The 135,594-nt window shown below is 41.5% G+C and overlaps 2 protein-coding genes across 9 annotated transcripts; both read left to right on the top strand.

Moving 5' to 3' along the window:
• The first annotated feature begins 30,080 nt into the window (after positions 1 to 30,080).
• On the top strand, positions 30,081 to 98,013 carry mcoln2 (mucolipin TRP cation channel 2). 7 transcript variants are annotated; one of them, XM_014215625.3, is made up of 14 exons: positions 30,082 to 30,301; positions 31,154 to 31,307; positions 31,723 to 31,896; positions 32,491 to 32,644; positions 33,323 to 33,401; positions 47,783 to 47,879; positions 47,991 to 48,090; positions 52,892 to 53,004; positions 59,192 to 59,341; positions 59,875 to 59,976; positions 60,269 to 60,391; positions 70,637 to 70,843; positions 75,000 to 75,139; positions 97,242 to 98,013. In XM_014215625.3, exons 2-14 carry the CDS (start codon positions 31,161 to 31,163, stop codon positions 97,276 to 97,278), a joined length of 1,623 nt encoding a protein of 540 aa, XP_014071100.2. In that variant the 5' UTR covers positions 30,082 to 30,301; positions 31,154 to 31,160; the 3' UTR covers positions 97,279 to 98,013. The 7 variants fall into 7 exon arrangements, with proteins under 7 accessions (XP_045543217.2, XP_014071100.2, XP_045543216.2 ...); XM_014215624.3 differs by lacking the exon at positions 30,082 to 30,301 and adding an exon at positions 30,714 to 30,978; XM_045687261.2 differs by lacking the exon at positions 31,723 to 31,896 and having other exon boundaries at positions 30,081 to 30,301.
• Positions 98,014 to 118,144: 20,131 nt separating this feature from the next.
• On the top strand, positions 118,145 to 133,820 carry lpar3 (lysophosphatidic acid receptor 3). Of its 2 annotated transcripts, none has more exons than XM_014215629.3 (3): positions 118,145 to 118,602; positions 119,471 to 120,228; positions 130,233 to 133,820. In XM_014215629.3, the coding sequence occupies exons 2-3, from the start codon at positions 119,487 to 119,489 to the stop codon at positions 130,571 to 130,573; spliced, it is 1,083 nt and encodes a 360-aa protein (XP_014071104.1). In that variant the 5' UTR covers positions 118,145 to 118,602; positions 119,471 to 119,486; the 3' UTR covers positions 130,574 to 133,820. The 2 variants fall into 2 exon arrangements, with proteins under 2 accessions (XP_014071104.1, XP_014071103.1); XM_014215628.3 differs by having other exon boundaries at positions 118,157 to 118,602; positions 119,474 to 120,228.
• Positions 133,821 to 135,594: the final 1,774 nt, after the last annotated feature.

Below are 135,594 nucleotides of genomic sequence, written 5' to 3' on the forward strand. Positions count from 1 at the left end.
TGACAACAGTTTTTCTGATTTTCCTATTGTGGACAGCACAGTGCAGGACAAAATAAATATTGACAACACATTTATCTTGTAGCTGGGAAGAGAAGAACATATTTTAGGTGCAATGTACTGATCTCCTGGATGAGATCAGCTGAGGGTACTTAAGAATTTTCTTAGTACCTCTGACTTGCTAGGTTTCGGTCTATTCGGTGCTGGATAACACCCCTTCTATTCCCATGGGGTGAGTGTACAACTTGATTTGGTTCCTGTGGACCCACTTTAATGTGGTGTTTTGTCAACCTTTGCTGATTCTGATTTGATAAGCTACAGGTGACAGCTTCACCACAATCTCGTGTGGCCCCGTCCAGTGGGGCAGGAACTTTATCACGACACCTGCGGGTTTTGTATATATGTAGTACCACACCTTATCCCCGACTTCGAACATCTGGTGTGAGGCCTTTTTGTCATAGTAGGTCTTGTCACCTTCTGCACTTTTCTCCAACTTTCCTTGAGCGTATGCAAAGGTAGTCTGGAGGTAGTTTCGTAAGTCCGTCATGTATTGATGAGCCGTGTAGGCGGTGGCTGCGGCAACATCTCCCGGTTGGTACAGGAGATGCAGTGGATGTGTCATTTGCCAGCCTGTCATCATCTCAAATGGTGTTTTTCCCATAGACCTGTTCCGTGTGGCCCTGATTGCCATCAGTACCAGTGGGAGTTTGAGGTCCCAATCTTTGTGGTTGGCTGCCATATATTTCCTCAGGATTCTGACAATTGTCTGATTGCTCCTTTCTACCCTGCCGGAGGTCCTAAGGTGGTACGCAATGTGGAGTTTATCTTTGACTCCCAGGAGCCGCCACAGTTCAGTCATTACAGCTGCCGAAAGTGGGTTCCTCTGTCGCTGTCCACGGTTTCTCCTGGCAGGCGCGAAACAACTGAAAACGTAGTTGAGCAAAAGAACGGCTGTGTTTTCCGCTGTGTCATTGGTTGCAGGCAGACACTCCACCCACTTTGTGAATGCGGAAGTCATTGTGAGGAGATACTTGTTGCCTCTGGCTGACCTGACAACTGGGCCGACACAGTCGATCTGGATTGAGCTCCAGGGGTAAGACACACCCTTCCATTGCAGATGTGCTCTGTGAAGTTGCTTGGAGGGTTGAAACTGTCACGATGTTTCACATGTAGCCTTGACACCCCTATGGCCTCTACATGGCTCGTCGTGTGCATGGGCTATCATTATCCCCCTCTGTGTTTTAGGAACCACCCACCCTCGTGTGGCGTCGGTTTCTGAAACATAAACCAGTAGGTCATCTACAAGTGTGAGGTGCTTTTTAGTTGCATACAGTGAACGTAAGTTGTGTGAACCTGCCAAAACCAGTTTGGATACTGGATGATTGACAGGATCAGACAGGAAAGCCATCAAAGTGTTGAGGGACTCATCTTGGTGTTGCATTGCTACCAAGTCACCATTCAGGGATGAATGAGTTAGCAACACATTATTTTCGTGCGAAGATGTTTCCTGCAGTGCTTCATGGATACGCGTTGCTGCAGACACCATGGCTGCTTCGGTGATCATTGCGTCTTGAGCATCGAACACCCAAGGGGTGCCGTGAATTGCACCAGATTTCACCATGCTGTTGGCATGTTCAATGCCAAGTTTGGCACGACCAGGTGATTTGGAGTGTCCCTTGACTTTCTTCAAATACACCTGTATGCTGTGTTTAGATATAAGGTCATTGCAAGGTAGAATGAGCTCTTTGTTTTTCACTTCTTTGAAGCACTTGAAGTAGTCATGTGCATTTGTTTCCAAAATGGCAAGTGGCATAAGAAGGTGAGTGTCAGGCGCGTCATAAAAGTGGACCAAGGCGCAGCGAGTATCGTGCTCATCTTCCTTTTTTATTTGGATAAACGTGAACACTTAACCTCTCGGGGCTAGGTGGGACGCTAGCGTGCCACCCGTGGTGCACTCCATCAACAGCAGGTGCATTTCAAGAGCGGCAAATTTGAATCCAAATAAATGTCAAAATTCAAATTTTTCAAAAATACAACTATGTTACACCATTTGAAAGATAAACATCTCCTTAATCTAACCACGTTTTACGATTTCAAAAAGGTTTTACGGCGAAAGCATAAATTTAGAGTATGTTAGGACAGTACATTTACAAGAGTTGTGTGTAATGTTTTGTCAAGTCAAAGACAGGGTCACCAAAACCATAAAACCAGCTAAAATGATGCACTAACCTTTTACAATCTCCATCAGATGACACTCCTAGGACATTATGTTAGACAATGCATGCATTTTTAGTTCTATCAAGTTCATATTTATATCCAAAAACAGCGTTTTACTATGGCATTGATGTTGAGGAAATCGTTTCCCTCCAATAACCGGCAGTCAAGTCAGCGTCACAAATTAAATAATTAAAATTAGAAAACATTGGTAAAATATTATATTGTCATTTAAAGAATTATAGATTTACATCTTTTGAACGCAATCAACTTGCCAGATTTAAAAATAACCTTACTGGGAAATCACACTTTGCAATAATCTGAGCACTGCGCCCAGAAAAATACGCGTTGCGATACAGACTAGACGTCATGTTGGGGAGATCTAAAATCGAAAATACTATGTAAATAATCCATTACCTTTGATTCTCTTCATCAGATGTCACTTCCAGGTATCACAGGTCCATAACGAATGTAGTTTTGTTCAAAAAAGCTCATCATTTATGTCCAAAAATCTCCGTCTCGTTAGCACATGATGTAAGCCAGCCGGACTTCTCGTGATGAACGAGGGGAAAAAATATATTTCCGTTCGTTCAAACATGTCAAACGTTGTATAGCATAAATCATTAGGGCCTTTTTTAACCAGAACATGAATAATATTCAAGGTGGACGAATGCATACTCTTTTATAACGTATTGGAACGAGGGTACCCAACATGAACTAGCGCGCCAGGTGTCTAATGGGACATCAACGTTCCATGGCTCTTGTTCGGTCAGATCTCCCTCCAGAAGACTCAAAACACTTTGTAAAGGCTGGTGACATCTAGTGGAAGCAATAGGAAGTGCCAAAATATTCCTAAACCCCTGTGTTTTTCAATGGGATAGGTTTAAAGTCAATACAACACATCAGGTATCCACTTCCTGTCAGAAAATGTCTCAGGGTTTTGCCTGCCAAATGAGTTCTGTTATACTCACAGACACCATTCAAACAGTTTTGGAAACTTTAGAGTGTTTTCTATCCATATATAATAAGTATATGCATATTCTAGTTACTGGGTAGGATTAGTAACCAGATTAAATCGGGTACATTTTTTTTATCCAGGCGTGCAAATGCTGCCCCCTAGACCCAACAGGTTAACTACAATAACAAACAACGACGAAAAACCAGTCCTGTAAGGCTACACAGCTATACATGGAACAACTACCCACAAACACAGTGACAAAAACCCCCTACTTAAATATGGCCTCCAATTAGAAGCAACGAAGAACAGCTGCTTCCAATTGAAGGCCAAACCAAAACCTGAACATAGAAATAGACTAAATAGACATTCAAACATAGAAATAGACAACATAGAACATTACCCAAACCCAAGACACATAAATCAAACACACCCCTGCCACGTCCTGACCATACTACAATAACAAAATGACCCCTTACTGGTCAGGACGTGACAGTGAGTCTGGTGTCATTTGAGTCTGTGCAGATTGCCAGCTCTGACAATTCGCGTTTCACCGCCGCTTGCAATGCCTAGCTGAAATTGAAGCGGTTTGCATGGAATGTTGTGCCATACCAATCTCACACCAGCTTGCAAGTGGTCTAGATGGCGGTAAGAACAACCATCCACAAATACCATCGGCATGCCAAGACACATGTTCTCCTCGAAGTAGTGAAGGCAATGGTGGAGCTACGTCACGTGGGTGTGGTGCGAAATTGGTTTCACCTTCACCACAGAGTTGACACACCTCCAAAGCCCCGCCCAAATGCAGGTTTTTTGCTTTTGCGTAATTGACTACTCCATCATGGCTCTGCAGCATCATCAGCCAGGCCACTATTCTGCTTTTGTGTACAGCACCATCACGGATTCGTTGGCTTTTTAGAAAAGTCACAGGCTGGTGACATGTTTCTATGATCACCTCGACATAACTGGTGAAATGTTTGACTGCCCAGACTGTCGACAGCAGCGCTTTTTCGCAGTCTGAATACTTGTGTTCAGTGTAGTTGAGTGTTTTGTCTTTTGTCTTTGTTGGGGTATATAGGCAGGGTGCCTTGCAAAGCAGGTTTTTCAAGGAAGCCACAGATTCGTAGTGAGTGCCATCCCAAACTAATGGGGTGTCTTTCTGAAGAAGACGGGTCAAATGTTTTGACAAGTCGGGAGTAATTACATACTCCCAAGAATCTGCGCACCTCATGAAGGTTTGTAGGTGTTTTGATGTTGATGACTGCTTGGATTCTGTTAGACTGCGGCAGGATACCCTCAGCACCCACCAGAAACCCAACATATTTTACCTTGGTCCTGCACCATTGTCCTTTCATTATGGCCAACTTAGCCCCTGCCATCCCAAGTTGGGTAAGAACGTGGTCCATCTCGTTGAGGTGATGACACCAAGTCTCACTTCTCATGAGAACGTCGTCCACGTAGATTATTGTCCCCCTGGAGGCTGCGTCTGGCAGTGCCTTGTGCAGGAAGATGTTAAAGTCTGAGGGGGAGTTCGCATACCCGAACGGGCAATGATTGAACGTGAAGAGCTTGTTCGAGAAAGAGAAATCCAACTTGTGTTGGTCACGAGGGTCGACTGTCATGGTCCAGAAACCCTTGCCATGCCGACAGTGGAGAAGTACTTGGCGTTTGCTACCTTTTGGCCACTCTTGGTCGAGCTGTGTCATTGGCCAATGAGACAACAGAACCAGCTTGTTGAGTTGTCTATAGTCAATGGTAAGATGCCATTTACCCGTTTGTTTCAGAACAGGCCAAACGGGAGCGCCGTACTTGCTATTACTTTTTTTGTTACTTTTTTTTGTATTGTCTCACAAAAGTAGGAGCTTCTCCGGTTGGCATAGGAATAGGCACCACATGAATGCCCATAACACTGCAATGCAGCGAGTCTGTTGACCAGATCTCACTGTGTTTGTTAATCTCCCTGGTGTCATTGGGACGCTAGCGTCCCACCTCGACAATAGCCAGTGAAATTGCAGGGCGCCAAATTCAAACAACAGAAATACCTGATTAAAATTCCTCAAACATACAAGTATTATACACCATTTAAAAAGAAACTTCTTGTTAATCCAACCACAGTGTCCGATTTCAAAAAGGCTTTACGGCAAAAGCACACCATGTGATTATGTTAGGACAGCACCGAGCCACAAGAAACCATACAGACATTTTCCAGCCAAGGAGAGGACTCACAAAAGTCAGAAATAGCGATTAAATGAATCACTAACCTTTGATGATCTTCATCTGGTGGCACTCCCAGGACTCCATGTTACACAACAAATGTTCGTTTTGTTCAATAAAGTCCCTTTTTATGTCCAAAAACCTCAGTTTAACCTGTTAGGGCTAGGGGGCAGTATTGACACGGCTGGATAAAAAACATACCCGATTTAATCTGGTTACCACTCCTACCCAGTAACTAGAATATGCATATACTTATTACATATGGATAGAAAACACCCTAAATTTTCTAAAACTGTTGGAATGGTGTCTGTGAGTATAACAGAACTCAAATGGCAGGTCAAAACCTGAGAGATTCCTTTACAGGAAGTGGCCTGTCTGACCATTTCTTGAACTTCTTTTCCATCTCTATCATTTACTAAGGATCTCTGCTCTAACGTGACACTTCCCACGTCGTCCATAGGCGCTCAGAGCCCGGGAAAAAACAGAATGTCGTCATTCCAGCCCCAGGCTGAAACACATTATCGCCTTTCTCAAGTGGCCGATCAAGGGACACTGGGCTTATGCGCGTGACCCCGACCGCCCCCGCCTTTGGGATTTTTTCCTCTGTTTGCCGAAAAGGAGATTCCCTGTCGGAATATTATCGCTTTTCTACGAGAAAAATGTCGTAAAAATTGATTTTAAACAGCGGTTGACATGCTTCGAAGTACGGTAATGGAATATTTAGAATTTTATTGTCACGAATTGCGCCATGCGCGCGACACTTCTTTACTATTTCGGATAGTGTCTGGAACGCACGAACAAAACGCCGCTATTCGGATATAATGATGGATTATTTTGGACCAAACCAACGTTTGTTATTGAAGTAGCAGTCCTGGGTGTGCATTCTGACGAAGACAACAAAAGGTAATCAAACTTTTATAATAGTAAATATGATTATGGTGAGTGCTAAACTTGCCGGGTGTCTAAATAGCGAGCCCGTGATGCCTGGGCTATGTACTTAGAATATTGCAAAATGTGCTTTCACCAAAAAGCTATTTTAAAATCGGACATATCGAGTGCATAGAGGAGGTCTGTATCTATAATTCTTAAAATAATTGTTATGCTTTTTGTGAACGTTTATCGTGAGTAATTTAGTAAAATGTTAGCGAATTCCCCGGAAGTTTGCTAGTTCTGAACGTCACATGCTAATGTAAAAAGCTGGTTTTTGATATAAATATGAACTTGATTGAACAAAACATGCATGTATTGTATAACATAATGTCCTAGGGTTGTCATCTGATGAAGATCATCAAAGGTGAGTGCTGCATTTAGCTGTCTTCTGGGTTTTGGTGACATTATATGCTGGCTTGACAAATGGGTGTCTGATTATTTCTGGCTTGGTACTCTGCTGACATAATCTAATGTTTTGCTTTCGTTGTAAAGCCTTTTTGAAATCGGACAGTGTGGTTAGATTAACAAGAGTCTTGTCTTTAAATAGCTGTAAAATAGTCATATGTTTGAGAAATTGAAGTAATAGGATTTTTAAGGTTTTGAAAATCGCGCCACAGGCTGCCAGTGGCTGTTACTGATCTAGCCCATAGAGGTTAAATTGGCACGTTATGTTCAGTAATGCATTGTCTCAAATAACATCTGGTGAAATTGCAGAGAGCCAAATCAAATTACAGAAATACTCATCATAAACATTGATGAAAGATACAAGTGTTATATATAGGATTAAAGATAAAGGTCTTGTTAATCCAGCCACTGTGTCAGATTTCAAAAAGGCTTTACGGCGAAAGCACACCATGCGATTATGTTAGGACAGCGCCTAGCCACAAAACACCATACAGACATTTTCCAGCCAAGGAGAGGACTCACAAAAGTCAGAAATAGCGATTAAATTAATCACTTACCTTTGATGATCTTCATCTGGTGGCACTCCCAGGACTCCATGTTACACAATAAATGTTCATTTTGTTCGATAATGTCCCTCTTTATGTCCAAAAACCAAAAAAGACGAAAAGTCCAAAAAGTACAATAAAAGTTTGTAGAAACATGTCAAACTATGTTTAAAATCAATCCTCAGTTGTTTTTGTCATAAATAATCAATAATATTTCAAACCGGACAGCTAGCGGAACACCTGCTCCAATATCCAATGATAGGCGTGGCGCGAATTACAAATTCCTCAAAAATACAAAAACTTCAATTTTTCAAACATATGACTATTTCACAGCATTTTAAAGACAAGACTCTCCTTTATCTAACCACACTGTCCGATTTCAAAAAGGCTTTACAGCGAAAGCAAAACATTAGATTCTGTCAGCAGAGTACCAAGCCAGAAGTAATCAGACACCCATTTTTCAAGCTAGCATATAATGTCACAAAAACCCAGAAGACAGCTAAATGCAGCACTAACCTTTGATGATCTTCATCAGATGACACACCTAGGACATTATGTTATACAATACATGCATGTTTTGTTCAATCAAGTTCATATTTATATAAAAAAAACAGCTTTTTACATTAGCATGTGACGTTCAGAACTAGCATACCCCCCGCAAACTTCCGAGCAATTTGCTAATAATTTACTAAATTACTCACGATAAACGTTCACAAAAAGCATAACAATTATTTTAAGAATTATAGATACAGAACTCCTCTATGCACTCGATATGTCCGATTTTAAAATAGCTTTTTGGTGAAAGCACATTTTGCAATATTCTAAGTACATAGCCCAGCCATCACGGGCTAGGTATTTAGACACCCGGCAAGTTTAGCACTCACCAATATCAGATTTACTATTATAAAAGTTTGATTACCTTTTGTTGTCTTCGTCAGAATGCACTCCCAGGACTGCTACTTCAATAACAAATGTTGGTTTGGTCCAAAATAATCCATCGTTATATCCGAATAGCGGCGTTTTGTTCGTGCGTCCCAGACACTATCCGAAATGGTAAATCAGGGTCGTGCGCATGGCGCAATTCGTGACAAAAAATGTCTAAATATTCCATTACCGTACTTCGAAGCATGTCAACCGCTGTTTAAAATCAATTTTTATGCCATTTTTCTCGTAGAAAAGCGATAATATTCCGACCGGGAATCTCCTTTTCGGCAAACAGAGGAAAAAATCACAAAGACGGGGGCGGCCAGGTCACGCGCCTAAGCCCACAGTCCCTTGATCAGCCACTTGAGAAAGGCGATAATGTGTTTCAGCCTGGGGCTGGGATGACGACATTCAGGTTTTTCCCGGGCTCTGAGCGCCTATGGACGACGTAGGAAGTGTCACGTTAGAGCAGAGATCCTTAGTAAAAGATAGAGATGGCAAAGAAGTTCCAGAAATGGTCAGACAGGCCACTTCCTGTAAAGGAATCTCTCAGGTTTTGACCTGCCATTTGAGTTCTGTTATACTCACAGACACCATTCAAAAAGTTTTAGAAACTTTAGGGTGTTTTCTATCCATATATAATAAGTATATGCATATTCTAGTTACTGGGTAGGATTAGTAACCAGATTAAATCGGGTACGTTTTTTATCCAGTCGTGAAAATACTGCCCCCTAGCCATAAGAGGTTAAGAAGCCGGTGTCCTCTTGTACCACCTGTTTCCACGACGCAGGTCCCCAGTGGGGGAGGAGTAGTCAACAAATGTGGGGTGGATGTACTGTGTTGATGACTGTTGTCAGTGTCTGTGGTGCATAGGTAGTTGTGGAGGGCCACGCAGGCCTTCACAATGGTCTCAGCTTTCTCTAGCCCCAGGATCCTCCATCTCACAGCAAGGATGCCAAAGCAGTTAGTTCTTTGAAATTCTTCTGACTCTTGAGTGACGGTAGTTGTAAATCTTCTTGGCATCAAAGGCCAGAAGAACCTTTGAAAAAAATGTACATTTCATTAGTATTGAACAGGAACATGAAGGCTATCAAATGTGTACTGTAATAAAATGTGTAGTCTATATTTTATCCTCTTACTGGGATGCCAGAGCACTTTTATGTGAGACATCATTACAACTTCTATTCACATTGGTATACTTTTCACATACTATTACAAGTCACATGCATTTAGACAAGAGACATGTATTCTCCATCATCCCATCTTGTAATGTTAAGTAGACAAACATGCCATTTTCTCCCTCGTTTGTTTTTATTTTTCACAAGTCGTAAGAGGAGTTCAAGCTCTTCCAATTTGGAGACAGACATGTTTGCTTTGGCTTCTGTAGCTAGTTAAATCTTTAAAGTAGTGTTAAATGCATAGAACACCAGAATGTAGCTAGCTAGCTAGTATTTGCACACAGGCAAGTTCAAACCGGATCCAGATGTTCAAGAGCGTCGGACCCTCTTGTTTGGTAAGCTACTCTAGCACCCCAAGTCCCCTAGTGGATATTTGCACTCCACAAGGTGGACTTCCTCTCTGGGTAAAACGGAAGGAAAAGTGTACGCTGACCCAAAAACTTCACTGCGAACATGCACATCCGTAGATCTATGCATGTAAACAGTGTAGCGGCCTTAACCCTAATTGTAACCTTAACCCTAAACCTAAAATAGCCTTTTCCCTTGTGGGGACCAGCGAAATGTACCCAAAAACACACACAATTTACTTACAGTTAGAGTTAGGCTGAAGGGCTCCCGAGTGGCACAGCGGTCTAAGGCACTGCATCCTCAGTGTTAGAGGCATCACTACGGACCCTGGTTCGATTCCAGGCTGTATCACAACCATCTGTGTTTGAGAGTCCCATAGGGCGGTGCACAATTGGCCCAGCGTCGTCGGGGTTAACACTTGGCCGGGGTAGGCTGTCATTGTAATTAATAGTTTGTTTTTAACTGACTTGCCTAGTTAAATAAAGGTTAAATAAATGGGCAGTCCTGTAAGAGAGGGGGTGTGCGTGCATATCTGTGCATGTGTGAGGCCCCGACTTGATCCACTCCTTATCTTTATACTGCATCTGAACTTGTGACTGTCTGGCCGAGAGCTCACTGAACTGACCTTTAGCAGCTCTCTCCCCCTCAGAGCCCACCCCTCACTTTATACTCTCTGGTCCCTACTATATGTCATAAACGAGGGGAATTTTCCTTTTAAATTTAATGACAGCTTATCTACAGGGGATCAGTTAAGATCAGATGTAGATGGTGATGGTGGAGGTGGCAGGCAGGGGTATGCCTGGATGGTAATATAAGACACCTGAGAAAACACCAATGTCAGGCCTAACGTGGGAGAGAGGTTAAGGGGAGAGAAAGAGAGAGAATGGAGAGAAAGCGAGAGGCCCTCCACATTGTTTGGTTGTTATGGTTAGTGGACTTGTGGTCGGCTGGTGACATTAGCCTGGCTTTCACAACTACTGCAGAAATCTGGAAAAATATCTGGCCCACTCAGAGGGGGGCCTCGGCTCCTTAGATGGCACCGTTAGCCTGGCCAGGCTCTAATAATTATGTGTGTCGTTCCTAGTTGCGGCGACCAAGGCTGGGGACCAGAAACAGTCAGGATCTTACCTGAGATGCCAGCTTTCCCTTGCCCACCAGCACTCTCCCTGGCTTGCCCCCAACCGGCCCACACGACTTGCATGACCGCTGTTTTGACAAGTGCTTCAGACATTGCCCGAATGTCACCGAGAACCCCACCGCCCTGCCAAAAATGCAAACTAACCATAACAATAATTAAGAAGAGAATGGGGAGAAAGGAGAGGCTGAAACGCTAACAGAAGCAGAGTTGGAGGTAGCAGTGGTGGTGGTGGCCATTGTGGGGAGGCTTAGATGCAGACCTGATTGACTGAGGGGAAAGTGAGACCAAGGGAGGGACAGTGCCAGATTTGAATTTCAGGGGGATGCCATGGAGCTGTGCTGGGAATGGTGGAAATGTTTTTTATTGTGTTACTTTTTTTCTTTCTTTTTTTTTACTTAACTCTATATTCTTAACTGCATTGTTGGTTAAGGGCTTGTAAATAAGCATTTCACGGTACGGTCTACACGTGTTGTATTTGGCGCATGTGACAAATCAAATTTGATTTGATTTGATTTAGGTAATTTAAAAAAGATCATGCAAAATGTTCTCAGGATTCTTTTGTTGAAGATGTAAACATTTTTGTAAAATGATTCATGCCAAGTGTTAAGAAACTAACTGTAAGAACTGATAGAGCCACCTGAAAAATTGTATGGTTCAAAGAAATGATGCAAAGGAGGTGGAAAAAAGTCAGCCTGCTCAGCTGATTGGTTGACATACTGTACAGTGAGAAATGTTGTGAATAAACTTAAGAAGTAAAATAAATGATATTACCAAACAAAGATAAATTACATATAAAAACACAATGGAAAAAGACTTGAGTACCTTAAATGATATCATGGTTAGAAAACCCAATTAATCTCCATCGTTCATTAAAGTTGAGGGGTCATTTATAACATACCCTTTGGATATTGGCAATCATTTCACAACTAAAGTGAAAAAACTCATAATTGAAATGACAACGTTGAACAGTGAAGCATCATATTTTTGTATAAAGATCTGATAATGAAAGAGAAGGATTGCTGTTTTGAATTGGGTCAAGTTAATGTGGGAGAGGTGGAAAAACTATTGTTATCCATCAGTAATGATCCGCCACCAGGTAAAGACAACCTTGATGGGAAACAATTGAGAATGGTAGCAGACTGTATTGTCACCCCTATTTGCTATATCTTTAACCAAAGCCTAAAGGAGTGTTTGTTTCCACCACAGGTGTGGGAGGAAGCTAATGTAATTCTACTGCCAAAAAACAGTAAAGCACCCTTTGCTGGCTCTAACAGCCGCCCAATCAGCTTGCTGCCTGCCTGTTTTTAGTAAAGTAGTAGCATTTTTTGGCAGAAATGCCTTCTCAAACATGTGAACTTTCATCTGCTTTAATAACAAACTTGTATGCCATCTGTAAATTCAAATAAATTGTTAAATTACCAAAGAAAAAGCAGCAACCTTCCCGCTAGCCATGTTTGGCTGAGATAATGAGTGGGCTGGACATGCCGAGAGATGAGTTTGGATTGGTCTGCCATATAGCACGCTTTTGTCTATTTGAGCTGGTCGGTATGTCTAGGTAATCCTACCTAACGTGGCTTTTTTAAAACTTATCGTGTATTAAAACTGCATAAGTGTTGTTCTCCACTTTCTGGAGGACTGAGTTTTGAAATCAGTGGAATTCCAGTATGATAGCTTCCGGATTACATCTTCAAACTAAACTAGATAGATAACAATGAACCTGGTTGGTTATAACGTCATGAGTCATGAGTTGTGATTACGGTTCGTTGTTTACCAAGCTAGCTGGCTGGCTGGCTAGCTAACGTTATGTGTATGACATTATGTGTAACAGACAATCTGACAGCACAGTTGCAGTCACCAACACTCTGGATAACATAACAGCCTAACCAGCTCCGCTAGGGTGAGTAATGTTCAGTGAGCTGTTCTCTCTCACTTGGGAGCTTGACTGCTGTTGTTAGTACATTCGGATCAACCCTTAAAGACATGGGTGGGGATAAAGCTTAAGAGGGTGTGAACGAAGCTGAATGGGTGTAGACAAAGTAGGGCTCTCCAATAATACAGCGCCTTGCAAAAGTATTCATCCCCCTTGGTGTTTTTCCTATTTTGTTGCATTACAACCTGTAATTTAAATTGATTTTTATTTGGATTTCATGTAATGGACATACACAAAATAGTCCAAATTGGTGAAGTGAAATGAAAAAAATAACTTGTTTCAAAAAATAAAATAAAAAATACAACCAGAAAATTGGCACATGCATATGTATTCACTCCCTTTGCTACCAAAGGCCCTAAATAAGATCTGGTGCAACCAATTACCTTCAGAAGTCACATAATTAGTTAGATTGCACAAAGGTAGACTTTATTTAGTGTCACACCTTTTCTGAAAGGCCCCAGAGTCTACAACACCAGTAAGCAAGGGGCACTACCAAGCAAGCGGCACCATGAAGACCAAGGAGCTCTCCTAACAGGTCAGGGACAAAGTTGTGGAGAAGTACAGATCAGGGTTGGGTTATAAAAAAATATCAGAAACTTGAATATCCCACGGAGCACCATTAAATCTATTATTAAAAAATGGAAAGAATATGGCACCACAAAACACCTGCCAAGAGAGGGCCGCCCACCAAAACTCATGGACCAGGCAAGGAGGGCATTAACCTGTTATGGCTAGGGGGCAGTATTTTCACGGCTGGATAAAAAACGTACCCGATTTAATCTGGTTACTACTCCTGCCCAGTAACTAGAATATGCATATAATTATTGGCTTTGGATAGAAAACACTCCAAAGTTTCTAAAACTGTTTGAATGGTGTCTGTGAGTATAACAGAACTCAAATGGCAGGTCAAAACCTGAGAGATTCCTTTACAGGAAGTGGCCTGTCTGACCATTTCTTGAACTTCTTTTAAATGACTTAAATGTAAATGTAAATGTACTTAACTCTTACATCTAGACGTTCCGCTAGCGGAACACCTGCTCCAATATCCAATGATGGGCCTGGCGCGAAATACAATTCCTCTAAAATCCGAAAACTTCCATTTTTCAAACATGACTATTTTACAGCATTTTAAAGACAAGACTCTCGTTAATCTAACCACACTGTCCGATTTCAAAAAGGCTTTAGCGAAAGCAAAACATTAGATTATGTCAGCAGAGTACCCAGACAGAAATAATCAGACACCCATTTTTCAAGCTAGCATATAATGTCACAAAAACCCAGAAGACAGCTAAATGCAGCACTAACCTTTGATGATCTTCATCAGATGACACTCCTAGGACATTATGTTATACAATACATGCATGTTTTGTTCAATCAAGTTCATATTTCTATCAAAAACCAGCTTTTTACATTAGCATGTGACGTTCAGAACTAGCAAACTTCCGGGGAATTTACTAACAATTTACTAAATTACTCACGATAAACGTTCACAAAAAGCATAACAATTATTTTAAGAATTATAGATACAGAACTCCTCTATGCACTCGATATGTCCGATTTTAAAATAGCTTTTTGGTGAAAGCACATTTTGCAATATTCTAAGTACATAGCCCAGCCATCACGGGCTAGCTATTTAGACACCCGGCAAGTTTAGCCTTCACCAAAATCAGATTTACTATAAGAAAAATGTTATTACCTTTCCTGTTCTTCGTCAGAATGCACTCCCAGGACTTCTACTTCGATAACAAATGTTGGTTTGGTCCCAAATAATCCATAGTTATGTCCAAATAGCAGCGTTTTGTTCGTGCGTTCTAGACACTATCCGAAATGGTAAATCAGGGTCGTGCGCATGGCGCATTTCGTGACAAAAAAGTTCTAAATATTCCATTACCGTACTTCGAAGCATGTCAACCGCTGTTTAAAATCAATTTTTATGCAATTTATCTCGTAAAAAAGCGATAATATTCCGACCGGGAATCTGCTTTTCGGTAAATAGAGGGAAAAAGAGAAAGACGGGGGCGGCCAGTGCACGCGCCTAAGCCCTTTGTCCTCTGATAGATCACTTAGCAAAAGCGCTCGTGTGTTTCAGCCAGGGCTTTGAATTACGTCATTCAGCTTTTTCCAGGGCTCTGAGCGCCCATGGCAGCCGTAGGAAGTGTCACGTAAGAGCAGAGATCCTTTGTAATGGATAGAGATGACAAAGAAGGCCAAGAAATGGTCAGACAGGGTACTTCCTGTACAGAATCTTCTCAGATTTTGGCCTGTTATACTCACAGACACCATTCAAACAGTTTTAGAAACTTTGGAGTGTTTTCTATCCAAAGCTAATAATTATATGCATATTCTAGTTTCTGGGCAGGAGTAATAATCACATTAAATCGGGTACGTTTTTTATCCAGCCGTGAAAATACTGCCCCCTAGCCATAACAGGTTAACTGACTTGTCTAGTTAAATAAAAAATAAAAAAGATGGAAGGTGGATGAAATTACAGGTAATGGAAATCTATGCTTAATCCACTATAAACTAATGTATAGAATTTTTTAAACAAGAGACAAAATTCATAAATACTACAGCACAACGACAGAGTCATGTCTTAAATATAAAATGAACAATGACTCAAGAAGCCATGTCTTCTGGGAATGCTATGAAGTCCAAAAGTTATGGGTTGACATAGAAAGTTGGCTGTCAGAAGTATTACAATATAAATTCACTTTTAATCTGTCTGTCTGCATATTTCAAGACTTGTCATATGAGGGGGCAGTAAGATACCCAATGGGTTAGACGACACCTCTCTTTCATTTGTAACCACGCCACATGTAACCACGCCAGCCCAGGACCTCCATATCCGGCTTCTTCACCTGCTGGATTATCTGGGACCAGCCACCCGGACAGCAGATGAAACTGTGGGTTTCCACAACCGAAGAATTTCTGAACAAACTGTCAGAAACAGTTCTTCCATGGCCTGCATACTCACCAGACATGCAACCCATTGAGCATGTTTGGGATGCTCTGGATCGATGTGTACGACAGCGTGTTCCAGTTCCTGTCAATATCTAGCAACTTCACACAACCATTGTAGAGGAGTGGGACAACATCCCACAGGCCACAATCAACAGCCTGTTCAACTCTATGTGAAGGAGATGTGTCATGCTGCATGAGGCAAATGGTGGTCACACCAGATACTGACTGGTTTTCTGATCCATGTCCCTAGCTTTTTTGTATGTATCTGTGACCAACAGATACATATCTGTATTCCACGTCATGTGAAATCCATAGAGTAGGGCCTAATACATTTATTTCAATTGACTGATTTCATTATATGAACTGTAACTCAGTAAAATCTTTGAAATTATTGCATGTTGCGTTTATATTTTAGTAGTTTAACCTACATTTATTCACCAGTCACCAACAACACCAGTCTCAGGTTTGACGGTTGACAGCCCGCAGAAGTAGTAGCTAGCGTAGGATGTAATCCATATTTTGGCCATCTTTACAAAATTGTTCAAATACTTTATGGAAGCCCATTTTCACTATAGTATTTCTCGAGCAATATGTGCATTGCACATCAAGCTACTGCCAAAGATAATGGCAGGGAAAGGTAACCACACCGTGTTTTCTGGGGAAGACCATTTCTCCTTGCATGACAATTCTCCACAGGCATGTTGACATAATTGTAATCCCAACCTTGCATGTAAATTGAGACGAACTCACTTCCAAAACTCAGTTTTAGACTAACCAAAAATATAATATTTACACTATTGTAGTCAAATATGACAGTAGAATAAATGTTTCTGAATCATACCGATGCCACATATGCCGTTTTCAAAAAGAGAAGGTACTTTTTCAAAAAGAGAAGGTACTTTTTAGATTCAGTCGCCCTTTAACAGCAATCATTATGAGAGAATATATGATTGATAAAAACATCACAGTTGGAAATTGGCTGTTATCTAGGCTGAGGGAAAAAAGAGTCAATTTTTTATTTGTCACACTTGCCAAAGACAGAGAATCTGACCGCTCAAAAGTCACCTAAATTTCTCCACTCAAAGGCTGACGGGAGATCTGCTGAATTATTGAAATTACTCTCTAAATAAAAATGTATTTCATTTAAACAGAAGGGCTCAAAAAAAAAAGTGTAATGTTGGCAACAGCCTTGAGCAGGCTTAACTACTTGAACCATCCTTTCAAATTCAAATTTCTTATTGTTTGAGTAAAAATGGTTTCTTTGCCTCCGCTTTCTTAATTTTTGGGACTTTTCTTTTAATGGATCTCATTTGTCAAGCAAGAAGAGATACACACTTTTGGCTGTGGCCTTCATAGAAAAATAAAACGTTTTTTTTCTCACAAAAAAACAACCCTTCTGGATTAGTGTTATTACTCCTTTGTCTATTCCTATTCAATGATTCCTAAATTCCCCCTCTGTTCCAACTCCTGCAGTCCTGGTTCACTTTGGCAGGAGAGAACAGGCATCTGTCCAAAATGTCAACCCGTCCGTCTGTCCTCACCATGCCCCCACTTCATACACACACACGCAATCAACTCATACTCACATTAGGGATATTATAATGATCTTGGCCTGACTAGTGCAAGTTGGCTTAGTGTGGGATGGCCCCATTTGATAGTCTATGAATGTTCCAATAAATCACAGACACAAAGGACCTAGTACTCTTGCTTATCCACATATGAAAAGCATCGCCACGTTGCTCCAGTGCCTCTCCAACTCCCTCTATCTTGCTTTCTCTCTCTCTACTCTACCCTTCCTCTCTCTATCCCTCCCTCTCTCTTTCTACCGCACCCTGCCTCCCTCTCTTTTCTCTCTCTAATTGGAGACAGTGTCCGGTCTGGAGAGCTTCACTCTATTTCATCACTTTCTCCTGTCTGACAGAAAATCTACCAACACATCTGACTCATTCAAGAGTCAGCAATTTTAGAAAGATCACCAGGAGGGAAATTCCAACATCAAGCTTTTCTGATAATGTTTCTATTTCTTTCTGAAAGATCTTATCGTGTCCAGGCCACATTTGAGAACAGAGTGGCTCCGCCGGCTAGTTTGAGAAGTTGGCTGATGTTAACATCCCAATCTCACTCAGTAACACAGGCAGGTGATCTGTGTGCCATGCTTAATTAATGAGCCTGTTTGTGTGGTAACAGTGAGTAGGTGAAGAAAGGAGGCCTTATTTTCCCTCACGCCACAACGAGCAGAAAACCCTGGCACAGACACTTACAGAGAGAGAGAGAGAGAGAAAGACAGAGAGAGAGAGAGCAAATAAGCTGTGTCTTAATAGGGCTAGGGGGCAGTATTGACACGGCTGGATAAAAAACATACCCGATTTAATCTGGTTACCACTCCTACCCAGTAACTAGAATATGCATATACTTATTACATATGGATAGAAAACACCCTAAATTTTCTAAAACTGTTTGAATGGTGTCTGTGAGTATAACAGAACTCAAATGGCAGGTCAAAACCTGAGAGATTCCTTTACAGGAAGTGGCCTGTCTGACCATTTCTTGAACTTCTTTTCCATCTCTATCATTTACTAAGGATCTCTGCTCTAACGTGACACTTCCCACGTCGTCCATAGGCGCTCAGAGCCCGGGAAAAAACAGAATGTCGTCATTCCAGCCCCAGGCTGAAACACACTATCGCCTTTCTCAAGTGGCCGATCAAGGGACACTGGGGTTATGCGCGTGACCCCGACCGCCCCCGCCTTTGGGATTTTTTCCTCTGTTTGCCGAAAAGGAGATTCCCTGTCGGAATATTATCGCTTTTCTACGAGAAAAATGTCGTAAAAATTGATTTTAAACAGCGGTTGACATGCTTCGAAGTACGGTAATGGAATATTTAGAATTTTATTGTCACGAATTGCGCCATGCGCGCGACACTTCTTTACTATTTCGGATAGTGTCTGGAACGCACGAACAAAACGCCGCTATTCGGATATAACGATGGATTATTTTGGACCAAACCAACATTTGTTATTGAAGTAGCAGTCCTGGGTGTGCATTCTGACGAAGACAACAAAAGGTAATCAAACTTTTATAATAGTAAATATGATTATGGTGAGTGCTAAACTTGCCGGGTGTCTAAATAGCGAGCCCGTGATGCCTGGGCTATGTACTTAGAATATTGCAAAATGTGCTTTCACCAAAAAGCTATTTTAAAATCGGACATATCGAGTGCATAGAGGAGGTCTGTATCTATAATTCTTAAAATAATTGTTATGCTTTTTGTGAACGTTTATCGTGAGTAATTTAGTAAAATGTTAGCGAATTCCCCGGAAGTTTGCGGGGGGTATGCTAGTTCTGAACGTCACATGCTAATGTAAAAAGCTGGTTTTTGATATAAATATGAACTTGATTGAACAAAACATGCATGTATTGTATAACATAATGTCCTAGGGTTGTCATCTGATGAAGATCATCAAAGGTGAGTGCTGCATTTAGCTGTCTTCTGGGTTTTGGTGACATTATATGCTGGCTTGAAAAATGGGTGTCTGATTATTTCTGGCTTGGTACTCTGCTGACATAATCTAATGTTTTGCTTTCGTTGTAAAGCCTTTTTGAAATCGGACAGTGTGGTTAGATTAACGAGAGTCTTGTCTTTAAATGGCTGTAAAATAGTCATATGTTTGAGAAATTGAAGTAATAGGATTTTTAAGGTTTTGAAAATCGCGCCACAGGCTGGCAGTGGCTGTTACGTAGGTGGGACGCAAGCGTCCCACCTAGCCCATAGAGGTTAAACCGACATAACTCAAGGAACGTCATTATTTTTTGTGAAAATCTCTCCTGTCTTATATTTGATGAAGTTGAAGCACTTCTGAAACCATGTTATGATCTTAGTGCGCAGCAGAGCATGAGCTCAGCTTCAAAATGTTTGTGATCAATTTCGTGATACCTGAGCTCTACCCATACCCTAGTTATTGATGAAAAAACAGGCCCTACCCGGTCCTAACCCAATGTATAATGTCAGGGACCGTTGGGCTCGGGTCAGGTAGCAGAGCTCTAACACCATGCATTTAAGAGTGCTTTCTTTCCCCCACCTGTGTGAGTTCAAATAAATCCTGGAGGTTCTTGTAGTCACACAAATGAAAATGCATCCATTTATACTGTAACTATATCAGCGAAAGAAAATTGTCCAGAAAGTGATGCAGAGCTGGGCCTGTGTATGCTGATTGGGGCTTGGCCTGGGTCACTTTAATGGCGCAAGAGGGACATCTAATGGTTGGATTTAGACAGTGTGCTCTTTTTCCACATTGTGTTGTCAGTAGTATCTCGAGTTTCCCTTTGTCCATGGCTGTGATGAGTGTCATTTGAGCCCATGTGCTACAGTATAGTTATTCATATGCATCTTAAATGGCACCCTATCCCCTATGTAGTGCACTGCTTTTGATCAGGGCCCACAAGGGTAGTATGTGAAGTTGTGCACTACATAGGGAATAAGGTGCCATTTGGGACTCAGACATGGTGACATGCTTAGGCTTAACTACATATGTAGTGTAACGGTTTTGACTTGACTTGAGGTGATTGTTTGTTAGGGGTGCAAGGTAGGTCATCCCTACCAGAGAAACATTGGATTTCTCCTTTGTCTCATCTCTCAGTCAAGTCTACACCAATACAAAGAATTCATGTAAAAGTCACTATTGTGAAATTCACTTTGCATAATCCCTTAAAACATTGGAAGCAGTAAGTAACTTCAAAACAAATGTGTTCATTTGCTTTTCTTATATTATTCAAATTAAAATATCCCACAAACATAACAAAGTCTCAAAATAATAATAACTTAGGTTACTCAGGAAAGGCACATAAAAGGAGTCTGGCTCAGTAAATGACTACAGTGAACCTATTTGACCTTTCTAGCAATGTTCATCAATACATAAGGGAGGTTTCTGAGTCAAAGGTGAACAAGGTGATTAGCTCACTATAGGATTCTAAAGCCAAATATGTGTTTGGGCTGGAATCTACAAAGAGTCACTCACTGGCCCCATTACCAATACATCTATTGGTGGTGTTACCAATAGTCTGGAATAACGCAGATCTTTAAATCAGGTGACCCTGCTGATGTGAGTAACTACAGGCCCATTAGTATACCACCTGTGGTGTTGAAGGTTGCTGAAAAGTGTATAGCAGAGCAACTGATTGGCCACTTCAACATCAGCCCCTTCACAGAAATTGACAAATGCTTTCTTTGGAAAATGTGAAGTCCAAGATGGACAAAGGGGGCATGGTTGGGAATGTGTTTCTAGACCTAAGGAAAGTCTTTGATACTGTTAATCATGAGGTTCTCATCACAAAACTGTCCAAATTAAACTTTTCCCCCAATGTCTTGAGATGGATGAAATCATACCTTGAAAGTAGAACCCAGTGTGTCAGAGTGAGCAATGAGATGTCGCCCACTCTCAGCTATGATGTAGGCGTGCCCCAAGGGTCAATACTGGGGCCACTGCTGTTCAGCTTGTACATTAATGATTTGCCTGTCTGTCTGTACTGGGTCTGAAGTACAAATGTATGCAGATGATACAGTGATTTATGTGCATGCAAAGAGTAATCAACAAGTTGCACAATAACTCACTACTACAATGGTCCATGTTACCAAGTGGCTGTGGGAAAAGAACTGTCTGCATGTTAGTCACAAATAGGGCAACTTATGCTACTAAGCCAGATGTCTATGTGTCAGGGGAGAAGATCCAGCTGGTATCAGATTTTAAGTACCTTGGATTCATACTTGATTCCAACCTCTCTTTTAAAAAGCAAGTGAAAAAAGCAAGTGAAAACTGGTAACTCAAATAACCAAAATCAACCTAGCTAGTTTCCGATACATACAAAATTGTTTGACTACAGAGGCAGCAAAACTGTACTTCAATGCTATGATACTCCCCCACTTAACATACTGCTTAACTAGTTGTGCCCAAGCTTGCTGTACAACATTAAAACCCATTCAGTCTGTCTACAAACAGGCTCTCAACGTGCTTGATAGAAAGCTAAATCGCTATCATTACTGTTACATCCTCAGAAAGCATGAGTTCCTGAGTTGGGAAAATCTTGTGCAATACACAGAGGCATGTCTTGTATTCAAGATCCTAAATGGCCTGGCTCCACGTCCACTTAGTACTTTAGTCAAACAGAAAACCCAAACCCATGGCAGCAGATCCACAAGGTCTGCCATGAGAGTGACTGTATAGTTCCCTAAAGGAAAAGCAGCTTTAGTCAAACTGCTTTCTATGTGAGAGCATCCATGTCTGGAACACACTGTCATCCGACATACATACATACGGTGGCTTGCGAAAGTATTCACCCCCCTTGGTATTTTCCCTATTTTATTGCCTTACCTTATGGAATTAAAATCGATTTTTGGGGGGTTTATAGAATTTAATTTACAGTTGAAGTCAGAAGTTTAGATACATATAGACATTTTGTTGCATTTTTTAAAATTAAATCAATTACATGTTACATTTACCACATTGGTAACACTTTACCTTAAGTATCCTTCAAATAATAATACTAAATAGTACATACATGTATTTATAGCATAGTAGTTACATGTAATTACTATGTACATACTATGTAATTACACTGTAATAGCGGTTTAGTGTTATAGGTTATTACACAAGTGGAACAAGGATATGTAATTACAAATCAGCTTGATGGCGGTCATTCCACATGTGTAATTACTTTTGTTCCTTTTGTGCCGACTCCCGAGCGCTACAATGGTAATCTTGGCACTTGCAGAGCCTTTCTTGTGCAATGCTCACTAGTATTTGAGCAACAGCCCTACTCTGTGCTAGTGAATGAGCCAAGATGTATTTTTTGATTGGCTGCCTCTATGGAGCAGCGCTTTCCTGGGCCACTGCAGTGTGGGAGAGACAGTCACCTATCTGCTTCTCCAATGGTAGATTCACGGAGGAGATGAGGAATGAGGAGATGGAGAATTCTCATGAATGCGCATCTCCAGTGTCACTGTTCCCAGCCTGACCACTCACAAAATCTCCTGCTGTTCTTCGCCCAGAGACAGGAGACACGTCATTCCACTTTCTGGCGCCTTCTGAGAGCCAATGGAAGCCTTAGAAAATGTCACGTTACAGCACAGATGCTGTATTTTTGATAGAGATGCATATTATCGTTTCTGGGCAAGAGTAGTAACCAGTTTAAATCGGGTACGTTTTTTATCCGGCCGTGCAAATACTGCCCCCTAGCCCCAACAGGTTAAGCTGGCTCTTGAGGAGTGGCGTCACTGGTAGAGGGTTCGGTCCTTCCCTTCATTGTGTGGACGGATCGTAAAAAATCTAGCCTACATCCAGACCGCCAAACGTCTGAACTCTCGGGCTGGCTAGGTGGGCATTGTTTTTCGGAAGATTCAACTTCTAACTCACATATCGCCTCGGATCTAAGAATACCAAGCCTGACGCCCTCTCCCGCCAGTTCACCGCAGAAAACACAGGTTCCGAGCCAGAAACCATTAAGCCATCCTCCTGCATCGTTGCTGTTGTCTCCTGGGAGATTGAGTCCCGTGTTCGTCAGGCTCCGCTGAACCAGCCTGATCCAAGAAACGTACCTGGTAAGGCTCTGTTTGTGCCAGATTCAGTTTGTTCTGAAGTTCTTCAGTGGGCCCATTCTACCCACCTCACCTGCCACCCTGGCATGAACCAGACTGTCGCCTTCCTGCGTCAGCGATTTTAGTGGCCCACCATGGAGAAAGACGCTCGGGAATTAATCTCATTCTGCTCGGTCTGTGCCCTGAACAAAACTTCCACCAAACCTACATCCGGTCTGCTTCACCCTCTTCCCATACCCAGTCGCCCCTGGTCACACATAGCTCTGGACTTTGTCACTGGCCTTCCCCCATCCCCCATCGAATGGTAACTCAGTCATTCTCACTATTTTTTTTATATATTTTTTTTCAAAGCGGCTCACTTTATTCCCCTTTCCATGCTTCCTTCCTCCTGGGAGACTGCGGACCTGCTGGTATCCCATGTGTTGCGGCTGCATGGCATCCCTATTGACATCGTTTCTGACAGAGGACCCCAGTTTACATCCCAGGTATGGAGAGCCTTCTGCACAGCACTTGGTATTAATGTTAGCCAGACCAATGGCCAGACCGAGTGGGCCAACCAGGAGTTGGAAATTGCCCTACGCTGTGTGATTTCGGCTAATCCTTCCACCTGGAGTGCCTAGCTACCCTGGATGGAATATGCCCACAACACCCTCATCAATGCCTCATCAGGTATGTCACCCTTTGAGTGTGCTCTGGGTTACCAACCTGCCTTGTTCCCTGCCCAAGAGGTTGAGGTAGCAGTGCCCTCAGTCCAGGACCACATGAGCTGTTGTCATTGCACCTGGATGAGGGCCCGGACTGCTCTTTGTGCCTCCGCCAGGACCCAATCCCAAGCTAACCGTCAACGTGCATCAACCCCAGCCTACACTCCAGGCCAAAAGGTATGGCTTTCATCTAAGGACTTGCCCTTGAAAGTGGTTTCCAGAAAACTAGCGCCCTGATTCATTGGTCCCTTTGAGATTGATCGTGTCATAAACCCCTCTGTGGTACATCTGAAACTACCTGACTCTCTCAAAATCCACCCCACTTTCCATGTGTCTTTAATTAAACCAGTCTGCTCCAGTCCCCTGTCCCCTCTTGCAGCTGCTCATTGACGACCATCCTGCCTATACCATCCGGCGGCTTTTGGATGTGAACCGTCACGGTTGGCAGTATCTGGTGGACTGGGAGGGATATGGGCCTGAGGAGCGCTGCTGGGTTCCACGTCATCACATTCTGGATCCCTCCCTCTTACAGGATTTTCATACCTGACACCCAGACAAGCTGGGTCGTGCACCAGGTGGCGTCCGTAGAGGTGGGGTACTGTCACATCTGCTCCTGCTACGCCCTCTTGTGTTCATCCGGTTCCTTCTTGACCTGCAGTTACTCCCCCAGTACACTCTCTCTCTCTTTCTCTCTCTCGTCCCCTCTCCCTCTCTGTGTGATTGTGTGGTTGGAGACAGGTGTGCTGGAGTCAGAGCAGATCCCTACCAGCTGCAACTCGTTCCATAATCAAGACCTCTACAAATACTCAGTCCTGCCACTTCCACTCTGCCAGATCATAATCTCTGCTCAGTCAGTTCATGCTTCTAGCTATTTATGATTATTCAAAATCCTGTTACGCTGCTGTGCCTGTTTCCCTGATAAATGCTGTTTATACACCCTTCCTCCCCAACCAACCTCTCCTGGAGGTGGCTCAGGTGCAGGACGTGGACCTCGCTCCACCTTCGGCGTCGCCCACTTCGGTGGCGCCGATAGCTGCGCCGGGCAGACGGGCCACTCGGGCTGACCCTGGCAGACAGACCACTCTGGCTGGGCCGGAGGACAGGAGGGCCACTCGGGCTGGGCCGGAGGACAGGCGGGCCACTCGGGCTGGGCGGGAGGACAGGCGGGCCACTCGGGCTGGGCCGGAGGACAGGCGGGCCACTCGGGCTGGGCCGGAGGACAGGCGGGCCACTCGGGCTGGGCCGGAGGACAGGCGGGCCACTCGGGCTGGGCCGGAGAACAGGCGGGCCACTCGGGCTGGGCCGGAGGACAGGCGGGCCACTCGGGCTGGGCCGGAGGACAGGCGGGCCACTCGGGCTGGGCCGGAGGACAGGCGGGCCACCCTGGCAGATCCGGGCAGTCGGGCCACTCTGGCAGCTCCGGGCAGTCGGGCCACTCTGGCAGCTCCTGACTAGCGGGCAGCTCCGGCGACTCTTGACTGGCGGGCAGCTCCGGCGACTCTTGACTGGCGGGCAGCTCCGGCGACTCTTGACTGGCGGGCAGCTCCGGCGACTCTGGACTGGCGGGCAGCTCCGGCGACTCTTGACTGGCGGGCAGCTCCGGCGACTCTTGACTGGCGGGCAGCTCCGGCGACTCTTGACTGGCGGGCAGCACCGGCGACTCTTGACTGGCGGGCAGCACCGGCGACTCTTGACTGGCGGGCAGCACCGGCGACTCTTGACTGGCGGGCAGCACCGGCGACTCTTGACTGGCGGGCAGCACCGGCGACTCTTGACTGGCGGGCAGCACCGGCGACTCTTGACTGGCGGGCAGCGCCGGCGACTCTTGACTGGCGGGCAGCGCCGGCGACTCTTGACTGGCGGGCAGCGCCGGCGACTCTTGACTGGCGGGCAGCGCCGGCGACTCTTCACTGGCGGGCAGCGCTGGCGACTCTCGACTGGCAAGGCTGGACTGACGCACTAGACGCCTGATGCGTGGGGCTGGTACTGGACGTGCCAGCCTGGAGACCCTTCTCGCCCCGTCAAACAGCCCTTGTGCCCCCCCCCAAAAAAATCCTGGGGCTGCCTCTCGGGTTCCCTTAGCTCCCTTAACTTGTTCTCCCAGGTCCATCCTTCTTCCTCGTTCGTCCGCTGCTTGGTCCTTTGGTGGTGGGTAGTTCTGTAACAGCTGTCTTCAGAAATGGACCAAGGCTCAGCGGGTATGTGGATACTCATAGTTTTTTAATAAACAAAAAGTAAAGCATCCACAGGGAAAAAACAATAACTGATACTCACAACAGGAACAGTCTTGCAGGCACACAAAACGCAATGCAAGAACAACTACCCACAACCCCAAAGAAAAACACACACTACTATATAGGACTCCCAATCAAAGGCAACTCAACACACCTGCCTTCAATTGGGAGTCCAATCACCAACACAACAGTTAACACACACAAAAACCCTGCCACATCCTGACCAAAACTAACACAATTACGCCCTCTGCTGGTCAGGACGTGACACAAACATAACACTTTGTATTCAGGACAAAGTAAATTGCTTTGCCACATTTGTTGCAGTATTACTTTAGTGCCTTGTTGCAAACTGTCACGCCCTGGCCACAGAGGTTTTTATTCTCTATTTTGGTTAGGCAAGGGTGTGACTAGTGTGGGCATTCTATGTCCTTTTTTTCAATGTTTTTGTATTTCTTTGTTTTGGCCTGGTATGGCTCTCAATCAGCGACAGCTGTATATCGTTGTCGCTGATTGGGAGCCATACTTAGGTAGCCTGTTTTCCTTTGGGTTTTGTGGGTGGTTAATTTCTGTTTAGTGTTTTGCACCTGATGGAACTGTTCGGTTGTGCTTTTGTTTGCTTGTTGCATTAGTGTTCAGTTTTAACATTAAAATGATGAACACTAACCACGCTGCATTTTGGTCTGATTTCTCTTCCCCTTCATCCGAGGACGACAGACTGTTACACAAACAGGATGCAAGTTTTGAAATATTTTTATTCTATACAATTCTCATATCACAGCCATTAAACTCTTAACTGTTTTAAAGTCATTGGCCTCATAGTGAAATCCCTGAGCAATTTCCTTCCTCTCCGGCAACTGAGTTAGAAAATATGCCTGTATCTTTGTAGTGACTGGGTGTATTATTACACCATCTGTCACACCCTGATCTGTTTCACCTGTTCCTGTGATTATCTCCACCCCCTCCAGGTGTCACATTTTCCCCAGTGTATTTATCCCTGTTTCCTGTTTCTTCGTGCCAGTTCGTCTTGTATGTTTGAAGTCAACCAGCGTGCTTTTACCGTACTCCTTTTTCTATTCTCCTTTCTGTAGTCCTCCTGGTTTTTACCCTTGCCTGTTTCTGGACTCTGTACCCAGCTGCCTGTCTGCCACTCTGTATCTCCTGGACTCTGATCTGGTTTTGACCTTTTGCCTGTCCACGACCATTCTCTTGCCTACCCCTTTGGGTTATTAAACATTGTAAGACTCCAACCTTCTACCTCCTGTGTCTGCATCTGGGTCTCGCCTTGTGACTTGATACCATCCAAAGTGTAATAACTTCACCATGCTGAAATGGATATTCAATGTCAGCTTCTTTTTTTTTACCCATCTACCAATATATGCCCATTGCGAGGCATTGGAAAACCTCCCTGGTCTTCGTGGTTGAATCTGTTTTAAATTCACTGCTCCACTGAGGGACCTTACAGATAATTAATTGTATGTGTGAGGTAGTCATTTAAAAAAAAACATGTTAAAGACTATTATTCCACAGAGTGAGTCCATGCAACTTATGTTTCTTGTGCAGCACATTTTTACTCCTGAACTTATTTAGGCTTTCCATAAGAAGGGGATTGACTACATTTCAGCTTTTCATTTTTAGTTCATTTATACATGTGTAATATAACTCCACTTTGACATGATGGGGTATTGTGTGTTGGCTATTGACACAATCTCAATTTAATCAATTTTAAATTCAGGCTGTAACACAACAATATTGAAAAAGTCAAGTTGTTGTGAATACTATCTGAGGACATTATACATATTTACATCTATAGGCCTACATCATTGGGTTTAACTAATATAAAGCTGTGGCTTCTCATGTTGGGAATATTTGTTTCTAAATCTATCTCTGTGCTTACTGTTTGCAGATGCTGGAGAAGTCATCAGAAGAGCAAAATACTTCATCCAGTTCAGGGCAGTATGTTGCAACATTTGGGTTGCCTGTACAAGAGACTGAGCCAACGTAGCTAGCACAGTGTAGCTCGCACTAGACAGTGTTTTTGTCATTGTAAGCAGAGCAAAATATATAGGTAATTTGTCTATCGGCAAGGGATGAGAGGAAATCCGTGTGTTTTGATGGTATTAAACAGCGCAAATAATATAATTAACTATTTGTCACACGCGCCAAATACAAGTGTAGACTTTACTGTGAAATGCTTAATTACAAGCCCATAACCAACAGTGCAGTTCAAGAAGAGTTAAGAAAATATTTACCAAGTAAATTAATAATAAAAAAAGTAACACAATAAGAATAACAGTAATGAGGTTCTATACAGGGGGCATACCGAGTCAATGTGCGGGTGTACAGGTTAGTTGAGGTAATTTGAACACGTAGGTGGGGGTGACTATGCATAGAAATAAACAGCGAGTAGCAGCAGTGTAAAACAGAGGGGGTCAATGTAAATTGTCCGGTGGCGATTTTGTTAATTTTTCAGCAGTTTTAGAAACTGTTGAGGAGCCGCTTGGTTCTAGACTTGGCACTCTGGTACCTCTTGCCGTGCGGTAGCAGAGAAAAGTCTAACTCGGGATACTGGAGTCTCTGACAATTTTATGGGCTTTCCTCTGATACAGCCTATTATATAGGTCCTGGATGGCAGGAAGCTTGGCCCCAGTGATCTACTGGGCCGTTCGCACTACCCTCTGTAGCGCCTTATGGTCAGATGCCGAGCAGTTGCCATACCAGGCAGTGATGCAATCAGTCAGGATGCTCTCTGATGCAGCTGTAGAACCTTTTGAGGATCTGGGGGCCCATGCCAAATCTTTTCCGTCTCCTAAGGGGGAAAAGGTTTTGTTGTGCCCTCTTCATGACTGTCTTGATATGTTTGGACCATGACAGTTCGTTGGTGATGTGGACACCAAGGAACTTAACTCTCGACCCGCTCCACTGCAGCCCCGTCGATGTTAATGCGGGCCTGTTCGGCCCGCCTTTTCCTGTAGTCCATGATCAGCTCCTTTGTCTTGCTCACATTGAGGGAGAGGTTGTTGTCCTGGAACCACACTGCCAGTTCTCTGACCACCTCCCTATAGGCAGTCTCATCATTGTCGGTGATCAGGCCTACCACTGTTGTGTCGCCAGCAAACTTAATGATGGTGTTGGAGTCGTGCTTGGCCAGGCATTCGTGGGTGAACATGAAATACATGAGCGGACTAGGTACACACCCCTGAGGGGCCCCAGTGTTAAGGATCAGCGTGGCAGATGTGTTGCCTACTCCTACCACCTGGGGCGGCCCATCAGGAAGTCCAGAATCGTGTTACATTCAAAATCATGTTACAAGTCATGTCAATTGTTTCTACTGCTGAAAGGTAATCATTATTTGACATTAAAATATTTTATTATTCTTCGTGTTACATTCAAAATCATGATTTATTTCATGATGTGCTGTTAAAGGTTGGCTTATCAACACTCTTTGTCCTGTGTTTTGAACATTTGCGGATAAATGTGCCACCAATCAAGTGTTTTATAAAAAACTCGAACTTTATTTAAGCAGCTAAATGCACTACAGGTATGTTCAGAGAAGCCGCCTTGTAAGTGTTGCTGCATGAGAATCAAATCACAGTATTGCCAAGTAGCTAAACTCCTCCACGGAGTTAAGCGCAGACTAGTTTTTTTAAATGAACCCCCGACTCCAAGTTGCTATGCATCGATACATACAATTTTTATTTCTTAAACTTTTACCGTGTATCTATGTTTTTCCTCTGTTGCATGCCTTTCTTTGTTTGCTGAAATCCGTACTTTTTTATAAAATGTTAATCAAATACAACTACCGACTGTTTCCTTGTTGAGATTCAATTGGCACATGAACATTCGCGCTGATTTGTCAATCTTACAACAGCAATGAGTCAGTCACTGATATTTGATTAACTTTAGTCTGCGCTCAACTCTGGGGAGGAGTTGAGGTACTTGGCAAATCACAGTACAGTACACTATAGTATCAACTGGCTTAATTCAGCTTTGGATTGGATATCTGATGCCTGTGTGTAGTCCACCAGCAGTGATTCATGTGAGTGACACATATTCTATTATGCTGCTCTGTGATATGATAATTAACAAATCAATCATATTTTATCATTATGGAATTGTTAGTCCAGTATCATTACGGGAGTGAGTCAGTTGGGCTGCTTGGGTCAGTAGTTTTTACAAGAAGTTGTCAAATATTATTTTTTTACTTTTAATACGAGTTAAGACATTCAGAAACTCTCAAAATCAATAAGCTTAACATGACGTTGGTAGAAAATGTCATTCAACTTAAGTGCAGTGAATTTATGTCTTAGCTGTAAAATTACACTGTACAACTACAACACAATATGCTGGAGTGACTTACAAAACACCTCACGTTGTTACAACGAAAGCTTCATACTAGTCAACACTAGTGCAAATATTTTCAGTGCAGTGAGTTAACCTTGGACTTTTCCCCACATGAATGCAATCACTGTTCAGTGCAAGGTGTGTTCAGTACAGGGAGTGCTACAGTACATTTATTTGTGCATTTATGGAAACACATCTGGTGGAAAAATAGCCTTTTTTCTAAACTGACTGAAATAGCTTATTCAAACTGTTTTACTTCTCTTTTAATTTGAACTCGTGTGTCCTTCCCCTTTTCAAATGGGATAACACGGCTGTTGGGAAACAATTAAAGGAACTTGTCAGAAAAGAGATTATGTTTTATCTTGTATTACTGTAAGTAATTTCCTTGGCCAAATGTAATGTGGTGATGTCATATAGCTCAATCATATTCATTTGAGTTCAAGTTGATAGATTTTACCTCAAGTTGTTCCCAATCATTTTAGTTGCTATAATAACAATTAATACATATTTAGCCAAATAATAATGAGTTTTGGGTTGTTTCTTTTAGTTCCACAATGAGCCAAGGCATAATCAAGGAGGAGATTCTTCGAGATGATCTAAAATACTACTTCATGAGCCCTTGTGAGAAATACAGGGCCAGACGCCAGTTACCATGGAAACTGGGGGTGCAGATCCTGAAAATCGTCATGATCACATCACAGGTATAGTCTGAGAAGAGTGTCATTAGAACTGTTTCTCTGTTTTTAGGAATTATCAATGGTAATTGCTAAGAATGGCTATTCTGGGTGTCAGTCTGTTTCTGCTCGCTGTCTTGTCAACTCCTTATGGAATTGGCTTGGCATGGGCTAAGGAGTTTGCCGTAGAGCAGAAAGTAACAGACTGGCACCAAGGCTTAAGGATGCTATCAACCCTTTTTTACTCTCACAACTCATTAGGTGAATTTACACTGATTTGGTATTTAGTATTTTGTTCATTAGTTCATTGCTGATACAATTCCCAACAATTGTGCATGTCAGCAATCACATTTTAATGATAAAGCACTTTTCAGTACACAGCAATAAAATGTGTTTTGCATCATACTATCCCTTTAAATTCTGTATTTCTTCTCCCACCAAGCTTATCTTGTTTGGACTGAACAACCAGCTTGTGGTTTCCTACAAGGAGGAGAATGCTATGACCTTCAAGAACCTGTTCCTCAAGGACTATAGTGGAGTTGATGAGGAAGATTACAGTGTAGCTCTTTACTCCCAACAAGCCGTCTATGACAATCTGTTCTATGTGCTGGATCAGGCAAGTCTCCAGGGCCCATATTCATAATAAAGCATCTCAGAGTAGGAGTGCAGATCTAGTATCTAAACAAGTCTCCTGACTGTCCTTCTCTTTCCCTGTCTCTTACTCTATCCCCATTCTCTTTCTTACTGCCGCTTTCTCCCTTGCTTATCATCGGTTTCATAATCATTCCTGTATTTTTGCCGAGTAAATTGGTTTCTGCCACTCATGAGGCAATTTTTCCCTGGGTTATCAATATTGCAGAGTCATGGTTATAGCCTAATGCTGCACACATAAGCATTTCACTCTTTAATTTTTTTTTTTATTATAGAGATATAGGGTGACAGTGGGGAAAAACAGAGAGAGGTTGTGTCAAAGGGCAGCAGGTCAGATTTTACCTTCGCCGATACCGTAGATGTGTGCTGCAGGCTGCGACATTACTGCTAGACCAGCCAGGCCACCTTTTACTGTTTTATGAGTATGATTATCCTTTTTTGTTTATGGTGCTGCTGCACCACTTCATTAGAGGTTATGACTCATACACATAGCATTACATACAGTAGCTGGTAATGAGCAAAATGCACTTGTGTTTGAATGGTGTTCTGTTCCCTGCAGTACCGCCAGTTGGGGCGCCTCTCTGTGGGGCCTATCAGTTACGCTGAGGAGGACGGGAAACTGTTACCTCTGGTCATCTGTAAGGAGTACTACAAGAGAGGCAATGTGGAACCCTCGGACGAGGCCTACGACATTGATGCTCAGTTAGAAAAAGGTCAGTGGACTCCAAGGGCGAATATGTGGAGTAGATATTTAGGAGGATGAACAGTAGACAGGGGGGTACCCCGGCAATTTCATTGACATTTTAAAGCGTATTTCCTGCAATTCTACATAGTTTGACATGACTTATTATACCTATTTTCAGGGGTATATGGAGGGGTATTTTGAAGGAAAAAAAAGAAACGAGTAACTTCCTGCATTTTGCCATGGGGAAGAGTTTTATAATGCTATTCTATGAGATAATATGTTGCTGTTTTTAAATCAAATTTTCTGCTACTCTAAACATTTTGCCATGAGGCTGAGAGAAAATGTTGCAGTTTTAAAGTAACTGTCCAGTGAAAATCTTACTTTTGAAAGTTAATATTCTGTTAACTCATACCCAAATAATGTTGTTGGCTCATTCTATACTCATATGTGGCCAAAGTATAAATTGGAGAAAAAGCACTTCAAACCCCCACCTCAAACTTCAAACAGACCGTTTAAAAAATGCTTGCTATTTCCTCATAGAGGAGGATGAGCTGGCCAATCAGCCGTCTACTCGCATTAATTTTTTAATGACCGGTATCCGACCACACCATTCACTTGTTAAACCTTCATTGTCTAAGAGTGTGAACAACTTCAATTGGCCTACATATGGTTTAATTAGTTCTTCCAATCTTTTCATCTTTTGCAGTTTGTATGGCAAATGATCCAACGAACGTGAGCCAGTGGAAAGCAGAAAATGTGTCTTTTTTCAATCTGGAATTTTACAGGTACAGTTACTGAGCCAGGTGGCAACTGGGTCAGACAACTAGGTTGTGTTCATTAGGCCATGCAACACAAAAAAACATGTTTCTTATTGGACAAGTGAGTGTTTCTTAAGCCTAATGAACACGACCCTGATCATTGGAAAAGCTCCTCGCCGCGGCACACGGAACCGGTTGGGGTCGGCCCGCCCTCCATTTGTTTTCATTTGCGGAGGCTTTCCTAACTGTTCATACCTCAGTGTATGAACAAGAAATGGGCAGAGCGGGGCTCATATAGCTCAGTGGGTTCACCTGGTCAAGTTCAGTACAAAAAAAAACATTTTGTAACATTGCAAATAGGAAGGCCATGAATAGACATGACTCCTTAGAATAACAACAGTCATCAAAATTGTTAAGGCTTTATATATATATATATATACATATATATATATTTTTTTTCTAATAGGTCTTTTTAAAATATTTTGTAATAAAATGTAATATATATGCCTCACTTGCATAAATACAATGGGTGTATTTGCATATATGACTAAATTAACATAACGCTGTGGAACAAGGCTGCAACAACCAAAAAACTTGCTCTCTCTAGGCCTACCTGCACTCCCCTGTGCTGTCTAGACTGCCTCATTATTACTGTTGTCAAGTTCTGTTGCATAATTCAACAAGTGTGTCAAGATCAGACATAATATGACTGTAATCCAAGTGTTCATTTTTGGAAGTTGCTTTCATTTCAGCGCATCTAATTTGTAAACATTTCAACTGTATTCCATGGTTACTTTTTCAATTCCACAAAAATGAACAGCCATCAAAATAAAGTTATTTCTTGTGATGTAAGTGTCGATGTCACGCCATGACCTTAGAGACGTTTATTTTCCTCTAGTTTGGTTAGGTCAGGGTGTGATGTGGGGTGGGCAATCTAGTTTTTCTATTTCATTGTTTTGGCTGAGTGTGGTTTCCAATCAGAGGCAGCTGTCCATCCTTGTCTCTGATTGGGAACCATACTTAGGCAGCCCTTTTTCCCTCCTTGAGTTGTGGGATCTTGTTTTTGTGTAGCTGCCTTTGAGCAGCACCAGAACGTCACGGTTTCCTCCTGTTTGTTGTTTTGGTGAGTTTAATTTTCATTAAAAAGATGTGGAATTCCATGCACGCTGCGCCTTGGTTTATTTATGATCGGGAGTTCGAAGATAGCGATCGTGACAGTCGAGATGTGTTAAATAATAAAAAGCTTCAGTGTTCATACAGATGCAACGAAAAGACAATGTATTCGATTGAGCCCATTTCAGCCATTAACGGAGTGTGTTCGACAGGTCATAACAGACATTTCCGTGGTTGTAACGTTAATGGAAAAAAACAATAGGCACAAGAGTAAGAGTCGCAGGAATAAAATGAAAGCATTCAATCCAGTGAGATGTAAGTGACAAGTGGATTTTGCACTCTTCAAACACAGGAAATGGATAGCTGAAAATGACATCCTCAGGTGGGCAGGGCATGTACGTTGCTCCCTTAGAATCAGAGGCAAATTTGTTCTACATAAAATATTTATCTCAACATTGGCCAATGTTGTCCTTCCCTGTTAAGCTGCGTTCATAACCAAGTGGCTCCCTCATTTGACTCCCTGATTTGCCTAGTGCTACTACTGATTTTGGAGCGCAAAACAACGATTATCATGGCAGAAACAATAATTAGTGGGGAGAGCACATACATTCTGGTCCACTCTAATTTTTGCAGTGCGTTAAATATAAATTACACATTTTTTGCAGGTGATCTAATAATTTGTCCAGGTAAAAATGATTTTGAATGTGCATTTCATGATCTAACATAATGGTAGCCTACTTTTTGGGGTTTACATTGGAGTTTGGTTCTAGGTCAGAGATGGGCAACTTCGATGGGGGAGGGAGCCACAAGTTTGCATACTTAAATGAGCATTCCCCACCACATTGCAGTGAATCATTTTTTTGTTTGTTTTAGAATACATTTTGTGCAATTCTTCACATTTTGCCATGGGGCGTAGAGAAAATGTTGCAGTATTAAAGCAAGTTTGCTGCAATTCTATACATTTTGCCATGGGGTGGAGAGAAGATTTTGCTACAGTGGCTTGCGAAAGTATTCACCCCCTTGGCATTTTATCTATTTTGTTGCCACACAACCTGGAATTAAAATTGTTTTGGGGGGGCGGGTTAGCATCATTTGATTTACACAACATGCCTACCACTTTGAAGACGCAAAATATTTTTTATTGTGAAACAAACCAGAAAAAAGACAAATAAAACTGAACTTGAACGTGCATAACTATTCACCCCCAAGTCAATACTTTGTAGAGCCAGCTTTTTTAGCAATTACAGCTGCAAGTCTCTTGGGATATGTCTCTATAAGCTTGGCACATCTAGCCACTGGGATTTTTGCCCATTCTTCAAGGCAAAACTGCTCCAGCTCCTTCAAGTTGGATGAGTTCCAATGGTGTACAGTAATATTTAAGTCATACCACATTCTCTCAATTGGATTCACTGTGGGGATAGGGTTCTTGGGGTGATGAGAGGTGTTGGGTTTGCGCCAGATATAGTGTTTTTCTTGATGGCCAAAAAGCTCAATTTTAGTTTCATCTGACCAGAGTACCTTCTTCCATATGTTTGGGAAGTCTACCACATACCTTTTGGTGAACACTAAATGTGTTTGCTTATTTTTTTCTTTAAACAATGGCTTTTTTCTGGCCACTCTTCTGTAAAACCCAGCTCTGTGGAGTGTACGGCTTAAAGTGGTCCTATGGACAGATGCTCCAATCTCCGCTGTGGAGCTTTACTGCTCCTTCAGGGGTATCTTTGGGTACTTTGTTGCCTCTGATTAATGCCCTCCTTGCCTGGTCTGTGAGTTTTGGTGGGCGGCCATCTCTTGGCAGGTTTGTAGTGGTGCCATATTCTTTGAATTTTTTAATAATGGATTTAATGGTGCTCCGTGGGATGATCAAAGTTTCAGATTTTTTTTTATAACCCAACCCTGATCTGTACTTCTCCACAACCTTGTCCCTGACCTGTTTGGAGAGCTCCTTGGTCTTCATGGTGCCACTTTCATTACATGAAAGCCAAATAAAACATCTATTTAAATTACAGTTTGTAATGTAACAAAATAGGAAAAATGCTGAGGTGGATGAATACTTTTGCAAGGCATTGTATTTTATAGCTAATTTCATTCAATTCTACTACTTTTGCCATGGGGCAGGGAGGAAAATGTGCTGTTTTCCAGCTAAATTCCTGCAATTCTACACATTTTGCCATAGGGTGGAGAGAAATGTTTGCAATTTTTAATGATATCTGAGTGAGACTTAATAACAAAACCAATGGGGATCCCCCAGGCTGATAATTCGACTATGATTACTAAGTTTAGATACAGTAGCTGGTTGCTAGACTAATTTACCAATCTAAAAAAGGTTAGTGGACATGGAATAACTGAGTGACTTTTTTTTCATCAATGACTGACATAACAGAACTGCTAATACACAACCAAATTTCGAAATTGCACCTAATGTATTCTACTATTCTAACTTGCAACAGAAAAGGGTGACCGTGAGGGTCTTTAAAAGGGGGCCGCGGGCCACCAGTTGCCCATCCCTGTTCTAGGTGGTTTAAAAAAATCATGGTTCTAGGTTGATTTTAAGCATTTTAAACGAGGAGCCATTTGAGAGACAGATGAGCTGACTCTTTAAGTGATTGGAGCCGGCTTACCGAAAAGACTCAGAATGCCCATCACTAGTAATTACTGGTGGGCAACTCGTATATTATCCCTGAGCGCCAATTTCTCCCACATGCTGACCTCTGATGTCACCTGCTAAGGAAATTACCTCTATAACAGCGTTTTCAGCAGACAAATGTAACAAACATTATTAAAAACTAATATCTATTAATAGGATTTTTGAACACTATAATTTGTTTCCACGAATGATGGCTGTACTTTTAGTTTATGGTTGACGCATATTGTTGGCCATTTGCCAATCGGTGTTTCTCAACGAGTTCAAAGCACGTGAATGCATCCAACTGGTATAGACCCAGTTGGTATTAGAATGTCAGGGCCCGCACACCTTTTGGGAAAACAACTGTGGCCTTTTTTCATAGCAACTTTCTTTTTATCTGGTTTTAGTGAATTACAAAACTACATTTAAGCAAGTTACAACATGTCTGAAGAATACTTTTCAACATTGCCCCGAGTGTTCTCACTACTTAGAAAAACATAATATTGTAGGTCTTCCCTCATGCCCTTTTTCATGACAGCGTGAGTGAGTGCTAGCTAGCAACCAACCGGAACATTTAACTAGACAATACAGCTACAAGTAGTAAGTGGAGTTAGAAACAGACTATACTAAACAAATTAAATGTCTTACCTACAGTATGATTTAAATGTTTTCCACACACACATACTTGGCCTTCGGGTACCCATATTTCCCACACCGAATAGCCTGAAGCCACAGGGCTATTCTCGCAGGCTCCATTTCCCTACGTGGGAGCATTGTGAACCATAGGTGAGGATTTTTGGCCTGGTTACATGTACACTGAACAACACAGCAGCTTTCTCTGCATTTTTTGATATTTCTGTGTAACACAAAATTGCCGGCAAAGTTGGCTCTTTTACACTGGGGGTAAATGGGAAAGAATGTTTGTTTAGCACAATTTGTGGGTGTGGTTCCGAAATGGCAGCAGTTTTACAGGCACCCAACCAATTGTGCTATTATGTGTTTCTTTCGCGTTATTTGTAACTTATTTTGTACATAATGTTTCTGCAACCTTATCTTACGGCAGAAAAGAGCTTCTGGATATCAGGACAGTGATCATTCACCTCGGATTAGACAAAGATGTTTTTTCAACAACAAGCAAGGCTCACATGATATTCTCCAAACACCCGGCATGGTCGACATCCCAGTTATTCGCAAGAGGAAGTGACGCAGGTACAGAGGATGAAGAGCCGGATGCCTCGTCAGGACCCGTAGAAAGCGAGTAGGAAAGCTGCCGTTACCGTCAATATTACTCGCCAACGTGCAATCATTGGACAATCAATTAGACGAGGTACGATCACGAATATCCTACCAACCGGACATCAAAAACTGTAATATCCTATGTCTCACGGAAGCGTGGCTGAATGACGAGATAGATATTCAGCTAGCAGGATATATGCTACACCGGCAGGAAAGAACAGCACACTCCGGTAAAATGGGGGGGGGTGGGGGGGGTCTGTGCATATTTGTAAACAACAGCTGGTGCACGAAGTCTAAGGAAGTGTAGATTTTGCTCACCTGAAGTAGAGTATATTGTGATAAATTGCCTAATGAGTTCTCAGCTATACTTTTCGTGGCTGTTTATTTACCACCACAAACAGATGCTGGCACTAAGACCGCACTCAGTCAGCTGTATAAGGAAATAAGCAAACAGGAAACCACTCACCCAGAGACACCGCTCCTAGTGGCCGGAGACTTTAACCTGTTAAGGTGTAGGGGGCAGTATTTTCACAGCCGGATAAAAAACATACCCGATTTAAGCTGGTTACTACTCTTGCCCAGAAATGAGAATATGCATATTATTAGTAGATTTGGATAGAAAACACGCTGACGTTTCTAAAACTGTTTGAATGGTGTCTGTCAGTATAACAGAACTCATATGGCAGGCAAAAACCTGAGAAAATTCCAAGCAGGAAGTGGCCTGTCTTAGAATTTGTAGTTCTTCTTTTGATTCTCTATCGAAACTACAGTATCTGTGGGGTTACGTTGCACTTTCTAAGGGTTCCATTGGCTCTCTAAAGCCTTCAGAAAGCGGATTGAGGCGTCTTCTGTCTCTGGACAGTGTACAGTAGCTCAGTTTCTCAGTGTTCTGCCTGGTGACAAAGAGATTGGATATGCGCATTCACGCGAGCACGCTGTTTTTTCATTTCCTCTTTGAATGAATACACTATTGTCCGGTTGGAATATTATCGCTATTTTACGAGAAAAACACCATAAAAAATGATTTTAAACAGCGTTTGACGTGCTTCTAAGTACGGTAATGGAACATTTGGATTTTTTTTGTCTCGAAATGCGCTCGCGCGTTACCCTTTGGATAGTGACCTGAACGCACAAACAAAACGGGGGTATTTGGACATAACTATGGATTATTTGGAACAAAAACAACATTTGTTGTGGAAGTAGCAGTCCTGGGAGTGCATTCTGACGAAGAACAGCAAAGGTAATACAATATTTCTAATACTAATACTAATTCTGAGTTTAGTGTGCCCCGAACTTGGCGGGTGTCAAAATAGCTAGCCGTAATGCCTGAGCTATGTACTCAGAATATTGCAAAATGTGCTTTCGCCGAAAAACTATTTTAAAATCTGACAAAGCGATTGCATAAAGGAGTTCTGTATCTATAATTCTTAAAATAATTGTTATGTATTTTGTCAACGTTTATGATGAGTAATTTAATAAATTCACCAGAGGTTTTTGGTGGGAATGCATGTTCTGAACATCACACGCCAATGTAAAAAGCTGTTTTTGGATATAAATATGAACTTGATTGAACAAAACATACATGTATTGTATAACATAATGTCCTAGGAGTGTCATGTGATGAAGATCATCAAAGGTTAGTGCTTCATTTAGCTGTGTTTTGGGTTTTTTGACATTTTGCTTGCTTGGAAAATGGCTGTGTGATTATGTCGGTCTATGTACTCTGCTGACATAATCTAATGTTTTGCTTTCGCTGTGAAGCCTTTTTGAAATCGGATAATGTGGTTCGATTAACGAGAGTCTTATCTTTAAAATGGTGTAAAATAGTCGTATGTTTGAAAAATTGAAATTATTGCATTCTTTAGGTTTTGTATTTCGCGCCACGCTGTTCCATTGAATATTGGCTAGGCGTTCCTCAAAGCAACACTATTGAATGTCAGTATATTATTTACCTTCAGAGATGAATGTATCAAACCAGTTGCCGTGATACAAGTTTTTTTGTTGTGCACTCTCCTCAAACAATAGCATGGTATTTTTTCACTAATAGCTACTGTAAATTGTACAGTGCAGTTAGAATAACGATAATTTAAGCATTCTGTCCATATAAGACATGTCTATGTCCTTGAAATGTGTGCTGTTACTTACGTCATGCTAATCACATTAGTGCACATTAGTGTATTAGCTCAGTACCTCAAATAAAATAAACAGAAAAAGGTCAGGGGTTACAATTGTATAAACATATGATACAGTTGTAAGAATACAATGTTTTTATTAAATATTTGACTTCAAGTATATATTGCAAATATTTAGCATCTGGAAGCTTCATTAAATAGTACCCGCAAAACACCAGTCTCAACGTCAACAGTGAAGAGGCGACTCGGGGATGCTGTTGCAAAGAAAAATACAAATCTCAGACTGGCCAATAAAAAGAAAAGATTACGATGGGCAAAAGAACACAGACACTGGACAGAGGAACTCTGCCTAGAAGGCCTGCATCCCGGAGTTGCCTCAACTGTTGACGTTGAGACTAGTTGAGGACTTATGAGGTGTCTGTTTCTCAAACTAGACACTAAAGTACTTGTCCTCTTGCTCAGATGTGCACCGGAGCCTCCCACTCCTCTTTCTATTCTGGTTGGAGCCAGTTTGCACTGTTTTGTGAAGGTGGTAGAGTATATCTTCAGTTTCTTGGCAGTTTCTCGCATGGAATAGCCTTCATTTCTCAGAACAAGAATAGACTGATGAGATTCAGAAGAAAGTGCTTTGTTTATGTCCATTTTGAGCCTGTAATCAAACCCACAAATGCTGATGCTCTAGACACTCAACTAGTCTAAAGGCCAGTTTCATTGCTTCTTTAATCAGGACATCAGTTTTCAGCTGAGCTAACATAATTGCAAAAGGGTTTTCTAATGATAATTTAGCGTTTTAAAATGATAAACTTAGATTAGCTAACACAACGTGCCATTGGAACACAGGAGTGATTGTTGCTGATGATGGGCCTCTGTACGCCCATGTCGATATTCCATAAAAAATCTGACGTTTCCAGCTACAATGTCTACATTGTATTTCTGATCAATTTGTTGTTATTTTAATGGACAAAAAGAGTTGCATTTTTTTCTAAAACAAGGACATTTCTAAGTGACCCCAAACTTTTGAACAGTAGTGTAATTACTTACCTCACTCCAAAATAACACTCATAAAGGAGTTTGCCCTTTATCTCAAAAAATGTATTTGTCATCTAAGTCCATGAATTTAGACTAGTGATTACAAGGGTATATTTTGTGCAAGATCTTAAAGTGAACACATTTTACTTAACTTGATATACAACATTTGTGACAGCTTTCTTCCATTACATTTCAGCAATATGTGCAAGCTAGCTGGTCTGTTTATGCCCTGTACACATTGTGCCATATTTCATTGCACCAGACGTCATCTTCACGTCTTGCAGCTCTACTGAATGGACATTTATGTTTGGGAGATTGCAAAATATTACCTTTTCATTCAAGACAGGATAAATATATTATTTTGGTTGCTAATAAAATATTTAGTTACTTTTTCCTCAACTTGATCCTTTAACTTTATAGCAAGCCAAGTTGCACTGCAGAACAGCTAGCTCGTTAGCAAGCTAAAAGCTAAGGCTAGGTTGAAGATCCAGTACCACTAGTAGCTAGCGACCGCCACCTAATAATAATAATAATAATAATAATAATAATAATAATAATAATAAAAAACATCATTACCATCAGAAACTTAACTAGGAGGCAACAGTCATAATATAATTTGCCTAACAGCCAATGTGTATTATTGAACATTACAATTAAAATAGTACTCACTTATTGAAATGGGTAATTGTTTACAAGTTGCTAGCTGTCCCATAAAGCCATCACAGAAAACAACATATTTTCATCGTCTGTGGTTTGGTAACTTCTTGTACTTCAACAGACTCTGGCTGGGTCGTTACTAGTTACCACAGCCACAAAGTTAGAAAGAATGCCTACTCAAATCAAATTTTAATTGTCACACGCGCCAAATACAACAGGTGTAGACCTTACCGTGAAATGCTTACTTACAAGCCCTTAACCAACAATGCAATTCAAGAAAGTTAAGAAAATATTTACCAAATAAACCGAATGTAGAAAAATTATCAAATGTAACAAAATAACTATGAAGCTATAGACAGGGGGTACCGGTACCGAGTCAATGTGCAGGGTTACAGGTTAGTTGAGGTAATTTGTTCATGTAAGTAGGGGTAAAGTGACTATGCATAGATTATAAACAGCGAGTAGCAGCAGTGTACAAAATCAATGGGGGGGTCAATGCAAATACTCTGGGTAGCCGTTTGATTAGCTATTCAAGAGTCTTATGGCTTGGGGGTAGACATGGAGCTTCAGTACCGCTTGATTTGTGGTAGCAGAGAGAATAGTCTATGACTAGGGTGGATGGAGTCTTTGACAATTTTTAGGGAATTCCTCTGACACTGCCTGGTATTGAGGTCCTGGATGGCAGGAAGCTTGGCCCAAGTTATGTACTGGGCAGTACGCACTACCCTCTGCAGTGCCTTGCGGTCAGAGGCTGAACTGTTGCCATACCAGGCAGTGATGCAACCAGTCAGGATGCTCTCGATGGTGCAGTTGTAGAACTTTTTGAGGCTCTGGGGACCCACGCAAAATCTTTTCAGTCTCCTGAGGGAGAATAGGCTTTGTCGTGCCCTCTTTATGACTGTCTTGGGGTTGAGGGAGAGGTTGTTATTCTGGCACCACATGGCCAGGTCTCTGACCTCCTCCCTATAGGCTGTCTCATCGCTTTCGGTGATCAGGCCTAACACTGTTGTGTCGTCGGCAAACTCAATGATGGTGTTGGAGTTGTGACTGGCAATGCAGTCATGAGTGAACAGGGAGTACCAGGAAGGGACTGAGCACACCTCTGAGGGGCCCCCGTGTGTTATTACCTACCCTTACCACCTGGGGGTGGCCCGTCAGGAAGTCCAGGATCTAGTTGCAGAAGGAGGTGTTTAGTCCCAGGGTCTTTAGCTTAGTGATGAGCTTTGAGGGCACTATGGTGTTGAACGCTGAGCTGTAGTCAATGGATAGCATTCTCACATAGGTGTTATTTTTGTCCAGGTGGGAAAGGGCAGTGTGGAGTGCAATAGAGATTGCATCATCTGTGGATCTGTTTGGGCGGTATTCAAATTGGAGTGGGTCTAGGGTTCTGGGATGATGGTGTTGATGTGAACCATGATCAGCCTTTGAAAGTGCTAGGGGTCGGTAGTGGGTTGGAACCATGACATTAGAAACCAAAACTCCTCCGTAGTGACCCGACACATGATAGCTCGATCAGCTGTTTGATTTAACTTACAGCATGTCAACTGAGCCAGGATCACAGTCAAATGGATTGGGAAGTATTTCTCAAAGTAATCTTCCAAGCGTTGGAGGTGAGGAGTCATCACTTGTAAGTAAGTAGCCTTGCACGAGCCTTGGATTTTGCGAGCTGGAACGGCTCATAGAGCAGGAGCCTATGTCCTGTTTCTGTAGCATGAGGCAGCTTGATGTACAAGTACACGCCCTGGACAGGACACTAGTCTATCACAGGGCCTTACCCTCAATCTATCTCAATGCTGAGTGCCAAACGGCAACGAACCAGGTCCCACTTTCGTATGACTCGGCCAGGGATTGAACCTTCCAATCTCAGGGCGGACACTCTAACGACAAGGCCACTTGTATGGGGCACTTACTGATGCTGTTTTCTATTAGAAAATTGCACACCCAAGGGAAAGGGGGCATGGATTTCTTTCCTCTGAATCTACTGATTCGGTCACTCATCTGTAGAATGTTTTTGTATTTCCCCTGCGTCTTACGTTTAGTTCGTTCAATTTCTCAAATATGTATGTTTCATAGGCAATGTAAAAGTTTGCTTAATTCACTGCTTGAGCACACTCTGCCAACCCTGATGTCCTAGCCGTGTCTGAATCCTGGCATAGGAAGTCCACCAAAAATTTTGAAATTTCCATCCCCAATAGCATTTGTCTTGACGGAAAATGTAAAAGGGGGCGGAAATGCAATATACTGTAGAGATAGCCTTCAGAGTTCTGTCATACTATCCAGGTCTATGCCCAAACAGTTTGAGCTCCTACTTTTAAAGATCCATCTCTCCAGAAATAAGTCCCTCACTGTTGCCGCTTGTTATACACCCCCCTCAGCTCCCAGCTGTGCCCTGGACACCATATGTGAAGGGATTGCCCCCATATATCGTCAGAGTTCGTACTGCTAGGTGACATAAATTGGGATATGACCTCATCCCATCAGTAGAGGATACCTGGTTGTTCTTTAGAAGTGCTTTCCTCACCATCTTAAATAAGTGTGCCACTTTCAAAAAATGTAGAACTAAGAACAGATATAGCCCTTGGTTCACTCCAGACTTGACTGCCCTTAACCAGCACAAAAACACCCTGTGGCATAATGCACTAACATCGAATAGTCCCCACGATATGCAACTTTTCAAGTCAGGAACCAATACACACAGTCAGTTAGGAAAGCAAAGGCTAGCTTTTTCAATCAGAAATGTGCATCCTGCAGCACTAATTCCAAAAAGTTTTGGGACACTGTAAAGTCCATGGAGAATAAGAGTACCTCCTCCCAGCTGCCCACAGCACTGAGACTAGGAAACACTGTCACCACTGATAAATCCACGATAATCGAATTTCAATAAGCATTTCTCTACGGCTGGCCATACTTTCCACCTGACTACCCTGGCCAACAGTTCTGCACCCCCCCCACAGCAACTGGCCCAAGCCCCCCCCCCCACCCCTTCACCTAATCCAGACAGCTGATGTTCTGAAAGAGCTGCAAATCTGGATCCCTACAAATCAGCTGGGCTAGACAATCTGGACCCTCTCGTCCTAAAATTATCTGCCGCCATTGCTGCATCCCCTATTACTTGTCTGTTCAACCTCTCTTTCGTATCGTATGAGATCCCTTAAGATTGGAAAGCGGCCGCGGTCATCCCCCTCTTCAAAGGGGGAGACACTCTAGACCCAAACTGTTACAGACCTATATCCATCCTGCCCTGCCTTTCTAAAGTCTTCGAAAGCCAAGTGAATAAACAGATCACTGAACATTTTGAATCCCACCGTACCTTCTCCGCTATGCAATCTGGTTTCCGAGCTGGTCATGGGTGCACCTCAGCCACGCTCAAGGTCCTAAATGATATCATAACCGCCATAGATAAAAGACAGTACTGTGCAGCCGTCTTCATCGACCTGGCAAAGGCTTTCGACGCTGTCAATCATTGTATTCTTATCGGCAGACTCAACAGCCTTGGTTTCTCTAATGACTGCCTCGCCTGGTTCACTAACTACTTCTCAGATAGAGTTCAGTGTGTCAAATCGGAGGGCCTGTTGTCCGGACTTCTGGCAGTCTCTATAGGGGAACCACAGGGTTCAATTCTCAGGCCGACTCTTTTCTCTGTTTATATCAATGATGTCGCTCTTGCTGCTGGTTATTCTCTGATCCACCTCTACGCAGACGACACCATTCTGTATACATCTGGCCCTTCTTTGGACACTGTTAGCGAACCTCCAAATGAGCTTCAACGCCATACAACATTCCTTCCGTGGCCTCAAACTGCTATTAAATGCTAGTAAAATGAAATGCATGCTCTTCAACTGATCGCTGCCCGCTCCCGCCCGACTAGCATCACTACTCTGGACGGATCTGACTTGAATATGAATAGAATATGTGGACAACTACAAATACCTAGGTGTCTGGCTAGACTGTAAACTCTCCTTCCGGACTCACATTAAGCATCTCCAATCCAAAATTAAATCTAGAATCTGCTTCCTATATCACAACAAAGCCTCCTTCACTCATGCTGCCAAACATACCATCGTAAAACTGACTATCCTACCGATCCTTGACTTCGGCGATGTCATTTACAAAATAGCCTCCAACACTCTACTCAGCAAATTGGATGTAGTCTATCACAGTGCCATCCGTTTTGTCACCAAAACCCCATATACTACCCACCACTGCGACCTGTACGCTCTCGTTGGCTGGCCCTTGCTAAATATTCGTCGCCAAACCCACTGGCTCCAGGTCATCTAAGTCTTTGCTAGGTAAAGCTCCAGGTCACAGTAGTAAATGAGAACTTGTTTTAAACTGGCCTACCTGGTTAAATAAAGGTGAAATAAAAAAAATGGTGAACGTTACATCCATTGTGAATGACAAAAGTTCCTCTCTCAAAGCGAAAAGCCTCTGTGTGAAATAGAACATTATCATGCTCTTCTCCCATATCTCCATGTAGTTTTGCAAACAGGCGTGCGCACAGTGAATGTGGTTTGATGTAGTTTACAATCGAAGTTACCTGCTGCTGTATATCTCTGAGTTCTGTGCTTAGATCTTTTGCCACCAGTTGCTCTCGGTGTATCATACAATGTGACCTTATGGCAGAAGGAGATAGATGGAGCCCCATCTGTGCAAAAGCCCACCATCCGATCCCACTTAGAATCTGTTTTTCTGCACATCCCCTGTGCCGTTTCATTCTCGGGAATCGTGAGACAGAACTGTGGGGGTGTCGGTGTGTGGGGTTGTTGGTGTGTGTGTCTGTCAGCCCTCACAGCTAACGTCCCTTTGGAGAACATAAACTGGGGAGTTTGGTTCAGTCAGTTTCCTCTGATTACTAGCAATAGCATAAATTATTTTTTTAACAGTATTATCTGACAAAGATAATGATGTGAGTTTCTATGCCTCTGTTTTCACCATATCATTGTTTTCACCATATCAGTTATGGCCGGTGATATCAAAGTCTGCAATAGTGTCTGGTTTCATGGCGTAGTGGGCCTTGTCATTCAGCATGGGAATTATTTTTCCATGATCTAAGGGCACGCTTTGGTTCTTCTATATTGGAAAAATGTAGATTTTTAAGGTTAACCCCATTACAATGATGGGTGGGGGGGGGGGGGGGGGGGTTGCTGAAGAGTATTTCTGTCTTTAATAAAGCGCTTTTGTGGGGAAAAACTCATTCTGATAGCCTGGGCCTAGCTCCCCAGTGGGTTGGCCTAGCTTCCAAGTGGGTGGGCTTATGGCTGCACCCCTGTTTGTGAAATCCATAGATTAGGGCCAAACAATTGACTGATTTCCATATGATTAACTCTCCAGCAACCCCATTTTCAAATCCGGCAACCCCATATGGGGTCACAATCCATAGTTTGGGAACTGCTGGCTTATGGGTAATGTGATTGAGGCTTTACATGTACCTCCTGATGTATCACCATGCAGGCTACGTTGTGTCGAGCGTGGTGGAATGCAAATGCATCTCAACCAAGGAAAACGTGTGGTGGGCCGACCCCGCCAACCTTGCCCCGTTCCTTGTGCCGCAGCGAGGGGTAGTTGGATCATTTGGGGATTGATTTCTTATTAACATTGGCATGTTTTCCTTTTAGGCTTGTCGATATCAAGATCACTTTTCAACTTAAAGGAATCAATCTGCAAACAGTGCGCTCACATGAGTTACCGGACTGTTATGTATTTTTTGTTACGGTAAGGTTCCTTTGTTGTGTTTAAACATGTAACCCCATCATCATGTCCATGGAGCGCTGTTGATACTGTTAGACCATTTTGTAATCTGTTTTCAGTTGTCTCTTTCTCCAGATCACATTTGATAACCAGTGTCACAGCGGAAAGATAAAAATCTTCCTCGACATTGACGCACTGAGCAGTGCGTGCAAAAACTGGAAGATTTCAGGGACTGGTAAGTATAGTTTAGTTAAGTTTGAGTTATTAAGAAACCAATTTGTTCATCAGGATTAATTGTCCTGGGTAATTAAATAAACACTATGTTCAAATACTTTAGGGGCTGTTAAGTAGGTGTGCATGGAAAGCAATGCACAACTGCAGATTTCTTACTCATATTATTATAATTATTTGATTTATTCCGCTCGTTCCAGCACTTAAACGACTTAAGCTATTAACATGAAACCAACTTCCAAGTGTGCAGACCAATCCAACTTATTTTTGATATTGTATACTTTTTGTACTACAGCAATATTTAAATGAGCTCACAATACATTTCAATGGAAATAAAAGTGCCATAGACTTACAACATATATAAAAAAGTATGTGGACACCCCTTCAAATGAGTGGATTCGTCTAGTTCAGCCACACCCGTTGCTGACAGGTGTATAAAATCGAGCACCCAGCCATGCAATCTCCATAGACAAACATTGGCAATAGAATGGCCTTATTGAAGACCTGAGTGACTTTCTGCCTTGCTACTTTCTGCCCTGCTAAGTGCTGTTATTGTGAAGTGGAAACATCTAGGAGCAACAACGGCTCAGCCGCGAAGTGGTAGGCCACACAAGCTTACAGAATTGGACCGCCGAGTCCTGAATACGTAGTGCGGAAAAAACATCTGTCCTCGGTTTCAACACTCACTACCTCTGGAAGCAACGTCAGCAAAATAAATGTTAATTGGGAGCTTCATTAAATGGGTTCCCAAGATCACCGTACGCAATGCCGCCAAGCGTCGGCTGGAGATGTGTAAAACTTACCGCAATTGGACTCTGGACAGTTGAAACTGGAGCAGCAGCACGACCAGGTGGACTCGGGACAGCTGAGAATACTTGCCCGTATTCATAGTGCCAACGGTAAAGTTTGGTGGAGGAGGAATAATGGTCTGGGGTGGTTTTTCATGGTTCGGGCTGGGCCCCTTAGTTCCAGTGAAGGGACATAACGCTACAGCATACAACAGTAATTATTGAACCGTTCCAGCTATAAGCACCAAACTAGCTTTGTCATGTTCAGGATATCCTAACTTTAAATGATTCACTTTCATCAACTATAGCTCACTTGCCTAAATTAGCATACAATGACCAACCCACAGTAACTCTTTATTCGTTCAAGCTAGAGACTCCGAACCAATTTTCTCATGTTCATACTATCCTAACTTCAAATTCTTCAAAACTTTCAACAAATAGAACTATACAGATTTGGATGCATTTGCATAAAATAACCCACGAAAAGTAACTTCTTCCGTTCAAGCTAGAGACACCAAATCAAGTTTCTCATGTTCAGCCTATCCTCACATAAACTTAACTTTATTTACTTTAATTATATAAATGAACTATAAATATATAAATGTACATACTTTTGCAAAAATATATATATCGTAAAAGTAGCCACATAGCCATTTTCCGACCAACCACATGCATCACAAATAACCAAAAAACAGCTAAATGCAGCACTAACCTTTGACAATCTTCATCAGATGACACACCTAGGACATCATGTTACACAATACATGCATTCTTTTGTTCGATAAAGTTCATATTTATATATAAAAACAGCATTTTACATCGGTGCGTAACGTTGACTAACTATTTTCCCTCAAATGCATCCGATGAAACAGAGCTACAATTTACTAAATTAATATTCGAAAACATTTTTAAAATGTAATATGTCATTCTAAGATTTATAGATGAATATCTCTTGAAAGCACCTGTAATGCCAGATTTAAAATTAACTTTACTGGGTAATCATACTTTGCGATGAAAGGGGATGCGATACTCTGAAAAATAGGCTTACGTTACAGGTCAGCGCCATCTTGGAACAATCACATATCACATCTAGTCTTGTATACTATTGTCAATAATCCCTTACCTTTGGTTGTCTTCATCAGAAAGCACTTCCAGGTATCCCAGGTCCACAACAAATGTATTTTCGTTCGAAAAAAATACTCTTTATGTTCCAAGAGCTTGTTCTTGTTAGCGCGTCTGAAGGCTGCTCCAAAACTGCCGTCGGCCAGGGGACAGCCATTTCGAGAAAATGCATTTTTTTCCTCATTTAGGTTTGTTCAAACATGTCAAACGTTGTATAACATAAATCTCAGGGCGTTTTTCAACAAGAGAGCCAATAAGATTCGAGGGGGACGATTGCATTGTGTTTCAAAACGTTTTGAAAGGGGAGGGTAACCAGGGGCGTCGGCGTCATAATGGTGATGGCCCTCTCCGTGTGACCACGTTCCACTGCGTCTCATTCATTCAGTTTTCACAGTAGGAGTCTCAAATCACTTTGTAAAGACTGGGGACATCTAGTGGAAGCAATAGAAAGTGCTCAATGAACCATAGCTCACGGTGTGATTAATAGGCAACGTGATGAAGTTGAGTTCACAATTCAGAATTCCACTTCCTGTTTCGATCTGTCTCGGGTTTTGACTGCCATATGAGTTCTGTTATACTCACAGACACCATTCAAACAGTTTTAGAAACTTTAGGGTGTTTTCTATCCACAAATATTAATTATATGCATATCCTAGCTTCTGAGTTAGAGTAGGAGGCCGTTTAAAATGGGCACGAATTTTTTTCAAAAATCGCTTTAGCGCCCCCTATCCTAGGGGAACGCCAAGAGGTTAATCCCATAGAAAATCTGTGGAGGGAGCTGAAGGTTCGAGTTGCCAAACGTCAGCCTCGAAACTTTAACGACTTGGAGAAGATCTGCAAAGAGGAGTGGGACAAAATCCCTCCTGAGGTGTGTGCAAACCTGGTGGCCAACTACAAGAAACATCTGACCTCTGTGATTGCCAACAATGGTTTTGACACCAAGTACTAAGTCATGTTTTGCAGAGGGGTCAAATACGTATTTCCCTCATTAAAATGCTAATCATTTTATAACATTTTTGACATGCATTTTTCTGGATTTTTTTGTTGTTATTCTGTCTCTCACTATTCAAATAAACCTACCATTAAAATTATAGAGTGATCTTTTCTTTGTCAGTGGGCAAACATACAAAATCAGCAGGGGATCAAATACTTTTTTCCCTCACTGTAGATACACCAAACCAATTTTTACATGTTCAGGCTATCATAAATTCTAAATCTTCAAAAGATTTCAACAACTATACAAATTGTAATACACTTGCATAAAATAACTGAATAAAAGTAACTCGTCTTCCGTTCAAGCTAGAGACACCAAACCACCTTTCACATGTTCATTGCATAGATTAGCATACAATTTCCCAACAACAGTCTTGATCCTTTCAAGCTAGAGATCCTAAACCAATTTCCTCATGTTCAGGCTATCCTAACATCGAAATCTTAGACTTTTATCAACTATAACTACATGAAATGGTGTACATTTGAATAAAAAAAACACAAGTAGTCATTATTTAACCGTTCAAGCTATAGGCACCAAACATACTTTCACATGTTCAGACTATCCTAACTTCAAATTCGTAAAAACTTGACTATACAAATTAGCATACATTAACATCATTTAACTCACCAACAGTATATCTTAAACCATTCAAGCTAGAGATACTAAACCAACTTCCTCATGTTCAGACTATCCTAACTTCAAATTTAACCAACTTTAAATACATAAATATACATACATTTGCATAAATAACTCACCAACAATAACTCCTGATCCGTTCAATTTTTTGCCACCAAACCAACCTTTACATGTTCAGACCTAACCTCAAATTGTTACTTTGAACAACTACAACCCACCAACAGTAATTTGATCCATCCAAGCTAGAGACATCAGCCTATCCTAACTTCAAATTCTCAAAAACGTATCAACTATAATTGTATACATTTGCACAAAATTACCAACCCACAGTAACTCTTGAACCGTTCAAGCTAGAGAAACCAAACCAAATTTCTCACGTTCAAGCTATCCTAACTTTAAACTCTTAACTTTTATCAACTATAATTATATAAATTAATAAAATGTATACCTAAAGGGGTCCTAAAATTCTGAATCAAATAGTTAAAACATCCATGGTATGACCATCTTAAAAAAATTCCATATGTTAGCTTATTAACCCCCCACCCAACAGCTTAGACTTTTAGATGCCAATAGCATACAATTACTCACTGACAGTAACTCTTCAACTGTTCAAGATTGAGACACCAAACCAACTTTCACAAGTTCAGGCTATCCTAACTTCACACTTTTTGTAACATATTTGTCAACTATAACACCAAACCAACTTCCACATTTTAAGGCTATTCAATCAATCAATCAATCCATCACAAGCTAGCATGCACACCATATTTTCTTCAGGAAATGTACTTTTCTAGTTTAGCCTGCCTTACTAGCTGTTGCTAGTAGAGGAAAGTTGGTAAGTTGCTCTAGAGTGTTTGCTAAATGACTGTAAAATGTACTTTTGTGTATAATTTGACATAGCCTTCCCATATGACATAGCCTTCCCTGTGGCTCTGTTGGTAGAGCATGGTGTTTGCAATGCCAGCATGGTGTGTGGAACGCCAGGGTTGTGGGTTTGATTCCCACGGGGGGCCAGTACAAAAAAGAAATGCATGAAATGAAAATGAAATGTATGTATTCACTACTATAAGTCACTCTGGATAAGAGCGTCTGCTAAATGACTAAAATGTAAATATGTACTGTATTTGAACTAGGTCTCGTATAAGTCCAAATCAAACCATAATGTTTCTTCTCTAAAAAAACAATACTGAAGACTTCCAATGTTGACACTATGTCCAAAGCACATTGGAAGAGTTATGTAACCCAGCTGTCTTTATCTGTTTCAGCTCAGAAGAACACACACTACCTTCTGGTGTTTGATGGCTTTGTCATACTGGTTTGCCTGACCTCGGCCGTGCTATGCACACGCTCCATCGTTCTGGCAGTCAAATTACTGCAGGTCAGTTAATGATACATTACGGAAGTTTAGTTGCTAATTATATACATCACATTTCGGCTTGAAAGGTCAATGTTGGCTGTATGGTTCATACACATGTATGATGTGAATTTCTTGTCTCATAAAATCCAACTCATGTTTTAGCTAAACGATATACGCTTTGCTCATGGGTGCGATGTCATTTCTGGATAATATTTATCTCCATTTAGAGGGATCCCTTTTGGCTCAAAAGCCAAGTTGTAGGTGTTCTGGAGCTTGACCCTTCACTGGCCAATCAGAATGTGCTCCATGGCTAAATATGTGGTTGCTTCAAGTTGTGTATTTACAGTCTTTTATGTAGTGTGTTGTAATCAACTCCAATTACAATAGTCCATTATGGCCTAGTTTGTTAAATAGCCTACAGAAACAAAATAACAAAATATATGTAGGCCAGTCCTATCTTCGCTTAATGTGTTGAACATGTTTGCAGTCCACATTGTAAGAAGCCTAATTGCATGGCTTCAATATGGAAATATATAGTTAAACCTAGCATTCACACTGATATACTGTAGGTGCTAGGCCTACTGTAAATTGCATTATGGCTGAGCCATGGACATGCCAAACATTGTCAATAAGCAAGATTAAATTCACTATTGATAAGGCTTTAAGAGTGAATAATTCTGCTCAAAATGAAACAAGACTTGTTTTAAATAGGCTATGTCTAAATACAGTTACATGCCCCACAAACAGCCTTCATTGTAGGGAACGGAGGCTATGCAATTATCTTTTTTTTGTTTTATTGAATATCCCAAACTTACAATATACTTGCAGTGAAGCCGCTCAACAACTACATCACACCAGTCATCCAACAGACTCCCATTTAGAGAAACACACAGAAGCATCCAGGGTCAATGCCCTGCTCAAGGGCACGTTGACAGATCTCCCACCAGGCCAAAAAACGTGAACCTGAACCCTCCAAGATCCCCCCACAGTCTCCCAATAGCTGTTTTTTCAACCATCCGAGACCACTCCCACAGTCCCCCCGCCCCAAAAAAATGTATACATTTTTTTTTTAAATACAATTAATTCCATTCCCCACCCCAAGAACCCCTCAATGCACCAACAAGCAAGAAAACGAACTACAGAGAAAAAAGACAAAGACAAGAAACAGCAAACAATGCAAAAGAAAGGACATCAAGGACAACTAAAATCATAACAGCAATGCCAACTGTATATGTTTGAATGCATGTCTGGCACTATTGTGTGTGTGTGTGTGTGTGTGTGTGTGTGTGTGTGTGTGTGTGTGTGTGTGTGTGTGTGTGTGTGTGTGTGTGTGTGTGTGTGCGCGTGTGTGTGTGTCCGTGTGTGTGTCCGTGTGTGTGTGTCCGTGTATGCGTGTATTTGAATGACTGTGTGTGTGTACAAAGACCTGCACGGCATCAGCCTCATCTTGGACCATCATTCTATCTCCCACACAGCATTTCCATTCTCACTTATCTCCAATTACACATCCCAACCCTCAGCTTCCCTCAGCCCATCCCACCCATCTCTGCTGGCCACCCTCTATGGATTTCTATGCAACATATATCTTTCAACTATGCGGTGATGTTTAACGTACAATTTCAATCTATCTAATTGAATAGAATCCACAGATTGCGAGTTGAAGATAAATACTTTTACTAAGAGTATTAGTAATTGACTGACCCGGTCTTTCCAGATCTCCTAACAGTACTATTTCTAGGGTCAATTTTAGATCAATGCTATGCGTTTTCAGCTATTCCTGAACCTGACACCAGAAACAAGCTACCTGAGGGCAATACCAAAATAAATCATCTATTGATTCTGTATCCTCACAACAAAATCTGCAGAGCTTTGATGATTTTATGCCCCAAATATTCAACATTTTGTTGGTGGCAAGAATTCTATTATAATTTTAGCTGAAAATCACTTGAATCTTGCGTAGTTTTATATTTCAACTCATACACCCTGTACCATGGAATCGGTACATCAAAAATCTCTTAAACTGTTTTGCAACCTGTATGGCACAGTTGTCAAGATGCTGGTCCTCAAATGAAACTGGTATACTTTCCTATTTATGCTATTTTTATCCTTCATATTGGGAAGACAGACCAGTTCCCTACCTCCTCCTGCTGCCACCTGCCTCCTCCATTTTTGGGGTAATGCAGTAATCAACTGGTTGTACTCTTGGATTGAGCAGACCTTCCCATACAATTCTGATAACTCCATGAAGGACATAACTATTAACTCTACTATTCCAATTTGCAATATAATTTAAGAACAAAATACCTTTTTCAAACATCTTTCCCATAAATTCAGGTATTTTATCAACCAGCACATTTGAGTTCAGCCATAATATTTGTTGTCATATTTGTTCTATCTTTTCAGGGGGATGAAATTGAAATTGTAGCCAACTCTGCAAAGCTTGTTTGAAAAAGAGAGATACTTTGAATAAAGTACAATTTTCAATTAATAGAAAATGAGAGCTGGCAATCTGCACAAAGGCAAAAAGGCCATTTTTAAAACATTGATGAGCTTTTCCTAGTAATCTACTTGAGAACTATTTAGGGTTCAAGTAAAACTTTTAAATACGTGAAGCTTTTAGAGGTTTAGTGCTTTATATTTAATAATCTCAACCCACCCAATTCATTGTATTTATATATATATATTGATTGTCTGGTTTAGCGTCCCAGATAAAGCTGCATATTCTATTCTCTTATGATTTCAAAAACGAATCAGGAGTAGGCAGCACCATAAGTAAAATGAGGAGTTAATCAGGGCAATTTTTCCATAAATAGACAGGCATTTACCTCCATGGTTGCAGGACCTTGTCAATTTTTACAAGTTTTCTATTGAAATTCATTGTGGAGAGCTTATTTATATATTTTGTGATATGAATACCAAGTACAGTATATCTACTTCACCATCAGCCCTTTTTATAGGTAAACTGCAGGGCAATGTAAAAGTTGTATTTTTTAAAGATCCAATACGTAATATTGTAAACTTATCATAATTAGGTTTTAGACCAGAGAGTACAGAAAAGTTATCTAGATCTTCAATGAGACATTGCAGGGATCTAGCTTGCGGACTTAATATAAAACTTGACTCATCGGCATACATGGACACCTTTGTTTTTAAGTATTGGATTTCTAATCCTTTAATTGTCAGGCTGTGGGTAACTGGTGCATGGAATCAGGTGCAGGAGAGCAGAGATGAGTGTACAAGGTAATTTATTCCACGAACAGCACCAGTATAAAACAAATACTAAAGGTGAGTGAAATAACCGGTCACTCGTAAATAACGTGTAATAACAAACCCGGCAAACAATACCAGCCAACAAGTAACGACCTGAAAATTATATACAAACACATACAAACATGGGGGAAACAGAGGGTTAAATAATGAACATGTAATTGGGGAATGGAAACCAGGTGTGTAGAAGACAAAGCAAATGGAAAATGAGAAGTGTAACGGCGATGGCTAGAAAGCCGGTGACGCTGAATGCCGCCCGAACACGGAGAGGGACCGACTTCGGCGGAAGTCGTGACATTAGTGTTGTTATTTGATCTGATTTTAATAGCTAGCATTTCGATGGCCATAGCGAAAAGATATGGTGACAGCGGACACCCTTGTTTAACTCCTCTTGACAATTCAAAACTCTCTGAAAAGTAGCCGTTATTTACACCTGTATAGCAACCCCATTTTACACCTGGGGTTGCTATACATCATTTTATAAGAGAATCACCGAAATTCAAATAATCCAGGCATTTATAAATAAAATCCAGTCTTAAATCAAATGCCTTTTCAAAATCTGCTATAAATGCCTGGCTTCTTTTAGATGTTTCATGATGTTCTATTATTTCTATTAGTTGTCGTATATTATCTCCAATGTCTTGTCCATGTAAAATAACCTGTCTTATAAGGATGAACAATACCTGGTAAAACCCTTTTAACCTCTCTAGGGTAGGTGGCACCAAATCATCCCACCTACGTAACAGCCAGTGGAATCCTGTGGCGCGTTATTCAAATACCTTAGAAATGCTATTACTTCAATTTCTCAAACATATGACTATTTTACACCATTTTAAAGACAAGACTCTCGTTAATCTAACCACACTGTCCGATTTCAAAAAGGCTTTACAACGAAAGCAAAACATTAGATTATGTCAGCAGAGTACCCAGCCAGAAATAATCAGACACCCATTTTTCAAGTTAACATATAATGTCACATAAACCCAAACCACAGCTAAATGTAGCACTAACCTTTGATGATCTTCATTAGATGACAACCCTAGGACATTATGTTATACAATACATGCATGTTTTGTTCAATCAAGTTCATATTTATATCAAAAACCAGCTTTTTACATTAGCATGTGACTAGCATGTGACTAGCATTCCCACCGAACACTGCCGGTGAATTTACTAAGTTACTCACGATAAACGTTCACAAAAAGCATAACAATTATTTTAAGAATTATAGATACAGAACTCCTCTATGCACTCGATATGTCCGATTTTAAAATAGCTTTTCGGTGAAAGCCCATTTTGCAATATTCTGAGTAGATAGCCTGGCATTACAGGGCTAGCTATTTAGACACCCAGCAAGTTTAGCACTCACCAAAGTCAGATTTACTATAAGAAAAATGTTATTACCTTTGGTGTTCTTCGTCAGAATGCACTCCCAGGACTTCTACTTCAATAAAAAATGTTGGTTTGGTCCCAAATAATCCATAGTTATATCCAAATAGCAGCGTTTTGTTCGTGCGTTCAAGACACTATCCGAATGGTAAAGTAGGGTGACGAGCACAATGCATTTCGTGACAAAAAAAATCTAAATATTCCATTACCGTACTTCGAAGCATGTCAACCGCTGTTTAAAATAAATGTTTATGCCATTTTTCTCGTAAAAAAGCGATAATATTCCGACCGGGAATCTCTGTTTAGGTTCAAAGACGATAGAAAATAAAAACATGGGGTCGACTCGTGCACGCGCCTCAGCCCATTGTCCTCTGATAGAGCACTTGCCAAAAGCGCTAATGTGTTTCAGCCTGGGGCTGGAATGACATCATTCAGCTTTTTCCCGCCTTCTGAGAGCCTATGGGAGCCATAGGAAGTGTCACGTTACAGCAAAGATCCTCAGTCTTCAATAAACAGAGTCAAGAAGCTCAAGGAATGGTCAGACAGGCCACTTCCTGTAAGGAATCTTCTCAGGTTTTTGCCTGCCATATGAGTTCTGTTATACTCACAGACACCGTTCAAACAGTTTTAGAAACTTTAGGGTGTTTTCTATCCAAAGCCAATAATTATATGCATATTTTAGTTACTGGGCAGGAGTAGTAACCAGATTAAATCTAGTACGTTTTTATCCGGCCGTGCAAATACTGCTCCCTATCCCCAACAGGTTAATTCTGAGTGCTGTGCATTTCACTAGATCACTTGAAGCCATTATGGTCTGGTAAGTTCTTTCAGTTTTGCCCAAAGGATTGTGTTAGTGTCCGCCTCCCTTTTTAAAAAAGCCCGCCTTGGGAGAGGGACAGAGCATCTATCAAACAAGGACAGCCATATACATGCACAAAAACGTATAGTGTGATAAGTATCACATTGAGCCTTCGTGAAATACCACAAAGCAGGACTACATTTATTTTCAGATCTCCCCCCATCAATACACCGGAAGCTGTCATAGGGTGTATCATTTAGTGTGCAAAGCCCAGACCTGCCTTCCTCCTAGGCAATGATGTGTGAAACACATCTCGCTGACCTAAAAATGCCTTGAACATGATGAAAACAAGCACAGATTACCCCAGGGTGAAATTCCCTTTTAAGAACACCTCAAATATTGCCACCCCTTCTACCTCAGCACAGGCAAGCTGATGTTAGGTAGGTAAATTGCCGTAAAGGGCGTAAAATGCCTGTGAGACAGTTTTTACATAACGTGCGTTTAACTTGCGCCTCCTTAGCGCCAGCCGAAAACATGTCTGAGTCTCCAGAAGTGTCACTCACAATTTCACCATGACAATGTGCATCCTATAGTATTCATTATAAATGCGGTAAAAAGTTACATGAACTTGCTTGTGACATGTTGCCAGTTTTGTGTAAACTTCATGATGGGCTTTTATAACCATTTGTGTGGTTTACAGTATACAATGATCTTTCAATTCCTGGCCTCATGAATTTTTCCCCTTTATTCCAGAGATTTTCCAGGTTCTTCCGTGAGAATTATAATCACAAGGTGTGCAAGACTGACCAAAAGGAGTTTTTAAATGGCTGGTATGTTTTGGTGATCGTCAGTGATGCTATGGCCATAGTAGGATCCATATTGAAGATGGAAATACAAGCAAAGGTAATTCTCAAGTCAAATGTTCAAACTCCTTGAAAGAGTTTAAGCTGACACATATTTACCAGACATCTCTTTCCCTAAATTTAATAGGAACATGTTAATTTTACAAAACTTATGTTTTACAAAAATGGAAATGTATTTGAATTATCCTGCTTACTGCAAGATGTTACATATTTAATAACGGCAATAAATGATTGATGTCTAATCATAGGAAGATTATCTATCATATTAGTTTTGAACATGTGGAAGAAGTGGGTGTTTCCATTTATACCTAATCAATTACTATTTGATAATACAGAAATTGAGAAATAAAAAAAACTCTGAAGAGAGGTTGAGAAATAATAACTCCCCGTTGCCTGGGCACAGAATCACTGGGATTGGACTTTGTAACATGATGGTTGAATCAAGACATTGTAAAACTCCCAAGGATATTTGCTCTAACCTGAGTGACTTTCGAGTCAGATTTTTATGACTTGCATGTTAACCATTTACCCGCCGGGGGGCATAAGGAAAATGAACTCCTCTCTCCCTTCTAGAGTCTGACCAGTTATGATGTGTGCAGCATCTTTCTGGGGACTTCTACGCTGATGGTGTGGGTGGGAGTGATCAGGTACCTGGGCTACTTCCAAAAGTACAATGTAAGTTTGATCAAAGACATATTTATTTAGTGTATTCAAAGATAATTATCCAGTAGGAATAGACTAGTCCTGTTTGGCGAAATGCAAACTCAGACTTATATAAAACATACATTGGAAAATACATTTTAATAATCTGTACATAATGAAAGTGGTTAAAAACAAGGATGTTGCAATAAGAATGATTCATCAACTAAAGGAACACTATCTTAAACACTAATTCAACACAGGTTTTACAGTGTGTGTGTGTGTATGTGTGTGTGCACATGCCTGTGCACATGCATGTGTGTTCCAGGTGCTCATCCTGACCATGAAGACTGCCTTCCCCAAGGTGATCCGCTTCTGTTGCTGTGCTGGCATGATCTACCTGGGGTACACCTTTTGTGGCTGGATCGTACTTGGCCCTTACCATGAAAAGGTACTGACTGGGAATGGCAATGCCGATACTCATTTTAATTCTACAGAATAGGGACTCCCGAGTGGCGCAGTTTGATGTATTGTTATCCATTTACAACCACAAGATGGCAGTATGTATACATGTTGCTGATTGTTGTTGCTTGTCTAGTCAGTGTTGCACCATTATGAGGCACACCCATAATGCCTTAATCATTAATGCTAGCAAGGAGGGGCACAAGAGTCTTAGTAGATCGTTGGGTTATAAGAAAAATAATTTACCGAAGTCGAGAAACATTGCAGTAAACAAGAGCTCACATGGTGGACTGCAGAATCCTCAAGCTAACTTTAATCTGTGTCAAACTACACAGCCCCACTATTTGGCTTGTCTCCTATAGTTGGTCTACACATGTTCAAACTATCTAAAGCAATTTACATGCAACACTTTGCTGGGATTAGGGTTAGGTTCAGGGGATTGGGTTTAGGGTTGGGGTAAATTGACACAGTAGTTAGTATAGTGAACAAAAATATAAACATAACAGAACCATACATTTATATATATGTATGTTTTTATTAATAATTTTTTTTTACCCCCTTTTCTCCCCGATTTCATGATATCCAATTCGTAGTCTTGTCCCATCGCTGCAACTCCCGTACGGACTCGGGAGAGGCAAAAGTCGAGAGCCATGCGTCTTCCGAAACACGACCCTGCCAAGCCACACTGCTTCTTGACACACTGCTTGCTTAACCCGAAAGCCAGCCGCAACAATGTGTTGAAACACTGTGCAACTAGCGACCGTGTCAGCGTGCATGCGTCCGTTCCGCCACAAGAGTTGCTAGAGCGCGATGGGACAAGAACATCCTGGCCGGCCAAACCCTCCCCTAACCCGGACGATGCTGGGCCAATTGTGCACCGCATCATGGGTCTCCTGGTCACGGCCGGCTACAACACAGCCGGGATTGAACCAACATGCAACAATTGCAACGATTTTACTGAGTTACAGCTCTTATAAGGAAATCAGTCAATTGAAATAAATGTATTAGACCCAAATCTATGGATTTCACATGAATTGGCAAGGGTGCAGCCATGAGTGGGCCTGGGAGGCCTACCCACTTGGGGGCCAGGCTCACCCACTGGGGAGCCATGGCACAACCCAAGGGGGGGCGCCAACCCAGACAGGAAGACCACTTCAGTGACTCAACCCACTCAAGTGACGCACCCCTCCCATGGACGGCATGGAAGAACACCAGTAAGCCAGTGACTCAGCCCCTGTAAAAGGGTTAAAGGCAGAGAATCCCAGTGGAAAGAGGGGAACCGGCAAGGCAGAGACAGCAAGGGCGGTTCGTTGCTCCAGCCTTTCCGTTCACCTTCACACTCCTGGGCCAGACTATACTTAATCATAGGACCTACTGAAGAGATAAGTCTTCAGTAAAGACTTAAAGGTTGAGACTGAGTCTGCGTCTCTCACATTGGTAGGCAGACCATTCCATAAAAATGGAGCTCTATAGGAGAAAGCCCTACCTCCAGCCGTTTGCTTAGAAATTCTAGGGACAATTAGGAGGCCTGCGTCTTGTGACCGTAGCGTACGTGTAGGTATGTACGGCAGGACCAAATCGGAAAGATAGGTAGGAGCAAGCCCATGTAATGCTTTGTAGGTTAGCAGTAAAACCTTGAAATCAGCCCTTGCCTTAACAGGAAGCCAGTGTAGGGAGGCTAGCACTGGAGTAATATGATCAATTTTTTTGTTTCTAGTCAGGATTCTAGCAGCCGTATTTAGCACTAACTGAAGTTTATTTAGTGCTTTATCCGGGTAGCCGGAAAGTAGAGCATTGCAGTAGTCCAGCCTAGAAGTAACAAAAGCATGGATTAATTTTTCTGCGTCATTTTTGGACAGAAAATTTCTGATTTTTGCAATGTTACGTAGATGGAAAAAAGCTGTCCTTGAAACAGTCTTGATATGTTCTTCAAAAGAGAGATCAGGGTCCAGAGTAACGCCGAGGTCCTTCACAGTTTTATTTGAGACGACTGTACAACCATCCAGATTAATTGTCAGATTCAACAGAAGATCTCTTTGTTTCTTGGGACCTAGAACAAGCATCTCTGTTTTGTCCGAGTTTAAAAGTAGAAAGTTTGCAGCCATCCACTTCTTTATGTCTGAAACACAGGCTTCTAGCGAGGGCAATTTTGGGGCTTCACCATGTTTCATTGAAATGTACAGCTGTGTGTCGTCCACATAGCAGTGAAATTTAACATTATGTTTTCGAATGACATCCCCAAGAGGTAAAATATATAGTGAAAACAATAGTGGTCCTAAAACGGAACCTTGAGGAACACCGAAATTTACAATTGATTTGTCAGAGGACAAACCATTCACAGAGACAAACTGATATATTTCCGACAGATAAGATCTAAACCAGGCCAGAACTTGTCCATGTAGACCAATTTGGGTTTCCAATCTCTCCAAAAGAATGTGGTGATCGATGGTATCAAAAGCGGCACTAAGATCTAGGAGCACTAGGACAGATGCAGAGCCTCGGTCTGACGTCATTAAAAGGTCATTTACCACCTTCACAAGTGCAGTCTCAGTGCTATGATGGGGTCTAAAACCAGACTGAAGCGTTTCGTATACATTGTTTGTCTTCAGGAAGGCAGTGAGTTGCTGTGCAACAGCTTTTTCTAAAATTTTTGAGAGGAATGGAAGATTCGATATAGGCCGAAAGTTTTTTATAATTTCTGGATCAAGATTCGGCTTTTTCAAGAGAGGCTTTATTACTGCCACTTTTAGTGAGCTTGGTACACATCCGGTGGATAGAGAGCCGTTTATTATGTTCAACATAGGAGGACCAAGCACAGGAAGCAGCTCTTTCAGTAGTTTAGTTGGAATAGGGTCCAGTATGCAGCTTGAGGGTTTGGAGGCCATGATTATTTTCATCATTGTGTCAAGAGATATAGTACTAAAACACTTTAGTATCTCCCTTGATCCTAGGTCCTGGCAGAGTTGTGTAGACTCAGGACAATGGAGCTTTGGAGGAATACCCAGATTTAAAGAGGAGTCTGTAATTTGCTTTCTAATGATCATGATCTTTTCCTCAAAGAAGTTCATAAATTTATTACTGCTGAAGTGAAAGCCATCCTCCATTTGCGAAGGCTGCTTTTTAGTTAGCTTTGCGACAGTATCAAAAAGAAATTTCGGATTGTTCTTATTTTCCTCAATTAAGTTGGAAAAATAGGATGATCGAGCAGCAGTGAGGGCTCTTCGATACTGCACGGTACTGTCTTTCCAAGCTAGTCGGAAGACTTCCAGTTTGGTGTGGCGCCATTTCCGTTCCAATTTTCTGGAAGCTTGCTTCAGAGCTCGTGTATTTTCTGTATACCAGGGAGCTAGTTTCTTATGACAGATGTTTTTCATTTTTAGGGCTGCAACTGCATCTAGGGTATTGCGCAAGTTTAAATTGAGTTCCTCGGTTAGGTGGTTAACTGATTTTTGTCCTCTGACGTCCTTGGGTAGGCAGAGGCAGTCTGGAAGGGCATCAAGGAATCTTTGGGTTGTCTGAGAATTTATAGCACGACTTTTAATGCTCCTTGGTTGGGGTCTGAGCAGATTATTTGTTGCAATTGCAAACGTAATAAAATGGTGGTCCGATAGTCCAGGATTATGAGGAAAAACATTAAGATCCACAACATTTATTCCATGGTACAAAACTAGGTCCAGAGTATGACTGTGGCAGTGAGTAGGTCCAGAGACATGTTGGACAAAACCCACTGAGTCGATGATGGCTCCGAAAGCCTTTTGGAGTGGGTCTGTGGACTTTTCCATGTGAATGTTAAAGTCACCAAAAATTAGAATATTATCTGCTATGACTACAAGATCCGATAGGAATTCAGGGAACTCAGTGAGGAACACTGCATATGGCCCAGGAGGCCTGTAAACAGTAGCTATAACAAGTGAGTGAGTAGGCTGCATAGATTTCATGACTAGAAGCTCAAAAGACGAAAACGTCATTTTATTTTTTTTTTGTAAATTGAAATTTGCTATCGTAAATGTTAGCAACACCTCCGCCTTTGCCGGATGCACGGGGGGTATGGTCACTAGTGTAACCAGGGGGTGAGGCCTCATTTAACACAGTAAATTCATCAGGCTTAAGCCATGTTTCAGTCAGGCCAATCACATCAAGATTATTATCAGTGATTAGTTCATTGACTATAACTGTCTTGGAAGTGAGGGATCTAACATTAAGTAACCCAATTTTGAGATGTGAGGTATCACAATCTCTTTCAATAATGGCAGGAATGGAGGAGGTCTTTATACTAGTGAGATTGCTAAAGCGAACACCGCCATTTTTAATTTTGCCCAACCTAGATCGAGGCACAGACACGGTCTCAATGGGGAAAGCTGAGCTGACTACGCTGACTGTGCTAGTGGCAGACTCCACTAAGCTGGCAGGCTGGCTAACAGCCTGCTGCCTGGCCTGCACCCTATTTCATTGTGGAGCTAGAGGAGTTAGAGCCCTGTCTATGTTCGTAGATAAGATGAGAGCACCCCTCCAGCTAGGATGGAGTCCGTCACTCCTCAACAGGCCAGGCTTGGTCCTGTTTGTGGGTGAGTCCCAGAAAGAGGGCCAATTATCTACAAATTCTATCTTTTGGGAGGGGCAGAAAACAGTTTTCAACCAGCGATTGAGTTGTGAGACTCTGCTGCAGAGCTCATCACTCCCCCTAACTGGGAGGGGGCCAGAGACAATTAACTTCTTGGGGCTATGTGGGACGCTAGCGTGCCACCCGGGGTGCACCCTATCAACAGCAGGTGCATTTCAAGAGCGGCAAATTTGAAACCAAATAAATGTCAAAATTCAAATTTTTCAAACATACAACTATCTTACACCCTTTGAAAGATAAACATCTCCTTAACCTCTATGGGACCGGCGGGACGAATTCGTCCCACCTACGTAACAGCCACTGCCAGCCTGTGGCGCGATTTTCAAAATCTTCAAAATCCTATTACTTCAATTTCTCAAACATATGACTATTTTACAGCCATTTAAAGATAAGACTCTCGTTAATCTAACCACACTGTCCGATTTCAAAAAGGCTTTACAACGAAAGCAAAACATTAGATTATGTCAGCAGAGTACCAAGCCAGAAATAATCAGACACCCATTTTTCAAGCCAGCATATAATGTCACCAAAACCCAGAAGACAGCTAAATGCAGCACTCACCTTTGATGATCTTCATCAGATGACAACCCTAGGACATTATGTTATACAATACATGCATGTTTTGTTCAATCAAGTTCATATTTATATCAAAAACCAGCTTTTTACATTAGCATGTGACGTTCAGAACTAGCATACCCCCCGCAAACTTACGGGGAATTCGCTAACATTTTACTAAATTACTCACGATAAACGTTCACAAAAAGCATAACAATTATTTTAAGAATTATAGATACAGACCTCCTCTATGCACTCGATATGTCCGATTTTAAAATAGCTTTTTGGTGAAAGCACATTTTGCAATATTCTAAGTACATAGCCCAGGCATCACGGGCTCGCTATTTAGACACCCGGCAAGTTTAGCACTCACCATAATCATATTTACTATTATAAAAATGTCATTACCTTTTGTTGTCTTCGTCAGAATGCACACCCAGGACGTCTACTTCAATAACAAATGTTGGTTTGGTCCAAAATAATCCATCGTTATATCCGAATAGCGGCGTTTTGTTCGTGAGTTCCAGACACTATCCGAAATAGTAAAGAAGTGTCGCGCGCTTGGCGCAATTCCTGACAATAAAATTCAAAGTATTCCATTGCCGTACGTCGAAGCATGTCAACCGCTGTTTAAAATCAATTTTTACGTCATTTTTCTCGTAGAAAAGCGATAATATTCCGACAGGGAATCTCCTTTTCGGCAAACAGAGGAAAAAATCCCAAAGGCGGGGGCGGTCGGGGTCACGCGCATAAGCTAGTGTCTCTTGATGGGCCACTTGAGAAAGGCGATAATGTGTTTCAGCCTGGGGCTGGAATGACGACATTCTCTTTTTTCCCGGGCTCTGAGAGCCTATGGACGACGTGGGAAGTGTCACGTTAGAGCAGAGATCCTTAGTAAATGATAGAGATGGCAAAGAAGTTCCAGAAATGGTCAGACAGGCCACTTCCTGTAAAGGAATCTCTCAGGTTTTGACCTGCCATTTGAGTTCTGTTATACTCACAGACACCATTCAAACAGTTTTAGAAAATTTAGGGTGTTTTCTATCCATATGTAATAAGTATATGCATATTCTAGTTACTGAGTAGGAGTGGTAACCAGATTAAATCGGGTATGTTTTTTATCCAGCCGTGTCAATGCTGCCCCCTAGCCCTAACAGGTTAATCTAACCACGTTGTCCGATTTCAAAAAGGTTTTACGGCGAAAGCATAAAGTTAGATTATGTTAGGAGAGTACATTGACAATAGCTGTGTGTAATGTTTTGTCAATTCAAAGACAGGGTCACCAAAACCATAAAACCAGCTAAAATGATGCACTAACCTTTTACAATCTCCATCAGATGACACTCCTAGGACATTATGTTAGACAATGCATGCATTTTTAGTTCTATCAAGTTCATATTTATATCCAAAAACAGCGTTTTACTATGGCATTGATGTTGAGGAAATCGTTTCCCTCCAATAACCGGCAGTCAAGTCAGCACCACAAATTAAATAATTAAAATTAGAAAACATTGGTAAAATATTATATTGTCATTTAAAGAATTATAGATTTACATCTCTTGAACGCAATCAACTTGCCAGATTTAAAAATAACCTTACTGGGAAATCACACTTTGCAATAATCTGAGCACTGCGCCCAGAAAAATATGCTTTGCTATACAGACAAACGGCCATGTTGGAGAGATCTAAAATCGAAAATACTATGTAAATAATCCATTACCTTTGATTCTCTTCATCAGATGTCACTTCCAGGAATCCCAGGTCCATAACGAATGTAGTTTTGTTCAAAAAAGCTCATCATTTATATCCAAAAAGCTCCGTGTTGTTAGCACATGATCTAAGCCAGCCGGACTTCTCGTCATGAACGAGGGGAAAAAATATATTTACGTTCGTTCAAACATGTCAAACGTTGTATAGCATAAATCATTAGTGCCTTTTTTAACCAGAACATGAATAATATTCAAGGTGGACGAATGCATTCTCTTTTATAACGTATTGGAACGAGGGTACCCAACATGAACTCGCGCGCCAGAGTCTAATCGGCCATCACCGTTCCATGGCTCTTGTTCGGTCAGATCTCACAGTAAAAGACTCAAAACACTTTGTAAAGGCTGGTGACATCTAGTGGAAGCAATAGGAAGTGCCAAAACATTAATCAACCCCTGTGTGTTTCAATGGCATAGGCTTAAAGGTAATTCAACACATCAGGTATCCACTTCCTGTCAGAAAATGTCTCAGGGTTTTGCCTGCCAAATGAGTTCTGTTATACTCACAGACACCATTCAAACAGTTTTAGAAACTTTAGGGTGTTTTCTATCCATATATAATAAGTATATGCATATTCTAGTTACTGGGTAGGATTAGTAACCAGATTAACCTCTTACATCTAGACGTTCCGCTAGCGGAACACCTGCTCCATTATCCAATGATGGGCGTGGCGCGAAATACAAACTCCTCTAAAATACAAAAACTTCCATTTTTCAAACATATGACTATTTCACAGCATTTTAAAGATAAGACTCTCCTTTATCTAACCACACTGTCCGATTTCAAAAAGGCTTTACAACGAAAGCAAAACATTAGATTATGTCAGCAGAGTACCAAGCCAGAAATAATCAGACACCCATTTTTCAAGCTAGTATATAATGTCACAAAAACCTAGAAGACAGCTAAATGCAACACTAACCTTTGATGATCTTCATCAGATGACAACCCTAGGACATTATGTTATACAATACATGCATGTTTTGTTCAATCAAGTTCATATTTATATCAAAAACCAGCTTTTTACATTAGCATGTGACGTTCAGAACTAGCATACCCCCCGCAAACTTCCGGGGAATTCGCTAACATTTTACTAAATTACTCACGATAAACGTTCACAAAAAGCATAACAATTATTTTAAGAATTATAGATACAGACCTCCTCTATGCACTCGATATGTCCGATTTTAAAATAGCTTTTTGGTGAAAGCACATTTTGCAATATTCTAAGTACATAGCCCAGGCATCATGGGCTAGCTATTTAGACACCCGGCAAGTTTAGCACTCACCAATATCAGCTTTACTATTATAAAAGTTTGATTACCTTTTGTTGTCTTCGTCAGAATGCACTCCCAGGACTGCTACTTCAATAACAAATGTTGGTTTGGTCCAAAATAATCCATCGTTATATCCGAATAGCGGCGTTTTGTTCGTGCGTCCCAGACACTATCTGAAATGGTAAATCAGGGTCGCACGCATGGCGCAATTCGTGACAAAAAAAATCTAAATATTCCATTACCGTACTTCGAAGCATGTCAACCGCTGTTTAAAATCAATTTTTATGCCATTTTTCTCATAAAAAAGCGATAATATTCCTACCAGGAATCTCCTTTTAGCTAAACTGAGGAAAGTAAACAAAGCTTTCGGTCGATGCGGGCACGAGCCTGAGTCTCACAGTACTGTAACCAGCCACTACCCAAACGCGCTACTTTGTTTCAGCCAGAGCCTGCAAAGCCACGATTCAGCTTTTTACCGCCTTCTGAGACCCTATGGCAGCCGTAGGAAGTGTCACGGGACAGCTAAGATCCTCACTCTTCAATAAACAGAGACAAGAAGAACGACACCTTGTCAGACAGGCCACTTCCTGCCTGAAACCTTGTCAGGTTTTTGCCTGCCAAATGAGTTCTGTTATACTCACAGACACCATTCAAACAGTTTTAGAAACTTTGGAGTGTTTTCTATCCATATGTAATAAGTATATGCATATTCTAGTTACTGGGTAGGAGTGGTAACCAGATTAAATCGGGTATGTTTTTTATCCAGCCGTGAAAATACTGCCCCCTAGCCATAACAGGTTAAATCGGGTACTTTTTTTTATCCAGCCGTGAAAATACTGCCCCCTAGCCCCAACAGGTTAATCGATGCCGACACATCTTTCTAGCTGATTTACACGCTGAAGCTATGTTGCGCTTGGTGACCTCTGACTGTTTCATCCTAACATCGTTGGTGCCGACGTGGATAACAATATCTCTATACTCTCTACACTCGCCAGTTTTAGCTTTAGCCAGCACTGTCTTTAGATTAGCCTTAACGTCGGTAGCCCTGCCCCCTGGTAAACAGTGTATGATCGCTGGATGATTAGTTTTAAGTCTAATACTGCGGGTAATGGAGTCGCCAATGACTAGGGTTTTCAATTTGTCATAGCTAATGGTGGGAGCCGTCGGCGTCTCAGACCCCACAACGGGAGGAGTAGAGACCAGAGAAGCCTCGGCCTCCGACTCCGACTCGCTTAATGGGGAGAACCGGTTGAAAGTTTCTGTCGGCTGAATAAGCGACACCGGTTGAGCATTCCTACAGCGTTTCCCTCCAGAAGCCATGAGAAAGATGTCCGGCTGCGGGGACCGTGCGAGGGGGTTTATACTAACGTTACTATCTGTACTTACTGGTGGCACAGACGCTGTTTCATCCTTTCCTACACTGAAATTACCCTTGCCTAACGATCGCGTCTGAAGCTGGGCTTGCAGCACAGCTATCCTTGCCGTAAGGCGATCGTTCTCCTGTATATTATAAGTACAACGACTGCAATTAGAAGGCATCATGTTAATGTTACTTAGCTTCGGCTGTTTGAAGTCCTGACGAACCATGTCCAGATAAAACCTCCGGGGTGAAAAAGTTGAATGAAAAAAGTTGAGTGAGGGAAAAAGTAAAAATATACGGTAATGAAAAAGTAAAAAACCGTCAGGTAGCAAAGTAAGATCGGCAACAAAACGCACAGCAGCGTAAACAAGTCTGCAAGTTGTGACCGGAAACAGGAAAAAATAGCAGCAGTGTGTCCTTGGGGACCTTCAATGCTGCAGAAATGTTTTGGTACCCTTCCCTAGATCTGAGCCTCGACACAATCCTGTCTCCGGAGCTCTACGCACAATTCCTTTGACCTCATGACTTGGTTTTTGCTCATTGTCTATGCCTGTCTCTCTCCCCTCTCTCACTCTATACTCGGTCCGGTTCCCTCTCTTATCTCTTGCTTTCTTTCTCCTCCCCCTTCACCCTTCTCTTTTTCTCATTCCATCTCAGTTTGAGGGCCTGAGTCGGGTGGCCGAGAGCCTGTTCTCGCTGGTCAACGGTGACGACATGTACACCACCTTTGCACAGCTGAAGGACAAAAACAGCCTGGTGTGGCTGTTCAGCCGCGTCTACCTCTACTCCTTCATCTCCCTCTTCATCTATATGGTGCTCTCGCTCTTCATCGCCCTCATCACAGACGCCTACGACACCATCAAGGTACTCACTCATACCTTTGCTGGTTGGTGTTCAGTTGGCACAAAACGTAAGAAAATTATCTGAAATGGAGTGAAATGGGGAGGTACTATCTGAACTTGCCCAATTAGGAATGCTCACTTTGTTATACATTGCAAAACATTCAAACATTTTTCTAAGGTGTGGCCTGATGATCATGACCCACAGACCCAGGTATCAGGTCTATATCCCAGACCATACCACCCCAAATCCAATACTATTGTCCAAAAACAGCTAATTGAGATTTGAGGAGGGTTACATGTGTAAACGGTCCATATCAGATATGTTTTAATGTCTAGTGAAAATGAGGGGGCCCAGGCACATTATTACACATAATTAATTCAAAGATATTGAATTTAGCCATCAGTGCCCCTTCAAAACAATATAGTACATGAACAAATATTATACATTATGTGTGATGAGAGAAACAACAATATACGTTGAAAGATTAATCAACTGAGGAGCCTTTCATGTGTTAATGAGCAATGGAATTGGAATCGGAATTGGACTTAGAGATTTTGTCCAGTATGGCATTATTTGTTATTCATCCTTTAATGTTTTTTCTATGGGCCCAATTCAGACTTAGTAAATGTATGCCTTTCCTATGCAAGCCTTTCCTATGAACTTTTCAGTAGTTGGTATTCAGACTTACCATATGCATATGCATAACGAGCTTTGCAGGCGTGTTTCCCTCGCCTGCGAAGGACACATTTTATTAAACAGCTGAAAAACCTCCCACTTGCTGGCCAACTGATTTTCTCATGGAGTTTTCATTCAATAGGTGTTTCCGTACATTCATCCAAAGCCACCACTTTAAATTTGGTATACCTTTTAATTCTAATTTTGTCGAGACTCACTAGAATATATGAAGAGAATGATTCAGAATATTAGGGATCAATGAAACATAGCCATGTAAATACACACATATTTGTCTCCTTTTCAGCAGTAATTGGTAGATTTAAAAATACTCTGATCTTGTATATTATTTAGGGTTAGGAAAGTATTTCTGAAAAAAATAAAAGGATCTGGAGAACATTTACGTAAAAAATATATTGATGAATCAAAAATGGTGGTTTGATTCATCCTGAAAGTTGCCATATCATTGAAATATTGGAAGGTGAGAAGTGTAGAATATGGGTTGAACAGTAGTCCTATAAATCTACCCTAATAATCCTCACTAATCATGGAACTGTGACAACGGTCCAGTCGTCGTGAACCGTGCGCCAGCATCCAGATTTAAACTGCTACGTACACTGTGTATGAAAAATTAGGAACACCTTCTTAATATCGACACCAATTTTTCTAAATGCAGTGAAAAGTCTGGGCGTATAATTGAAAGATTCTAGCAATCATAAATCAACTCAGTAGGTTTGGGGCTATACTGTCATTAGCACATAGGCTACAGAAGCCTATAGTTTGGGTCTCCAAATTTCAGGGCCAGCATTTCATAAACTTGGTGATATGTTGATAGGCTTCAGTTTGCTGCCATATGACTGGTTTTACATTTGTCTCTGGCAATCATAATGTAAAATAGATCTAAACAATTGTTCTTTTTATTTATGTAGCTCTTATTGAGTTGTAAATTGCAGTGTTATTTCTATCGGGAAAAATAAAGTAGATGTAGTTCCACTTGGAACCACAGGTTGCTCGATCGTATCGTTTCATTGTGCATGAAGGTGGTCGAATTGTGAGGGAATTAAGTCAAGGTCAGAATACAACGTATCTGTAGACACACCTACGCAACACCTTCATTTCTTTGATTTTCACCCCGAACGAATAGAGGGTGAACAGCATGCTTGCTTTAAGTTCAAGGTCAGAATACACGTAAACAGAAACGTTTATTAAGAGTAATTGGTGCCTTCAGAAAGTATTCACACCTCTTGACTTTTTCCACATTTTGTGTTACAAAGTGGGATTAAAATGGATTTAATTGTCATTTTTCTCAACGATCTACAAAAAATACTCTAATGTCAAAGTGGAAGAAAAAATTTGAACATTTGTAAAAAATAAACTAAAAAAGAGAACACTACCGTAATTTCTGGACTATAAGCCGCAACTTTTTTCCCACGCTTTGAACCTCGCGGCTTAAACAAAGCTAATATATGGATTTTTCCCGCTTTAAATGTTTTTTTCTCCAAAAAAACACATTCTGTGACGTGCTCAGTTTTTTGGCGGCATGACGCTTTCATTAGACCAATGAAATTGCCGAACGGGTTAAGGTCAAACAACTTTTTTGTTTAGATTAAATTGAGCGCTCTCAAACTTCCCATCATTCTGATTACGGTAGTCATTTTGTCACCCTCATCATGGCAAAGACACGGAGAAATGCATATGATGCAGCTTTCAAGTTGAAGGCGATTGATCTGGCTGTTGGAAAAGGAAATAGAGCTGCTGCACGGGAGCTTGGTCTTAATGAGTCGATGATAAGACGTTGGAAACAGCAGCGTTAGGAATTGACTCAGTGCAAAAAGACAACTAAAGCTTACTGCTAATTATATATTTTTGTTACAAGCCGTGTTTCGTTAAAGCCTGTGTAAAGTTCATTTGTTTCAATGTACCGGTAGGCACCTGCGGCTTATAGACATGTGCGGCTTATTTATGCTCAAAGTAATATATATTTTTTAAATTCAGTGGGTGCGGCTTATATTCAGGTGCACTCAATAGTCCGGAAATTACGGTAATATACTATATCTTGATTAGATAAGTATTCAACCGCCTGAGTCAATACATGATAGAATCACCTTTGGCAGTAATTACAGCTGTGAGTCTTTCTGGTTAAGTCTCTAAGAGCTTTGCACACCTGGATTGTACAATATTTGCACATTATTCTTTTTTAAATCCTTCAAGCTCTGCCAAGTTGGTTTTGATCATTGGTAGACAGCCATTTTCATGGCTTAATTTAGATTTTCAAGCCAATTTAAGTCAAAACTGTAACTAGGCCACTTGGGAAAATTCAATGTTGTCTTGGTAAGCAACTCCAGTGTATATTTGGCCTTGTGTTTTGGGTTATTGTCCTGCTGAAAGGTGAATTAATCTCCCACTGTCTGGTGGAAAGCAGACTGAACCAGGATTCCCTCTAGGATTTTGCTTGTGCTTAGCTCCATTCCATTTATTTTTTATCCTGAAAAACTACAGTCATTAACAATGACAACCATACCTATAACATGATGCAGCCACCACTATGCTTGGAAATATGGAGAGTACTACTCAGTAATGTGCTGTTTTGGATTTGCCCCAAACATAAGAATTTGTATGTTGGTTATGAAGTACATTTTTTGGGGCAATTTTTTGGCAGTTTTACTTTAGTGCCTTGTTGCAAACAGGATGCATGTTTTAGAATCATTTTCACTGTCAATTTATTTAGTATTGTGGAGTAGCTACAATGTTGTTGATCCATCCTCAGTTTTCTCCTATCACAGCCATTAAACTCTATTTAATGTTTTAAAGTCACCACTGGCCTCATGGTGAAATCCCTGAGCGGTTTCCTCCTTCTCCGGAAACTGAGTTAGGATGGATGCCTCTCTTTGTGTGGCTGGGTGTGTTGATGCACCATCCTAAGTGTAATTGGTAACTTCACCATGCTCAAAGGGATATTTCAAGTCAGCTTTTTTTACCCATCTACCAATAGGTGCCCTTATTTGTGAAGCATTGGAAAACCTCTCTGGTCTTTGTGGTTGAATCTGTTCGAAATGCACTGCTCGACTGAGAGACTATACAGATAATTGTATGTGTGGGGTACAGAAGTAAGGTAGTCATTAAAAAATAATGTTAAACACTATTATTGCACACAGTGAGTCCATGCAACTTATTATGTGACTTGATTACCTTGCCATAACAAATGGGTTGAATACTTATTGATTCAAGACATTTCAGCTTTTCATTTTTAATTAACTTGTAAACATTAAAAAAAAGAGAATTCCACTTTGACATTATGGGGTATTGTGTGTAAGCCAGTGATAAAAAAAAATCTGAATTGAATCAATTTTAAATTCAGGCTGTAACAAAACAAAATGTAGAAAAAGTCAAGGGGTGTGAATACCTTCTGAAGGCTCTTTCCATTTATGCGTGCTTAATTCGGGTCAGAATTCCCCCCATGTGAATTCAGTTGTCTCATAGTACTTTTATTCTACCCTACCGACAGAACTACCAGAAGAATGGTTTCCCCATGACAGACCTGCGGAGATTCCTGAGAGAGCAGAAGGATTTCCCCCCTAGTGAGGAGGGCAGCGAGATGGACACAGAGACTGGAATGGGACACCCAGCGCTGTGCTGTTGCAGACGGTACAGTAACGTTAAAATAGCATTACCCCATATAATTAAAATGAGTATAACAGACAATCTAATTTTAAGCAAAGTTCCATTTTATGATGATGGCAGTATAGTTTGTTAAGGTATATGGCACGTTATTATGACATGTCATATAGTATGGCTATGTAATGTTTTTATTTAATCCCCTAGAGTCGATGTCCGCGCCCCCTCAGAAATCTAATTAGAATAATAAAAACATCCCCATCCAAATTTGCCAGTTTAATCTAGAGATATCAGTTTCCGCATCAGAGAGACATTAATCTGTGCTGAAAGGTGGCAGAGCTAGAGTAGTGTGTGTCAGACCATGAGACATCCCGAAAACTTCTGTTGTCTGAACGGTTTAGCTTACAAACTATTATGACCCTTCTATGGAAAGATGAGACTCTCACGAATATGAAAAAAATAAAGAATATGACAATTTCATAAATGGTAAAATTGCGTGACACGATTGCATTTTACAACCCCGCTACCCCCATTTTAGGCAAATGTGTTTCGCATGGCCCAGTGCTCTGAGTGTGCCGGGTTTGCTCATTTTCGACGATTCCATTGATCCTTATGAGGATCCCGGGGCACCGGGGGCACCGGGCCATACAAAATGAACTCTTCCATTGATTCAATAGTTATGTTATCGATATTAACGGAGCTTATAATCTGTCTATTTCTATGGAGAATTTGCGGCCGCAATTTAGATAATGCATGGCTATACACTGAATGTCCAAAATATTAGGAACACCTTCCCAATATTGATTTGCACCCCCTTTTGTGCTCAGAAGAGCCTCGATTCGTCAGGGCATCCTCTCTACAAGGGTGTCGAAAGTGTCCACAGGGAGGCTTGCCCATGTTGACTCCAATGCTTCCCACAGTTGTCAAGTTGCCTGGATGTCCTTTGGGTGGTGGACCAGTCTTGATACACATGGGAAACTGTTGAGCATGAAAACCCCAGCAGCGTTGCAGTTCTTGACACAGTCAAACCGCTGTGCCCAGCACCTACTACCATACCCCGTTCAAAGGCACTTAAATCTTTGTCTTGCCCATTCACCCTCTAATTGGCACACATCTACAATCCATGTCTCAATTGTCTCAAGGCTTAAAAGGCCTTCTTTAACCGGTCTCCTCCGCTTCATCTACACTCTTTGAAGTGGATTTAACAAGTGACATCAATAAGGGATCATAACTTTCACCTGGTCAGTCTGTCATGGAAAAAGCAGGTGTTCCTAATGTTTTGTACGCTCAGTGTATAGCTAGCTAGCTTGCTGAAATGATAAAAGAGAGAACAAAGAATATAGCTATTTGATCATGTGCATGTCCAACTATGAATGACGTCTGGAATCCTGACACAGTTTCACTGGAATTATCAAACGGCAAGAGTCAAACAAACGTCAACCCTCAACATGTCAATAGCTTGTATGTGCATGGTTCAGCTCAGACTCATTTTTTGATGGGTAGGCTGGTAGTCTTTTCTGAAATTATTTTCACCTGATTTACATGCCTGTCTTAAACCTGTTACATCTAGACGTTCCGCTAGCGGAACACCTGCTCCAATATCCAATGATAGGCGTGGCGCGAATTACAAATTCCTCAAAAATACAAAAACTTCAATTTTTCAAACATATGACTATTTCACAGCATTTTAAAGACAAGACTCTCCTTTATCTAACCACACTGTCCGATTTCAAAAAGGCTTTACAGCGAAAGCAAAACATTAGATTGATGTCAGCAGAGTACCAAGCCAGAAATAATCAGACACCCATTTTTCAAGCTAGCATATAATGTCACAAAAACCCAGAAGACAGCTAAATGCAGCACTAACCTTTGATGATCTTCATCAGATGACACACCCTAGGAGCATTATGTTATACAATAGATGCATGTTTTGTTCAATCAAGTTCATATTTATATCAAAAAACAGCTTTTTACATTAGCATGTGACGTTCAGAACTAGCATACCCCCCGCAAACTTCCGGGGAATTCGCTAACATTTTACTAAATTACTCACGATAAACGTTCACAAAAAGCATAACAATTATTTTAAGAATTATAGATACAGAACTCCTCTATGCACTCGATATGTCCGATTTTAAAATAGCTTTTTGGTGAAAGCACATTTTGCAATATTCTAAGTACATAGCCCAGGCATCACGGGCTAGCTATTTAGACACCCGGCAGGTTTAGCCTTCACCAAAATCAGATTTACTATTATAAAAGTTTGATTACCTTTTGTTGTCTTCGTCAGAATGCACTCCCAGGACTGCTACTTCAATAACAAATGTTGGTTTGGTCCAAAATAATCCATCGTTATATCCAAATTGCGGCGTTTTGTTCGTGCGTTCCAGACACTATCTGAAAGGGTAAATAAGGGTCGTGCGCATGGCGCAATTCGTGACAAAAAAAATCTAAATATTCCATTACTGTACTTCGAAGCATGTCAACCGCTGTTTAAAATCAATTTTTATGCCATTTTTCTCGTAAAAAAGCGATAATATTCCGACCGGGAATGTCCATTTAGCTAAACAGAGGAAAGTAAACAAAGCTTTCGGTCGACGCGGGCACGAGCCTGAGTCTCACAGTACTGTAACCAGCCACTACCCAAACGCGCTACTTTTTTTCAGCCAGAGCCTGCAAAGCCACGATTCAGCTTTTTACCGCCTTCTGAGACCCTATTGCAGCCGTAGGAAGTGTCACGGGACAGCTAAGATCCTCACTCTTCAATAAACAGAGACAAGAAGAACGACACCTTGTCAGACAGGCCACTTCCTGAATGAAACCTTCTCAGATTTTGGCCTGCCATATGAGTTCTGTTATACTCACATACACCATTCAAACAGTTTTAGAAACGTTAGGGTGTTTTCTATCCATATGTAATAAGTATATGCATATTCTAGTTACTGGGTAGGAGTGGTAACCAGATTAAATCGGGTACATTTTTTATCCAGCTGTGAAAATACTGCCCCCTAGCCATAACAGGTTAAAAAACCTGTTATGGACAGGAGTTCCGCTAGCGGAACCCCAGCGGAACCCCTCGCCAACAGCCAATGTAATAGCAGGGCGTGAAATACAAAACAAATCAATACAAATACAAAATCTCATAATTCAATTTTCTCAAACAATCAACTATTATAAGACCCTTTTACAGATAATCTTCACGTTTATCCAACCACATTGTCCGATTTCAAAAAGGCTTTACGGCGAAAGCAAAACATTAGATTATGTTAGGACATCAACTTCACAAGAAAAACCACACAGCCATTTTCCAAACAAGGAGAGGCATCACAAAAAACAGAAATGCAGCTAAAATTAATCACTAACCTTTGACGATCTTCATCAGATGACACTCCCAGGACACAATGTTAGACAATACATGTATGTTTTGTTAGATAAAGTTCATATTTATATCCAAAAACACCATTTTACATTGGTGCGTGATGTTCAGAAAATGTATTGCCACCCAAAACTTCCGGTGAATAAGCACATCAATTTACAAAAATACTCATCATAAACGTTGATAAACTTTACAACAGCTATTGAAAGAATTATAGGTACACTTCTCCTTAATGCAACCGCTGTGTTAGATTTTGAAACATCTTTACAGCGAAAGCACATTTTTCAATATCCTGAGTACAGAGCTCAACCATCAAAGCAAGCTATACAGATACCAGCAAAGGTCTGGAGTCAACTAAACTCAGAATTAGTATTATAAATATTCACTTACCTTTGCTGATCTTCATCGGAATGCACTCCCAGGATTCCTACTTCCACAAGAAACGTTCTTTTTGTTCGAAATACTCCATATTTATGTCCAAATACCTCCTTTTGTTCACGCGTTCAGATCACTATCCAAAGGCATAATGCGCGAGCGTAAATCCAGACACTAAAAGTCAAAATGTTCCATTACCATTCGTAGAAACATGTCAAACGTTGTTTACAATCAATCCTTAGGGTCTTTTTAACATAAAACGTTGATAATATTCCAACCGGACAATAGCGTATTCATTCCAGAAGAAAAAGAAGGAACGGTGCGCTTTCGTGCTCGTGCATAACCAAGTCCTTTGTCCTCAGGCAGTCCACTGATAGACTGAGCTCCTATTCTCTACCCAGTAACAGGAGACGGATGAAACAAGTTTCTAAAGGCTGTTGACAGCCAATGGAAGCCTTAGGAAGTGCAACATGACCCCACAGACATTGTAGTTTTGATAAGGATTCAAAAGAAAAACTACAATTCTCAGATTTCCCACTTCCTGGTTGGATTCTTCTCAGGTTTTTGCCTGCCATATGAGTTCTGTTATACTCACAGACATCATTCAAACAGTTTTAGAAACTTCGGAGTGTTTTGTATCCAAATCTACTAATAATATGCATATCTTACCTTCTGAGTCTGAGAAGCAGGCAGTTTAATTTGGGCACGTTTTTCATCCGAACGTGAAAATACTGCCCCCTATCCTTAACAGGTTTTAACTGAAGTGGTACTCACAACTTTCATTGGCTAGCTAAGTTTAGCATGCTAGCTAGTTACACTGACAGCTGTCAGTCAGTACCCTATTTGCTGATATGTCCTTGCTACATGTGGAAATCACCACAATGTTCCCACCTCCAATTGCCAAATATGTATTAGCAGCCTGCGTCAGTCTTTGAGGTGGAACCTAAATGCTCTAGGACAGGAATTACTCAAAATAGGTGTGGCAACTTCCTCTGAGTTGGGCCTTTAACCTTTATTTAGCCGGTTAGTCAACAAAAAAATCAATAATGACCTGGTTGGGATTGGGAAGACTGTTAAATTCTACTAATTTTTCAGTGTTTGTGTTCCATCCATATGCAACAACTTCAAACACCAGCCACATAACTGCTCTTACGTGAAAATCATGTGCAATTTCCCTTTGAAACAGTTTCTATCAATCTCTGTCATCTCGGGCAGAGCGCAGCCAAGTGGAGTTTCCTCCACGCTGAGGTTTAGCCTAGCCCTTTGTGGCCTGAGAAATGAAATTAGTGGTGGGAGAAATGTGGACACACCCAGCGATGTGCTGATTACAGAGGAACCAAGGGTTATATGCTGGGAAGAGACTTCACCCTTTGGCTGCTCTGTGCCCTGAGATAAACAACAGCATTGAGTTTGAGTCCCAAATGGCACCCTTTTCCATATAGAGTGCACTACTTTTGACCAGGGCCCATAGGGCTCTGGTTAAAACTAGTGCACTATGTAGGGAATAGGTCAAATTAACCAGTGTCATACTGGCTATGTGTTAGCCTGGTCCCAGATCTGTGTGTGCTAGATATGTGTGCCACTATATGATTCACTGATGATGTCTGGAAAACAAATTATGACCATTTCAAGGTCTCTGTGTCTTCTGTTGTGTTTATTTGCAGTATAGCATGTGTTTGAATCTGTGGACAGTATGTGCGTGTGAAGGAGTGGCCTTCTCGAAAGAAATTAATTTTAAAGTGTATTTATTCTAAGTATTTATAGAGCAAGTTGTGTTCATATTTCCTTATTTTATTTAATCATTTACCAAATATTCCAGTTTCTAGATACTGTATTTCCCATCATTTTCAACCAATTGCAGTCATGTGTTCATTATTAAGTGTTACATTATTTCTATTAGTCCAGTTGATGGAATTGGTTAATTGACACAGGTGTTTCAGCTCAGTAATTGGGTCACCTGCAATGTAAAAAATAGGTGTGTTTTGCACATTGGATTCCATAAAAATGTGATGCCTAGTGTTGGGGTGAGTAACTACTGGAAGTGTTGTTGAATCCAATGGGTTGCTTTAACATTAGCTAGCATGCTGATGAAAACGGCAGTTTAATTAAAGACTAGCATTATTTCAATCTTCTCTATGTATTATTTTGGATAATGGGATAATTAGGTGTACAGTGCCCTCTCCCATCCCTGGATTGAGTTATGTTTTCTGAGCCATATCTCCCGCTGACTACATGGCATCCTGATCATGGCAGCCTGCCATTAAGACTTTACAGGGAAGATGAAATTACAGTGACCGTAAGGTCTGAATCTTTAGGCTACTGCCATGTTAAATAGGTGTGCCAGAATGTTTGTGAGAGTTGAATGTCTTAACTAGGGTGAGAGGCATCTGTTTTTAGCTGTCAGTTTTGTTTTAACTTACTGCAGTTCAAAAAATGTGATACCTTTTTTTAATCTGTCCTTTAAGTGTTAGTGTAACGGCCAGCCCTCTCACATTAGCTATGTTTCCTTTAAGTTGTCCAGTAATTTTATTTCTTTTTTGTTGACATTTAGAAGTTCATATAGATGCGACAATTGCCTCCTAGGGTGCGTTTCCATTTAACTCGTGTTTGTAAAAACAGCTGGGCGTAACGATGTCACCCCCCACAAAAAAAATACCCCTGAAAAATCAGTACAGTACAATTGACTAATATTTGAATAATTATGTGCAAACATATCGCCATGGTGGAACTTGCACTCATGTAGTTGTGAAATTGCCAGCCAACCAAAAAACTAAGGTGCAGCAATTCAGGCATTCTTGAAAGTCAGGACAATCCCTGTTCTGCAAAGAACTATTATCTTGAAAAAAAGTTTCCATTTGTCACAAGGGAAGTTAGACGCTCTTGTCAAACGGCTACAATTACACGCCACAACTTTTTTTTTTTATATCACTTTTGTTGAACAAACCTGGGTCAATGGAAACCTTAGTGTGATACTCCAGCAGCATATTTGTGACTCTTGGAATGCAACAGCTAGTTTTGGTCAACAAATGGCCATTTCAAGGTCTATCTGTTTTGATTAATTTGCAGTATAGCATGTCAAACGATGTATAGAATCAATCTTTAGGATGTTTTTATCATACATCTACAAATAATATTCCAACCGGACAATTCCTTTGTCTTTAGAAATGAAAAAGAACTCCGCTCGCTCTCACGGGAGCACGCGTGACTGAGGTCATGGCATTTTTCCAGACACCTGGTTAAAACAGCTCTTATTCTCTCCCCATTCACAGTATGAAACAACATTCTAAAGACTGTTGACATCTAGTGGAGGCCTTAGGAAGTGCAATATAACCCCACAGACACTGTATATATATATACACTCTCTCTCTCCCGCTACTCTCTCCTCTTCCATCCTATCATCTCTTCCCTCTGCTCAAACCTTCTCCAACCTATCTCCTGATTCTGCCTCCTCAACCCTCCTCTCCTCCCTTTCTGCATCCTTTGATTTTCTCTGTCCCCTATCCTCCAGGCCGGCTCGGTCCTCCCCTCCTGCTCCGTGGCTCGACGACTCACTACGAGCTCACAGAACAAGGCTCCGGGCAGCCGAGCGGAAATGGAGGAAAACTCGCCTCCCTGCGGACCTGGCATCCTTTCACTCACTCCTCTCTACATTCTCCTCTTCTGTCTCTGCTGCTAAAGCCACTTTCTACCACTCTAAATTCCAAGCATCTGCCTCTAACCCTAGGAAGCTCTTTGCTACCTTCTCCTCCCTCCTGAATCCTCCTCCCCCTCCCCCCCCCCTCCTCCCTCTCTGCGGATGACTTCGTCAACCATTTTGAAAAGAAGGTTGACGATATCCGATCCTCGTTTGCTAAGTCAAACGACACCGCTGGTCCTGCTCACACTGCCCTACCCTGTGCTTTGACCTCTTCCTCCCCTCTCTCTCCAGATGAAATCTCGCGTCTTGTGACGGCCGGCCGCCCAACAACCTGCCCACTTGACCCTATCCCCTCCTCTCTTCTCCAGACCATTTCCGGAGACCTTCTCCCCTTCCTCACCTCGCTCATCAACTCATCCTTGACCGCTGGCTACGTCCCTTCCGTCTTCAAGAGAGCGAGAGTTGCACCCCTTCTGAAAAAACCTACACTCGATCCCTCCGATGTCAACAACTACAGACCAGTATCCCTTCTTTCTTTTCTCTCCAAAACTCTTGAACGTGCCGTCCTTGGCCAGCTCTCCTGCTATCTCTCTCAGAATGACCTTCTTGATCCTAATCAGTCAGGTTTCAAGACTGGGCATTCAACTGAGACTGCTCTTCTCTGTGTCACGGAGGCTCTCCGCACTGCTAAAGTTAACTCTCTCTCCTCTGCTCTCATCCTTCTAGACCTATCTGCTGCCTTTGATACTGTGAACCATCAGATCCTCCTCTCCACCCTCTCCGAGTTGGGCATCTCCGGCGCGGCCCACGCTTGGATTGCATCCTACCTGACAGGTCGCTCCTACCAGGTGGCGTGGCGAGAATCTGTCTCCGCACCATGCGCTCTCACCACTGGTGTCCCCCAGGGCTCTGTTCTAGGCCCTCTCCTATTCTCGCTATACACCAAGTCACTTGGCTCTGTCATATCCTCACATGGTCTCTCCTATCATTGCTATGCAGACGACACACAATTAATCTTCTCCTTTCCCCCTTCTGATAACCAGGCGGCGAATCGCATCTCTGCATGTCTGTCAGACATATCAGTGTGGATGACGGATCACCAGCTCAAGCTGAACCTCGGCAAGACGGAGCTGCTCTTCCTCCCGGGGAAGGACTGCCCCTTCCATGATCTCGCCATCACGGTTGACAACTCCCTTGTGTCCTCCTCCCAGAGTGCTAAGAACCTTGGCGTGATCCTGGACAACACCCTGTCGTTCTCCACTAACATCAAGGCGGTGACCCGATCCTGTAGGTTCATGCTCTACAACATTCGCAGAGTACGACCCTGCCTCACACAGGAAGCGGCGCAGGTCCTAATCCAGGCACTTGTCATCTCCCGTCTGGATTACTGCAACTCGCTGTTGGCTGGGCTCCCTGCCTGTGCCATTAAACCCCTACAACTCATCCAGAACGCCGCAGCCCGTCTGGTGTTCAACCTTCCCAAGTTCTCTCACGTCACCCCGCTCCTCCGCTCTCTCCACTGGCTTCCAGTTGAAGCTCGCATCCGCTACAAGACCATGGTGATTGCCTACGGAGCTGTGAAGGGAACGGCACCTCCATACCTTCAGGCTCTGATCAGGCCCTACACCCAAACAAGGGCACTGCGTTCATCCACCACTGGCCTGCTGGCCCCCCTACCTCTGAGGAAGCACAGTTCCCGCTCAGCCCAGTCAAAACTGTTCGCTGCTCTGGCACCCCAATGGTGAAACAAGCTCCCTCACGACGCCAGGACAGCGGAGTCAATCACCACCTTCCGGAGACACCTGAAACCCCACCTCTTTAAGGAATACCTAGGATAGGATAAAGTAATCCTTCTAACCCCCCCCCCCCCCCCCTTAAAAGATTTAGATGCACTATTGTAAAGTGGTTGTTCCACTGGATATCATAAGGTGAATGCACCATTTTGTAAGTCGCTCTGGATAAGAGCGTCTGCTAAATGACTTAAATGTAATGTAATGTAAATGTATATTGGATAGGCAATCACTTGAAAAACTACAAACCTCAGATTTCCCACTTCCTGGTTGGATTTTTCTCAGGTTTTTGCCTGCCATATGCGTTCTGTTATATTCACAGACATCATTCAAACAGTTTTAGAAACTTCAGAGTGTTTTCTATCCAAATGCATATCCTAGCTTCTGGGCCTGAGTAGTAGGCAGTTTACTCTGGGCACCTTATTCATCCAAGCTACTCAATACTGCCCCCAGATCCCAAAGATTATATACAGTACCAGTCAAAATTTTGGACGCCTACTCATTCCAGGGTTTTTCTTAATTTTTACTGTTTTTTACATTGTAGAATAATAGTGAAGACATCAAAACTATGAAATAACACATGGAATCATATAGTAACCAAAAAAGTGCTAAACAAATCAAAATATATTTGAGTTTCTTTGATGTAGCCAACCTTTGCCATGATAGTGTGCACTCTTGGCATTCTCTCAACCAGCTTCACTTGGGATACTTTTCCAATAGTCATGAAGGAGTTCTCACACATGCTGAGCACTTGTTGGCTGCTTTTCCTTCACGCTGCGGTCCAACTCATCCAAAACAATCTTAATTGGGTTAAGGCCGGGTGGTTGCGGAGGCCAGGTCATCTGATGCAGCTCTCCTTCTTGGTCAAATAGCCCTTACTTAGCCTGGAGGTGTGTTGGGTCATTGTCCTGTTGAAAACAAATGACAGTCCCACTAAGAGCAAACCAGATGGGATGGTGTATTGCTGCAGAATGCTGTGGTAGCCATGCTGGTTAAGTGTGCCTTGAATTCTAATTAAATCAGTGTCACCTACAAAGCACCATCGCACCTCAATACTTCACGGTGGGAACCACACAGAGACCTACTCTGCGTCTCACACAGACACCGCGATTGGAATGAAAAATCCCAAATTTGAACTCATTAGACCAAAGGACAGATTTCCATCCATCTAATGTCAATTGCCTGTGTTTCTTGGCCCATGGAAGTCTCTCTTCTTATTGCTGTACTTCAGTAGTGGTTTCTTTGCAGCAATTTGACAATGAAGACCTGATTCATGCAGTCCCCTCTGAACAGTTGATGTTGAGATATCTGTTACTTGAACTCGGATGCATTTATTTGGGCTGCAATTTCTGAGGCCTGTAACTCTAATGAACGCATCCTCTGCAGTAGCAGTAACTCTGGGTCTTCCTTTCCTGTGGCAGTCCTCATGAGAACCAGTTTCTTCATCAGCATTTGGTTTTTGTGACTGCACTTGAAGAAACTTTCAAAATACTTAATTTTCCGTATTGACTGACCTTCATATCTTAAAAGTCAAGTAATGCTGGACTGTCATTTCTCTTTGCTTATTGGAGCTGTTGCCATAATATGCACTTCATCTTTTACCAAATTGCGCTATCTTCTGTATACCACCCCTACCTTGTCAGAACACAACTGATTGGCTCAAATCATTAAGAATAAAGACATTACACAAGGTATACCTGTTATTTGAAATGCATTCCAGGAGACTACCTCATGAAGCTGGTTGAGAGAATGCCAAGAGTGTGCAAAGCTGTCATCAAGGAAAAGGGTGGCTACTTTTGAAGAATCTCAAATATAAAATATATTTGGATTTGTAGTAACCAAAAGTGTTAGTTTTGATGTCTTCATGTTTATATTAACTTTTATTATTATGTAGAAAATAGTAAAAATAAAGAAACCCTGGCATGAGTAGGTGTCATCGTTCGACTGTTACTGTGTATATAATTTTGGTAGTGTGCCCTAACTAATTAGTCTCTATTAGGTTTGTGGGTTTTTTCTTCTGTCTACACTCCATGTTCCTGAATGACATTTGAGACCTCAGCTGAGAACACCATTCCCTAAATGGTCACCAGATGGCACCTCGATTGATTTGCTAGTTTTCTTGTAAAAGAGGGTTCTGAAATATTAGCATTATCCAATAGGCACTCTTTGAAATTCCACAAAGTTGTCAACCGGGACACCCACATCACAGAGAAAGATTAAATATGATAATTTCCTTTTTGAATATTAGAGAAGGGTATTGCTTTAGCAGAGAATGTTTCTAATTGTCTTTTTCAGCAAACAATGAAGAAAAGTTAACTAATTACATGGGGGGTGTTTAACAGGTTCTCATTTTTGTTATAGGAGAAACAGAAAGAGACCGAATTAAGATTACAGATCATGATCTCAGGGAGAAATGCCGCATGTCCCCATTGGGGGATTTCTATGTTCCCGAGCTGTTATGCAAAACTCTAACCTAGCCACTCTTATCTTAGCAACAGCTAGCTACACAAGTGTTTAGCTAGCTAATGTTATATCCCGACAACATTGAAGCTCAACATAATTTTGTTCTAAGCCATATTCAAAATTGAAATTGTATCTGGCTTGAATTCAATGTCGGCGATCTGTTTTGATGTTCCAAAATTAGTTATCCAGGTTCACGTCTTGTCTGAGTAGCCCAGATAGCTAGCCAGCTACCCAACTAAAGTTAACTCGTACCTTAAACATTGACCCTCACCACAATACTTTTGTTAAATACTGTGCAGTGGCGCGGTGGTCTAAGGCACTGCATCGCAGTGCTACCTGTGCCAATAGAGATCCTGGTTCGAATAAGTCTGTCGCATCTGGCCATGACCGGGAGACCCATGGGGTGGTGCACAATTGGCCCAGCGTGGTCAGGGGAGGGTTTGGCTGGCAGGGATGTTTCTGTCCCATTGTGCACTAGCGACTCTTGTGGCGGGCTGGGCACAATGCACTCTGAAACGGTCACCAGGTGTACAGTGTTTCTTCCGACACATTGGTGCAGCTGGCTTGCGGATTACATTGTGTCAAGAAGCAGTGTGGCTTGGCTGGGTTGTGTTTCGGAGGACGCACAGCTCTCCATACAGGAGTTGCAGCGACGGGACAAGACCGTAACTACAAATTGGGTACCTTATTTTATAAATTACTTCAGTGCCATTGACGTTGAGACTGTTTTGCGGGTACTATTTAATTGAAGCTGCCAGTTTAGGACTTGAGGTGTCTCTCTCAAACTAAACTCTACTGTACTTGTCCTCTTGCTCAGTTGTGCACCAGGGCCTCCCACTCTTTCTATTCTTTTCATAAAGAAAGATTGAGGGGACAACATAATTAGACTGTGGTCGCTTATTAAGATGCTATGGTATTTCGAATTAAGCACATTGCATATTAGTTTGGAATCTATTAGGAAGTAGTCGATTCTAGAATACGACTTGTGAACATGAGAGTAGAATGACTGAGTAGTCTTTGTCTGGGATGTTGCATTCTCCAGAGGCCCTCTAGATTCCTGGATTAGATTAATTAGAACCTGGACAGAGGTGATATTTGATGGAGTACGTGTAGACAGTCTGTCAAATTGCCTCCAATTATTAGATTAGTGGTACTAAGATTTGGGAGCAAATCAAAAACATTACGAAAGAATTGTGGCTTGTCAATGCTGGGGCCATAGACGTTCAACAGGGTGACAGGGACCAAATTAATGTTGTTCTGTGTGGGTCTGTAGAGATGAGTTGTAAAAGGGGTGTTTTTACGAAAGAGAAAAGCGACGCTTTTCGGTCGTTAAAGACACTAACAGCTTAGACGTTAGGCAATTAAACTTGAAATCCAGTTGGATCTCAGATGTTGCTGCACCATGGCTTTTATGTGCGTTTCTTACAGTAAAAGTGTCCGCACCTTTTGCGTGCGTGCCTGAGACACCTTTAACATATGACTGATTCCTGAGATCGTTTCCTGACATTTTTATCCAAGAGGATTTCAAATAAAACATCTTAAGCATGTACAAGTTAAAATAAAACTTCTGGCTGCAGAAAACAACCAAGCACAGTAACAGACACCAGAGAAACCCGCCCTCCCCACTGCTTCCCCAAATGAAGCACTGTTCTCCATCTCTCATGTAAATGAGGACCGCCGGGCATGGTGGCTTGAATAGACAAATTAATACGTTACTACTTATGAATCAACATAAAAACTACTGTTTGCTCAGTCAATATCCCAGAAATTTGTGTCGAGTGATTTCAACTTTGCAGAGGGTTTGCTATAGTTTTGATAAGTAGGTTGCAGCCTCTTCGGGCTTGGTGAAAACTCTCGTTGTGATGAATATGAAGCATTGCTGGGAAACGCAGGCTATATTTCACCTCCGCCTCTCTCATGGTCTGCATGACATCTTGGAATGCGTGCCGTTGCGCCTTCACCTCCATGGTGTAGTTGGGGGGAAAATGAGAACCTTTGGCCTTTGTATTCCATAGCTCGCTGATGAGCTCCTTTTCCTGAAATTGATTTACCCTTGTTATTATGGTGCACGGCTTGGCACCTAGTGAGGGCTTCACCTGCAGAGAGTGGTGTGCACGGTCAATTAAGTGCTTTAGGAAGTTGTCATTGCCCAGCAGCTTGGGAATGAGATTGGACACGAACACTGTGGGTTACCTTGTTCTTCGTCCTCCCAAATCCAAACAAGTTTGCTGTTCAGCCTGCAACTCCTGCCTTCTAAGACGAGAATCGTGGCTTGTTTTTTTATTAAGTTGCACGCAGGTGGTTTCCAGGCCTCTGATCTGGGTGTCATTGTCAGACGGCCTCATTGGCTGTGTCCATGCGGCTCTTCAGTTCGGCCTGTGCTGTCTTTAGGGACTCAAACTTTGTTTCGAGCCTGTCATAATGATCATTGATAGTTTTATTACAGCCTTTTTCATTTCTTCATTGCCATTGCAGAATCTTGTTGCTGGGTATCTGAAGTGTTGTCAGTACTCAAACTGTAGCTAGCTGCTGCTTGTTGGGACTGGGCCTTTGTAGACTTTCCGTTAGCGGTTCTGTTGGTTTTCGTCACCATTCTTCATTTCTTCGCTGCTAGTTAACTTCTTATGGGCAGGTGGGACGGTAGCGTCTGGGATATGCTTAACACCCCAGCAGTCCTACAATCTAAACTAGATGCCCTCAATCTCACACAAATTATCAATGAACCCACCAGGTACAACCCCAAATCCGTATTGCAGAGTGCGAAATTCAAACTACAGAATTATAAATATATAACTTTCATAAAATTACAAGTGTAATACATCAAAATAAAGCTTAACTTCCTGTTAATCCAGTCGCTGTTTCAGATTTCAAAAAGGCTTTACGGCGAAAGCACACCATGCGATTATCTGAGGACAGTGCCCCGCATACAAAAGCATGAAAAACATATTTCAACCAGGCAGGTGCACCACGAAAGTCAGAAATAGCGATATAATAAATGCCTTACCTTTGATCTTCTTCTGTTGGCACTCCAAAAGGTCCCAGATACATCACAATGGTCCTTTTGTTCGACACTGTCCTTCTTTATATCCATAAAAACTCAGTTTCAGTCAATAATCCACCCAGTTTCCCTCCATCAAAATGCATACAAAATTAATCCCAAACGTTACTAATAAACTTTTCCAAACAAGTCAAACAACGTTTATAATCAAACCTTAGGTACCCTAATGCATAAATAAACGATAAAATTGTAGACGGAGAATCGTTATTGTCTTTACCGGAGAAAAATACCAAAGAACACGCTCTCTTCCATGGGCTTGGAAACACTACAGCCAAAATGAGAGCCACTTAGAAAAACTACAATTTCTGGCTCATTTCTCCAAAAACCAGCCTGAAAGTCTTTCTAAAGACTGTTTACATCTAGTGGAAGCCCTAGGAACTGCAATCTGGAAGGATGTTGCCTTATAATAAAAGTGACAGCATTGAAAACAGTGGTAGGCTGAATTTTCTTTTTTTTAGATTGTTTGTCCTTGGGGTTTCGCCTGCCATATCCGTTCTGTTATACTCACAGACATCATTGTAACAGTTTAAGAAACTTCAGAGTGTTTTCTATCAAAATCTACCAATTATATGCATATCCTAGCTTCCGGGCCTGAGTAACAGGCAGTTTACTTTGGGCATGCTTTTCATCCAGACGTGAAAATACTGCCCCCTACCCAAGTGGTTAATGCCTGGGTTATATACTAAACATGTGTGTGTGTGTGTGTGTGTGTGTGTGTGTGTGTGTGTGTGTGTGTGTGTGTGTGTGTGTAAACTCGGCAACAACAAAAAAAACATCCCTTTTCAGGACCCTGTCTTTCAAAGATCATTTGTAAAAAAATCCAATTAACTTCACAGCTCTTCATTGTAACGGGTTTAAACACTGTTTCCCATGCTTGTTCAATGAACCATAAACAATTAATGAACATGCACCTGTGGAATGGTCGTTAAGACACTAACAGCTTACAGACGGTAGGCAATTATGGTCACAGTTATAAACACTTAGGACACTAAAGAGGCCTTTCTACTGACTCTGAAAAACACCAAAAGAAAGATGCCCAGGGTCCCCTCTCATCTGTGTGAACGTGCCTTCGGCATGCTGCAAGAAGGCATGAGGACTGCAGATGTGGCCAGGGCAATAAATTGCAATGTCCGTACTGTGAGACGCCTAAGACAGTGCTACAGGGAGACAGGACGGACAGCTGATCGTCCTCGCAGTGGCAGACCACGTAACAACACCTGCACAGGATCGGTACATCTGAACATCACACATGCAGAACAGGTACAGGATGGCAACAGCAACTGCCTGAGTTACACCAGGAACGCACAATTTCTCTATCAGTGCTCAGACTGTCTGCAATAGGCTGAGAGAGGCTGGACTTAGGGCTTGTAGGCCTGTTGTAAGGCAGCAACAACGTCGCTTATGGGCACGAACCCACTGTCGCTGGACCAGACAGGACTGGTAAAGTGCTCTTCACTGACGAGTCGCGGTTTATTCTCACCAAGGGTGATGGTCGGATTCGCGTTTATCGTCGAAGGAATGAGCGTTACACTGAGTCTTGTACTCTGGAGTGGGATCGAGGTGGAGGGTCCGTCATGGTCTGGGGCGGTGTGTCACAGCATCATCGGATTGAGCATGTTGTCATTGCTTGCAATCTCAACACTGTGCGTTACAGGGATGACATCCTCCCACATGTGGTTCCTTTCCTGCAGGCTCACCCCTGATAACGGGTTTGGTTTACATGTACATGTGTTTTTCTGGATTTTTTTGTGTTTATTCTGTCTCTCACTGTTCAAATAAACCTACCTTTAAAATGATAGATTGATCATTTCTTTGTCAGTGGGCAAACGTACAAAATCAGCAGGGGATCGAATACTTTTTTCCCTCACTGTATATACTAGGCGGTGTCAGAGGAAGGCCCTAAAAATTGTCAAAGACTCCCGCCACCCAAGTCGTAGACTGTTCTCTCTGCTTCCGCACGGCAAGCAGTACTGGAGCGACAAGTCCAGGTTCAAAAGGTTCCTTAAAACCTCTTACATCTAGACGTTCCGCTAGCGGAACACCACTCCAATATCCAATGATTGGGCGTGGCGCGAAATACAAAATCCTCGAAAATCCGAAAACTTCCATTTTTCAAACATATGACTATTTTACACCATTTTAACCTGTTGGGGATAGGGGGCAGTATTTGCACGGCCGGATAAAAAACGTACCCGATTTAATCTGGTTACTACTCCTGCCCAGTAACTAGAATATACATATAATTGTTTGATTTGGATAGAAAACACCCTAACGTTTCTAAAACTGTTTGAATGGTGTCTGTGAGTATAACAGAACTCATTTGGCAGGCCAAAACCTGAGAAGATTCCAAACAGGAAGCGCTCTCTCTGACTATTTCTTGGCCTTCTTGATCATCTCTAACCAAAACAGGGGATCTCTGGCATAACGTGACATTTTGTAACGCTCCCATAGGCTCTCAGAAGGCGCCAGAACGGTGAATGGTGACTTTGCAGGCCATGGCTGAAAAACAGTAGCGCATTTGGATAGTGGTCGATCTGAGAACAATGAGACTGGGGCATGTGCACGAGGCGACACCATGTTTTTATTTTTTCGTCAAAGTTGAAAATGGAGTCGTCTCGTGCACGCGCGCACCCGTCTCATTGTTCTCAGATCGACCACTTACCAAATGCGCTACTGTTTTTCAGCCACAGACTGCAAAGTCATCATTCAACATTCTGGCGCCTTCTGAGAGCCTATGGGAGCCTTAGAAAATGTCACATTACAGCAGAGATCCTCTGTTTTGGATAGAGATGACAAAGAAGGCCAAGAAATGGTCAGACAGGGTACTTCCTGTACAGAATCTTCTCAGGTTTTGGCCTGCCATTTGAGTTCTGTTATACTCACAGACACCGTTCAAACAGTTTTAGAAACTTTGGAGTGTTTTCTATCCAAAGCTACTAATTATATGCATATTCTAGTTTCTGGGCAGGAGTAATAACCAGATTAAATCGGGTACATTTTTTATCCGGCCGTGAAAATACAGCCCCCTATCCATAACAAGTTAACAGCTTCTACCCCCAAGCCATAAGACTCCTGAACAGCTAATCAAATGGCCACCTGGACTATTTACATTGACACCCACCCCCCCTTTGGTTTTTACACTGCTGTTACTCGCTGTTTATCTATGCATAGTCACTTTTCCCCGACCTACATGTACAAATGTTCATATTACCTCGACTAACCTGTACCCCCGCACATTGACTCGGTATCGATGTTATTTTTATACTTAACTCTATTTTTTGAACTGTATTATTGGTTAAGGGCTTCTAAGTAAGCGTTTGATGATAAGGTTTACTCCTTTTTTATTCAGAGCATATAACAAATAAAACATGTATTTGCTTTTGATGTGCACCACTAAGTCAGAACAGTAGACTAAGTTATGAAGGGGAAAGGGACCAATTTATTAGGGTGAGGCACATGGGCTACTAACAGCTTACTACACAACATACACTTAGTATTACTTTCTTAGCTAGAGTATACATACCTCCCTGGCGTATTATTACATAGTTTATGCAGAAGCATTCAATACATTTTTGGACCTGTATGTTCCCGACTTGGAATTTCGAGTTGGATGACCATTCAAAACGTATTTTCCAGTTGTCTTGAATTTACTCTAGTCTGAGATTTCTGCGTTTCTAGTTGTTTTGAACAGCATGGCCAATGTATTCAAACTTTTCTGGCCCATGGTGTGTTGCGAGTGAATGTTTTATAATTTTAAGCTCATCAAAGACCCTTAAACCTAGACTTGGACCACACCCTTTCTACTGAAATAGCAGGCTAGTGATTGCTTTGCAAAGCTTGCAGTTGGCAACTGATTCCTTCCAAACCACTCATTGTTGAATTTGCAATTTACAACTTGTGTAATATTCATGGCCGACAAGCACTAATACATTTTACTTATTTCTCTTCAATTGAGAAGGATTTGCCAGTAGACTGATGACTTGATTCATGATGATGACTGCTAGCTAAGATTTTGAAAGTATGATGTTGACATGATCAGTCCAATCAAAGCTATGGTACATAAAATGACAAATAACTAACTATCTGTGGCCAATGACCTTGAGCCTTCTTGGATGGGCACTTCTAATGTTAATCTATGGCAGCTAATCTAAGTCAGTTCCAATACCATATTTACAACGTGCAGGGATACTCGAGTGATTGTAGATACTGTATGTGTAGGGGTAAGGGGACCAGGCAACAGGATAGAAGATAAACATTGTAGCAGCTGGTGTGTAGCGTCAGTATAAATGTGAGTCAGCAAAATATGGAGTGAGTGTAGGGCCCTGTGAATGTGCAACGATTGTAATAAAAGGTCAAAGATACAAAGTTAACTCAGTCCGTGTAGGTATTTCATGCATATTGCTTGCGGATAGAAGCTGTAAAGAGCCTGTTGGTGTCGGACTTGATGCACTGATACCTCTAGTCGTGCAGCAGCAGAGAAAATAGTCTATGGATTGGATGGTTGGAGTCTAACGATTTTTCCGGGCCTTTTTACACCGCCTGGTATAGAGGACCTGGATGGCAGGGCACTTGGTGCCAGGGATGTACTGGGCTGTCCGCACAACCCTCTGTAGCGCCACGCGATTGAGGGCGGTGCTATTGCCATACCAAGCATTGATTCAGCCAGTCAATATCCTCTCAATGGTACAGCTGTACAATCCTTTGAGGATTGGAGGGCCCATGGCAAACTTCAACCTCCCTGAGGGGGAAGACGCACAAGCTTGCCTCCTTGACGACTGTGTTTGGACCATTTTAAGCCTTTAGTGAACACTGAGTAACTTGAAGCTGTCTAACTACTCCACTACCACCCCGCCGATGTGGATGGGGGCGAGCTTGCCCCTCTCCCCACCACCCCTGTTTCTTATAGTCCCCGACATTGGTCTTGCTGACCTTAAGAGAGAGATTGTTCCTCTGGCACCATACTGCCAGGTCACTGACCACCTCCCTGTAGGCTGACCCATCATTGCCGGTGATCAGGCCTACCACCGCTGTGTCGTCAGCCAACTTGATGATTTGTGTTGGCGTCATGGGTGAATGGGCGGTGACGAAGCGCACATGCCCCTGTGTTAAGGGTCAGCATGGCGGAGGTGATGTTGCCTACCCTCACCACCTGGGGTCGGCCCGTCAAAGTCCAGGACCCAGAGTCCTAAGCTTGGTGATGAGCATGGACGGGATAATGGTGTTGAACGCTGAGCTGTAGTCAATGAACAGCATTCTCTCACAGGTATTCCTCTTATCTAGGTGGGTGAGGGCAGTGTGGAGAGCAATTGAGATTGCGTCGTCTATGGATCTGTTGGCGTAATGCCGATTGGAGGTGGCTGGGATGGTGGAGTTAATGTGTGGAGTAACCAGCCTCTCAAAGCACTTCATGATTACAGATGTGAGGATTAGACCGGGATTGCACCCTGGAATATCGTCGGGGCCTGTGGCCTTGCCGTTGTTGACCTGATTTAAAGACCCTTCTCTCATCGGCCTCGGAGAGCGAGATCACCCAATCCTCTGGGTTGGTGACGGCCCTCACACCCGGCTCAATGTTTTCAAAGCATGCATAAAATGAATTGAGTTTGTTTGGTAGAGAGGCATTGTCAGGCAGATCACGGTTGGGTTTTCCTTTGTAATCCGTAATGAACTGTAGCCCCTGCCACATCCAGCAGGGGTCAGAGCCTGTATTATGATTCCATCAGTGGTCTCTAACTTTTTTTTAATGCTGAATTGAATGTCATTGTTTTCTCAAAGGTGATAATGTATGTTTTTTGCTAAACTCTTTTCTGAATTTAAAAGTAATTCAAGTAATCTAGTTTCCCCAAATATATGTCCTGATAACGTAAGTGATTACAAAAACTAATCAGGTTACATTTAACTCCCGAGTTACATTTTCTTGGGCTCCCGAGTGACACAGTGGTCTAAGGTACTGCATCTCCGTGCTTGAGGCGTCACTACAGACTTCCTGGTTCGATTCGACTTGATCACAACCGGCTGTGATTGGGAGTCCCATTGGGCGGCGCACAATTGGCACAGCGTCATCCAGTTTTTGCTGGTGTAGGCCGTCATTGTAAAAAATGTGTTCTTCACTGACTTGTCTAGTTAAAGGTAAACAAAATAATAAATATTAACTGATTACATGTAATCTGTTACTCCCCAACCCTAAATATGACCCAGGTCTACATGAGTCATTTGATGTAGAGTATACTGCAGCACTTTACATGGATTAACCCTGATCCCTTGGACATTTATTTTGGTTGATAAAGGAAAGGAGACTGTAGTTGGGGATTTGGAACAGTAAAGGGACCAACATTATGTACTTATAAGGAGGGCTCATCCTCCTCTGGACAACTTTGCCAATAACTAATCATCTTGTTGGGCATTGCCAATGAATGGCAGCTACTTCGGTGTTTCCTTTACATTCTATTAACAAGAAACATAAGCCTTTTCAAAATGTTCTACATTCTAACTTTCAGGGACTACATCCAAATGCCACGTTATTCCCTACATAGTGCCACGCTATTCCCTACATAGCACTACAAATGGAATAGTGTGGCATTTGGAATGCAAACACAAATCTTTAAGTTTTACCAGGCAACCTAGGGTCCATACTTGTGAACATTAGAAAAAGTTTAAGTTTAACCTGGACCTACATTGTAGTTGGTCCCATCTGATAACCTGCCACATGCTAGCCCTATGCTAACCTCACCAGCTGACAATGATTATTTCCTGTAACAACAAACTGCATCAGCTTATCAAAGATCTTAAACTTTATATCCACCAACAAATGGCATTTCTTAAAATAGGTCCTTGGCCACCAGAGGGATATTTACCCTCAAAATTCAAGGTTTACTTTTGTTCCTCTTGGTCTGTCTCAAGTATAGAGTGCCAAAATTGCATGATGATGATGATGATGATGATGCATCCTTGACTAGGCTACTAATGTTAGACACAATTCAAAAGGCACGCTTTCTCATATGTCAAAATCCTACACTTTTACTCATCTGTTTTGCACACATCCAAGTGCTTTTACAGAAAAGAGGTCAATGCAAGAACTTTATTGTACATTGTAAAAAGCCATATGGACTTGTCATATAGCTGTCATGATGTACCATCAACATCATTTTTTCCTGTTGGCAAACTTAGCTAAAGCAGTTGCCTCAAATGACAGTGCTCATTAACCATGGGTTTGAGCTCCCCTCATGTCAAGCATTTTTGGTAAGGGAAACACTGTTCAATGAGACAAAGTCGATAATTATAAAACATTGTACATGTAAGGGTAGCCTACTTTACGTGTTCACATGTAAAATGAATGTGGTTTTCCCTAATGGTGATTGAAGCTAGTAAAAGATTTGCTGGAATGACCGTCAACTTTTTTTGTTTGGGATTATGACTGGATAGTTCTGTTTCAGGGCTCCAAGCAATGATGACATCATACTCATCAGCTGACAGCAGCCACACCTGGGAATGTTGGGGGAAGAGGATTATTCTGGAAATTGGGAACCCGGACGTCTGAAATACAGGAAAGAATCCTGGAAATACAGTTCAATAATATTTGGGACCATGCAGGTTTTTATAGGAAGAGTTTGGATATTTTCCACAGGGGAGCAAATGTGGAATATAAGTGCCAAATAAAGTTCTTTATATTGCCTTTTAAACATTTAAACTAAAAGCCATGTACGATATCTGCTGGCTCAGAGCCAGTGGCTCTGTATTAGCAAAGGGAAGGAAAATATTGATAAGCTTGAATCATTAATTGAAACAATAAGTCGCCACTCCACCTCTGAGGAATGGGCCTGGAGAAATGTACCCACTCTCAAATTCATAGACGGAGCTATGTACGCAAGGACTAACCATCATGATATAGTTAACTATGTTTTGATGCTATACAGTGTTTTACTTTGTTTACAAACATTGGTGTAAAAAAAACAAGCTTATATTTTGGGTTCTAATGGTGTATGACTGTTGAACTAAGCTCATGAGGCATTTTCACAGGGACATTCTTCAGAGGTTTACAGGACCAAAAAGTAATTTCAGGCAAGCACAGGGAGAGCCTGATTACTATGTGATTCTGATGCCCTTCGTATGTATGCAACATCAATGTGAAACACATGTAATTTATTTTTCGGTGTGTCATAGATTTGTATGTTCAAAATAAATCTGTAAATGCACTACTAAGAATAATTTGTCTTTATCATTTGTCAATTATTTTGTCCATATAGGCTACTGTTTTGGTAATACCATTGTGTCTAAGGCCACCATTCATTCTCAGTAAATAGAAAAGGTAATGCAGTCACTTGCAAAAGGAAGATGGTAAATTGCATAATCCATTCATGCTATGTACATACAGTAGCCTATATCTTCGTTGTTGATTTTTGACTAAGTAATTCAACTTTGGAATAAAGAGATCATGACACCTGTAAGCTGCAACGTCAATATTATTGAAAGATGAACTGCCTCTACACACAGGCATGCATGTCTTTCCTGTATCATAAAGACAAGAAAATGTGAATCCGCCTTTCCCAGGTTTAAGACAGCAGGGTACATTTTTTTTGCAGAAACTGAACCTTGAGTGCGTGACAGAATACGAGACAATGATGAAGTGGCATGTATTATTCTGTTACATGCATTATTTGGTCATTTACTTTGACTACATAGCTGTGTAATAAATGCGTTATGGCTAAGTATTTCATGAATGTGTTGTAACAGGTCCCAACTGCATTAAAGGATAATGAAATGGCATACAGTATTTAGTCTTCTTAATAAAAGCATCATTACAATAACAGTGTAGTGTCATGGCTGTAATCAAAAGTGTCTGTGAATAGTAGCGATGAGTCACGGGAACCCCCCAAAAATCTCCAAGAGATTTGCCTGCAATTCTGTTGAGGATATATTGTTGTGACATGAAATATCAGTTAGCAAACAATTAAATTGTATCTATTTTAAATGCTTGATCTAATATAGCATATGTGGTTGCATTCCCATTGTTTTGGTACATTTCCGTTGAGTAAGGTAGCTCCAAAATGCAGCTGTTTCAGCCTCTGCTTTCTGTGGTGGAGAGGCAGACAAAGAAATTAGTGTGTTTGGCTCAGGGTGCTGTCACTCATAGTGAGACTACGTCGCCAGCAAAAGCCCATCTTCAGTGCTCCATTGATTTACAGTAGAAGCAAACAGAGACCAGAGCTTGTCGTTTCCAAGGGGAGCAAATTAATTATAGTGGGTAGAACAAGCAAGGAGGTGGGCAGAGCCAAGCATGAGCTAGTGAGATTGTATTGATGCGTTCTAGCATTTATTTTCACATTTCCGTGTGGTGCCAAGACAACAACCTCTCCCTCAACGTGTTCAAGACAAAGGAGTTGATTGTGGACTACAGGAAAAGGCGGACCGAGCACGCCCCCCATTCTCATCGACGGGGCTGTAGTGGAGCGGGTTGAGCGCTTCAAGTTCCTTGTTGGCCACATCACCAACAAACTAACATGGTCCAAACACACTAAGACAGTCGTGAAGAGGGCACGACAAAATCTATTCCCCCTCAGGAGACTGAAACAATTTGGCATGGATCCTCACATCCTCAAAAGGTTCAACAGCTGCACCATCGAGAGAATCCTGACTGGTTGCATCAATGCCTGGTATGGCAACTGTTCGGCCTCCGACCGCAAAGGAACTAGAGAGGGTAGTGTGTACAGCCCAGTACATCACTGGGGCCAAGCTTCCTGCCATCCAGGACCTCTATACCAAGTGGTGTCAGAGGAAGGCCTTAAACATTGTCAAACTCCAGCCACCCTAGTGATACTGTTCTCTCTGCTACTGCACGGCAAGTGGTACCGGAGCGCCAAGTCTAGGTCCAAGAGGCCTCTAAACAGCTTCTACCCCCAAGCCATAAGACTCCTGAACATCCAATCAAATGGCTACCCAGACTATTTGCATTAACCCCCCTACCATGCACATTGGCTCTGTACCAGTACCCTCTGTAAATAGTCTCGGTGTTATTTTACTGCTGCTCTTAACTACTTGTTACTTTTATTTCTTATTCATATTTTTTAAACTACATTGTTGGTTAGGGGCTTGTAAGTAAATATTTCACTGTAAGGTCTACACCTATTGTATACGTCGCATGTGACTAATACAATTCTGAAGTGCATGTGTACAATAATTCAATTTGCCACTTGCACGCCTTCTAAACAACGTAATTTTTGGAAACTTTGGCAAATACAGTCCACACTGTTTTGTTACAGATTATAGTTTTGGAAACAAAAACTGTATGGCGATCAAATGTTTCATCGATGAGAAAATTAGCAGAAATCCATCTTCACTGCTGCCAACTGGGCTTCCTCTCATCACCATATTTGGTAGTGAGTGGAAACACTAACCGGATGCTACACATTTATACATCCGGTAAAATATCTGGCTCATTGTTCTATCTGTGGTAGAAGTGGCCTCCCAAGAAGGGTCATTGTCATTGGCCACAGATAAGTCAACCTCTTATGCACGGTAACTTTGATTGGGATAACTTCATAACTAGGTTTACCACGCTTAATGTTATGAAGGACATGTAGAGAGAACGTATCGATGCTCATTAGCCACCTAAACTTAAAATGTCCATCCATTAAAATGAAGCATGCTGGAAAAGACGATTCAAGTCAAGTGGTTGGTGGTGGATCATGTTTTTAAGTAGGCTAGCTATAATATACTATCCACCTCATTTTTGAATGTTGCTATAGGCACAGCCAAACAACAGAAGTGATGGATTCGACTTCCGCTTTATTTCCCTACTGCAGTACACTGGTGGCAAAACTTGCCAGAGTAAATGATTTGAAAGAATCAATTTATAGAGTTTAAAATTCAAGTAAACAAGTGTAAGTGTAATTTTATATTTCTTTAATTCAAGTTCACTAATGTTACATAGCTAGACTTACGTTAGTTGTGTTGTGGCAGAGTTAAGGACCATCCACCAAGCCTATAACAATAAATATAATGATAAACTATAGGCTACATAAGTACAAAATGTTTTGAGCATCCACACTAAAGGAAAGTTTATCGTTCTGCAGTCCTAGCACCAGTCAATCGACTGATCAACGCATCCCACTGCACACTGCTGATTAAAAACTCTTTCCTGACCTCAAATTACCAGATCGATCACTTGTGGCCTCATGGGTGGAATGTTAATGTTTCAGAATTTCAGAATTAATAAAAAAGTTTTTTACCTGTTGAAAATTATTTCTATGTCAAACCGTTTTGTTATATTTCAGTCTTCTGTGATGTATACTGAACAAAAATATAAATGCAACATGCAACAATTTCAAAGATTTGAAATAAATTCATCAGGCCCTAATATATGGATTTCACATGACTGGAAATACATATGTATCTGTTGGTCACAGACACCTTAAAAGGTAGGGCGTGGATCAGAAAACCAGTAAGTATCTAGTGTTTCCACCATTTGCCTCATGCAGTGCGACACATCACCTTCACATAGTTGATCAGGCTGCTGAATGGCTGTTAAAAGTTTCTGGATATTGGAGGGGACTGGGACATTTTCAGCTTCCAGAAATTGTCTACAAATCCTTACGACAAGGGGCAGTGCATTATCATGCTGGAACATGAGGTGATGGCGGTGGATGAATGGCACGACAATGGGCCTCTGGATCTAGTCACGGTATCTCTGTGTATTCAAATTGACATTGATAAAATGCAATTGTGTTTGTGGTCCGTAGCTTATACCTGCCCATACCATGACCCAACCACCACCATGGGGCACTCTGTTCACAACGTTGACATCAGCAAACCACTCGCCCACACAAAGCCATACACGCTGTCTGCCATCTGCCCGGTACAGTTGAAACTGGGATTCATACATAAAGAGCACACTTCTCCGGCGTGCCAGTGGCCATCGAAGGTGAGCCCACTGAAGTCGGTTACGAAGCCGAACTGCAGTCAGGTCAAACTCTGGTAAGGATGACAAGCATGCAGATGTGCTTCCCTAACACGGCTTCTGGGAGTTTGTGCAGAAATGCTTCTGTTGTGCAAACCCACAGTTTCATCAGCTGTCCAGGTGGCTTTTCTCAAAAGATCCGGCAGGTAAAAAAAAGCCGGATGTGGAGGTCCTGAGTAGGGCTGTTTAGGTAACTGTATTACCGCCAGTGGTCATGATCTATGATGGCAGTCAAATTCCAAGCGATCGTTTAGTCATGGTAATTAGGCTTCTCTAAGCTCTGATGCTGCTGATGGTCATTTGGGCTCCCGAGTGGTGCATCAGTCTAAGACACTGCATCTCGGTGCTAGAGGTGTCACTACAGACCCTGGCTCGATTCCAGGATGAAAGACTCGATCATGTGATGGAAAGCCATGTGAGTGACAGGTGCTTCGGCATGCAGCCGGAAGAAGGGAATTATAATTATTTTATTCAGCCCAAGGGCACAATGGCCGCAAAAGGCATGGATTTTTGGGGGGGCATTACGGCCATACAACCAGGAAATTCAATGTATCTGTCACGTCCTGGCCAGTATCGGGGTGGTGTGTTTGTTGAAGGGGCATTTGGTTTAAGTATTCCGGGGTATTTGGGCACTGTTTGGATTTCATGTATTCTATGTTTAGTCTAGTATGTCTGTTTCTATGTTTGGTTAATTGGGGTTGGGACTCTCAGTTGAAGGCAGGTGTTGTCTATTTGCCTTTGATTGAGAGTCCCATATATTAGGGTGTGTTTGTTATTTGTGGGAGATTGTTCTGCGTTTAGCCTTATGCTTTGCCAGACTGTTTTTGTCGATCGTATTCCTGTTTGTTATTTTGGTGTACATTTGGTACTTATTAAAACGTCGAGATGAGCATTCACATACCTGCTGCGTTTTGGTCCTCTTTAACCGACGACAAGCGTGACAGTATCAAATGTTGAATGAGCGACTGAAGTGTGTATAGCCTGCACAAAAAACAAAGCAGAGCTCAAGCCTTTCATGCAACTTTTTTCAAATAATCATTAGTCGCATCATGCAGCCTTAGAAGGTATTAAAAATCGAAACATATAACCCAACATTTGTATCGCAACTTAAGTTACATAAATTACTCTAAGCATATAGGACGGCCTGTTTCTTTTGTTAACCGCTCAACACAGAATAGTTGCATGTGCGCACTCCCTCAAATCGTTTGGAGAAAATATCCTTTCTATTTTATTAAGCTGTTCAATTGTATTCTTCATACTATAAAATAATATAAAATACTGCCACGGAATCCTAAGCAAATATTTTCTGCTAATGTAGACCACAGCTATATGGCATAGTGAGATCAGGACCTAACATAAGGGCAACTCGGTGTGCTATTCCGTTCTTCTGAAAGAGACTACATTTTCTTCATATCATTTTTCTTTAGACCTGCCTAAAATAAATAATGTATTTATTGTGATGGTGTAAGCTATATTACATGGATTTATTAGACTTTATAAAATGTAAAAGTTCAGAAGGTCTGCATCAGTGGCTTGTAGGCTATGCGTGGAAGCCATGAGATGCGAAATGTTTTTATGTTCATTTACAGTAAATTAACGTGAGACCGCTTGACAAACACTTGCTGAGAAAATGTAATTACCGCCACAGCCCTAGTCAAGGGCTAGCATGGTCACACGTAGTCTGCGGTTGTAAGGCCGGTAGGACTTACTGCCAAATTCTCTAAAACAACTTATGGTAGAGAGATTAGATTCATGCAGCCAGCATGACGATTGCATGTTCCCTAAACTTGAGACATCTGTGGCATTGTGAAAACTGCACATTTTAATGGACTTTTATTGTCCCCAACACAAGGTGCACCTGTGTAATGATCATGCTGTTTAATCAGCTTCTTGATATGCCACACCTGTCAGGTGGATGAGTTATCTTGGGAAAGGAGAAATGCTCACTAACAGGGATGTAAACAAATGTCTGCACAACATTTGAGAGAAATTAGCTTTTTGTGCATATGGAACATTTCTGGGATCTTTAATTTCAGCTCATGAAACATGGGACAAACACTTTACATGTTGCATTTATTATTTTTGTTCAGTATAAGTGTCCAACAAGCTTTTGTAGTCTGGCTTTTTCTGAGACTACAAGATTTAAGGAGAATACCTGTGGCAGCAGAGAGGCCAGGTGCATAATTTTGCAACCGAACAAAGACAGACAGGCTCGAGATGTAGCCTATAGCCTAAGTTTGAAGCGTGTGCATATTAGCCCAAGATTCATAAACTCAATGTTAGGCTTAATACTGCAGTGAATATATCAAGTCAATTTACACAATGAAAGGGAAAAAAAGAGTTTAATCAGACAACGAAATCATAGGTAGCCTACACTGAGTGTGCTCCCCCCCAGTCCCCCGGTACCAGCTTGAACAGCTACCCTATTGTTTCTGGTTTTTTTAGGGACAAGAAATGTATCCTACCAAGGCTACAACAACACAATTTAATGAAGAATGCTATTATTGTGTTCAAGTGAGTACAAAATTCTAGCCTAAGGCTGTAAACTGCAGTGAATAGCCAATGTTATTTAAATAACTGCTCAAAAGCCTGGCATTTTGAATGCAAAATGAGGTGCATAGGCCACCTGTCTTATTGTTGATGTTTGATGGCTGACTGTAATACCCATGGAACCACATGTAGAAGAAGGGTTAGTTATATTTGATGTATGCGAGAGAATAATGTTTTAAAAGTTGCATGTTGTTAACGGGCCCCTTTTTAACAGACAGGCAGACCCACGCAGGCAATATCGCAATATTGCAGACCGATTACTAGCTAGCTAGTTTACTCTAAAAGTATGCTCGACTACCGTGGTCTTCCATGCAATAAGAGCTAAAGATATGGGAAGTACAGTAGCCATAAACTGATAACCCAAATGATATAACATGTGTGTGTGTGTGGCTCAAAACTAATTTTGGGGATTGGTTATTAGTGCATTCAATGTGTAGCCAGTTGAACTTGTTTTGTTGCATGTCATCAGCTTTGTTGAGTTTGCCGCACCAATATTTTCATGTTAAAATCGCCACTGTTACTGAATATGCCAAAAGGCCAAACCAAGTTTTGAAACTTATGCTGATATATAGCCTGTGCTAGCCCTATTTCCCCATTGGCCGGTATAGGCACCTTGACTTTACATTCTTCTTTTTCTTCTTCTCCTTCTCACTGAGGTCAATGGTGCATGAAGATCCCTACAGAGTTAAATCCTCAGGGCCCAATTTTATCTAAAGTTATCTATCTGGATTTCGCATAGCCTATTGGATAGGATTAAATGCATAGAAATAGAATGGGCAAATCATTAATTTAATCCTATCCGATAGCTGAAATAGATCACTTCTGAAAAACTGGGCCTATGGTACAGTGAGGGAAAAAAGTATTTGATCCCCTGCTGATTTTGTACGTTTGCCCACTGACAAAGAAATGATCAGTCTGTAATTTTAATGGTAGGTTTATTTGAACAGTGAGAGACAGAATAACAACCAAAAAATCCAGAAAAATGGATGTCAAAAATGTTATAAAATGATTTGCATTTTAATGAGGGAAATAAGTATTTGACCCCTCTGCAAAACATGACTTAGTACTTTGTGGCAAAACCCTTGTTGGCAATCACAGAGGTCAGATGTTTCTTGTAGTTGGCCACCAGGTTTGCACACATCTCAGGAGGGATTTTGTCCCACTCCTCTTTGCAGATCTTCTCCAAGTCATTAAGGTTTCGAGGCTGACGTTTGGCAACTCGAACCTTCAGCTCCCTCCACAGATTTTCTATGGAATTAAGGTCTGGAGACTGGCTAGGCCACTCCAGGACCTTAATGTGCTTCTTCTTGAGCCACTCCTTTTTTGCCTTGGCTGTGTGTTTTGGGTCATTGTCATGCTGGAATACTCATCCACGACCCATTTTCAATACCGTGGCTGACGGAAGGAGGTTCTCACCCAAGATTTGACGGTACATGGCCCTGTCCATCGTCCCTTTGATGCGGTGAAGTTGTCCTGTCCCCTTAGCAGAAAAACACCCCCAAAGCATAATGTTTCCACCTCCATGTTTGACGTGGGGATGGTGTTCTTGGGGTCATAGGCAGCATTCCTCGTCCTCCAAACATGGCGAGTTGAGTTGATGCCAAAGAGCTCCATTTTGGTCTTATCTGACCACAACACACAACACAACGCATCATTCAGATGTTCATTGGCAAACTTTAGACGGGCATGTATATGTGCTTTCTTGAGCAGGGGGACCTTGCGGGCGCTGCAGGATTTCAGTCCTTCACGGCGTAGTATGTTACCAGTTGTTTTCTTGGTGACTATGGTCCCAGCTGCCTTGAGATCATTGACAAGATCCTCCTGTGTAGTTCTGGGCTGATTCCTCACCGTTCTCATGATCATTGCAACTCCACAAGGTGAGATCTTGCATGGAGCCCCAGACCGAGGGAGATTGACAGTTCTTTTGTGTTTCTTCCATTTGCGAATAATCACACCAACTGTTGTCACCTTCTCACCAAGCTGCTTGGCGATGGTCTTGTAGCCCATTCCAGCCTTGTGTAGGTCTACAATCTTGTCCCTGACATCCTTGGAGAGCTCTTTGGTCTTGGCCATGGTGGAGAGTTTGGAATCTGATTGATTGCTTCTGTGGACAGGAGTCTTTTATACAGGTAACAAACTGAGATTAGGAGCACTCCCTGTAAGAGTGTGCTCCTAATCTCAGCTCGTTACCTGTATAAAAGACACCTGGGAGCCAGAAATCTTTCTGATTGAAAAGGGGGTCAAATACTTATTTCCCTCATTAAAATGCAAATCAATTTATAACATTTTTGACATGCGTTTTTCAGGATTTTTTTGTGTTTATTCTGTCTCTCACTGTTCAAATAAACCTACCATTAAAATTATAAACCGATAATTTCTTTGTCAGTTGGCAAACGTACAAAATCAGCAGGGATCAAATACTTTTTTCCCTCACTGTACACTAAGTAGACTGTGCCTTTAAACAGCTTGGAAAATTCCAGAAAATGATGTCATGGCTTTAGAAGCTTCTGATAGGCTAATTGACATAATTTGAGTCAATTGGAGGTGTATCTGTGGATGTATTTCAAGGCCTACCTTCAAACTCAGTGCCTCTTTGCTTGGCATCATGGGGAAAAAAAGACCTTGAAGACCTCCACAAGTCTGGTTCATCCTTGGGAGCAATTTCTAAATGCCTGAAGGTACCACGTTCATCTCTACAAACAATAGTACGCAAGTATAAACATCATGGGACCACGCAGCCGTCATACCGCTCAGGAAGGAGACGCGTTCTGTCTCCTAGAGATGAAAGTACTTTGGTGCGAAAAGTGCAAATCAATCCCAGAACATCAGCAAAGAACCTTGTGAAGATGCTGGAGGAAACAGGTACAAATGTATCTATATCCACAGTAAAACGAGTCCTATATCTACATAACCTGAAAGGCCGTTCAGCAAGGAAGAAGCCACTGCTCCAAAACCACCATTAAAAAAAGCCAGACTACGGTTTGCAACTGCACATGGGGACAAAGATTGTACTATTTGGAGAAATGTCCTCTGGTCTGATGAAACGAAAATAGAACTGTTTGGCCATAATGACCATTGTTATGTTTGGAGGAAAAAGGGGGAGGCTTGCAAGCCGAAGAACACCATCCCAACCATGAAGCATGGGGGTGGCAGCATCATGTTGTGGATGTGCTTTGCTGCATGAGGGACTGGTGCACTTCACAAAATAGATGGCATCATGAGGCCGGAAAATAAGTGGATATATTGAAGCAACATCTCAAGACATCAGTCAGGAAGTTAAAGCTTGGTCGGTCCCGTGTGGCTCAGTTGGCAGAGCATGGTGATTGCAACGCCAGGGTTGTGGGTTCGATTCCCACGGGGGACCAGTACGGAGAGAAAAAATGTATGAAATGTATGCATTCAATACTGTAAGTCGCTCTGGATAAAAGTGTCTGCTAAATGACTAAAATATAAATGTCGCAAATTGGTCTTCCAAATGGACAATGACCCCAAGCATACTTCAAAAGTTGTGGCAATATGGTTTAAGGACAACAAAGTCAAGGTACTGGAGTGGCCTTCACAAAGCCCTGACCTCAGTCCTATAGAAAATGTGTTGGCAGAACTGAAAAAGTGTGTGCGAGCAAGGAGGCCTACAAACCTGACTCAGTTACACCAGCTCTGTCAGGAGGAATGGGCCAAAATTCACCCAACTTATTTTGGGAAGGCTACCCGAAACGTTTGACCCAAACAATTTAAAGGCAATGCTACCAAATGCTAATTGAGTGTATGTGAATTTCTGACCCACTGGGAATGTGATGAAAGAAATAAAAGCTGAAATAAATCATTCTCTCTGCTATTATTCTGACATTTCAAATTCTAAAAATAAATTGCTGATCCTAACTGACCTAAGACAGGGAATTTTACTAGGATTAAATGTCAGGAATTGTGAAAAATTGAGTTTAAATGTATTTGGTGGAGGTGTATGTAAACTTCCAACTTCAACTGTACCTTGACAATGTTCCTCAGGTGGTAAAAAGCTATTTCGGTCACATTCTTAATGTGTGATTCGAAATTGAGTTCAGAATTAAAAATTACAACAATGTTTTTTAAAGGGTGTTTATTACATCTTTATTGGCCGCGAATTAAAATGTGCGGCCAGATTCTCTCTCTGTGCTTGGCTCCAATAATAAGTGCCTTAGTCTTGACTTGATTTAGCTGGAGGAAGTTGTGAGCCATCCAAGTATTTAAATACAGTGTTTTTTTATCAACAAAGTAGCTTAACAATGGTTGGACTGTGAAAACAATGACTTATATCAACAGGCTACATAGAGTACCAGTCAAAAGTTTGGACACACCTACTCACACCTACTATTTTGTACAGTCGTGGCCAAAAGTTTTGAGAATGACACAAATATTAATTTTCACAAAGTCTGCTGCCTCAGTTTGTATGGTGGCAATTTGCATATAGTCCAGAATGTTATGAAGAGTGATTAGATGAATTGCAACTAATTGCAAAGTCCCTCTTTGCCATGCAAAGGAACTGAATCCCCAAAAAACATTTCCACCTCAATTCAGCCACAAAAGGACCAGCTGACATCATGTCAGTGATTCTCTCGTTAACACAGGTGTGAGTAATTGACGAAGACAAGGCTGGAGATCACTCTGTCATGCTGATTGAGTTCGAATAACAGACTGGAAGCTTCAAAAGGAGGGTGGTGCTTGGACTCATTGTAACGGCTGTCATCGGAAGAAGACCAAGGTGCAGCGGAGTTAGTGTTCATCATAGACGTTTAATTGACGAAAGAACACTATACAAAAAAACTGGAAAACCGACAGCCAAACAGTACTGACAGGTAACACACTGAACAGAAACAATTACCCACAAAACCCAAAGGAAAAACATGCTCCTTATGTGTGACTCCCAATCAGCAACAACGAACTTCAGCTGTGCCTGATTGGGATCCACACACGGCCCAAAACAAAGAAATACAAAAACATAGAAAAAGGAACATAGAACGCCCACCCAATGTAACACCCTGGCCTAACCAAAATAAAGAACAAAAAAACCCTCTCTATGGCCAGGGCGTTACACTCATTTACATTTTAGTCATTTAGCAGACGCTCTTATCCAGAGTGACTTACAGTAGTGAATGCATACATTTCATACATTTTTTTCTCTGTACTGGTCCCCTGTGGGAAACGAACCCACAACCCTGGCGTTGCAAACACCATGCTCTACCAACTGAGCCACACGGGACCGGGAATCATTGTTCTCCCTCTGTCATCCATGGTTACCTGCAAGGAAACACGTGCCGTCATCATTGCTTTGCACAAAAAGAGTTTCACAGGCAAGGATATTGCTGCCAGTAAGATTGCACCTAAATCAACCATTTATCGGATCATCAAGAACTTCAAGGAGAGCGGTTCAATTGTTGTGAAGAAGTCTTCAGAGCGCCCAAGAAAGTCCAGCAAGCGCCAGGACCGTCTCCTAAAGTAGATTAAGCTGCGGGATCGGGGCACCACAAGTACAGAGCTTGCTCAGGAATGGCAGCAGGCAGGTGTGAGTGCATCTGCACGCACAGTGAGGTGAAGACTTCTGGAGGATGGCCTGGTGTCAAGAAGGGCAGGAAAAGAAGCCACTTCTCTCCAGGAAAAACATCAGGGACAGATTGATATTCTGCAAAGGGTACAGGGATTGGACTGCTGAGGACTGGGGTAAAGTCATTTTGTCTTATGAATCCGCTTTCCGATTGTTTGGGGCATCCGGAAAAAAGCTTGTCCGGAGAAGACAAGGTGAGCGCTACCATCAGTCCTGTGTCATGCCAACAGTAAAGCATGCTGAGACCATTCATGTGTGGGGTTGCTTCTCAGCCAAGGGAGTGGGCTCACTCACAATTTTGCCTAAGAACACAGCCATGAATAAAGAATGGTACCAACACATCCTCCGAGAGCAACTTCTCCCAACCATCCAGGAACAGTTTGGTGACGAACAATGCGTTTTCTAGCATGATGGAGTACATTGCCATAAGGCAAAAGTGATAACAAAGTGTCTCGGAGAATAAAACATCGATATTTTGGGTCCATGGCCAGGAAACTCCCCAGACCTTAATCCCATTGAGAACTTGTGGTCAATCCTTAAGAAGCGGGTGGGAAAACAAAAACCCACAAATTCTGACAAACTCCAAGCATTGATTATGCAAGAATGGGCTGCCATCAGTCAGGATGTGGCCCAGAAGTTAATTGACAGCATGCCAGGGCGGATTGCAGAGGTCTTGAAAAAGAAGGGTCAACACTGCAAATATTGACTCTTTGCATCAACTTCATGTACTTGTCAATAAAAGCCTTTGACACTTATGAAATGCTTATAATTATACTTCAGTATTCCATAGTAACATCTGACAAAACTATCTAAAGACACTGAGGCAGCAAACTTTGTGAAAATTAATATTTGTGTCATTCTTAACACTTTTGGCCACGACTTTAGAGCATTGCAGTAGTCTAACCTAGAAGTGACAAAAGCATGGATACATTTTTCTGCATCATTTTTGGACAAAGTTTCAGATTTTTGCAATGTTACGTAGATGGAAAAAAGCTGTCCTTGAAACAGTCTTGATATGTTCGTCAAAAGAGAGATCAGGGTCCAGGGTAACGTCGAGGTCCTTTACAGTTTTATTTGAGACGACTAATTGTCAGATTCAACAGAAGATCTTTTGTTTCTTATATACTGTCAAGGAGGTGTGTAAACAAAACTCCTTAATTTGGCAAGATAAGAAGTTGGGGTATGGGGGAGACAAAATACTGATACCTACATAGTAGAAAGTAGAACATTTGTCGCCATCCACTTCCTTATGCCTGAAACACAGGCTTCCAAGGAGGGCAATTTTGGGGCTTCGCCGTGGGTCATCGAAATGTACAGCTGTGTGTCATCAGCATAGCAGTGAAAGTTAACATTATGTTTCCGAATGACATCATGAAGATGTAAAATATATAGTGAAAACAATAGTGGTCCTAAAATGGAGCCTTGAGGAACACCAAAATGTACAGTTGATCTGTCAGAGGCAAACAATCCACAGAGACAAACTAATATCGTTCTGACAGATAAAGTTAACCAGGCCAGAACTTGTCCGTGTAGACCAATTTGGGTTTCCAATTTCTCCAAAAGAATGTGGTGATCGATGGTATCAAAAGCAGCACTAAGGTCTAGGAGCACGAGGACAGATGCAGAGCCTCGGTCTGACGCCATTAAAAGGTAATTTCACAAATGCATTCTCACAAATGCATTCTCAGTGCTATGATGGGGTCTAAAACCAGACTGAAGTGTTTCGTATACAATGTTTGTTTACAGGAAGGCAGTGAGTTGCTACACAACAGCTTTTTCAAATTCTGTTGAGAGGAATGGGAGATTTGATATAGGCCGATTGTTTTTTATATTTTCTGCTTCAAGGTTTGGCTTTTTCAAGAGAGGCTTTATTACTGCCATTTTTTGTGCATTTGGTATACATCCGGTGGATAGAGAGCCGTTTATTATGTTCAACCTAGGAGGGACAAGCACAGGAAGCAGCTTCTTTAGTAGCTTCGTTGGAATAAGGTCCAGTATGGTCAAGAGATATAGTACTAAAATACTTGAGTGTCTCCCTTGATCCTAGGTCCTGGCAGAGTTGTGCAGACTCAGGACAACTGAGCTTTGGAGGAATATGCCGATTTAAAGAGGAGTCCATAATTGATTTCTAATGATCATGATCTTTTCCTCAAAGAAGATCATGAATTTATCACTGTTGAAGTAAAAGCCATCCTCTCTTGGGGAATGCTGCTTTTCAGTTAGCTTTGCAACAGTATCAAAAACACATTTTGGATTGTTCTTATTTTCCTCAATTAAGTTGGAAAAATAGGATGATCGGGCAGCAGTGAGGGATCTTCGATACTGCACGCTACTGTCTTTTCAAGCTAGCCGGAAGACTTCCAGTTTGGTGTAGCACCATTTTCGTTCAAATTTTCTGGAAGCTTGCTTCAGAGATCTGGTATTTTCTGTATACCAGGGAGCTAGTTTCTTATGACAAATGTTTTTTTGTTTTTAGGGGTGCGACTGCATCTAGGGTATTGTGCAAGGTTAAATTGAGTTCCTCAGTTAGTTGGTTAACTGATTTTCGTACTCTGACGTCCCAGGGTAGGCGGAGGGAGTCTGGAAGGGCATCTAGGAATCTTTGGGTTGTCCGAGAATTTATAGCACGACTTTTGATGATCCTTGGATGGAGTCTGAACGGATTATTTGTTGTAATAAAACGGTGGTCTGATAGTCCAGGATTATGAGGAAAAACATTAAGATCCACAACATTTATTCCAAGGGACACAACTAGGTCCAGAGTATGACTCTGGCAGTGAGTAGGTCCGGAGACATGTTGGACAAAACCCCCTGAGTCGATGATAGCTCCGAAAGCCTTTTGGAGTGGGTCTATGGACTTTTCCATGTGAATATTAAAGTCACCAAAAATTAGAATATTATCTGCCATGACTACAAGGTCCGATAGGAATTAAGGAACTCAGGGAGGAACGCTGTATATGGCCCAGGAGGCCTGTAAACAGTAGCTATAAAAAGTGATTGAGTAGGCTGCATAGATTTCATGACTAGAAGCTCAAAAGACAAAAACGTGTTTTTTTTCTGTAAATTGAATGTCATAAATGTTATGTGACACGGTCTCAATGAGGATAGCAGAGCTGACTACACTGACTGTGCTAGTGGCAGATTCCACTAAGCTGGCAGGCTGGCTATCTTATTGTGGAGCTAGGGGAGTTAGAGCCCTGTCTATGTTCGTAGATAAGATGAGAGCACCCCTCCAGCTAGGATGGAGTGCGTCACTCCTCAACAGGCCATGCTCAGTCCTGTTTGTGGGTGAGTCCCAGAAAGAGGGCCAATTATCTACAAATTCTATTTTTTGGGAGGGGCAGAAAACAGTTTTCAACCAGCGATTGAGTTGTGAGACTCTGCTGTAGAGCTCATCACTCCCTCTAACTGGGAGGGAGCCAGAGACAATTACTCAATGCCGACACATCTTTCTAGCTGATTTACACGCTGAAGCTGTGTTGTGCTTGGTGACCTCTGACTGTTTCATCCTAACAAAATGGAAAGAAAGTTGTGATGATTCTGTCTATTCATTTTTCTTGTTGTTAAAGTTTGGTAATGTGCAAAAAATACAATGTATACTACCGGTCAAAAGTTTTAAAACACCTACTCATTCAAGGATTTTTCTAAATGTTTTACTATTTTCTACATTGCAGAATAATAGTGAAGACCTCAAAACTGTGAAATAACACATATGGAATCATGTAGTAACTAAAGGGTTAAACAAATCAAAATATATTTTATACTTGAGATGATTCAAATAGCCCCCCTTTGCTTTGATGACAGCTTTGCACACTCTTGGCATTCTCTCAACCAGCTTCATGAGGTAGTCACATAGAATGCATTTCAATTAACAGGTGTGATGCTAAAGTTAATTTGTGGTATTTCTTTCCTTAATAGGGTTAGGTGTTCCGCTAGCGGGACACCTGTCGACAACATCCAGTGAAATTGCGGGGCGCGCAATTTAAATAAATATTCGTAATATTAAACATTCATGAACATACAAGTGTTTTATATCATTTAAAAGGTTAACTTCTTGTTAATTCAACTGTGTTGTTGGATTTCAAAAAGGCTTTATGGTGAAAGCATACCATGCAATTATCTGAGGACAGCGCCCCTCATCTACATGTTTTTAAACCAGCACATGCTTCACAAAATCACAAATAGCGATTAGATAAATCACTTACCTTTGAAGATCTTCCTCTGTTTGCAATCCCAAGGGTCCCAGCTACAACATGAATGGTCATTTTGTTCAATGAAATCCTTCTTTATATCCCAAAAAGTCTGTTTAGTTGGCGCCATTGATTTCAGTAATCCACTCTTTCAACATGCTGACAAAGGAGTCCAAAAAGCTACCGGTAAACTTCGTCCAAACAAGTGAAACAACATTTCTATTTAATCCTCAGGTAGTCTAAAATGTAAATAAACTGTAATATTTCACACGGAAAGTACTATGTTCAATAGGAAAGGAACATCTGTAAGCGCGCGCCTTCTCCCTTGCACACCAAAAGACTGATTTAGTTCAGGTGGTCCTATTACAAAAACTCCAAATACCTGTTCGTTTTTCAAAAAAGAACCTGAAACCTTGAATAAAGGCTGTTGACATCTAGTGGAAGCCATAGGAATTGCAATTTGGGTGACGGACATATATAGAAGCAATAGGCTTCCATAATAAGTGCCTGGGAGTTGAAGAAAAAAAAGTCTGGTCGGATTTTCTTCTGATTTTCGCCTGACATATAATTTCTGTATCAATAAATACAAAGTTCAAGTAACAGACGCATCTCAACATCAACTGTTCAGAGGAGAATGTGTGAATCAGGCCTTCATGGTCGAATTGCTGCAAAGAAACCACTACTAAAGGACACCAATAAGAAGAAGAGACTTGCTTGGGCCAAGAAACACAGGTAATGGACATTAGACCTGTGGAAAGTTGTCCTTTGGATGAGTCCAAATTTGAGATTTTTGGTTCCAACCGCAATGTCTTTGTGACAGGGTGTGGATGAACAGATGATCTCTGCATGTGTATTTCCCACTGTGGGGGTGCTTTGCTGGTGCCGCTGTCTGTGATTTATTTAGAATTCAAGGCACACTTAACCAGCATGGCTACCACAGCATTCTGCAGCGATACGCAATCCCATCTGGTTTGCGCTTAGTGGGACTATAATTTGTTTTTCAACAGGACAATGATCCAAAACACACCTCCAGGCAATGTAAGGGCTATTTTACCAAGAAGGGGAGTGCTGGCCTTCACACCTGGCCTTCACAATCCCCCGACTTCAACTAAATTGAGATGGTTTGGGATGAGTTGGCCCGCAGACTAAGGGAAAAGCAGCCAACAAGTGCTCAGCATATGTGGGAATTCTTTCAAGGCTGTTGGAAAGGCATACCAGGTGAAGCTTGTTGAGAGAATGCCAAGAGTGTGCAAAGCTGTCATTAAGGCAAAGGGTGGTGTCACGTCCTGACCAGTATAAGGGTTATTTGTTATTGTAGTTTGGTCAGGACGTGGCAGAGGGTATTTGTTTTATGTGGTTCGGGGTGGTGGTTTATTTAGTAGGGTGTTTGATTTATTGTTTCCGGGGTTTTGAGTACTGTTCTATGTTAGTGTATTTCTATGTTCTGTCTAGTCTTTTGTATTTCTATGTTTTGTTTATTGGGGTTGGACTCTCAATTGGAGGCAGGTGTTTTCTCATTGCCTCTGATTGAGAGTCCTATATATGGGTATGTGTTTGGTTTAGTGTTGGTGGGAGATTGTTCCATGTATAGCTGATGGCCTTACAGGACTGTTTATTCGTCGTTGTGTTTCTTTTGGTGTACGTGTTTATTTTGGTTTTTTCCTTCTTTCCGTAATAAAAGAAGATGAGTACACATATACCCGCTGCGTTTTGGTCTCAATCCGACGACAACCGTTACAGGTGGCTTTTTGAAGAATCTCAAGTATAAAATATATTTTGATTTGTTGAATACTTTTTTGGTTACTACATGATTCCATATGTGTTATTTCATAGTTTTTATGTCTTCATTATTATTCTACAATGTAGAAAATAGTAAAACTAAAGAAAATTCCTTGAATGAGTAGGTGTTCTAAAACTTTTGACCAATAGTGTACCTAAGTCTTAAAATAGTGAGAGAGCTACCTGTCACAACGTCCACAGAAGGTGACGCCTCTCCCCGGTCGGGCAGCGCTCGGCGGTCGTTGTCACCGGCCTACTAGCTGCCACCAATCCATGTTTCAGTGTCTGTTGGTTATGTCTGTTTTAGTTTGCACCTGTTCCTTGTTTGTCATTAGTGGGGGGTATTTAGTTTGGCTGTTTTTGTTTGAGATTTGTGCGGGATTGTTTCGTGTGACGTTACTTTAGAAAACAGGATTTATGATTATTAGATTCCGCTACGTATTTGTATAGGCATTAGGGTTGCCGGGCTGCGCCCCGTCTATTTTGGAGTTTGGAGCATTTTTCCTCCTCCCTTTTCTTCTGTGCACCATGCCTTGTCGCTGTGTTTTGCCCTTGACGGTATTAAACATTTTGTTCAACGGACCTCAGTCTCCTGCGCCTGATTTACCCCTTTCCTGCTATCTTAGAGAACGTGACACTATTAAGTCAATTTTGTAATGTTTATTGACCGAGTTGGAAAACATATTGACATTGCCTTCATTAGTCAATATGGCGGAAAAGATAGCTTTACCACCCTGTCTTAGTATGTTTTACTCACTCAAATAGTTATATCTGTAAGTCTGAAATTAGGAATTTAATTTGAATGTTTTGAATATGAATCTTTGTTAAATCTAGTCAAGAAAAGTCCAACTCAAAAATGTCAATAGTTAGATTCTTCGGCGATTTCCTCAGCAATTGTTTTATGTCCTAGCTATATCTGGAAAATTGAAATAAAATGTTCATATCTCCTTTAAATTCTGTATTGTGTTCTTTTTGATAAGTGAGGCATGTTTATAAATACTTTATAAGTGTTTTATGAATGGGAAAATAGAAATTACATTACATTGACTGCATAGAATTAAAACATTGACCTTTAATGTTGGTGTTATAGATAATAGTTGCAAACTGCAGAGTTAATTGCCATGAAGTGCTTAGCTATTAATGCTTTTTGAATGGGAAAATAGATTACTTTACTTTGACTGCATAGATTTTATGCATATACATTTCATGTGTACATTACAGACCAGTATGATCAACTTAATTGTGATGTAGAGGAGGGCTGTTAATGAGTTATAACATGATCCTCAACTACATGTTTTGATCTGGAAAATGTAGAAAGGATTCAACCCTGTGGGGATCTTCATGCACCATTGACCTTAGTGAGAAGGAGGTAAGGGACAGGCCTATACTGTCCAATGGGGGAAATGGGGCTGTTACTGGCCAGCTATATACAGTATCAGCATTATTTTCAAAACATGGTTTGGCCTTTTGGCATATTCACTAACACTGGTATGGCAGAAGCACACTTTTGAGAACAGCCATAATGATGACACCACACTGTCATTGAAATAATGCATTTATTAAGATATCAAAATAGGAACTATTTTAATGCATGACATGATTGTGCTATAGATATACTATGGATATATCTCATTAACTTTTAATGCGTTTGGGACATGTTATAACACGTTCATGAAATGCTTGTGAATGTGTAAATAATGCATTATGGATATTTTATATCTGCTATACATTCACTCAAAATGGGATCTTATGTTGCCAGAGTATCTCAAAGTTATTGGTCAGATGACTGTCTGACAAAGTGTGTGATTCATAGGGGGATTTTTATGACTGAATAAGATGAGTCCGACTATTATGACGAATGCCATGTAATGTTGGCAATGAGCCTTGTCATCACACAATCTGCTTTGTTGTAGGAACAAGCTGGAACACAACCGTCTTTGGCACTTCAGGAAAGATCATCAGGGAGTATATGTCAAGAGTCAGTAAAAAGAGAATCCAACTTTACAGAGTCAACGAAGAATCAAATGAATAATTTTCCTTAGGTGGTCTGTAGTGAAATAGATATAATACACAATGTTGAAGTGAAAAACCAACCTTCAGTTACCTTTATCTTATTTCCTCATTCTTATGAATGTTGTTTTAGTGTTGTATTGCCTCATGAGTGGCTGGTTAGTATTTGGCAGTGGCATTTGCCCTGAGGTGGGGGTGGTGATTCTATGTAACACTCTATTACTGTTGTGTAATCTATTCAGTGTTTTTCCTGCAGGAATGTAGATATCCTCTGAATGGTTTTGAGGTTGTGTGAATACACTAACTAAACCAGCCACCAACAGGTAGGCAAGCTATGGATCTTTTATTCCAGTCTTTTTTAACATAGACTTTTTAACCCAGACCTTCACCATTGAATATCATTTTCTAACATACAAGTGGAATGGTAGGCATGTAGGACAATTGTTTTAGCTCATGGCCTCATGTGGTGAACTACGCACATACAAAGGAATTATTTTTACTGCAGCCAGTGGAGCAGAGATATGAGAAGCTGTGTCACACACCCTCTACGTCAGACTACTCTTGCCTCAAACTTTTCTCCCTCATTCCCTTCACTCACAACCGTCACCTTCTCCTGTAAAGTTGCCCCGGTAGAATGAAGGAGGACATTCTTGAAATGAGTAGTAGAACGAATGAGAAATTCCGTTTACACAAAGGATTCGATAGAAAATATTTGCACAGGTAAACTTTACCTGGTAAGTCAGTTTTCTTACATTTTGTTTAGCGTATATTTGCATATCATTTCCGGCATGATCTATAAGACTTACTCTCTTTCAATCGCAAATAATACGACTTTTTTGAGTTTGGAAATTCCTTATCGTAATCATAGAGGTCTACATTTTAAGTGTTGAAAGACGAAGCATTTATGGCTACACTATTTTTATTATTACTATAAAATTATAAATAACTAGACATTCCATAGGAACGTTGAATTACATGGCAAAACATTTCTCTCCATTGATTGTACTTTGGTATTTTATTCTGAAGATTTCTGTCATACTAAAATTGGTTGTTTCACAAATTGCATGATGCATAGTCATTAGAAAATCATGGGAATAAAGTTTGTTCCTTTTAGTTGTAAGTTGTTATATGGAAGAGATTGTATACATGATATCTGTAAAAGTCATACCTAATTGGTTTTGTCAGAGTCCATAGCCTATACTGTTGGTAAATATCTTCAGAGTTGAAGCTCAGAATGTCTTTATCTTTATCTCACTATACCTCTGTAATGAGAAAATGTGTGATTAACCAGTGATTTATGCAGCTGCTTCCAGTAAAAAGGATGTTTGACATGTTGATTGCCCTTTAGAGTTGGGTAATTTAATCTTTCTCAGTTCAGGAGTTATTTGGCCTTGGGAAAACTGGCAGCGCACAAATAATGGGTTTATTAGAACTTTTGGTCTGGAGTTCTCATTATCATCTTTGCACTAAATTAGCCCATGTAGTTATACTGTGTAGCCCTACCATGAATTCCAAAAGGTTGATATTTGTTAGAATGTTAAATAGAAACCAATAAATAATGGTTTTTTTTTTCTCTTTATATCTCTTGTCAACTCTCGTCAGCAGCCTTTCACTCAAGATGGCCAGCCAGAACAAATGCTACTATGATGAGCCCATGAGCTTCTTCTACAGCAACAGCAACCAGACCAAAGATGACTGGAACTCCACACAGCTCATTCTGGTCCAAGTTGTAGGCTCCCTCTTCTGCTGCTTTATCCTGGTGTCCAATGCCATGGTCATTGCCGCCATCATCACCAACAAGAGGTTCCACTACCCGTTCTACTATCTCCTGGCCAACCTGGCCGCTTCGGACTTCCTCGCTGGAATAGCCTACATATACCTCATGTTCAACACCGGGACGGTGTCCAGGAAACTAACCGTGAGGGGCTATTTCATTCGTCAAGGGCTTCTGGACACCAGTCTCTCAGCCTCTCTGGCGAACTTGCTAGTGATCGCCTTGGAGCGCTACATCTCTGTGATGAACTGGAAGGTCCACAGTAACCTGACCAAGCGGCGGGTGACCCTGCTCATCGTGCTGGTGTGGGCCATCTCTATCTTCATGGGCACCGTGCCCAGCCTGGGGTGGAACTGCATCTGCAACCTTCAGGACTGCTCCCAGCTGGCGCCCATCTTCAGCCGGAGCTACCTGATTTTCTGGTCCGTGTCCAACCTGGTTTTGTTCCTGGTCATGGTGTCCATCTACCTGCGGATTTACACCTACGTCAAGAGGAAAACGGCGGTGCTCAGCCCACACACCAGCGGCTCCATCAACCGCAAGAGGACACCCATCAAGCTCATCAAGACAGTCATGACTGTGTTAGGTAGGCCATCGGATTCCTCTCACATTGTGTCAATGTGGGAACTTCAAATGTGTTTCTGAGTAGTACTGAGACCTTTATGAAGGACTACATAAAAAAAAGTTATTGATTGGACCCATCAGAATTTCACTGTTGGGAAATGTAGTCCTTCCTAAAGTCTGAGTAGCACTGGTACTCTGTGCTCTTAAGTAGCAGAACATTTGATCATTTCATTGGTTCTTAAACGACTTTCCTCATAAGCAATTAGACACACACACACAAGCTTGTCTCAAAGGTTATTTAGCTGGTTGAGTGTGGAGAAAGGTAGGGGAAGCAATGTTGCTGACAACAGTGGATTGTAATCTACATTTCCAAGATAGTGGGGAAAATCCTGATTAAATTAACTCAACTGAGGTTTGAGCAAAATGTTATGGTCAAGGCCTTTAAAAAGACCACTTCAATATATCCCACATAGTGAGATAATTTGACTGATATTGACATCATTTTTGAGTAATCTTTGTTTGACCTGGGTGTTGGTTTAAAAAGTGGACGATTGTACCATGAATCTCAAAGTTTGCTGTGCAGTTGTGTGTCTTCAACTTGGGCTGCAGTTACTTAGCACTTTATTCAGCACAGAAGCATATTATTTGCTCTGATCTGTCTCCGCTTAATAACATGGTTCTCCACTTAGGATCACTCATCTGTGCAAGTGTCTAAATCACTAACAAAGAAAAGTAATTTCAACTAACATCGTTAGAGCATGTGTCGATACTGAAAGGTTCGAAAGAAAGGCAGCGCTGCTCTTGAATCAGCTTTCTCTAGTCAAATCTTACCTTAACATTATAATTATTCAAAATACTGACGACGGATCAGCTCCTAGAGAGATATTACCACCTATGTGGCTGTAAATATTGAGTCGGCTTATTCTAATGCTTACCCACATAATGAAATATTACAGTAGCCGATTAGCAAAATATAACTCAATTGACTGAACATAATGTATTTCAATATGATTTAAATATACTGCTCAAAAAAATAAAGGGAACACTTAAACAAAACATCCTAGATCTGAATGAAAGAAATAGTCTTATTAAATACTTTTTTCTTTACATAGTTGAATGTGCTGACAACAAAATCACACAAAAATAATCAATGGAAATCCAATTTATCAACCCATGGAGGTCTGGATTTGGAGTCACACTCAAAATTAAAGTGGAAAACCACACTACAGGCTGATCCAACTTTGATGTAATGTCCTTAAAAGTCAAAATGAGGCTCAGTAGTGTGTGTGGCCTCCACTTGCCTGTATGACCTCCCTACAACGCCCGGGCATGCTCCTGATGAGGTGGCGGATGGTCTCCTGAGGGATCTCCTCCCAGACCTGGACTAAAGCATCCGCCAACTCCTGGACAGTCTGTGGTGCAACGTGGCGTTGGTGGATGGAGCGAGACATGATGTCCCAGATGTGCTCAATTGGATTCAGGTCTGGGGAACGGGCGGGCCCAGTCCATAGCATCAATGCCTTCCTCTTGCAGGAACTGCTGACACACTCCAGCCACATGAGGTCTAGCATTGTCTTGCATTAGGAGGAACCCAGGGACAACCGCACCAGCATATGGTCTCACAAGGGGTCTGAGGATCTCATCTCGGTACCTAATGGCAGTCAGGCTACCTCTGGCGAGCACATGGAGGGCTGTGCGGCCCCCCAAAGAAATGCCACCCCACACCATGACTGACCCACCGCCAAACCGGTCATGCTGGAGGATGTTGCAGGCAGCAGAACGTTCTCCACGGCGTCTCCAGACTCTGTCACGTCTGTCACGTGCTCAGTGTGAACCTGCTTTTATCTGTGAAGAGCACAGGGCGCCAGTGGCGAATTTGCCAATCTTGGTGTTCTCTGGCAAATGCCAAACGTCCTGCACAGTTTTGGGCCGTAGGCACAACCCCCACCTGTGGACGTCGGGCCCTCGTACCACCCTCATGGAGTCCGTTTGAGCAGACACATGCTCATTTGTGGCCTGCTGGAGGTCATTTTGCAGGGCTCTGGCAGTGCTTCTCCTGCTCCTCCTTGCACAAAGGCGGAGGTAGCGGTCCTGCTGCTGGGTTGTTGCCCTCCTACGGCCTCCTCCATATCTCCTGATGTACTGCCCTGTCTCCTGGTAGCGCCTCCATGCTCTGGACACTACGCTGACAGACACAGCAAACCTTCTTGCCACAGCTCGCATTGTTGTGCCATCCTGGATGAGCTGCACTACCTGAGCCACTTGTGTGGGTTGTAGACTCCGTCTCATGCTACCACTAGAGTGAAAGCACCGCCAGCATTCAAAAGTGACCAAAACATCAGCCAGGAAGCATAGGAACTGAGAAGTGGTCTGTGGTCCCCACCTGCAGAACCACTCGTTTATTGGGGGTGTCTTGCTAATTGCCTATAATTTCCACCTGTTGTCTATTCCATTTGCACAACATCATGTGACATTTATTGCCAATCAGTGTTGCTTCCTAAGTGGACAGTTTGATTTCACAGAAGTGTGATTGACTTGGAGTTACATTGTGTTGTTTAAGTGTTCCCTTTATTTTTTTGAGCAGTGTATATAGGTGAATGTAGCCTATACTGTATTTATCTTTTAATGCTGTCATCTCATTTTTAATTTCAAGCATATTTTTATCCTTTGTAAGTTTGTAACAATTGCAAAAGACATTCACAACTTTGTATTTGTAGTTATCGGTGGTCACAGACAGATAGATAAACATCTTGATTCTAAGTTTTGTTCAGTTTATTCGGATCCCCAATAGCTTTTGCCGAAGCAGCATGTATTCTTCCAGGGATCCACACAAAAACATAAAACACGACAGTAACAAAACACCGATACACTGATAGACAAGACCAGTCACACAAATGTAAAATACAATGATATACAACGATATACATATATATGGCGGAGATCTTCTCTATAAAGTGACGCGAGAGGGAGAAAAGCATCTAACGATGCACTTAGCTGTTAACAAAGCTCCTACGAAGGTTCCAACAATGAACTTAGGCTTAAGATGCTTTTGGGAATCAGGGCACAGGTCTCCCCTGTAAAAAAAATATTCTGACCTGAATGACCTCAAATTCCTGCATAGGTTAAAGGTTAAATAAAAAATAAAAAATGTGCAGATCAGTCTACAAGGGCTTGTTTTCAACATGTGTGTGAATAGCAAACATACCACAAATGTGCAGTCCTAAACATACACATCTGCACATGAGCATGCACATCCCAGATAAGATAATGCGGGCCTCTGCTGGTAGGTGAGTCGGAACAGGATATGTTGCATTTAAGACAATAGTTGAGCACACCCACCCTCTCCTTAGCATGGCTCCTCAGTACAGGTCAGACGAGTTTGATTGTTATCAACTTGGCCAGTAGGTGCTGCTGAATTTCCTAAACCTTTTGTGTACATCAACTTTTTGTATGTGCCAGATAGCATGTTTACAGCTCTATGTTGTGCTAGAAGGAGTGTTTTCTTATATGATGTCCTCCTGCTAGATTAATAAAAGCGAAAGCAGACTATCTCTGCGCTCTGGTCGACCCCAGATAGGCGTGGAGGAAGCTGCCTCGCTCTCTGTACAGAGTGTCTTCAAGACTGCTCTATGTAATTATCTCTAGCACAAGGACACACACACAGTCACACACTGGTTAGGCTGCCAGGAATCTCAGCCGAAACCGCCCAAGACTGCACGGTCGGTGGCTTTCTCAGAAGAACCCCCAAAAAGAACCTATACTTTCAGGGGTTTTTCAGGCAGCGTGCAATTGCTTTCAGATGCAATTGTCCCCATTAAACTAGCTGTTGTGCTCTTATGTCCTCAAGTTTCAAGTCAAGCCTACCGTTACGTTATTCTGGGGTGAAAGACTCAAGACGCTAGGGATGGTGTCTCATTGTATTATTTTGAGCCTGCTAGAATTTTCCCACATTATAGCCATGTGTCATTTGACGTTGTGTGTTACTCAATCACTTTGTCATGATACAATTGTCTCTATCCTAGAGCAATTTGGAAGAATTGATGCAATTCTCCACATTCCATCTGTGAGTTGTTGTTCGATAACATTGTGATGCAGAAAGTCAACTCAAGATTGAAAAATAAAAACTCTATTGTCAGTATCTCAGTTGGGAATACAGTAGACAGCAAACCGGTAGAAAAAACGTAACAAGCTTCTAAATATGCCTAAAATGTTCATGTGAAAGCATTATTCTATGTGACAATGATAAGAACAGGGGAGAGGTTTTTGGGAGGTTAAGAAACAAGTACTCAACCATATCACTGGGGCTGTACGAGGAAGAAAACAGCTCTTGTTAGCTCATGTTTCAGGTGAATAGAAATCTGTTATTTTGTGTTGACTAACGCTGAATTAGTGACTGGATAAACCTGTCCAGACTTTTTCTGGGGCCTCATTTATAACCGTTGCATACATTTCACACTAAATATTGTGTGCGCATGTACAAAATATTGATATCTATAAACTTAAATAATAAATAAGCATGTTTCCTATTATCAATCAGATCCGTGGTGAAAACTCCACCTGAAAAACGCCCATCCTTCACCTTTTATGGTGACAATAACGCCCTTATTTTCTGTATACTTTGGAAGTATTGGAATTAGGCCAAGGCAGTTTCTAAAGGAACTAGCAATTGTGAACTTGATAAAATGTCTAGAGGTGTTGGCAGAATGTTTAAAACTTTTACAGTGACATATGCTATATCTGACAGTTTCTGAAAGAAAAAAAACTACTGCAACTGTATTATACACAGTACCAGTTAAAAGTTTGGACACACGTACTAATTCCAGGGTTTTTCTTAATTTTTTACTATGTTCTACATTGTAGAATAATAGTGAAGACATCAAACTATGAAATAACACATGTTGAATCATGTTGTAACCAAAAAAAGTGTTTAACAGAAAAAAACATATTTAATATTTGAGATTCTTCAAAGTAGCCACCATTTGCCTTGATGACAGCTTTGCACACTCTTGGCCTTCTCTCAACCAGCTTCATGAGGAATGCTTTTCCAACAGTCTTGAAGGAGTTCCCACATATGCTGAGCACTTGTTGGCTGCTTTTCCTTCACTCTGCGGTCCAACTCATCCCAAACCATCTCAATTGGGTTAAGGTCAGGTGATTGTGGAAGCTAGGTCATCTGATGCAGCACTCATCACTCTCCTTCTTGGTAAAATAGCCCTTACACAGCCTGGAGGTGTGTTTTGGGTCATTGTCCTGTTGAAAAACAAGTGATAGTCCCACTAAGGGCAAACCAGATGGGATGGCATATCGCTGTAGAATGCTGTGGTAGCCTTTCTGGTTAACTGTGCCTTGAATTCTAAATGAATCACTGACAGTGTCACCAGCAAAGCACCCCCACACCTCCTCCTCCATGCTTCACGGTGTGAACCACACATGCAGAGATCATCCGTTCACCTACTGTGCATTTTACAAAGACACGGCGGTTGGATCCAAAAATCTCAACTTTGGACAGATTTCCGCCGATCTAAAATTTTGACTAATCAGACCAAGGAGAGATTCCACCGGTCTAATGTCCATTGCTTGTGTTTCTTGGCCCAAGCAAGTATCTTATTTTTATAGGTGTCCTTTAGTAGTGGTTTCTTTGCAGCAATTCGACCATGAAGGCCTGATTCACACAGTCTCCTCTGAAAAGTTGATGTTGAGATGTGTCTGTTACTTGAAGTACTCTTTGAAGCATTTATTTGGGCTGCAATTTCTGAGGCTGGTAACTCTAATGAACTTATCCTCTGCAGCAGAGGTAACTCTGGGTCTTTCTTTCTTGTGGCGGTCCTCATGAGAGCCAGTTTCATCATAGCGCTTGATGGTTTTTGCGACTACACTTGAATAAACTTTAGAAGTTATTGACATTTTCCGGATTTACTATCCTTCGTGTCTTATTAAAGTAATGATGAACTGTCATTTGCTTATTTGAGTTGTTCTTGCCATAATATGGACTTGATATTTTACCAAATAGGGCTGTCTTCTGTATACCATCCCTACCTTGTCACAACACAACTGATTGGCTCAAACACATTAAGAAGGAAAGAAATTCCACAAATTAACTTTTAACAAGGCACACTTGTTCATTGAAATGCATTCCATGTGACTACCTCATGAAGCTGGTTGAGAGAATGCCAAGAGTGTGCAAAGCTGTCAAGGCAAAGGGTGGCTACTTTGACAAATCTCAAATATAAAATATGGACGGTATATGAATAGGAAAGGTGTGTATAGCAGTAGTTATATAGGATGAGCCTTTACTACCATACAGTAAATACATATGAAGTGTGTAAAAATAAAAGTGTGAAGTGTGTAATGACAAAGTGAAAGCATGTTTTTCTCATTTCTTTTTGCAAATGTATTGAAAATGAAATACAGAAATGTCTCATTTACATTAGTATTCACACCCCTGAGTCAATACTTTCTATATTCACCATATGTGGTCTTCTTTGCGAGTACATTGGAAAACCTCCCTGGGATTTGTGGTTGAATCTGTGTTTGAAATTCACTGCTCAACTGAGGGACCTTACAGATAATTGAATGTGTGCGGTACAGAGACGAGGTAGTCATTAAAAAATCATGTTAAACGCTATTATTGCACATAGTCCATGTAACTTATTATGTGACTTGTTAAGTACATTTTTACTTCTGAATGTATTTAGGCATGACATAACAAAGGAGTTGAATACTTATTGACTCAACATTTTTTTATTAATTTGTAAAAAAATAAAAAATAAAGAATTCCCTTTGACATTATGGGATATTGTGTGTATGCCAGTGACAACAAATCTAAATGTAGGCATTTTTAAATTCAGGCTGTAACGCAACAACAAAAAAGTCAAGAGGTGTGAATCATTTTTGAAGGCACTGTATATCTCCAATATCACTAACATCTATCATTTATGAAATGGTGGAAGGAGAATGCAGGGAGATTTGGCATCACCTTTGACCTTGTTAAACATGTTGGCTGGAGTTTACTGTTATTTCTTTTTGACCATTTTAATTGAAAACAATCACAGTGAGGTACTTAATTGTTACCCAGAAATGATTTGATATTGAGATCAAAATGGCTGCATTGGACGCTAAAGTGTTTTCTACACTGTTATGGTTACAGTCATCTCTCATGACAGATATAAACAGCTAGCCAGGTAGCATACACAATATTTGGTTACAGTAATATTTGACTAAAGATTTTGAGGAGCATTAGGTTAGAAGAAGCCCCCCATACAGGTAGCTGTAAAATAATCTCAAAGATTCACACCGAGATTGGGACCTGATTGTGCTTGATGGTAGCTATTTAGGCACACGTGCATAAACTCAACCCCTATGCTTTGATTCATCATCCTTGTGCTTCTGTGGAAAGGAAGAAGGCAAACATTCATGATAGCCATTTCACTGTAATATGTGGGACCATTTATGGATTTAGACTGAAGCAAACAGAACTGCAGAGAAAAACCTTGACTTATTCTGCTTCCCTTGATATATAACCTGACATATATTTCAGAGGTTAATGAATGCTCCTCAACTAAAAGCTCACATGTGCTCTAAACATGCCCGCTTCCCAACCCAGATGTTTTTTTAGTTTTTTTGAATATTTCATATAAAACACCCATGGAACCCCACCATTTCTTTCTGCCTGCTCCTTGTATTTTAGTTGGTGACCATGTATTTTTGAGAGAGAAGGCGTGGTTCATATTCCCTCCCTCTCTTCTCCCTTGTGGAGAACACAATTGCTGTTTTTGTTCTACTGAGCTGAAGCAGGGTTCTGGAGAGGTATTGGCAGAACGGACAAGCTGCTACATGTCCTAGAAAAGCTCCCTGAAATCCCTTAATCTTGCCGCAACACGCTCTGCTGTCGGTGACTAGCCTAGATACTGGTTGGGATTTCACGTCGAATGAAAATTCAGACAAACATTGAGTGTAGTGTCTGAGACACAAAGATTGAAAAATATAATTTTCTTCCTTCTAAGACAGTCTTTGGTCCGTCGGTTTTTCTCTAACTTGTACCTGCTTTCCTCAGACGGTATTCATTGGCAAGCCATCACAACTTAGGAAGCTCTTGCTTTTGTCTCCAGTGTAGTGACAGAAGCGATGTCCCAATTATCTCTCCTTCCTCCCAAAGTGTGCACTTGTTCACTTCCCTTCAGTGATTTGAATAGGAAATGACTGGTATAACAAATATGGTGGAAACATCCACTAGCCCGTGCCTCCACTACTCTAATGCTTTTAGATTTGTGAGAAGTAGTGAATAAGTGCACACCTCAGGAGAAAGGAGATATTATAGGGACACACCTAGAGGCTGAGGTGGTGTAGCATCCTATGCCTCATTGCCTCTTTTCTAACTTGAATCAAGCATTGATTATCTCTTTCAATCTATGCACACAAGCTCAACAGCCATCTTCAGTACGATAAGCTGTTGCTCAAGTCCAACCAATCAAAATAAAAAAATTGGTATGGCTCCTGTTTACAATGACCATTTCTCAAAGAACGATGATGTTTCAGTCATAGCTGACACTAAGTGAGAATGATTTTTCAGTCACCTGACCTGTTGAAATAAAGTAAACATATCTCCAAAAGAGATATCTCTAATACATCTAGGGATCTATTTTCATCTGGAGTTAATCGCCAAAGCTTTATTAAAATATAATTTTCGCAGCAGCAGAACAGTGAGCAGACAGCTATGTAGGCTATTACATAATTTTAGCCAGCTCCTGTTATTATTTTGGATATGCATAAAAAACCCTCCATGTAGGCTATATGCCCATCATGGAACGAGAGATGAGATAATCCAGTGACACTTGAATTTAGAAAAATGTAAGTTATTTTCCTGTAACAATTGCTTGTTTTCCATTTTGTTTGATAAAAAAAACAAGACCTTACTAGGTTATCCTTACCCTACTCAAACAAAAGCTGGTTCAACAGCAATGCGTATGGTGTCTTTTCTATCCTGGCCATGCATTAGCCAAGTAGCCTATCCATAAAATGTTTCTAAATGGTCTACTCATGAGGCTTTCATGCTTTTGCATTATTCACAATTCATATAGGCCAACCTGCAGGGCATACTCCATTCTGTTTGGATCTATCCCCACTGGCTCTTGTCTGGTTACCAAAGTTGCGCTCCTCCAAACACAGGCTATTCACATTTTCAGTCATTTAACACCATATCAACGTTAGGTCTCTAGGCTATATCTTGCTTATTGAGAACATACAATACAATTTAGAGCAGTGCTTAGAGGCCTACACTCTTTGAATCCAATTACAACAATGCTGACTGTCAACACTCAAAACATATTGAGCAAACACTGATGTTTTTTTTTCTACTGTTGCTATCACTTGTTACTGTAGCCTATGCTATTTAATACTTAATACTTGAATCTTACCCTTATTTCCTAAACTGTATTATCAAGCCACAATGGACTAGGATGAGAATATTCCATGCCCCCAGCCGAATTGGAGTTGACGACAACAAAAAGACTAACACATGCAATATCAAGCCATGGAGTGACTGTCCAAGCCCTGGTCACACCTGCAACTTGTTTATGCATCAAAACCCAACCCTTTTGTGCCACCACCAGCTTTTGCGCTCATAATAACTGCTGTGAAAATAGCAGTAATATTTCTGACAGACCCAGGGACCTGTAGCGTGACCTCCAGCGCTTAGATTTACCATTACATTAGGTTTGATAAAATATAGCCCCTAATCTGTAATAACATTGGAGATGTATCTAATATTTCTAATAATCTCATCTCTAATGATGATAAAGATATCTCCAACCTTTGACCTTAATAAACATGTTGGCTGGAGTTTTACTGTTATCTATTGCCAGGGAAGGAGAGTTGTGTAATAAGCCCAGTGTGACTGTGGCAAATAGTATATATTATATTTCTAATAATCTCTAATCTATTGATCTAAACTCTAATGCTTTTGGATATATCTCAAATGTTTTGAAATAATATAATATATTTTATAATCTCTATTGTCTTTCGTTACAGGGGCGTTTGTGATCTGCTGGACGCCGGGCCTGGTGGTGCTGCTGCTAGATGGCCTCCATTGCCAGCAGTGCGAGGTGATGCTCTTTAAGCGCTGGCTCCTCCTGCTGGCAGTACTCAACTCGGTCATGAACCCTGTCATCTACTCCTACAAGGATGACGAGATGTGGACCACCTTCAAGAACCTGCTTCGCTGCGTGGGAAATGGCACCCGGCGCCAGCGCTCGTCCAAGGCCAACGCCCGGCCCCTCAGCTCAGCCCAGGAGACGGGCACCACACCGCAGACCTCTGAGGAGAAGGAGACCATCAAGGGCTCGGACGCCCAGGGGATGCTCAAGGCCTGAACCAAGACCTGAGGCAAGCAAGGCCGTTGTGGGAGTGTCTCTACAAGTGGATGTAGAGAGACATATAAAGACACAGATGGTCTTCTACGGTCCAATGTTGTCTTCAGTATAGCTAACTGGTTTAAAGGGCAGCTCGAACTGGGTCTGGGCCTTAGTGGAGGATTCCTAGAGGAGTGAAGGGCCATCCCTACTCTGCCCAATATGGGATATTAGCCTGCAAACTAAGGGGGCGACTACAGTATATCCAAATGACTGAAGAAAGATGTTGTGATATGAAGTAGACAGTGGTATAATGGTACATTTCCTGTTTTTACCTCAATATTTTTTTTTAAGATCTTGAAAAGAGTAACTGATGCTTTTTCCCACCGTATAACTTTTAAATCTCATGGATTTTTTTCATAAGGGTATTAATCTTGCCCTTATTTCCTTTTGAAAACAAAGTACTGTACTTGACGAAATAGCATTGCTCTTAATACATCATTGAACTATAGTACTAGGCTTATTAGGGGTTAAATATGGTTTTCAAGTCTCATTGTTCCTATTTTTGATACATACAGGGAATCATAATCTACTGTATTTGGCTGCTAACATCCCTGAATGTTGTGTTAATGAATTGACAAATTCCTTTCTAATGGAAGGAAAATGTGTGACTCTCAACTAGAATAGATAGCACTAGTCCCAATTTTGCTCCCTTCCCCTTGCTCTTGTCCCTTACCTTAAAATGTTTGCAGATCTGAAGTGTCAGCGTAGTGGTGGAGCGTCCACCATATTGTTTGCCTTACAATCTGCTAATATCGAAGGGTTAGGGACGATTATTTGGAAACATGTCAAACTTTTCTAATGTCAAACTGCCCTAGATACACAGTAGATGGCTATTGGCACAACTGTCATTTTAAAGGAAGACCGTTAATGCCACCTTGCTTTGACAGTCAGTGGTCCATGTTGTACCCCAAAAGGAAGTCATTTCTTTTGCCAGCTGCATCATCAGTACAGTAGTCACTCCCTTTAACACCACTCTATGTACAGTGCCTTGACTTTTTTCAAATTTTGTTGTTACAAAGTGTCATTCAAGTTAATTTAAGTTTTTTTTTTCAATGATCTACACTATTTCTTTAAAAAAAAAATGTTTTAAATGGAAAATTAAACACGAGTTCAGTGCTTTCAGAAAGTATACACACCCCTTGAATTTTCCACATTTTGTTTTGTTTCGTTTGTTTTGTTACAAACTGGGATTAAAATGGATTTAATTGTCATTTTTTGTCAATATACACAAAATACTCTAATGTCAAAGTGAAAGAAAAATTCTAACATTTGTAAAAAGTTAATGAAAAATAAAACACTAGTATATCTTGATTAGATAAGTATTCAACCCCCTAAGCCAATACATGTTAGAATCACTGTTGGCTGCGATTACAGCTGTGAGTCTTTCTGGGTAAATCTCACACCTGGATTGTGCAACATTTTCCCATTATTCTTAAAATAATTCTTCAAGCTCTGTCAAATTGGTTGTTGATCATTGCTAGACAACCATTTTCAGGTCTTGCCATAGATTTTCAAGCAGATTTAAGTTAAAACTGTAACTCGGCCACTCAGGAACATTCTGTTTTCTTGGTAAGCAACTCACTTGTGGATTTGGCCTGGTGTTTTAGGTTATTGTCCTGCTAAAAGAAGTTAATCTCTCAGTGTCTGGTGGAAAGCAGACTGAACTAGGTTTTCCTCTAGGATTTTGCCTGTGCTTAGCTCCACTCCCTAGTCCGATTACAAGCATACCCATAACATGATGCAGCCACCACTATGCTTGAACATATGGGGAGTGGTGCTCAGTAATGTGTTCTATTGGATTAGCTCCAAACATAACGCTTTGTATTCAGAAAGAAAATGTATTGCTTCAGCATGTTTTGCAGTATTGCTTTAGTGCAGGGGTATTCAACTCTTACCCTACAAGTTCTGCTGTTTTTCTGTTCTACCTGATAATTAATTGCACCTACCTGGTGTCCCAGGTCTAAATCAGTCCCTGATTAGAGGGCAATACTGAAAAATTCAGTGCAGCTGGCATCGAGGTCCAGAGATGAGTGTGATGGGTTTAGTGCCTTGTTGCAAACAGGATGCATGTTTTGGAAAATATTTATTCTGAACAGACTTCCTTCTTTTCACTCTGTCATTTAGGTTATTATTGTGGAGTGACTACAATGTTGTTGATCCATCCTCAGTTTTCTCCTATCACAGCCATTAAACTCTGTAACTGTTTTAAAGTCACAATTGGCCTCATGGTGAAATCCCCGAGCAGTTATCTTCATCTCCGGCAACTGCGTGAAGGACGTCTGTATCTTTGTAGTGACTGGGTGTATTGATACACCATCCAAAATGTAATTAATAACTTCACCATGCTCAAAGGGATATTCAATGTCTGCTTTTATTATTGTTACCCATCTACCAATAGGTGCCCTTTTTTGAGAGGCATGGAAAACCTCCCTGGTCTTTGTGGTTGAATCTGTGTTTGAAATTCACTGCTCGACTGAGGGACCTTACAGATAATTGTATGTATGGGGTACAGAGATGAGGTAGTCATATAACTTATTATGTGACTTGTTAAGTGAATGTTTACTCCTTAACTTACTTAGGCTTGCCATAACAAAGGGGTTGAATACTTATTGAATCAAAACATTTCACCTTTTCATTTTTAATACATTTGTCAAAATTTTGAAAAACATAATTCCACTTTGACATTATGGGGTATTGTGTGTAGGCCAGTATAAAAAAACATCTAAATGTAATACATTTCAAATTCAGGCTGTAACACAACAAAAGGTGTAAAAAGTCAAGGGGTGTGAATACGTATGAAGGCAATGTATAGCAACACAGTCAATGTCCAAGCTGAGAAGAAAAAGAAAAGCCTGGAGCACTGTCAACATCAAACTTTTTTTTAAACTTTTGTAGTGGAATTTTTGCACATCCTTTCATGCAACTCGTAATGGCCATCACCGTGTCATGCTGTCAAAACAGCTGCTCGCTCACCTGAGAGCAAGGCCCAGGTTTGTAAACATTGCGACACACTGGATTCCTGTGGTAGATATGCCTGCAGGGAACTGACAAGGATATGACTGGAGTACCCCTTCCTTCCATAGGAGACCAATGATTAATAATTTACTGGATCATTGAAACTCTTTACCTGTTGTACACTATTTATGTGGTTAAACCACTCTTTGTGTAAAAGGAAAAACTTCATTAAAACACATTTTTCCTCTGACTTTGTTTGATTCAGTGGGACGTGTTAGAATGTCGTATATGTACATATACGACATAACCCTAACCCTAACCCAATGAGATAAACGCAAAAAAAAACAGAAGACCTCTTGGTTACAGAGTCGGGGGGGGTTGTTGAGTGGTGCTATAAATAGGAAAGGTATGCGTGCTGTGACCTCAACAGGGTAGTGTTCTTTAGGACACACCGTAGCAACAAAAAAAATAGCATTTCTTATAGGACAAGTACCCATATTTCCTCCCTGTTTCACTGCACCTAGATCTTTTTCTTCTGTTTGGTGCCTAATAAACATTATCTAGGTTTTTCTCCAAACCCCCATGGCTAGGTCAAAAGGTCCCTTTTAGTCAGTGTTTCTCAAACTTTGATGTATCAGTGACCAGCATGCAATTTGAGTACAAATAGTGATGTCAGCTTACTCACAGTGGACCTTGGTTGTGTTCATTAAGGAGAAAACATTTTGAAATGGATTGAAACGGGGAAGTGCTATTTAACTGAACGTGTCCAAGAAGAGCACGAAAATCTGTGCTCTTATTTGACAATATCAGGTAGCACCTTCCTGTTTCACTCTATTTCAAAACGTTTTCTACCTACTGAACACAACCCAGATAGAGTAGCCTGCGTGGAGAAACACTGCTCTAGATTGCTTGTGCTCAAGTAGAGGTGCTTCAGGGTGATTTACTCTGTTTTGCTGGACTAATGGATGGCCCTTGGTTTTTATGGAGTCAATTAAGTAATTTGTTAAAGTGCTACAGAAAATCTTTGGACAGTTAGAAAGGAGGTACATTTGACCTTTATAAAATAAACTGCTCTCAACAGTTTACTATTTCAGACAAATTTTAGTTCCTTAACTCTGATTTGCTTGACTGACTGAGAACTGCTGGGAACCTATCACCGTTTATTGGTTGAAACTCAACGTAAGCCTACTGATGGCAAGATTACATAATCAAACAGTTATTTCACAGTCTGTTGTCAAATTAAATCTGTTGGTGACATTTCATGTTGTGTACGGTATATTATCATTAAGCAAATTAAGTCTTAATTTTAGTCAAAGTATGATATATTTGGGCTTCAAATAGGACATCTCAGACTGCCTCTTTCAAAAGAGCGTACAACTTTGACTTACTCAAAAACGTACCCTGAATTAATCGTAAGGCTAGCCCACCCTAAACCTAACGTTACTGTTGCTCACTGTTTTGCTTTTATATTCTCTCAGACATGGACTACAAACTTCATGTAGCAGTCATTTCTACTGCTTTACTGTAATTACCGTGTTCTTGTAATGCAAATTAAAGCTGCAATATGTAACTTTTTGGGCAACCCCACTGTACATTTTAACAGAAGCTCTTATCCAAAGCGACTTACAATAGGTAGTGCATACATTTTTATACTTTTTGTATACTGGAACCCACAACCCTTGTGTTGCTATCACCATGCTCTACCAACGGAGCCACATGGGACCCTAGAATTCTGAGTTATAGCTCTTTCATTCTCATTGAATGCAACTCTGAGAGGTGGTAGATCCCTGGGTTGTTAATCTCATTGCAATTGTGAGTGTTGTATACTGTAAGTGCATGCAATGGGCCACTATCAACCTTTTTGTTATTACTTCTCGGAAATGGTCCATTGTCCATGTATAGTAGATACTTACACTTGATATCATATTCCAGGAAACAGATGTGTGTGAAAGGTACACAGCAAATTCACTTGTGTACATTTAACTCAGAGACTGGTAAATGAAACACCACTACATACTCTTTTC

This window comes from Salmo salar, chromosome 10 (genome assembly GCF_965601325.2).
Source record: "Salmo salar chromosome 10, fSalSal1, whole genome shotgun sequence".
NCBI classification, from domain to species: domain Eukaryota; kingdom Metazoa; phylum Chordata; class Actinopteri; order Salmoniformes; family Salmonidae; genus Salmo; species Salmo salar.

Excerpts from the sequence above, each read along its gene's own strand:
- mcoln2 (XM_045687259.2), top strand. The coding sequence starts at position 30,959 with ATGTTTTATCTTGTATTACT. Across the intron at positions 31,897-32,490 it reads TGTTCTATGTGCTGGATCAG|TACCGCCAGTTGGGGCGCCT; the intron begins GCAAGTCTCCAG and ends TGTTCCCTGCAG. Across the intron at positions 59,342-59,874 it reads AGATGGAAATACAAGCAAAG|AGTCTGACCAGTTATGATGT; the intron begins GTAATTCTCAAG and ends TCTCCCTTCTAG.
- lpar3 (XM_014215629.3), top strand. The coding sequence starts at position 119,487 with ATGGCCAGCCAGAACAAATGCTACTATGATGAGCCCATGAGCTTCTTC. Across the intron at positions 120,229-130,232 it reads GACAGTCATGACTGTGTTAG|GGGCGTTTGTGATCTGCTGG; the intron begins GTAGGCCATCGG and ends CTTTCGTTACAG.